A 124532-nucleotide genomic window follows, 5' to 3' on the forward strand; every position below is an offset into this window, starting at 1 on the left:
TTCCGAACCAAATTCCATAACCAGATCCTGGCCAGTAAGTCAGTTCGTTCGTTCCGTGTCGCGACCCGGTGCAAGCGGGATCCATCCCGGGTCGGGTCGGGTCGTGACACTCGGTGTCAGATAGGGAGGCATGATCGAGTATGGATCAGGGAGATCATAGCTTGCAGCAACTTGAGAAAGAAGACTAGGGCTGGGATTTCTACTTGCGGATGGTTCGACCTGTATGCGGCTTCAACTTCGAGCGTGGGAGGAGTTTGGAAGGAAAGAGAAAGTTTAGCCGAGGGTATGGAATCGGAAGATGCTTCTGGTTCGACTGTTGAGGTCGGAAGGTAGGTGTGGAGAGGCAGAGCGGCTAGGGCTTTCATGCTTGGAAAAGGGTTTTACTTATCTAAGCAGCGTCAACAAATAAACAATAGGAAAATTGGTAAAATGGGTGTGCCTCAATCTATTGGCAATATGGTTTCTACTATTGATGTGGTTGAGTTAAATTATTGTATTTTAAGTGAAGATGTAAACAAAAATGTTAATCTTGTTAACTTAGATTACATCAGGTTAAATTAAAGCATATAACTGTTGAGATGTCAATAAAAATGGAGTATTTTAATTACAAAAGATCAACTTTCATGTAAAAAATAATGCTAAATAAATAAATAGAGGATCACATGGACATTTATAAGGTCACAACACGTGTCATTACATAATTTGGGGATGGCTATTCACAAGTTATCATCACTCACTAATCTCACCCAAATTGAGGTTGTTGTTCTTTTTTCCTCCATAGAGAAAGTGTTCCTAAGCTTATTCTGATCATGAGGTCCTTTACTGGCCATGTAGAGAAACTTCCTCCGGTCTAGAATTAAGAAGAGGCCCAAGTTGATCACGATATTGAGGATAGAGATAGACATAAATGCTCCATGTTACTAGGTTCTCCGTGCTAAGGAGCTTAGTGTTGGCCTTGGTGATGCCCCCACATCCTTTGAGTTTATTTATTTTTTCTGATTTTTTCTATAAGATAAGCTGGTGCTACTCTTCATATTTTTCTTTCTCTTCATTCATACTAAGGAGTCATCAATTTAAATGATTTTAGAGCATTTTATTACTCATCTCTACTCCCTCCGTATACTTCACGGCTTGGGTTAATTTTTTGGCAGGCTATTGAAGGTTGACATTGCTACTTCTGTTGGTTCACAACCTTTCGTGGCTCATGTGCTGGTTGAGAATAACATCACTAAATATTATCCTAATAAAGTTTGGTTAGGTCCTGAGAAATTTGGATATAATCATGGGCAAGTTGTCAAGGAGGAATTTCCCCCTTTTCGTGCTTCATGTAAAAGTATAGGGCATGTGAAAGGTAATTGTCATCGTCACCTGTCTTTTGTCGGCCTACTGCTATTCCTGATGCTTCTAAATATGTTAATGTTAATGATAGATATTAAGGAAATAATGGTGGTGTCTTAGATAACTTGGATAATTATGCTACCCCCTTCATCCATAAAATCTGATCATCTTCAGGCCTCCACTCAGTTAATAGTGTTAATATATTGCTAGAATGCTGACTTAACGCACTGCTTCAGCACATTGAATCAGGGATATATGATGTCGGCACACTTCAGTACGGATACATATTGCCTTAAAAATATGCCACTGGACACCCGCCATCATAAGTCATTCGTCTGATGTCTGTCGGTGGTCATTTATTTTATACCAGTCATCATTGGTTTCTCGCTCAACTACTGATAGTAGCACACCCTCCAACTCTCTCCGTCAGCTCTACGGACTCATCATCACTATAAAAGGCCTTCCGTAGCTCGTTTTCAATCTCAGCTCAATCCAAATCTAAAGAAGGATTCTCAAAAGTCTAGCTAGTAGTTAGCTTATCAATCTTAACTTCAGCCTTGTGTTGTTATTTGATTGAAAAATATAGTTGAAAATCTTAATTTTCTTTAGACAAAATAAATTTCTAAAATTTTAGTTTTAAAATCAAATACGTTATTAAGAACAATATATCATCTCGGGAGGCAAGAATATGGTTCACTAATATGTTCAGATTATAAAACTTTAAGTTTATCCTAATTGTCGTAGTTGAACTTAGGAAAAAACTACATATGACATTGAAGGAACAAAATGAAGTTTACTCAAGTGTTTGACTAAAATAATCCAGATAAAAGATCATTAATTTCATAATCAAAATCATGATAATATAATGATATATTTTTCCAAAATAAGAAAATATCATATATTATCAATTATTTAAATATAACAATAATGATAATTGACTTTTAATTTCCAAAAGATAATTAATTAGATATTTCAAAAAACTTGATTTTGAAAATCTGATCTGGGTTTCTAAATTTTCCATGAGCGTAAGCCCTTATAGTTAATTACATCATAGAAAGCAGAAGTTTTCTACGAATACTCTCGATTAAAATAGTGGTATGAATTTTATTTAAGAATTCAAAGCTCGATGTCAAAGGAGGTAAGTGTTGGAATTTATAATTGATATTGAATCAAATTTGAACACTTATTTAAGAGTCAAAGAAAGAAGGCTAGGAAGCACTTGGGATTCTAAAATAATTTAGAAGTGCCATAATTTATCCTAAGTATTATGCTTGAATTTGATTGAAAGAGAAATTTAGTTTAAATAATCAATTTTATAAGAAAGTTGGGATTCAATTCTTAGAGTTTAAGATATTATAGCATGAGCTTGCCTCAGAACCTAAATTTAAATTAGGTACTGAAAATCAGTGATCCAAACCTAGCTAATGCAATGCAAATTTGGACTTATGCCGACCTAGATTAGGGGGCCAACTAAACCACCAAAATTCTTCAAAGCCATGAGTCTGGTTTTTTATGCAATAGTGGCAGGGATGCTAATTAGATTAAGTTTGAGAAGTTGGGGGCAACATCTAGAGTGGATCCTAATTGACCCCTTAACATATGTTGGGTATTTGATGCTTAAGTAAATATAATTAAATATTTAGATACTTTTAAATTTATTACTAATGTGATGCATGCTAGTTGACTCAATTAAATGTTTCAATCAAAATGAAGCATTTTTTTAAAAAGTCTTAAAAATAAATTTTATTCTAGATTGCACCGATTTCCCTTGACAGATGTGCACCAACATAAGCTAGGTGGTCTGCTAGAACTCGCTAGCAGGGAGGTGCCTAACAAAGATAGGAAAATACATCAATATGCTATACGAAGCCCAGCGATCCCGTGCTTACTTCTTAACGTTGGAGTTATTATATTATCTTAAAAATTTTTAATTTTATTTAAATAGAAATAGTTTTAATCGTGTCTTCATAAGCCTCCGATAGAGATAGAGATGCAAACGCCAAAGAAACTATGAAAAGCATGCAAGCCTAATCGTAAGCAAAACACATCAATCAATCAATCAATAAAATTAATTAAATAAATATAAAGTTCATGTGGCAAGTGTCACTTAATATTATAAACTATAATTTATAGGAAAAGTAAAGTGGGCAGGTATCACTAACAACAAGCCCTAATTTATAATTCTAATACTCACGTGACTTTGAGAATGAGTCTTCTCGTTATCCACTTTTTTTTCCTTCTATAGGGCTTCTTGGATCGTCGGGTCCAGATATCCAAATGAAAAGAAACCCCCCTCGAGAAGGGTGTTATCTTTTCTATTTGAATCTTTTGAAATTTTTTTTAACTTAATCTTCCAAATGGATGATGACTCTCCCCTAAAGGAATGTTCTCTCCTCTTTAGAATCTAAGTTGGATACATCTATCCCATCTTAAAGCACTTGAACCTTACAACTCAATTGAATTTAAATTACAACAAAATACATTTAAATAAAAAGTAAAATCTAGACTCAATAACCTATAAGGTTATCCTAAGCAGTTATAATTAATCTCATAAAGTTAATTAATTGAAAAATACTCAAATCCACAACCACACTTGATCATGCTCTTTTAATATAAAAGATCACTAAAGCAATTTCTAAAGTACCTACAAAAAATATTATTAATTTAAAGCTTAATTAATTTATTTTCCTCATTTAATCAATGCCCTGCATGAGCATGACCACTTGTATAAGATTAAATTAGCATAAATCGTCCTTAACCTAAGAGTAGATCTAATGCACAATCAATCATATCACATATTAGAAAAAATAAGTAAATAAATACATCAATCTAAACTAGCAACCATAAGTAATTGCATTATTCAATATTTCATTTTGTCTGAATTACTACACTTATGAGCTATTTATTCTTATTATAATTCAATCATATATAATCGAATTTAATTCTTTTTTTTATCTTAACGATGATAATATAATTAAAATATTTATAATATTAATTTTTATTTTTAAATTTTTAATCACGTGCATTTTTATCAATATCAAAAAGCTATTTTTTATTAACAAAAAAAAAATATTCCATAAAAAGGAAGATACAACCATCCAACGAAATAGAAGCAAATAACAACTAAAGAAAAAAAAATACAAAGTGGAGCAACCGGCTAGAAAAGAAAAGGGGAATCACCGAAGCAGGCTCAGGTAGTGGTGAAATATTGCGACCACAAAAAAAAGACAAGGTTCCTCCAAAGGGCAAGCAACAGGCCAGCAAAACCAAATCCTGCACAAAGTCGCTAGTAATGGATGCCAACAAGGTATACGATCAGATAGCACGACCTTATCATTGCCAATATTAAAAATCTCGGCCACACTAAACAATCTAACGAAAAATTGGTGCAAATCCAAATCCAAAGAGCCAGACAACTAATTAACCATAGCATCAAAATCAAGGAAACTCCAAAAAGCTTATTTGGATTTCTTGCAATGACAATTTACCCCAACCAAGGTAATATCATTTTCTATGAGAGGATCAACTTGCACCTTATATAATTCTTGAACACCCCTAAAAGAGTAAGCAAAAATAGCCCGATCCTCATCCATACTAACGAGAAAAACATTCAACCAGTCTGAGTAGTCCACATAACAATCTCTAGACTTCACTAAATGAACTTGTAAAGCAACATTGAAAATTAGAGACACTGGCACATCAATATATTGAGCAGATGTAAGAACCCAAACAGGTGTAACTGACTCAGTAAGAGGAGAAACAATTGTTGACCAACCCAAATCAGTGGAATCATCATCCACGACCAGATTAATACCACATAGGTCTTCAACACTATCTACCAAAATTTCTCCAGAACCACAGCCACTATGAGACTTCTCAACAATAATAGGGGAAAGAGCACCATTAAGCACACTAATACCCTCCATCACACAAGCATTAGTATTAATCTAGGAATAAATTGCAGGAAGAGAAATCTCCTCTGAAACCTCTAGAGGAGGAACCAAAGCGACCACAGCTGCTGGAGCATTCGTCACAATGTTAGGCTCCATGACACGAGACACATGGTTAAGGCCATCAATAAGTTCATGTGGACCTCCGAAAGAGAACGCGAATGGGTCAATTGGAAGGGACAGATTGGATCGTGCATACGACTAACCATTGAGGATAGAGGCTGTCACCAACACACCTCGATGGGTAGTAATATACACGACCTAATCACGAGTTTCCCCCACCCGATACAACAGTTCGAATGGGGTTTAATAGATGTGGGATCGAGTTTCCCACAGGCGCAAGCCCCCGTGGTTAATTACATCACAGGCTGGAGCCTGAGAAAACTCTCGATTAAGGATCATACATTATCCTCTCATAAAGTGGGATTGACACTGAGGTATAAACTAAGAAGTCATACTCAAAAGGGAAGAAAGGTCCGAAGAGCTAAATCAACATGTGTGGCTCATACTAGCATTCAGAGGCTCTAGGGTACTAAACAGAAACTGGAGAAAAAAATCGGAAAATCAATCACATGCGTGAGAGAAGGATGGAGGTGGCATCATCCTGTGACGCAGATGAGTAGGATTTAGAGTCCCTGAAAATAAGGAACCTACCTACTATTTAAGGCATACTACGAGACCAAATGTAGTAGCCTCGAATCCTAGATCTAGGTTGGGTTTAGTGTTCTACGAAACACTAAGACCCGTATCCTAGCTAATGCAGTGCAAAACTTGGACTTACCCCGGCCTGAATTGGGGAGCCAGCTAACCACCTAATCGCTTTAAAACCATGCTATCAAGTCATTTATGAAAGATGGATGGGTGGTACAGTTCTTTAGAAATAAGACCGACATCTAGAGAATTTCCTTAATGGTCCTGGACTTATGTGGGTCAGATGTTCCTAGCTAATGTAATTAAATTTTATTTAATTGATTACTAATGCAATGCATGCTAGTTGAAATGTCAGCTCATGAATGCTATAGAATTTTAAAAATAGGCTAATAAAAATGATTTTTTAGAAAAGACTGAGTATCCCTAGGTCCGGCACTTCATTCTCATAGGCCAGATTATCCGGACTCTACCCGCAGGCAGGGAGATGTCTTATAGCAAGAAAAAAAGAATGCAGTAATATGCATGCGACCCCGTATAATTCCGGCAGTTCTCTAGGTTTGTTAAGTTTCTATGTTATTTAGAACTTAAAATTTTAGGAGTTAGTTATGAGTAGAAAAATTTAATAGTCCTTAGAGAGCCTAACAAAAATCCAGGCAAAAGCAAAAAATGACATGCAAGAAAGAAACTCAGAAAAATTAGGTAATTTTACTGCACAATCAGGTAAACACATCAATATAAATTCAAAAATAATCAACTAAATGGACATAGGCAAATTACCCTTATTACAATCTAGATATGCAGAAAGTAAAGTGGCTGAGCACCACTGCCAACAACTCGGATTTCTAAGCCTATGACAGACGCAAATGACTTTGAGTGGGATATTGGTCTTCAGACTTCTGGGTGTCTTCTTCTCCTTGAACTCCTTGGACTCCTTGGATCCGTCGTGGCTTAAATATCCAAACGAAGAGATAATTCTCCCTTTTTGGGGATGATTGTCTTTTCTCTTTGGATATCTAAAGCCATCCAACTCGATCTCCCAAATGGAAGAAGACTCTCCCCTATGAGGATGCCTTCTTCTTTTGAGATTCAAGTGGAATAAGAATATCCATACTCAAAATTGCATTTTCATAACTCTTAATAAATTATTACAAATATTACATTCAAGTGAAAAGCGGAAAAGAAATCTAAGGAACCTACAGAGTTATCCTAATAAAACTCCCAAGCAGTTATATATGAAAATGAAAATAACTCAAATTATTGACCTTGTGCTAAGCCATGCTCTTAATTATGAGGGCTAAGTATCTCCACATGTAGTAGTTATAATTATTTTTATCCCTCATTTATTTAGGAGGGCTGAGCAAGCACCTGCATAAGACAGTATTAGAAAATATAATGGTGCCCCCCTTTTATTAGCTTGAGCATGGCCACCTGCACGGAAGATATATATATATATATATAGCATTCCTAATCTAAGGGTAGATCTAGTGCTCGTCACATCATTAAGCAAACACATCAGCAATTTCAAACAGCATGCAATGAAAACCACGGAAAGCTCCGGCACACAGCAAAAAAATAAAATCTAGCGGCCTAACCTAGATCTAGAAGTGGTGGCCTAGCAAATAATTCTATGTGTGTGTAAGGCTGGTGTGGTTTGGATAGATCCTAAGTATGGTAGTTAGTTAAAGTTATCTAGAGTTCAGGTTTGTTGGGGGTCTAAAAAGGATATTTTAGTTGAAATTCAAATATTAGGGGATTAGGTCCATTTTAATTATTTCAGTTTGTTGATTAGTTTTAAATGCTTAGGGTAATGATATTTGAACTTAAAATTATATTAGCAAAATTTGGAAAGTCCCGGATCCTCCTAGGAATTAAGCTAAGGGTCTAAAACGTCACTATAGAAAATAGACAAGGTTTAGGTCTTCTAACACCTTAAAAAAATACTAGACCTTAATACGAGTAGTTAGACAAGAAGTAGGTTGAAATTAGAGTTTTCTAGGCAAAGTTATGAATTTTTTAAGTTTCGGACCCTAAATGAACTACGGTTGACCAAAACATTATCTTTCTAATCTAGGCCATTTTCCGAAACCCTAAGAATTTTAATAAATACTAGGCCCTAATGGGAGTCTAATGCAAGTGATTTTGCCTAATTTAGAATTTTCTACAATTAGTTATGAATTTTCTAAGTTCAGGATATTTAAAGGAATTTCTAAATTTCCTAAAAAATGGCTGTTTTTATTATTTTGATCCAAATCAACTCCAAACTGATTGGAATCACTCTCAAAGGTCAGGGATGACCTGAGAGGTTGTTCCCAAGTGTTTGGAAAAAATTTGGGATTTTTAATAATTTTTAATGAATTATTAGGGGTAAAATGGTAAATTCCACCTATGATCAAATTAGGGGTCAACCTGAAGTCAAACTAGGGAGCCCTATTTATCTAAGGTCAAAGATCAGATTTTAGTCAGTTTGAAATATTATGGGTAATTTTCTAACGTAAAGTGCATTTATTGTAATTTTCGGAAGGTCTCGAGGCCTTATTTAGCAGGTTAATTAGGGTTGGTTAACTAAGGGGTCTAACAAGCTCTAAAAATTCCTAAAAAAATTCTGAGATGTTTCAAATGTCACTAAGTTTAAGTGTTGAAGTTTTCATATCAATCCGGGGTCTATCCTAGCCCCTAGAAAATTTTTAAGTTTGCTAGACAAGTTCTTAGTTTTTGTTCTTAAGGTGTCACTACGTTAAATGGGTTTAAATCGAAGTTCACACTAACCCTCAAGGTAGTAATGCATGGAAAACATATAAAAGAAGTAAACACACATGTCCTTAAATCTATGAGAGCTTAAACTAAGTGCTCGTGGTGCGACCTACACATGCAATCTATGATAAACGTAAAGTAAATAAAACAACTGAAGGGATTAGTGAATGAGTAGAACTCAATCGTCCACTAATCCACTCCCCCATGATTTGCTCTTCATGCATAGAATCCATGTATCTAAAATTTCCTGTAGTGGATTTCCCAAAATTAGAATTTAATAAGATAGATAATTTCAAAATAATTCAAAAAAATACCTTAATATACATATATAAGCTTTTAGAAAATAATATGATTAAAAATAGCTCAATTGATATCTACATAAATATAGGGAAGAACCACTGGTCATTCAGGCAAGGTTTCAAAATAAGTTGAAAATAAATTTTTAATTCAAAATAATTATTACAGTAATTATTTAAATGATACCAAAAATACTCAAATAGTAGCATAAAACAGAAATCTGCCCAAACAGTCAGAATCAGCTCATGCAAATAATTTTAAATTAAAATTCATAATTTTTTGAAGAGAACGAGGGGTCGCACGCCGAAATCCGATTTAAAATGAGAAAGTTATGAATTTTACAAGTTTAAATGCAATAATAGGGTATTTTTAAAATAGAGTCCTTTTACTGTTTTCAAAATAACTGTATATATACCTAAATCTTTTAAATAGGAATGACCTCAAATCGTACATAATTCAAATACGAACAAAATAAAGTGCTGTGCATCAAAAACTGATTTAAAATGAGAAAGTTGTGTATTTTCGAAGTTTAAATACGATAATAGAATATTTTTCAAATAGTGCTCTTTTACTGTTTTCAAAATAACTACATGTATACCTAATATTTTGAAACAAATATGATCCTAAATCGTGCAGAATTCAAATACAATCAAAACAATGTAATGTGCGTCGACAACGGAATTAAAACGGGGAAGATATGAATTTTTAAAGTTTAAAGTAATAAAGGGATTTAAAAATAATTTAAAATAGCAAGAATTTAAAAAAAATTATTAAAATAGAATAAAATAATATTTTAAAGTTTCTTAAACTTAACAATTATTTAATGAAATAATTATAATTCACTATGAAAAATAATACCCTCACTTCTTTATTCAAAACCAAAGGCTTAGATTAAAGGCAGCTATTAAGAGGGATTTAAAAGCTTGATTTTGGTTAGATAAAGTTGAAATATTTAAACATCTAATAATGTTTTATGCAGGTGCTTGCTCAGCTCCCCCTAAAATGAAATGAGGGCTAAAATTATTAAATTATTATAACTGCTACAGATGGAGCTGCTTAGCCCTCAAAATTAAGAGCATGGCTTGGCACAGGGTCACTGGTGTTAGCATTTTCATTTTTATATAAACTGCTTGGGATTTTTATTAGGATAACCTTGCAGGGATTCTTAGATTTACTGCTTTCAATTAATGTAAAAATTTGTAATAATTGTTAAGAGTTGTGAAAACAACTTTTGAGTTGGGATATTCTTATCCAGCTCGGATTCTAAAAGAAGAAGGCATCCCTAAGGGGAGAGTCTTCTTCCATTTGGAAGATCGAGCTGGATGGCTTTAGATATCCAAAGAGAAAAGGCAATACCCCCATACTGGGGGAATTGTCTCTTCGTTTGGATATTCAAGCCACGACGGATCCAAGGAGTCTAAGGAGGAGAGATCCAAGGAGTCCAAGGAGGAGAGATCCAAGAAGTCCAAGGAGAAGATATCCAGAAGACTAAAGATTTGAAGACCCAATATCCCACTCAAAGTTGTTGGCGTCTGTCATAGGCTTAGAAATCCGGGTTGTTGGCAGTGGTGCCCGGCCACTTTACTTTTCTGCATACCCTGGGTTGTAATTAAAGGGCAGTTGGCCTATGGACATTTACTTGATTAGTTTGATTTATATTGATGTGTTTACCTGATTGCGCAGTAGAAATTGCCTGCTTTTCTTAGGTTTCTTTCTTGCATGCCGTTTTTTTTTGTTTTCGCCTGGATTTTCGTTAGGCTCTTTAAGGACTACAAAATTTTTCTACTCATAACTAATTCTTAAAATTTTAAGTTCTAAATAATATAGAAACTTAACGAACCTAGGGAATTGCCGGAACCGTCCGGGGTCGCATGCATATTACTGCATCTTTCTTTCCTTGTTATAAGACATCTCCCTGCCTGCGGGTTGAGTCCGGATAATCTGGCCTATGAGGATGAAGTGCCGGACCTAGGGAGACCCAGTCTTTTCAAAAAATTATTTTTATAAGCCTGTTTTTAAAATTCTATAGCATTCATGAGCTGACATTTCAACTAGCATGCATTGCATTAGAAATCAATTTAATTAAAATTTAATTGCATTAGCTAGGAGCATCTAACCCCCATAAGTCCAGGGCCACTTAGGAAATTCTCTAGATGTCGGTCCTATTTCCAAAGAACTATACCATCCACCCATCTTTCATAATTGACTTGACAGCATGGTTTTGAATCGATTAGGTGGTTAGCTGGCTCCCCCAATCCAGGCCGGGATAAGTCCAGGTTTTGCATCGCATTAGCTAGGACACTGGTCTTAGTGTGTGTCGAACACTAAGTCCAAACTAGATTTAGGATTCGAGGCAACTACATTCGGTCTCGTAGTATGCCTTAAATGGTAGGTAGGTCCCTTCTTTTCAGGGACCCTAAATCCTACTTATCCGCGTCACAGGATGACGCCACATCCATCTCTTCTCTCACGCATGTGATCGAGTGCTTGATTTATTTTCTCCAGTTTTTATTTAGTACCCTAGAGCCTCCAGATGCTGGTATGAGCCATGCATGTTGATTGAGCCTCTTTGAGACCTTTCTTTCCTTTGAGTAGGATTTCCTAGTCTATACCCTTGTGCTAATCCCAATTTGGAAAAGATAATGTATGATCCTTAATCGAGAGTCTTCTCGGGCTCCGTCCCGAGATGTAATTAACCACGGGGGCTTGCGCCCGTGGGAAACTTGGCCCCGCAATCTATTTTACCCCACTCGATCTCTTGGATCGGGTGGGGGAAACCCGTGACTAGGTCGTGTATATTGCTACCCATCGGGGTGTGCTGGCGACAGCATCTATCCCCAATGGTCAGTCGTATGCGCGATCCAATCTGCCCTCCCATCGACCCGTTCGTGTCGAGCGCAGAGGCCTACGATCGTTTTGTCCTACGGGATAGTGCGGCCGTACCCTCTGCATTCGAACCCCCGCGAGCGGTGCTCCTTCGGAGGCCCACAAATGGGACTTGATTAAATCAATTAAAGAACCTCAATGACACTAGAACAAAAATCAAGGTCAACAGTTCAACCGAGGTATTAATATTATTCAAAACAGAATCAATGACCTTAGTCAACACAGTATGAGTTAATGCTAACTAGGGATGAAGAATTTTACATTCAGGTTTGGAATGCCCCAAAGGCTTACAATGGGAGCAATAACAGTGGAAATCCTCCATGGCAATCAGTTGTATGTACCCTAAAGTTTTCGGATTTACCCACACCTTATCATGATAGGATTTAGTAACATTCAGGTCAACCAGGACACGAGCTACTAAAGTCCTAGAGCCAGTCGACGTAGCATGATCAATCTTAAAAGGCAGACCAAACATAGATCCTAAACCATGCAAAATCCTCAGGGAAAAGAGATGGGGGCGCATGTTTGGAAAAGAAATCTAAATGGGAATAATGAGTGATTCGATTTCAACATCAAAGGATGGTGTACACTTAAAAATCTTCATGTAATAGTTATTAACAAAGTAAGAGCGGTGAGCAAAAATACGACAGTAGTCTAGGTCATTGACGAGTTTGATTAAAACATGCCTCAGATTCTATACAATAATAAAAAATTCACCATTGTGCTTGAGGTTAAAGAAAAATTTGTGAATAACCTCAAGCGACGGTCTACGCAAAGGGAATTTATTGACTAAAAAAAACTCAAACGGAGTCGCTAACGTTAAATTTCCATCTTCGAAATCCACAGCGACGACAAACCACGAAAGGAAATAATTTTGAGAACTGGAAAGAGGGAGGAGGCAAAAACACTAGAAAGAGCATCACGAAAAGACTTCGAAGAAGCTCTTCCAGCTAAAAAATTGGGATCAACTAATCGCTTACCCATCATTGTCACGGCGGTCCCTGACACCGTCGAGCTCCTTCTAGGGCAGATCTACTTTGTGTTGTAGTGAACGATGCTGCGACAACCAATACAAGCGACGGACATCATAGCACTTGTTGTGAAGTCTAGCTTGGTGATCATAAGAGCAGCACCGGGTGAAGAGATGCAGTAGGTGTTCTCGGAGATGCAGTCCAAGCCAGCCAAGATCAAGAGGAAGTAAGGGCTTCGACTAAGGCTAATGTTCACGCGAGCAAGGGGAGCAACGTGGCCTATGGCTTTTTTGTGAATTGAGAGTAGACGAGAGAGAGGGAGACGAGGCTCCTGGGCTTCGATTTTGCGAGAGATGGGAGGAGGTTTTGTGTACTCTCCTTGTCGTCGTTGTTGCTTTCTGGATGCTCGCGATGTCGCCTTAGCTTTGATGGATGCAGCACTCTGTCGACCTCGAGGCTCCCACAGTGAACCCAAATCAAATCTATTTAATTTCTCTAAATTAGTTATTAATTTTGTCTTAAATTTCTACCAGCATGTATGGTTGATATAAATACAAATTATTTCAATTTGTACGAATTTGTGTTGAGTTCATTGAATTCCATTTCTTATACTTTTTCCTAAGTAAGAAAATGCTCAAAAAAAGCATTTAAATTAATGACTCCTTAGCATGAATGAAGAGAAAGAAAAAATACGACGAGTAGCACCAGCTTATCTTATAGACAAAATGAGAGAAAAATTTAATAATCTAACTTAACAAACTAGGGCTCTAGAGTGTACATGACATATTTTGTGAGCTTGTGAACTTTAAAAAAAAAAAAAACATTTATTCTAGTAATAAAAGATTACAACATCCACTGACCCAAAGCCAGTGCAACAACATAGCAAAAAATCCAAAATGTACAGTAAGATATGAGACAATACAATAAGAGCAAAATAAAAAATAACCGGACTCAAGAATGGAAGCCCACTGCACCAGCCCCGCGACCAGCCACGGACCATCCAAAGGTGTATAAATATCCATGTAGTCCTCTATTTATTTATTTTAGCATATTTCTTTTTAAATGAAAGTTGATCTTTTGTAATTAAAATACTCCTTTTTTTTGACATCTCAACATTTATATGCTTTAATTTAACGTGATGTGATCTAAGTCAACAAGATTAATATTTTTATTTACATCTTCACTTAAAATTCAATAATATAACTCAACAAGATCAATAGTAGAAATCGTAGTGCCAACATATTGAGGCACACCCATTTTCCTATTGTTTATTTGTTGATGTCGTCTAGATAAGTAAAACATTATTCGTATAATTATAAAAATAGGGAGATTATAACGATTGATTCATTTAAGAAATTTCATTTAAATTTTTTTTTTTGATGTAGAGCATTTTAAGCTTGAAGTATTTCTTAGGATATCATATGTAGTTTGTTATGAGTTTTTCTAGAATCTTCTATAGCTAATTTATGTAGGTATGTTTTGTAATAGGATGACTCATTGAATGAAAATTATCTCATTTTTAAAGCTTTGAAGCTTTGGGTTCCTCTTATTCCCTAGATTGAGATTAAATCCTTCTTGCAGGTCGATTCTTCATACGATCCACTACAACAGTTGGTATCAGAGCCTGGAGCTTGCGAAGATCGATGGACTGCAGAAGAGGGTCGGCTGTCGACGACGATCGAAGCCCTGACGATCAAAGCCGAAGAATAAGAACGGTGGTCGATCACGATCGACACCAACAAAGGAGAGCTATCAACGATGAATGAAGCAGTATTGCGTTCTATGAGGATCGAATAGACAAAAACCTTCGGGTAATAAGGAGAATGCGAATGTCATCGGCAACCATACTGAGGTATTCATCTTCTCCTTCCCTCTTATACTCCTCTTCCCACAAAGGGTTCCGAAATCAACCGACTGTGGTTGACGATAACCCTCCGCTCGAACTCCCTCTCTAATGGCGCGATCCTCCGCCGGAGTATCCGTCGCTCGAGCTTCCTCTCCGATGGCACAACCCCCTCTGGTTTAATGCCATACTCGCAATCCTGATCCCCTCCAGCAAGATTTCACAGCTGCAACTCCGTTCGCTCTCCCACAGTCGATTCTAATTTTTCTTCTACTTCATCTCGCAACCCGACCACCGCTCACGAAATACCTGCGTCCCACACTCCAAATTCCTTCTTCGACTCTCTAAGTGACTTCAGCTCGCCCAATCCCGCCATCAGCACTCCACACGTTTATAGTCCAGTTCCAATCCTCATGAATTCACATTCTGATTTACAGAATGGAGTATTGGTATCCGAGGCCTCTGATTTTGATGTCAGTTTGGTGGCTGTGGAATATGCTATAACTTCTCAATTGGGTGAAGATCTCAGCTCTACTTCGGCAGAATTGAAATTGTTGCAGTCCAACAAGGTTGAAAGGGAGGTTACCATGGTCTCTTTGAGTCCTGATAAAATTCCACAGGATGCTTACAAGTAGAGAGAGCCAGGTGCTGGAAGGGAGCTGGGTGCGGGCTCCAATATTGCACTTCCCCTTGCTTCAGGACTTGCATCACAAGAAGAGGTTGAAATTATTTGTACATAAAAATTGCCAATGGATGATTACCTTAGAACTACCAAATGTTTTCTAGTAGGTAACAGTGCTTTGAAGAGACATTTTTCATATGAATGGATTTCAAGTTCGAGTTCACAGGTTAGTTCCAACAACGAAGAAAAAGAGGTTTTAAAGCATATGTCCAAGCAAAATGCTTCCATAATTGGAATGGTTTCTTTACGTCTTGCTGAAGATGTTTTTACTGTAGGTGTGAAAATGGCTGATTTGAATTCTAATGACAAGACTGATCCAATGCAACGCTCCTAATCTATTCGACGAAATGTCGCTAAAAGATCTGAACCCAACTTGAAGAGGCTGGAGGAGGTTGTGCAGAAACTTGATAAAGTTCCAACCGAGGTTAGTCTTTTTATTCATCTTTTAGAAAGCACAAAGCAGCAACAGCATGAGTAATACAAAGCACGTGAAGCAGGATCCTTTCCTAGAAATGATTTCATCGGTAGAGGCAAAGACAAGGAGGTTGTTATGCAGTGGTTAAGGAAGCCATCAAATGAGCGTCCTGGAACTAATTTGTACAGGAACATTTCTCTTCTAGTTATAGTGGGGCATGGTGGTAAAGGAAAAACAAATCTCTTGCAACATGTGTACGAAGATGAAATGACAGAGGAATTTGATCCTAAATTGTGGATTTGTGTATCCAAAAACTTTGATGTTAAAAGCCATTCGAGCCAGCATGTCCCTGAAGGTGGTTCTCTTGAAGCAGAGTGGAATGCAAAATTTGCTGAATATGAGAAGAAGTACGCAGCAGAGCTGAAAGCCATCATATCTGGAGAACTTCCTGCATGATTGGAGAAAGCTCTGCCGACTTACACTTCAGAGATCAACACATATGTTACTCTGAACCTCTTTCAGCAATGCCTTAATGCCCTTGCGTCTGTCATCCCATATTTCCTTGGAGGAAGTGCTGATCTTGCTTCTTTCAACATGACATTATTGAAATTTTTTGTGGACTTCCAAAAGACCACTCCAGAGGAGAGAAATATAAAGTACAAAATTTTTAATCTAGGAATCTAGTTTTTTGCAACTACCTCCCTTCCAATAACGCGTCTCAACGGAGTCAAGCTCTTTTGATGCAAGGGGAGAATGATGCGGAGTATTTTAAGCTTGAAGTATTCTTTACGATATCTTATCTAGTTTGTTATGAGTTTTTCTAGAATCTTCAATAGCTAGTTTATATAGGTATATTTTGTAGTGGATGGCTCCTTGAATGAATATTATCTCCTTTTTAAAGATTTGAATATTTTGGTTCCTCTTGTTCCATGGATTGGGATTAAATCCTTCTTGCAGGTCGATTCTTTCGACGAGCCACAACATCAATTTTTTTACCATTTGTTTACGGTATCTTTTTAATTCAAAAATTTCTTGAAAGCAACAAAAAAATAAAACGGATTTTTATAATTTAATTTTTGAATACGCACTTCTATCTTGATTTCTTTTTTAAATTTCAATGCACAGACATTCTTAAAGCTTATTTTCATATAAAAAGTGCTCCTTTTTATTATTTTCCCTACGGATCCTGCCCAAAACCAGCCGTACTTATGCCTAATAATTTTCTAAAATGTAAACCAAAGATCATCCTACCCTCACTTCTTTATTCAAAACCAAAGGCTTAGATTAAAGGCTACTATTAAGAGGGATTTAAAAACTTGATTTTGGTTAGATAAAGCTGAAATATTTAAACAAATTTATTATGTTTGAATTGGGGGGGGGGGGAGGGGGGACCGTTTTTAAATATTAAAATGAATTTATGACTAATTCATTAAAATTTGAAAACTAAAAATGACCAGTTTTAAAATCCATGTCTAATAAATTATTCGTTTTCTCTCCTGTTTGTCATTACTTCAGTAATATTTGTGTACGTTAGAGTAGATGATGTACATTAAGATAGTTTAGACAACGTAAAGAATTAAAGAAAAAAATATATAATAATCTAAATATTTAAAATAATAGATAATAAATGAATAAATTATATTAAACTAATATATATAAGTATATTTTTTGATATTCAAAATTAAAGTAGTAATACTAAAACTTCAATAATATAATATAATAATACTAATTTAAATCAAATCACTAATTATTAAGAAAACCAAATACATCTACAAATTCCAAATATATTTAGAATTTTTGATCCTCACCACACAATTCATTTTGAATTTTGCGAGAATCTTTCTTAATTCTATCCAAATCTCAAGCGTGTTATTAAATAAATCTGAATAGGACATATGAATACAAGATAAATTATGGAGTTTCCATAATTAAGGAATTAATCACAAGAGAAAAGTGTATTTGACAATAACCAATCGAGATTGATTCAATCATACACTTTCCAATTTATACTAATTTAAATTAAGAATAATAACTAAATGATTTTATTTTGAAATTCTAAATTTTCATGAAGGAATTAAGGGATTTCAAATTCCAAAAATTCATGAGAATTAAGGAGCGTTAATGGCCTTCCCTTTATATTTTGAGTTGAGATTCTATGAATGAAATTAAATATTACCCCTAAAAATTAAATTCACAATGAGACAGACAATCTTAAAAAAAACTTTCCATAAATAATTTTAATTTACATTTTATGAAAGAAATTTGAATTCAAATTGAGAAAAATTTAATTTCAAACATAACTAAATTAATTATCAATCCCAAAATTAGGATTAACTAAAATAATAATAATAGTAAACAATATAAATAGTAATTTTTAAAACAAATAATGTATATTAATAAAAAAAGATTTTTTTTAATTTTTTTAATTTTAAAATAATATTTCATTTAAATATTAATTTTAAAACTTAACTATGTTTAGAGTAAAAAATAATTTAAAATATATATGATATTTAAGAATAATTTTAATTTTAAAATAAAGAGGGTAAAATCATGAAGAAAATAATATTTTATATGTATTTTTTTATAAATTTAAAAATAATTTTAAAATATTTTTAAATCTTTTTTGTTAAATAAAGAAAAGAAAAGAAAAGAAAAATTCATTCTCTCAATCGAGACATCTAAATTTAATAAATTTTTTAACATAAATTAGTATCATGAAGGGAAAACATCGGGTGATATTTGAAAGATCTAAAAAGCACTTATAAAAAAAATTATATAGATCTAAGTGTAGTGACCTAGATCTAAAGTTTTAAGGAATCTCACCGTTGGATCTTCAAGTTCTTTATACGGTTGAGCTTGTAGATTGTCCTCGTATATTTCTCTAATTGAAATCACGATCAAACAAGCTCTGGATCAACCGGATTGAGGCCTTGGGTGGATCTAGCCTTGATCTCATCGGAGGATCGCCGTCGACAGAGTTTGCCCGATGGATTTGAGTGGAAGAAGGTGAGAGAAGTTGGAAGAGCTCTCACACCAAGAAGTGAAGGTTGAGAGTGGCTAGGGAGAGAATAGAAGCCAACCCCTCTGATGAAGCCCTAAAAAGTATTTAAATGATCAAGATCTTATATCTATGGCTAGATTCATCATTAGGCTAATTAGAAGGGAATCGAGATGATTTAGCTGTCGATTTAATTGCTTGATTTAACAATAAATTTAAGCTCATAAAAATATATATATATTAAATTAAAATCAAGCTCAAAATTAGATTTGATTTGGATCAATTTAGAATTCAACTTGATTTGCTCAAATTAACCCAATTAAATTTAAATAAAATGACGACTCAAATCATAACAAACTCGACGTAGCCAAGGCAAACTAATCGAGTTTAATCAAACCCGATCGAGCCTAATTCGACTCAACTCGAGCTGATTTGTGCTCGAATTGAACCCAATGGGGCTTGATTAAATCAATCAAAGACCCTCAATGACACTCGAACAAAAATCGAGGTCAATAGTTCAATCAAGGTCAACAGTTCAATCGAGGTATTAATATTATTCAAAACAGAATCAACGACCTTAGTCAACACAGTATGAATTAAAGCTAATTGGGGATGAAGAATTTTACATTCAGGTTTGGAATGCCCCAAAGACTTACAGTGGGAGCAATAACAGTGGAAATCCTCCATGGCAATAAGCTGTATATACCCTAAAATTTTCGGACTTACCAACACCTTATCATGATAGGATTTAGTAACATACAGCTCAACAAGGACATGAGCTACTGAAGGCCTAGAGCCAGCCGACATAGCATGATCAATCTTAAAAGGCTGACCAAACATAAATCCTAAACCATGCAAAATCCTCAGGGAAAAGAGATGGGGGCGCATGTTTGGAAAAGAAATCTAAATGGGAATAATGAGTGATTCGATTTAAACATCAAAGGATGGTGACCACTTAAAAATCTTCATGTAATAGTTATTAACAAAGTAAGAGCGGTGAGCAAAAATACGACAGTAGTCTAGGTCATTGACGAGTTTGATTAAAACATGCCTCGGATTCTGAACAATAACAAAAAATTCACCATTGTGCTTGAGGTTAAAGAAAAATTTGTGAATAACCTCAAGCGACGGTCTACGCAAAGGGAATTTATTGACTAAAGAAAACTCAAACGGAGTCGCTAACGCTAAATTTCCATCTCCGAAATCCACAGCGACGGCAAACCACTGAAGGAAATAATTTTGAGAATCGGAAAGAGGGAGGAGGCAGAACCACTAGAAAGAGCATCACGAAAAGACTTCGAAGAAGCTTTACCAGCTAAAAATTTGGGATCAACTAATCGCTTACCCGTCATTGTCACGGCGGTCCCCGACACCGTCGAGCTCCGTCTAGGGCAGATCTACTTTGTGTTGCAGCGAACGATGCTGCGACAGCCAATACAAGCGATGGACATCATAACACTTGTTGTGAAGTCCAGCTTGGCGATCATAAGAGTAGCACCGGGTGAAGAGATGTAGTAGGTGTTCTCGGAGATGCAGTCCAAGCCAGCCAAGATCAAGATGAAGTAAGGGCTTCGACTAAGGCTAATGTCCACGCGAGCAAGGGGAGCAACGTGGCCTATGGCTTTTTTGCGAACTGAGAGCAGGCGAGAGAGAGGGAGACGAGGCTCCTGGGCTTCGATTTTGCGAGAGATGGGAGGAGGTTTTGTGTACTCTCCTTGTCGTTGTTGTTGCTTTCTGGATGCTCGCGGTGTCGCCTTAGCTTTGATGGATGCAGCACTCTATCGACCTCGAGGCTCCCATAGTGAACCCAAATCAAATGTATTTAATTTCTCTATATTAGTTATTAATTTTGTCTTAAATTTCTGCCAGCATGTATGGTTGATATAAATACAAATGATTTCAATTTGTATGAATTTGTGTTGAATTAATTTAATTCCATTTCTTATACTTTTTCCTAAGTAAGAAAATGCTCAAAAAAAACATTTAAATTAATGACTCCTTAGCATGAATGAAGAGAAAGAAAAAATATGACTAGTAGCACCAGCTTATCTTATAGATAAAATTAGAAAAAAATTCAATAATCTAACTTAACAAACTAGGGCTCTAGAGTGTACATGACATATTTTGTGAGCTTGTGATCTTTTTTTTTTTTCAAAAAAAAAAAAACATTTATTCTAGTAATAAAAGATTACAACATCCATTGACCCAAAGCCAGTGCAACAACATAGCAAAAAATTCAAAATGTACAGTAAGATACGAGACAATACAATAAGAGCAAAATAAAAAATAACCGGACTCAAAAATGGAAGCCCACTGCACCAGCCCCGCGACCAGCCACGGACCATCAAAAGGTGTATAAATATCCATGTAGTCCTCTATTTATTTATTTTAGCATATTTCTTTTTAAATGAAAGTTGATCTTTTGTAATTAAAATACTCCTTTTTTTTTGACATGTCAACATTTATATACTTTAATTTAACGTGATGTGATCTAAGTCAACAAGATTAACATTTTTATTTACATCTTCACTTAAAATTCAATAATCTAACTCAACAAGATCAATAGTAGAAATCGTAGTGCCAACATATTGAGGCACACCCATTTTTCTATTGTTTATTTGTTGATGTCGTCTAGATAAGTAAAACATTAATTGTATAATTATAAAAATAGGGAGATTATGACGATTGCTTCATTTAAGAAATTTCATTTAATTTTTTTTTTGATGCGGAGCATTTTAAGCTTGAAGTATTTCTTAGGATATCTTATGTAGTTTGTTATGAGTTTTTCTAGAATCTTCTATAGCTAGTTTATGTAGGTATGTTTTGAAATAGGATGACTCATTGAATGAAAATTATCTCCTTTTTAAAGCTTTGAAGCTTTGGGTTCCTCTTATTCCCTGGATTGAGATTAAATCCTTATTGCAGGTCGATTCTTCCGACGATCCACTACAACAGTTGGTATCAGAGCCTGGAGCTTGCGAAGATCGATGGACTGCAGAAGAAGGTTGGCTGTCAACGCCGATCAAAGCCCCGGCGATCGAAGCCGAAGAATAAGAACGGTGGTCGATGACGATCGACACCAACAAAGGAGAGCTATCGACGATGAACGAAGTAGTATAATGTTCTATGAGGATCGAATAGACGAAAACCTTCGGGCAATAAGGAGAATGCGAATGTCATCAGCAACTATACCGAGGTATTCGTCTTTGCCTTCCCTCTTCTACTCCGCTTCCCGCAAAGGGTTCTGAAATCAACCGACTGTGGTTGACGATAACCCTCCGCTCGAACTCCCTCTCTAATGGCGCGATTCTCCGCCGGAGTATCCGTCGCTCGAGCTTCCTCTCCGATGGCACAACCCCCTCTAGTTCAATGCCATACTCGTAATCCCGATCCCCTCCATCAAGATTTCACAGTTGCAACTCCGTTCGCTCTCCCACAGCTCGATTCTAATTTTACTTCTGCTTCATCTCGCAACCCGACCACTGCTCACGAAATACCTGCGTCCCACACTCCAAATTCCTTCTCCGACTCTCTAAGTGACTTCAGCCCGCCCAATCCCGCCATCGGCACTCCACACGTTTATAATCCAGTTCCAATCCTCATGAATTCAAATTCTGATTTACCGAATGGAGTATTGGTATCCGAGGCCTCTGATTTTGAAGTCAGTTTGGTGGCTGTGGAATATGCTATAACTTCTCAATTGGGTGAAGATCTCATCTCTACTTCGACAGAATTGAAATTGTTGCAGTCCAACAAGGTTGAAAGGGAGGTTACCATGGTCTCTTTGAGTCCTGATGAAATTCTACAGGATGCTTACAAGGAGAGAAAGCCAGGTGCTGGAAGGGAGCTGGGTGCGGGCTCCAATATTGCACTTCCCCTTGCTTCAGGACTTGCATCACAAGAAGAGGTTGAAATTATTTGTACAGAAAAATTGTCAATGGATGATTACCTTAGAACTACCAAACATTTTCTAGTAGGTAGCAGTGCTTTGAAGAGACATTTTTCATATGAATGCATTTCAAGTTCGAGTTCCCAGGTTAGTTCCGACAACGAAGAAAAAGAGGTTTTAAAGCATATGTCCAAGAAGAAGGCTTCCATAATTGGAATGGTTTCTTTACGTCTTGCTGAAGATGTTTCTACTATAGGTGTGAAAATGGCTGATTTGAATTCTAGTGACAAGACTGATCCAATGCAATGCTCCCAATCTGTTCGACGAAATGTCGCTAAAAGATCTGAACCCAACTTGAAGAGGCTAGAGGAGGTTGTGCAGAAACTTGATAAAGTTCCAGTTGAGGTTAGTCTTTTCATTCATCTTTTAGAAAGCACAAAGCAGCAGCAACATGAGTTATACAAAGCACGTGAAGCAGGATCCTTTCCTAGAAATGATTTTATCGGTAGAGGCAAGGACAAGGAGTTGATTATGCAGTGGTTAAGGAAGCCATCAAATGAGCATCCTGGAACTGATTTGTATAGGAACATTTCTCTTCTAGCTATAGTGGGGAATGGTGGTAAAGGAAAAACAAATCTCTTGCAACATGTGTACGAAGATGAAATGACAGAGGAATTTAATCCTAAATTGTGGATTTGTGTATCCAAAAACTTTGATGTGAAAAGCCATTCGAGCCAGCATGTCCCTAAAGGTGCTTCTCTTGAAGCAGAGTGGAATGCAAAATTTGCTGAATATGAGAAGAAGTACGCAGCAGAGCTGAAATCCATCATATCTGAAGAACTTCCTGCAGGACTGGAGAAACCTCTGCCGACTTACACTTCGGAGAGCAACACAGATGTTACTCGGAACCTCTTTCAGCAATGCCTTAATGCCCTTGCGTCTGTCATCCCATATTTCCTTGGATGAAGTGCTGATCTTGCTTCTTCCAACATGAAATTATTGAAATTTTTTGTGGACTTCCAAAAGACCACTCCAGAGGAGAGAAATATAGAGAACAAAATTTTCAATCCAGGAATCTAATTTTCTGCAACTACCTCCCTTCCAATAACGCGACTTAATGGAGTCGAGCTCTTTTGATGCAAGGGGAGAATGATGCGGAGCATTTTAAGCTTGAAGTATTTCTTACGATATCTTATCTAGTTTGTTATGAGTTTTTCTAGAATCTTCTATAGCTAGTTTATATAGGTATATTTTGTAGTGGATGGCTCATTGAATGAATATTATCTCCTTTTTAAAGATTTGAATCTTTGGGTTCCTCTTGTTCCATGGATTGGGATTAAATCCTTCTTGCAGGTCGATTCTTCCGATGAGCCACTACATCAATTTTTTTACCATTTGTTTACAGTATCTTTTTAATTCAAAAATTTCTTAAAAGCAACAAAAAAAATATAATTGATTTTTATAATCTAGTTTTTGAATACGCACTTCTATCTTGATTTTTTTTTTAAATTTCAATGCACAGACATTCTTAAAGCTTATTTTCATATAAAAAGTGCTCCTTTTTATTATTTGCCCTACGAATCCTGACCAAAACCAGCCGTACTTATGCCTAATAATTTTCTAAAATGTAAACCAAAGATCATCCTACCCTCACTTCTTTATTCAAAACCAAAGGCTTAGATTAAAGGCTGCTATTAAGACGGATTTAAAAGCTTGATTTTGGTTAGATAAAGCTGAAATATTTAAACAAATTTTATATGTTTGAATTGGGGGGGGGGGGGGGAGTGGGGGACTGTTTTAAATTCATTAAATTTATTTAATGAATTTATGACTAATTCATTAAATAGAACTAAAATGACCATTTAAATCATGTCTAATAAATTTTCTTTCTTCATGTTGCATACTAGAATATTTGTGACGGCAGAGAGATATATACTTAGTGTCCAAAATTTGTATGAAGATCCACCATACATACAAATAAGAAAGATGAGTGCGAGAGTCATAAAAGACACCAAGATTTTTTTCATGAAAAAACCATGAAAAGGGAAAAAAATCACGGGGCCTTGCCCTGTTAAAATGATCAGACCATAATGCTTATACGAAGCATGTTTAATACTTGTATATAGTGTATATAATGCTTGATGTTGATTGGAAGAATCCATTGATAAGGGATCTATAAGACACCAAGATTTTTTTCATGAAAGAACCATGAAAAGGGAAAAAAACCACGGGGCCTTGCCCTGTTAAAATGATTACACCATAATGCTTATACGAAGCATGTTTAATACTTGTATATAGTGTATATAATGCTTGATGTTGATTGGAAGAATCCATTGATAAGGGATCTATTCTCAAGAGAAAGTTGGCATGTTCATTTTGTTGGCAGGACGACGGAGGTTGGAGGGACCTTAGTTAGCGGACGACGGAGATTGGAGGGACCATAGTCTGCTAGCAACAGTGATAAGAAGGATCGTATTCAATGAGCGACAGAGGTTGGAGGGATTGTAGTCAGTAGGTAAGGGTGGTCAAAGGAACTGTAGTCGATAGGTGACGGTGGACGGAGAGACCATATTCGACAGACGACAGGGGTTAGAGGAACCGTAGTAGGAGGGCGACGATGGTCGGAGGAACTATAGTCGACGGACGAAGGTGGTCGAAAGAGCTATAGTCGACATGTGATGATGGTCTGAGGATTGTAGTTGGTAGGTGATCTTGGTAGGAGGGACCGTAGTCGATGGGCAAAAATAGTCTGAGGGACTATTGTTGGCAAGTGGCGAAGGTCGTAGGGCCCATAATTGGTGGGTGAAAGATGTAAGAGGGACGCTAGTCAGTGGGTGATAGGACCGTAGTCGGCGGTCGACGTGAGGTCAAATGGACTGTAGTCGACAAGCAACATTGGTCGAAGGGACCATAGTTGGCGGGTGACATTGGTCGGAGGTAGCGTACTCCCGTGAGCGATGGCTATCAGAGGGACCCTCGTTTGTCTTCCTAAACTTATGTTGTATTTCTTTATTATATTGACGAAGGACTTCTTTGAATGTTCTTTGGCCTTATGAGCTTTTGTTTAACAGCCACAAGTCATTGTCATGTCTCTTAATTTTGGCAGGAGACAGAGGTCGAAAGGACTGTATTCTGCGGGTGACGTTGGTTGGAGGGCCCGTAGTTGGCAGGCAAAAGAGGTTGGACGAATCATAGTCAGTGGGTGATGTTAGTTAGAAAGACTATAGTCGTTGGACGACAGTGGTCAGAGGGACCTTAGTCTGCGGGTGACGGTGGTAGAAGGGACCATAGTCGGCGGGCAACGATGATCTGACGACGATCGAGCAGAAGTACGACGGCTATCAAAGGTCGGGTGGTAGTTCAAATTCGAGAAAAGTCATTAGCAACAATCTTTATTTTGTTTCCAAATAAGAGAGATTAAAAATAATATCTCATTCTCATCACTAACAATTATTATCAATCAAAGAAACTTTTCCAAATCATACATTGCAATTGCTATAACTAATAGATCTCATCAAAAAGATCTGATGTTCAACATTGAACCTATCTCCTTGAAATTTATGTTTCTTCCCTTAGTGATTGCTTATATTTTTTTCTCGTTTGTCTTCCTAAACTTATGTTGTATTTCTTTATTATATTGACGAAGGACTTCTTTGAATGTTCTTTGGCCTTATGAGCTTTTGTTTAATAGCCACAAGTCATTGTCATGTCTCCTAATTTTGAACTTTAGGTGACTTAATTTAATGTATTTGTCATATTTGATTATGTAGTTCAAATTCGAGTCTATATAATAAAACTAACCCCTTTGCATCTCATTTAATCTATTCCATTTATTGATGTATTTTTTTAACATTATTTAGAGTTCCAACTTTATACTAGAGCTATTATTTACTTTCAATAAATTTCGAGGTTGATTTTCTTGATCCCTCAGGAGTTGAGACGTGTAAGTAAGCGTCCAATTGAGCTAGGCTTGTTTAATTCTTTTTGAGTTCGAACCTGAGCCCTAACTCGATCTTGTCTCATTAAAATATTTTACGCTCGAGCTAATTTAGAAAGCCTTACCTTGACTCGATTTTGCAGTTTTAAAATAAAATCTAAGTTTTTTTTAAAAGATAATTTAATAATTAAATATATTATAAAATATTAATTTAAATTATATTTTAAATTAATTAAGTGGCTCAATAAACCTAAATTTGGATATAGACTCGACCTGAAGTGATAGCTGATGAGCGGCCAAAGTCCCAATTAAATCAGGAGAGTTCATTGGGCTCTCTCTCATCGCTGCTGTAGAATTTAAATGGGCCTGTGCGGCGGCCCAGATTGTTTCCACCGCCCATATATACCACAGCTCTTGTGAAGCGCATATTCGAAAGCTCACTGCACTTTTTTGTTTTTACTTGTGAAGAGCTAAAACCCCTCATCCCTTCTAAGCAGCGGCCGGCGGCAAACCTCCGAACATGTCGGCCTTCATCTCGCTTGGATGCTCTAGTTCTTTTATCTGTGGAGAGACTGTTGGCTCCCGTGCGGCTCGGTTGCCGAGGTTGAAACCGGCGACGCTGTCTTATCGCGCGTCGGCATCAGCAAAGACCACTGTTATCTCTGAGGAGACGGGGCCGAAGAAGCCGGCGAGGGGCATCACGAAGCCCAAGCCAGTGTCGCCGGCAATGCAAGCCTTCCTCGGAGTAAAGGAGATCCCGCGGACGCAAGCCCTAAAGCAGATTTGGGCCTACATTAAGCAGAATAATCTCCAGGTTTTCCATCTGGCTATGGTTTTGATAAGAAGCGTCTGTAGTTTTTTAGGGTTTTGATGATGTGGTTTAGGGGCTATTTATAGGTCGGAAGAACTTAACTTCCGTTAGGGTTTTGATGGTATTTCTGCTTTATATTGGAATATCTAAAGGCAAAAGAAATGATGAAAAATTTAATCGTGATGATTCTGAAGGACATTGCTTGCTTTTGTTGGAAACGTAGTATTTGGATTTTTGTAACCTTATCCTTAGGTCATCTCCAACCGATAACTCTATTTTTCACGCCAAAATACCGCAAAATTCTCCTTTCCCGCATTTTTCCGGTTGACAGAGAAAAATGGCGTGGTTGGCCTTGCACTGTTGACCCGCAAGCAAATGGAGGATTTTTTGGCGTTCGGCTGGAGCGAAGGAATGACGCCAAACGCTCGTTTGGCGTTCGGTTGGAGATGCAATACTGTTGGTGGTTCCTTCAACGCTTATTAAAACCCCAAAGGGAGGGGGTGGTAGAGCCATACACGTAAGTACAAAGAAGAGTTTGCTAGGGTGACTTTATAAAAAGGGCGAGAGATCGACTTTAATGAAAACTTTGGGGTGCGGGGTTGAATGCTCTTGGAATCCACTCAAAATATCCTTCGGAGTAGATTTTGGATTGTTAAATCTACTCAACCACTTTTAGTTCTTCATTTTCTTCTTCTTGAGTCTCATGTACACTACAAGTAATACTGACGAGTGGCGTAAGGTTTCCCTACTTTATTGAAACGGATGTAGGTGTTACTCAACAAACCATTTAGGGTTTAGGGTTTAGGGTGCGTTCATTATGTGTTGTAGTCCTCTTATCTCTCCAGTGTTTATGTATACATTGCCATGATTAGTTTAATTGTAAGTCGACCCCCACACAGATGTACATAGAAGAATTTGTTGCGGCAACTCGATAACGAGAGGGAGAGATTAACTTTAACAATAACTTTAGTACGTTGAGTTTGATCCTTTTGAAATCCACTGGAAGAATCCTTCGAATTGGATTTTGGAGTTATAAATCTACTCAACAACTTTTTTTTCTTTATTTTTTCATTGTTGGATCTCATGTACTCTACATGTTATGAGTAGTGTAAGGTTTACCCCCTTCATTACAATGGATGTAGATGTTGCTCACCAAGTCACTATAAATTTTGCCTTCTTTATATGTCGTATTTCTCTAATTTCTCTGGTATTGATTTATACATTGCTCATGGTTAGGTTTTTAGTAAGTCGAGCCATACACAAAATTACAAAGAAGGATTTGTTGGGACAACTTGATAACAAGAGGGAGAGATTGATTTCAACGAAAGCTTTGGCACATTGAGTTGAATCCTCTTGGAATCCACTCAAGGCACCCTTTGGAGTAGATTTTGGAGTAAAAAATTTGCTCAACCATTTTTACAACTTCATTTTCTCCATATTGAGTCTCATGTATTCTACATGTAAAACTTTGTGACATTGACTTGAATCCTCTTGGAGTAGGTTTTGGAGTATAAATTTGCTCAACAACTCTTAGACCTTCATTTTCTCTATGTTGAGTCTCATGTACTTTACATGTAATAGTTGATGAGTAGCTTAAGGTTTCCCTCCTTTGTTACAACTAATATAGGTGTAACTCACCAAACCACTATAAAATTTGCCTTCTTTGTATGTCATAGTCCTCCAATATATTTGGTGTTGATGTATATATTGTTTAATATTAGGTTTGTTGTAAGTTGAGCCGCACATAGAAGTACAAAAAAGGATTTTTTAGCAAGTTGATAACAAGCTTTATTTTTCACATCATATAACTTTTTCAATTGTATGACATGCATGCGCGAGGTTTATGAATTAGTATGAAAAGAATAGGAAATTGAATGAGTCAAAAGCTTATTTGGGGTTTGCAGTTAGCATATTCTTTTTATGCACAAATATTATAAGAGAGGAGATTAGTATGATTTACATATGTGCAAGCTGGGTGAGAAAAATTAAGAAAAATTCTCTTCTATTCTTTTGCCCCAGTCTTCCTCTAATCTATACCAAAGCCTAGTTTGCCTATTTTTTTTCTTCCTGTCGTTAAATTGGAATCTTGGTAGTTAATGAGTGTAGTTTACAAAAGCTTCACTCCTGACCGTGCTATGGTGTAAGAGAGCAAAGTTTCTTAATATTTTTGTATCTTGGGAACAAAGATGACTATAAATCTTGTGTGAAGGGAATATTCTATACTATAAAGACAAACAAACCATGCCCATGGATCAAGCTTGATTTTCTTTAACTCAGATAAATTTTTTTGGTTCATGATATTTTGCACTACAAGTTCTTCATTTTTCTAACTTTTTTATAAATTTTGCTCAACTAGAAATATTTCATTATTCAATAGCTAGCATGTTTAACTTTCCTAAATGGTTCTAGGATATAATACTTGGGCTTTTCTGTTAATACCTGTTTTGTGGAAGTTTCCTTTTTTTTTTTCTGCACATCTTCAACATGGAACTTTTCTTATAAAAAAGTATCTTAAAACTACATTCTCTAATTATACATTTTTGTATACAAGATTAGTATCTATAGTTTTGTGTTGGGGCAAGCTTCTTTGAGATGAAATATATTTTGAAAATCAACTTGAAACTATTGAATGCCTAAGATCCATTATTGAATTCTAGACGTGATTAAAATGACCTAGAGCTTTTAATGCAAAACTAAAATGAGTTGCAAAAAATCGGATAATAACAACATAAAATCCGTTGGTTAAAAACTCATAATCTTGGATAACTATCTGCTAACTTTGATGAAAATCTAGAACTAACAAATTTAGAAGAAAATCAAATGATTGAAAGTTCAGGATCAAGTAAATCACACTGATTCTTTAAAAATTCAGTCTAGTTAAAAATTAGATTGTATCCTATTTGATTAAAGTTAATCTCTCAAATCGGTTCCAGAATATTGAACAAAAAATTGTAGAAGAGAAATAATTCATTAGAAGCAAGCATTTTTCTTGGACAAGGAAATAATTTGCGCAGAACTCTTAAAGCATAAGTGGAAATAAGTGAAAATAATAATATATCCAACTAGATTTTTATTTTGTGCATGCATTGGACCATATTTATAATCAGGAAGCTTTTTAGAATTCCCCTTTCCATTGGTAAAAGGAGTCATATATGGCTGTTGCCACAAGAAGAAAACAACTCCCGCATTTGACTTCAATAGCAGTCGGTTTCTTTTGTTCTCTATTCTGATTTGTATAGCAATCCTTGTTGGACTTATTTTAATTATAAAAATATATTTCCCTTGCTTCGTCCGGAAAAAAACATTTTGATTTCAATCTAAGATGTTCATCTCGCTGTAAAACTTCTAAACATAATTGTTTTATAGAACTACCAAATGGAAAGCTATTGACTTTTCGCGTTTTTGGTTTGCTTTTAAATCATAGGATCCAGAGAACAAGAAAATCATAGTATGTGATGAGAAGCTGAAAAGCATATTTGGAGGCAGAGATCGTGTTGGGTTTCTTGAAATCTCAGGGCTGCTCAATCCTCACTTTGTTAAGTAACAGTATCTTCCATAACTGTAGGATTTTGTACAAGAATGCTCTAGGTTTTTTCAGTATACTTTGTTAAGTACTAATATTGCTATATACCTAGAGTTTGGCATCACATGTGTCTGCAAATGAATTCTTTACGTTTTCTGCCTTTAAATCGTAGCAAATGATCAAATCTTGTGGTTTTTGTTACTCTTTTATGAATACTGCAGCTCTCTATTATCTGTTCATTTGCTGACCCTATATCTGTTTGCAACCTATGCTGCTCACAATGATGTGTCAACCACCCATTTGTGTGCTTGCGGCATGAATTGGAGCTCATCATATCGAGGTATGAATAGCATTTACCTCTTATCATTGGTAGCTTCCTATGGTAGCTCGTAAAACTGCTTGATTAGTTAATCTTCTAATAACTGATTTGTTAGTGTAGCTAGAGTTCTTGTGTTTGCTTTTGTAACAATAGGACTAGCCAAGTTTTTATAGCTTTTGATGTAAGAGCATTCATTCTGTCAGCATTAAATTATTGAGGTTGCTAATTTTTCCAATGTTTGAATCACTTGAATGAAATAAATGAGCCAAAACCTTTTAAACAGATCACTTTTAAGGTTCCTGATCATGCAATCTGGAGTTTTTCCGAAATTATTATATCATGGTGGTCTTGAACTTTGAAAGAACTGCTTCCATGACAGCACTAAGTAAGAAGTTCAGGTAATACAATGAAAATTTTTAGGTGAATTTGATTATTGTTTACTAGCCAATATTCAAGATCTAGTACTTAGACTTTGTTTGGGATGGCTTTCCAACTGCTTTCTGAAGCAGCTTTTTAATACAAAAATTAAAACCATTATACTAAAAAAATGCTTTAAAAAGTAGTAAGAAAGCCGTCCCAAATGAAGCCTTAAGATACGCTATTTCAGAAAAAAAAAAAATTTCATACATTTGCTAAGAATTAGCTTTTATCACAATAATTTCATTCGGGACAGATCTAGCCCCATCCCATCCGGTGGAAAACAAGTGAATTTGATATTGTAGCTGCTGCTGAAAAGTTAGACCCCACAGTAAATGATGAAAAACCCAAAACTGGACCACAAAGGTTAAATGTCTAATTATTGCAATTAGATAAACAATACTGATGCGCTGCATCAATTTGTTGTTACTGGGCACCATTGGAGTGAAACAAAGCAAATCTGGCTGTTGAAACAAGAATTGGAATACTTAAAGATCATTAAAGCTAAAGGATCCAAAATTAAGCTGGTGGTGGGCCTGGCTTTAATATTGCTTCCTTTCAGCTTTAATAATACTAAAGAGTAAAGCAAAGTTGATGCAAGGTATGAAGGTTGATAGATCTAGATGTTCATTTAAAGAGGACTGCTTTTTGTTTGGGGTGGCTTTCTTACCACTTTTTAAAGCAGTTTTTTATATCTATATTATTGGTCTAATTGCTCCGATTGCAAGCTCTGTTTACTTTCATTTTCCCCGTTCAATCTTACAATTGCAATCAAAACACTCATTCCCAATTTGTTTACGTCCAACAACCTTCAAATTATTTTGATGTTATATTTACAAAATTTTTCTTATTAATTTTGTCGTAATAAATAATAAGTAAGATGACTAATAAGGTCGGATGGTAAGTGGGTTTGAAATGTTCTATTATTCTTCTATATATGTCAATTGGATTGGATCCTCTTCCATTAGAGCATTTTCAACCGAATGCCAAACGAGCATATGACATTGTTCGTTCGCTCCAGCTGAACGTCAAATATTAGCGTTGCACTGTTCACCTATGCTATTTTGCTCTCTCAACCGGAAAAACGCACGAAAGGGAGAAGGATCGTTATCTTTTCATAAGCACATAAAATGACATACGATTGGAGTAGGATCATGACATTTTGGAGTTTTGCTGTATTTTGTAGTGAAAAATGGAGTTCTCGGTTGGAGATGCCCTTACCATGATATTTTAATGTCTTTTTAAGTTACTCTCATGTTAGCCGTACAACAGCGACATGTCAAAATAAAAAATGCCAATCTGCCCATTAAAAGCGAGAGGCAATATCAAATAATGAAATAAAAATAAGCAGATGCCTAATAATTTTAATTATTCTTATGACTATTAGATAGATGCCCATGCCTAGATTCGTCAATTTTTTATCTTTTACATACCCATTCGTATTTCTATAGAATATTTAGTGTAAATAAATAAACAATAGCATGCTTTTTAAATATGCGACTTTCCTTCACTCTAATCATAATTAACATTACGGGATTTTAGATATAATTTATTTAATAGCTTAAATTCTCATCTTTTTTTTATCTAAGGACTTCACATTTTTATCACATTGCTGTACTTTCTAAAAAATAATTTATCAATTTTTAATAAAATTTTAACAATTACATTAAAAAAGTCCTGATATTTAAATGATCATCTTTACTTAAACAATAATACTTTCAATGATTTCACAATCTCTCACTTATTAATTAGCATCCTCATAATATATTTTATCCAAAATCATCCACCAAGCAAAATAAAATTTTAAAATAGCTCCCATAAGATCAAAAAGTGCGCCAAAATTTAAGAGATTAGATATAACTCCTATAGCATAATACTTTGTTCTATATGATACTTAATTTTCAATTTCCAATTTGCAATATTATTTATAACAGTCTAAACACTTAATTATTAATTATTGATATATCACATGGATTGACTTAATAGTCTCGAAGTTATCCCATTTGCGAGCACGCTTAATTTTAAAACATTAAACCGAAAAATCGTCAATATTTAAGGATTTATTTTCATTTTATTTACTGGACTTCACAATTTATAAATAAAATGCTTGGAAAGTATTTCATCGCCTATGAAAAATGAAACTTGTGTCATGACATGAAATAAAAAAAAAATTCTTTATTATATGATTCTTTAGATAATTTATATTCCAATATCTTTTTTTAGTCTTTATTTCAAGAGTTTTTAGGCAATTGCCCCCGCTAACAGGTCCGCTAACAGGTCAAATTCGGCCAAAGAGCGCTGCCCCATTGAACCCCCGAATATCAAATTTTCTTATTATTTAGAAGTCTTAGTTACTTTTGGTAACTAAAAGATATCTTTAGCGACTATTTTCTTTGTCTCTATTTTTTTGGTCGTTAATGACCCATTTTTTTGCAGTAAGGGTCAAGCCAAATTCAAGGCAACACCATCATTTACTTATAAATTTGCCCCCGCTAAAAATTAAGACTGATTCCGCCCCTAGATATGAACTCAATATGATGTATGTCAAGAATATTCTTTAGTGCAGAGAATAATAAGTAAATAAAATACATTGTGATGAATGAGTGCAGAGTTGGGTTATAATAATAGCAATGGCATAAAATTATGATGAAATATACGGCAAAGATCATCCCGTCGGTCAAATCAGGTCATTCATTTGATCATGAGAACATGGGCTCGCTGGATTAATTTAGCATAAACTATAACAGAGATGACAACCAATGATTTAACTCAAGAAACAGAATTAAAAGGTTGCAAAAATTTGCTCCAAATAATCAATCAATTAGAGCCAGTTGTACTTTTATTCTTTCCTCTTTTCTTAATATTTTCGTTAATAATTATACCTTGTCAGTTATAAGAATATTATGATTATACCTGACAAGCAGCTTTAAGTTACAAAGGCTGCATCTCTTGCTCAGAAACAATAGCATCCACAGGCCTGTATGCAGCCTGCGAAGCAGCAAATTTATGTCTCCACAAATACCAGACTAAGAAGGTTGTGAAACTGACCATCACAACAACTGAAATACCCAAGCCCACTGCCCATAAATGTCGCTGCCACCATGACCTATGCATATGACAAAGATGAATAGATAATCAAGAAGATTCCGGCTTCATTTGTGGGCAAATTATTAGGTCCGGTCACCAGACTTAAATTTGTGTCAGGATTTGTGCGCTTTTCTTCGCTTTTGATGTATTTTTACAAAAAAGGAAGCTCTTTTGATGCCCTTTTGCTGCCCTTTTATTGCCCTTTTACTGAATATTTGAAAAATGCAGCAAAAACGTAGCAAAAGGGCAGCAAATACTTAATGAGTAAGATATTTGTTGCGCTTTTGCTACGCTTTTGCTTTATTTTTGTAAATACTCAACAAAAAAGTAGCTAATACGCAATTAAAATTGCGTATTAGCTGCCTTTTTGCAAAAATATATCAAAATTGCATGAAAAGTGCACAAATCTGGACACAAATTTAGATCTGGTGACCGGACCTAATAATTTGCCTAATTTGGGATGGCTTTCTCACTGTTTTTTTAAAACAGTTTTTTAGTACAAAATTAAAAAAATTTATACTAAAAAGCTGCTTTAAGAAGCAGAAAGAAATCCATCCCAAACGAAACCTCAGTAACAGGCGCACAAGTAAAACCATTCAGATTGATCAAATTAAGGAGAGCAGACAAACAAAAACTGTTTTCTGAGAAGGATGGAGCAGGCAAAATCTAAGATTAGAGTTTCATGGTTCTTTTAGAAACCATTTTTATCAAAACCACAGATGGCTTGAACATGTTTGATATGAATGTATTAAAAAGGTAAATACCTTCTTAATGGAGGCTCAAAATTCCAATGAACCACTTCATAGCTTCCAAAAGTTTCAGGAAGACTAAACCGGTGTTCAGTTATTCGAGTAATTATGCCCTGGATATCATAAGGTGCTTATAAATACTAGCAAAAACTGAAAGGTAGATATGTACAAATCCAAAATGCGCTAAGAGTTGCTATAGGATGAATTTACCATTGCTGTTGTATTAGAAATAAAGTCTGAAGTGCCAGATGGAAATATGGCCAATTTTATGAGAGTACCGTTACCTTGGCTGGTAAGTTTCATTAAATGAACCTGAAAAAACAAACATAGTGGCCGTATAAGAATATACAATAAGAAACGTGCAAGCATTTGCATGTGTAAGATGTTCAGATGGAAATAATGGGGCAAGCCAAGCACTCTAGGTTGAAGGCGCATCATTTCCATGGTGAAGGAATATCTTTCCACCGTAGTAGGAACTTAACTAGCTTAAAATAATAAATCAGTAGAGATTTAACTTTTACCTGATATGACTTAACATCCAGATCATGAGCAATGAGCTCTTCAAGTTCCTTTGAATGAGGGAGTAGGGCCGAGTATGTCAGATTTAAAAACATATCGAAGGTAATGATTCCAATTTGGATTTGACCTGAGAGGGAACAACTAAGAATAGACACATAATACATATAAGCAGAAAATAAGAAATGCCCTTCACTTGAACTATATATATATATATATATATATATATATTTAAAAGATTTATAGAGTAATTATTTTGTCTCCTGGAATCAAATTCTTTCATAATAAAACCAGTAACAGAAAATCAATCAAAATGTTTATTGGGTCCATAAGACTAACCACTCCATTACTCAAATTCCCCTTCAGCTTCCAACTTCTTGTTTAATTCCAAAGATGGAGACAATACGTTGGATGTGCAAGTTTATATTCCTCGTTTAATAAAATCTGGGAAACCTTTCATATTCCTTAGTATCTGAAGGAAATTTTTTACAAAACCGTAACAGACTCTATTCTATAAGATGGCGGTGAGAGATGCAATGCTTCATTACTTAGTAGAGCCACTCATCTACCTGAGGCTGAGCATCCTCATCTCTGCAAAATAGATGGGGATATTATTAGTAGAATTCAAGTTGGATGGTTGAGTGGAGGAATGCATTGGGCTTGTTGTGTGATAGAAAAATCCCCCACAAACATAAGGGAAAATTCTATAAGATGGTGGTGAGACCCACAATGCTTTATGGTGCAGAATGTTGGCCATTAAAGGAGAAGCATAATATCAAGTTAAGTGTTTCAGAGATGAGGATGTTCAGGTGGATGAGAGGCTTTACTCTTAGAGAACCGATACTAAATGAGCATATATGTGAAAAGGTTGGAGTAGCTCTAGTGGAAGATAAAATTAGTGTGAGTCACCTTATAGATGGTTTGGTCACATAAAACAATGGCCTTCTGATGACCCAATTAGGAAAGTAGATGTATTAGATTTGGCTTATGTTAAGAAAGGTAGAGGTAGATCTAAAAAGATTTGGTTAGAAAATATTAGAAATGATAATTTTTTATTAGATTTAAATAAGAATTTGACACATAACAGGACACAATAAAAAAAAAGGATTCATGTAAACGACCCCACATAATGGGATACTGGGGCGGATCCACCTTCCCTAAAAAAATTTTATTATATAATTATCTAGGTAATTTGTCCCACTACATCTAATTTTTAGTCTTTATTACATGGATTTGTAGGCAATTGCCCCCCCCCCCCTAAAATTTTTTAAAATACTATGGTTTTTAGGCAATTGCCCAACATAATCAAACGATGAACCAAATACAAAGAGAAATAGTAAAGAAAATTTAAAAATATCCCTACAACCAAATACAAAGAGAAATAGTAAAGAATTTTTAAAAAGGTCAAATCCCGCTAGACCCTATACATATATGCAAAACGTACAAAAGATTAGGGATATGAATAAATAGGGATCGAGCCGACTTCAAAGCAAAAAAAAAAAAAAAAAATCTCTACACTTTTGTTCAGGTGGATGAGAGGCTTTACTCTTAGAAAAACGATACTAAATGAGCATATACATGAAAAAGGTTGGAGTAGCTCCAGTGAAAGATAAGATTAGTGAGAGTCACCTTAAATGGTTTGGTCACATAAAACAACGGCCTTCTGATAACCAAGTTAGGAAAGTATATGCATTATATTTGGCTTATGTTAAGAAAGGTAGATGTAGATCTAAAAAGACTTGGTTATAAAATATTAGAAATGATCCTTTTTTATTAGATTTAAATGAGAATATGACTCATAACAGGACACAATGAAGAAAAATGATCATGTAGACGACCCCACATAATGGGATACTGGGGCAGATCCACCTTATGCTGATTGTTACAATGTGCTCCAATGCAGATCGTGTGTTGCAGCCTTCCCATGCGCATTGAGATGGTTGAGCACATAGTAGAAGCATTCATACAAAGAGTTTGAGGGTTCTTTATGGATCATCTTTAGGCTGGCATCTCACAACTTTTGGGTTTGGATAACAGATCGGCTAGAATGATTAGCCTATTGCAATAGAACGAGAACCACTGTCACGACCCAACCTGACCGGAACGAATTCTATCGCATCGAGTCGCGACGAATGAATCCAGGATCTAGCTTTGGAATTTGCTTTCAGACTTTCTTCCAATAAACAGACATATAGAAAACACAGAACTACTATAAACATCAAAATATACAGAAAAGTTCATCCATTATTTTTTTCTTTCTTTCTTCAAAATAATCATGTACATTACAGTGCACGACTACCAACAGAAAGAACATAATAGAAGAGCCATGACTGTACAAAAAAAATACATTATCTTAGATCAGACACTGAACGGCTAGTCCAAGACCTCCTTCCCTTTCCCAGAACCTGAAAACCACTCAAATAACAAGAATGAGCTAACAGCTCAGCAAGACTACACTTGCCAATCAAAATCTCCAAGAACTCACATCCAAAATTACATCAGAATATTAGCCGTACAGAATTCAGATAATCGTACAGAAAATCGTATAATCAGACATAATACATATACTCGTATAAAACAACTAATCAAACAGAAATCAAACAACCGATAAAGAATAACTGAATTCATTTCATATAACAGAATAATTCAAATCAGAATTCAAATCAGAATCATACAAATCATAAAGCACATTGTCAAAGCAGATAAGATCACATATCACATAAAAGATATCAGATTCTCGGACCCTGATAGAATCTCAACGGATTCTGACCCCTTATGCCTCCCTTCCCAGACACAGACAAAATCTCAAAGTAATCTGACCCCTTATGCCTCCCTTGTGCTTACAGCACACGAAGATACCAGATATACATAATTATCAGATCATAACTTATTTTCAGATTCCTGGGCCCTGACAGAATCCCAAAGGATTTTGGCCCCTTATAACTCCCTTCTGATCATTCAAACACATCAATTCATTCAAATTCAGAAAAATTGGATTACTTTAGGAAAATCGTTAGCGGCATAACGGCAGTCTACAGAAATTTTCACAGATCAAATCACAGTTTTAGAAAATTACCAAATTACCTCAGATAGTGTAAAACACCGTTTTAAGACTTTCATTGTACTGAAGCAAATATTTTCAACATTCAGATAATTCGTTATTCGATTAAAACTTCGCAGAATTCAAAATACCCCGTCAAAATCTTCTAGAAAATACTCAAAACATGCAAAAACATCATCTCAGAAACATACCAAAAGTTACGCGGTAAAATATTTATCAGTACGAAATAATACCAAATTTTCGCTAACGGAAACGGAATTTGAAACAGAAAAGTCGTCAAAATCAACATTTCTGAAAATTGAGAAAGGCATAATATGTCTTATCTCGAGTCGATCAACTTTTACAACTACGGCGACGGACGAAAACGGACCGAAGTTGCCCAAAATCCACTTTTCTTCCCTTTTCCATCATTTTTCTCTCTCCTCCTTTTCTCTCTTTCTTCAAAAATATCTATTTGGATATTTATAAAGTCGGATCGTACAGGATGATTTTCCCGATCGTCCTGGGACGATCTCCTCTGGACAAAATTCGTTCATATGAAAATTAATTCCAAATATTTCGTCCCTGGACGAGTTGCTCTCGGGAAAAATTTCGTACGAACGAACTACCTTCGTCCTGGGATGAAGATCTCTGTCACCAGCTTTTGAACTGATCGTCCCAGACGATTTCCACATCGTCCGAACGAACCTGGAAGGAAAACAGAGAAAACTGACTTTCACAACCACAACATATGACTTTAGGTTAGAGAAGTGAGCAACTGGAGAATAAATTCAACCTTCTTATCTATGTCTCTTAGAGGGGTGTAAGTGAGCCGATTGGCTCGTGAGCCCGCTCGAGCTTGAATCATTAACAAGCTCAAGTTCGAGCTCAGCTTGGCTCGACTTGAAAGGTTATTGAGCGCTTGATTAATTTAAAATATATTTAAAAATTAATTTAAATTAGCACTATATAATATATTTTAACATTTTAAAATCTACTCTATATTAAAAATAAAATTTTAAAAAACTAAAATTTTTACTTTAAAATTAAGAAATTGAGCTCAACAATCGAGTCAAGCTCGAGCTTTCCAAACAAGCTTGAGCTCAATAAGAACTAAACGAACTTAGCTCAATTAGGCAAATACTTGACTCGACTCTACTCTTTTATGCCCCTAACGTCTCTAGCTTCTCTTCCACATGAACATTGCATTAACAACATTTGACCTTCTAATCTTTTTATTCCTTATTATTAGATAATAGGTTAGATAAAGGATGTTATCATGTTGGATTAAAATGCTTTCTTTTATCAAGCATTTATTGATAGGAATTAAGAATTAAGAAATATATAACGAAGTCCATTTTATAAAGAAGCCAAAGGCAATTGTAATCACACGTGTGTTGCATGGTAGTTTTATGTGTACGACTCAGACTCAAAACAAAATCCTTGTTCAAATTTGATGATCGATTCAACATGTCACAATAACTACACAAGAATGTTCATTTATCCTCACTATTTCTCATAGTCATTGAGTCGTTGCTCACTGGTTCTTTATTCTCTATAGTTGGAATTCGTTGCTTCTTGGATATTCTTTTCAGGCCCTCTCATTTGTTAGTTTTCTTATATGCTTCTTGTTGCTTCTTAAGATTAGCACGAATAGCTTCTTGCTCACAAACATTTTCTCAAGAATGCTTCTTAATGCATCATCCTCACATATGTAACAACCCAAAATTTCTAGTAATTAAATAAGTTTAATTAAAGTAACTTAGCCTTCATTAATAATTATATATCCTGTTAAACTAAATATTAAATAAAAATTTTGTTTTGAATAGATGCTTCCCTTGGGCTATTATGAGAGCAGTTAGAGTAGTGGGGTCCACTCTTTGGATCCTTATCAATATTCGGAATGCATCCAAAACGCCTCTTGTAGAAGCATACGGTGCAGAAATTCTTCACAGGGAGAGTTCGGAACATCACTTTCCCGGGACTGTAGCAATTACCGCTGATTTGTGAAGGAAAATCGCAGAATCCACTGTAGCATGCGTCGGCAGTGGTATTTGGCATAGAGCTTTTGCAATTGGCAGCCAGGGTTCACAGTAAGTATTTTCATGAAATATTAGGTTGGTTTCCTGAAGTAAAATGCAATGAAATGGCTATGGAAGTTTCGGTTTAGTGCAGAATTTTTATTCCTTTGTTTGGCACAGTGAAGGAGAGCACTATAGCAGTTTGGAAATCAGCAGAAAATAGATCATATTATTGAGGAAATTTTGTGAGAAGAATTTGCTTCCATGGCAATAGAGAGTGTGCAATACAGGTATTATTTTATTAACGAAATAGATTATTAGTGAAACACTTGTACAGCTATATAAGTGATAAAAGAGATGACTTATGAATATGAGAGTTATTGAATATTGATTTAATAAAGATTGGCTATGTTATATTATGATATCTATATGGTCAGGTGGGAAAAAGGGACCAATATGAAACCTGAATTGTAGATGGGGCAAAAGAGACCCCAAGAAAATGGATACCTGCATATCAGGTGGGGCAAAAGGGACCCCTAAAGAGGCAAAAGGGACCTCTATGAAATTCAATGGTGATAATGCCAGATTTATCTGGGCTCCATTGAATATGTTAAAGTATAGCCAAATCTTTTAAAAGATCAAATATTCAATATATATCTCAAATGACATAAAGGATGATGTTCAATATGAAGTTTTGATGCTTTTCAAATAATGATATGTTGGTGAAATGATTAGCTCAGTATTGTATTTCATTTTATCAATTCATTTTTTATTGTTATTTAAGTTTGCATAGCTTATGTGAGCCTCATAGCTCACCAGAACTTTCTTCTGGTTGTTCTTACAGGTAAAGAAAAAGATAAAGTTGTTGCTGATTAGATTTCAAGTACCTCAATGTTATGTGTTATTTCTATATCTGTTTGTAAGGATTAGCTAAGGGTATGTAAACACTCAATTGAAATATTTTGTTTGGATGTTCTTTAGTGCCTCTGTAACTAGGTTGTGGATGTTTAAAAATGTTAAGTACTTTAGTTAATGTATCCATGAAGGTTTATGAGATACTTCGTATAATTATGCAAGTGGTTATCTGTTTCCAAAAACTTTATAGAAAGAAAATGATATGTTTTAACTGTTACACTCTACAGTACTAGTCAAGTGTATTGTGGGGTGTTACAACATATCTCTCTCATTTCACACTACCTCCACCTCTTGGCATATATATAATCACTCAATCTCATGAGTATTCTTGATTTTTAAGTATTCCTTCATCATTTCATTATTTGCATTTTTTCTTCTTGTTTTGGCTTTCAAATAGGTAAAAATTATAATTGCTGAATTTATCATTATAATGTCTACAAATTATTTACCTTAAATAAATTATTCCATCACTTCACTATACTGTTTATAGTATTCTTTTGAAATAAATTCTTCCTTAACTAATTTAGTAATTTCTCAAAGTAACAATTGCACATTTTCTTAATATTTTCATCTTTAATCAAGATCTTATCATCTTCACATCCAAGTATATAACTTCATAAAAAATGCTAGATCTTTTATCTCCTTCCTTATTACTAATCTTATAAAATAAATTTTCAAAAAGTGTAGCTTTTGGTTTGCCTACTACCCTCTCAGCAAGACTTTTTAACTTTCTTATTATTAACCTTAGTAGATGGTTATTTTCTCTTTAATAACCCTTTGTATTTCTTTACTCTACCACCAAGCCTCCTTATTAGCGTATGATCTATTTGTATACTCTCCTAAAACTTCTACAATAATCATCTTAATGAAACTAGTCATCTTATTCCACATCAATTTGGATCAACTAAATAATTTTAATTTGACTCACTTTGCAATCTATCTTGAAATATTAATAATTTCTCACCTTTCTAACTCCACCACATTATCATAAGCCATAATTTCTTCTATTGTTTTCTTTATAATCTTAGCTATATATATATATATATATATATATCCCCATATTTATTATCATATGTTGTGCTATCAAGCTTTCTCTTGAGATCATTTTACAATTTTTATAAGATTTTTCTTTCCTATTTAGCGAGAAGAAAACTATCTTTGATTTGGTGATCTCCACATTTATAAGAAATTAATTGTAGTTCTCATTCCTTAAAGTAGATGTTCCCTATTACAAGATGATAGGCTACTATGATCTAGTATAGCTTCTCTCATCAAATTTATATCGCCTATTACATAACTACCATGAATTCTCTCATTCTCATCATATTAATTAGGCCTGTTATGGCAATTTAAATCACATCCAACACCTTTCTTTAGCAAATAAATGCTTTAGCAATTCATCTGCCTCTTCACAAAATTGATCTTCTAAACTATATTTTAATCTAACTCATGGAGCATAAGCATTGACCATACTCATAATTTTTCACTAAATATTATCTTACTAGCAATCACCCCATCATTAACCCTATTAACATCAATAATTTTATCTTTTAACTTTCTATCTGCAATAAACCTAACCCCATTCCTATTGATAACGTTTCCAACATACATTAATTCATAATCTTCCCAATATTCTTGAATTTTTCCTTTCCATATAGTTTCTTATAAACAAGCAATATGTATTGTTCTTCTCATCATAGAGCACAATAACTCATCTTTCCATTCAAAATTTTCAAATTCCAGGTGTCAAATCTAATCTTAGATTTATATTGAGTCAACCCTTGCTTTTCAATACAACCAAGTAACGTGTGACTTATAGCTTAAAGGTGACGACCCAACCTACCTTTGTTTACTTTTTACTCACCCTCGCCTACTCCTCACAACAATTTAGTTGGTTGTGCCGCATCACTTCCGGAAAATGTCACAGCGCTAACAAAATTCAACTCCTTTAGAGTGATCCCAGTAAAAGTTTGATAAACAAAAACAAGGAACATACAAATAACCATACAAATGCACGTAAGAAAAATGGAAACAATGACTCTTCTTGATAAGTTACTAAAAAGAATCATTGGATTATTAAAGCTTATTAAGACCAAGTATATAAGAGTAAAAAATCAGAAACTTCCAAGATATTTTCTCTTTCAGCTATTTAGCATATTAAGGAAAACATTTACCTGGCAGAAAATTGTATTTTGATCCACTAGGAGATAAAGCAGGTGCAAGTTCTGTTGTTAAGTTTGTCGATGTAGGTGATGGTGGTGGTTTTTCTGATTTATTTTTGTCAATATGCAATATATTCCACAATTCAGAGCAGTTGGTCTTCCAAAATCCAATCCTTTCGTTCTGGCGATCATATGTTACAAGAGTATTGCGGACAATAATTCCTGCAAGTCAAAACATGACAGATTAAAATATGCAATATTATTTGGACAGGTTGGAGAACACTGGAGCCACACGTTTAATGACATCGACAACATGTGAATTATTCGCTTTTTACCCTTTCAAAACTTCTCAGAAGGAACAAAACACAGAAATGTTACAACTCGGGCTTCCGAGTTTATGATTTTGATGATACAACAACAACAACAACTAATATTTTCTAACCAAGTCTTTTTAGGTCTACCCCTACCTTTCTTAACACAAGTCAAATCTAATACCTCTACTCTCTTAACTGGGTCGTCGGAAGACCGCCTTTTTATGTGACCAAACCATCTAAGGCGACTCTCTCTAATCTTATCTTCTACTGGAGCTACTCCAACCTTTTCACGTATATGCTCATTTCGTATCCTATCTCTAAGGGTAAAGAAAGAAAGATTTATATCCTCTAATATATAGTGGATTTTTCATCTGAGCCGGGCCCCATGGTTTTTTCCTTTTTGAATTATTCATGAATTTCTAATCCTACTATTTTTATCTATGAGTGCTAATTTTTTGTACAACATTAAGATGTTAAACACACACTTTACTGACTCAATTTTTTTGGCACATAATTGTTAAGACACCTGTCATTCACTTATTGGTTTACATCATGTACCGTTATGTACTATCTTGATTATCTTGCTTAAACTCATCTATATAATACATTGTAATTGATGATACAGACATCAATACATTATTTCATTTCCCTGTTTCTTTCCCTGTCTCAGCTCGTCTTCTCTCTGTTTCCCGTTTTTGCCTCAGCTCCAGACATTCTCATGGTATCAGAGCACAACTGCTCCACAGCATTCAACTCTTCACATGGCTGAACAAGGATCCACAACCTCTCACCGCACAGCGTCTTCCACCTCCGATACTATCACCGAGTTTGTCATTCATCCCTCTCTCAAATTCCTCATATCTAATATCAAGAATCTTGTCCCCACACAACTTGTCTCCGAAAACTACGCAATTTGGCGATTACAACTCTACCAACACTTCTCCGCGAACGGCTTCCATGACCATCTCACCGGCCTCGATAGCTGTCCGCCAGCGTCCATAGCTACAGAATACAAACTATGGACTCTCATCAACCGCAATCTCGTCTTTGCGCTTCTGTCAACAATTTCATCCTCAATTCTACCATATGTCATTTCGCTCAACACAGCTCACGAAGTGTGGATTACGCTAGAACGCCGACTCCAACCTACCAATCGATCCCGCATCATACAGCTCAAGAACGAGCATTTGACACCCAAGGGCTCAACCCAGTACTCTCCATCAAATCCAAATGAAAGATCGCACGATGCAGCAATATCTTGATCAAACCAAGATCCTCGTCGACAACATTGCGGCCGCCGACTCCACCATCGACACGGAAGACCTAGTTCTCTACATCCTAAATGGACTACCCTCAACCTATAACGCCTTCAAAACTTCCATAAGAACCTCCCTTCAACCCATTTGTCTCGATGATCTTTATTCTTTGCTATGCAGCAAAGAAATCAATCTCCAGCACCAGCATCTCAAAGAAACATCGCAATCTGAGGTGCTAGCACTTCTTTCCAACAGAACTTACAACAACCGCGGGCAGCTCAACAAGCCTCGCGGGAGAAATTTCACTCCTCGCCCCCAATCCTCCCCGGATCTCCAAAATCCAATCAAGAACAGCTCCAACAGACCAAACTGCAAGATCTGCGGCAAAACAGGACGCTCGGCGCTAAATTACTGGCACTGCTGCAACCTCAACTACGCTCCTCCATCAAATCCCAAAGCTCTCGCTGTCCAATAGCAGTTCTCCTCTACTACGGACTGGATCTTGGACTCCGGAGCTTCGTCCCATCTCACCGCTGATGCCTCCAACCTCTAGTAGATCACGCCGTATAATGGACTTGATTCAGTATCCATTGCTAATTTACGCAATATTTTACATGTTCCGTCACTTTCTCATAATTTGCTTTCTGTCTCTAGATTAGCATCTGACAACAATATTTCCATATGCTTTAACGCTAACGAATTTTTTATAAAGGATCGTCAGTGCAATCAACTGCTTCTCCGCGGTCACAAACATAATGGTCTATACCGTCTCAAGGCTCCTTCCACACCTAAATCAGCTACCTTAACAGCTTCCTGCACGTCTACTTCACTATGGCACTCCAGGCTCGGCCACCTACATTTTCGCATTCTCGAAACTTTAGCAAACTCCATTCCAGATCTTACAAAATGTAATACTCCATTAGAAACTTGCATTTCCTGTAATGTCTCCAAAAGTCACAAAATGTTCTTTCCCAAAAGCACCTCAACCTATACAAAGAAATTTCAAATTTTCACTCGGACGTTTGGGGTCTGGCACCAAATTCTTCAATGAATGGCTCTCGTTATTACGTCATTTTCATAGATGATTTCTCGAGATTTTCTTGGCTCTGTTTACTTCACTACAAAGAAGAAACTTTTGCCAAATTTCATCAATTTCATAATTTAATAAAGAACAATTTTAACACCAACATCCAGACCTTCCGGACTGATGGCGATGGAGAATTTACAAGTCATGTGATTCGGGACTATCTCACACAAAACGGCATCATTGACCAAATTACATGTCTTCACACGCCAGAACAAAATGGCATTGCCGAACGGAAACACACACATCTCCTGGAGCTGACTCGCACCCTTCTTCATGCCGCTAACCTACCACCAATCTTCTGGGCAGAAGCCATTTCAACTGCAAATTACCTCATAAATCGCCTTCCATGCTCAGCAATCCGCAATCAAACTCCCTATTCCTGTAATTGTATGTTTTTGTTTCGTTATTATGTTGTTATTTTATATTTTATTTTATCTCTTCTTTTTGATAATGTCAAAGGGGGAGAAAGTATTGTTGTTTATTGCATTTTATTTTAATTTTTGCTGTTATTTTTTTTAAATAAAAAAAAAATAAAAAAAAGTGAAAAAGAAAAGCTTTTCCCCTAATTTTAATGTAATTCTTTTAGTGAGGGGGAGTTTAGGAGAAATTTTTTTAAATTGCAAAGTCAACCAATATTATTTGACATCATCAAAAAGGGGGAGATTGTTACAACTCGGGCTTCCGAGTTTATGATTTTGATGATAACAAATAATATTTATTAATCTCTTATTTCTCCTAGTATTTGCAGTGCATATGTCTTTCTATGTTGACTAATATTTCAGGTACATCATGCACCGTTCTTTGAAGATTCAAGGCTCAAGATTGCATAGAATTGGTCGTATTAAATGAGTCTGTAATTTTCATTTATTGAGTCAAGTCTTGTAATGATGTATGTTAGTTTGTTGATCATGCACACAAATAGAGGGAGCAAAAAATGATTATAAATATTTTAACTTTTCTGTTCATCGTACTGTACGAATTTATTTCGTACTGTACGATCTGGTGTAACAGAAATAAATTAAAATATTTTATTTTTCCTGGAAAAATTATTTTTGAATATAACTAATCGTACTGTACGATCACCACATCGTACTGTACGATCTGTTATAATTAGAAAGCCCGCCGTCCATTAAATTAGGCAAAAATTTGAATTTGAAAGGTTGTATAATCGTACTGTACGATCATAATCGTACTGTACGATGTTTAAAATATTGCCTAAGTTAATCCTGAGATTATTCAATCAAAACGGCTGAAATTTGTCATTTGGATCGTACTGGACGAACTGGATCGTACTGTACGAACTGGATCGTACAGCACATCGTACAGGACATCGTACAGTACTAACAGGTCAATTTCTGCACTTCGTACGGGACGATCTTGATATCGTACGGTACGATATTTGACGCCCGAATTGAGTATTTTTAGGGTTTTTTGAGCCCTCTATTTAAGCACTCTCATAAGACTTTGTAAGAGTCTTTGGTAGCCATTGTGTCTTTGTTCTTTTGGAGAAAACTTGAAGAGAGGACTTGAAAGGGAGAGAGGAAAGGGTGAAGTTTGAGAGAGGGAGAAGATCCTTGGAGGGGGTTTCAAGGGAGTGTGAAGGAGATCACACGGTTGCTCCGGCAAGCTTGCACCTCAGTACCATCGGATTCAAGGTTCGTCTTGAAGGAAGTTTTGGGAAGAAGAAGATCTCATTGGTGTCAAAGGACCCGGCTCCTCCGCCGCACCGGGGAAGGTGGAAGTGATTGTGTAAGGGCTTCTCCGCCTAGCTGTGGGGTCTAAAGGAGAATCACTAAAGGTTTAGTGTAATACTCGGAGGGTGCCCCCGGGGAGTGGACGTAGGTCATGGTTTGACCGAACCACTATAAATTGGTGTGTTCTTTCCTTTATTTTTTCTGCACTTTATTTCCGCATATATTTTTATTGCGATTTATTGCGTGAATGAAATTGACTATCTATCTTTTTATTGTGAATGAAATTCGCTTCCGCATAAAGTCATAAAAAGATATTTCTTTTCATTAAATAAGTTTTTAATCATCCAATTCACCCCCCTCTTGGCACATCTAGTAATTTCAATTGGTATCAGAGTAATTTCAAGAAACAGTAGTGATATGAAAGCAGCAAACATCACAGGGCTGCCTTCACATTTAAAATCGACAGGAGACAAGGCCCAAGTCCCAACAAAGTAAACAGAACAGAACAATGGAAAGGGTAAAGTGATAAAAGCACAGAGAGTGCTGTTGAGAACAAATCCAAAAAAAAAAGTTAACATACCCCCTAATAGTGTTGTTGGATCGTTTCCATTCTGAAAAACTCCCAAGCAATAAGCCCCATCAATCTTGGAATGCTTTGCAGCACAAAAAAAAAATGAGAAAATACATCAGAACAAGGAAAATAGCTGATCTAGAATCAACAGAAGCAAAAGGTGTGACAAAAATACAACTCCAGGTAGTATATATTACGCATCACCAAAAATTCTCATTACCCGGAAAAGGTAATTTTCAGGAGCGAGTTTCAGTGTTTTCCCATTTTCAAATACCATATCAACCTCTGGGAAAGACTTCGATGGATCACTGAAACATAGTAAAGCGGATAAAAATTAGTATTCCTTATGTGTAAAGATAGGCAGGAATAAAGGTTTCATTGTTTGGATTATAGCAACACCTCCCAGCACCAGCAAAACAGATATCTTTGTAGTTTGGATCTGGACCGTTTACTTTTTGTAGTTTACCAAGCTTGCTCGTCAGCTGGAACATTGAAATCAAAATATCAGAAAATAACCAAGTCCACTGAAAAAACCTGAAATTGCTAATTGCAAAGAGAAAGATAATTATTTTTAATATTGTGTAAATAACTTTCTCTACACTTCATATCTTTGTATAAGACGTATAATTTTCCAGTTTTCCTGAAACCATGATAGAACAAAAGCCACCTACAATTACACCTCCATTGTCTACCATGGCTAACAATGAAAATCTTACAGAAAGCTTAAAATTCTAAAATAAATTGGCGAATGAGACAAAATGATAACACTTACAATTATGTAAGGTAAATATTTTGTATGGAAATTCACTGAACAGGCTTAAAATGCATAATATATCGCAGAGAAAAGTCTGAAAACGAATAGAATATTAAATTTGATCAAAGAGCAAGCAAACTCCAAGGCCCAAGCAGACATTGAAAGATATTTAGGTTCTTGATTTAGTCACAATAAATTGCAGCCCTAAAATATATGAGAGATAAAATGAATGCTAGAGGAAACCAATAGCTCCAATACACCTGAATTTTCCCCTATGCAGAAAGCATAAGCACACCATAGCAAATAGTTTAAAACATTGAATCTGGCTCGTCAAATCTGAGCACAACAGAAGCAGCAAAGATTCCATGATGCCAAATTCTACATTCTTAATTCATGTGACTTTTTATGTGTTTTATGCAAGGAACCCTACAGCTAGTTGCAAGGAACCCGAGATTATAGCCACTTGAGAACACGCCTCCCTCCCAACCTTGTGAGCTTAGTGCTGCAAACGAACTAAGCGTTGGACAAGCTACTCGAGGTTCAGCTCGACAAAAACTCGTTTGTGATCGTTTAATTAAGTAATTAAACAAGTTTGAACATTTTTTTAAATACTCGATGTTTTAATAAACAAGTTTGAACAACTATGTATTTGACTCATTTCTATTCATGAACAACATCGGCCGAAGCTCATGAACACGCTCGATAAAAAGCTCGTTACGATCTTAATAAAAAGCTCGATTCTTGCTCATAGAGTTACAGATTTCTTGCCTAATATTAGATACCAAACATTTTATGTTAAAGAATTGAATTATTTTTATCGACTGTTATATGATCTTGCTTATATATTTCTTACCATTTTTCTTTTGCCAATGATAAATGAGCTGACAAAAAACCTATTGTGTTTGACTTGGCTTAATTATATTCATGGAATTAATTTTTAAGAGGTTATAAATTTTAAATTTATTTCATTTAATATTTTTGTTTGATCATATTTGTAGAATAACTTCTTGAGGATATGTTGGCCATTTTTTACATCATCTTTTCTTTTCCCTCAAGGATGATTGTTTATTATCATCAATTTTATTTGTTCAAAATGTTCCTGAACAAGCTTGCTTATAAAAAGAATTATAATTCATTTATTTGTGAATGAGCTCGTTTGGTAGTTTGAAAACTCGCTAGATGTTTTCGTGAACAGACTTATTTGATAGTCCAAAAACTCTTGCTAGATTTGTTCACGAACAATCTTTTCTGGTGGCACAAAATCACTCACATTATATGTTCATGAACAGGCTCATTTTGTAGTTCAAAATAATAGCTAGAAATGTTCGTGAACATGTTTGTTAGTAAGCTCTACAAAGCTTGATAAGACTTGTTTGTTTAACGCTCGATAAGAACGAAATGAACCGAACATGAACAAAACACAAAACAAACATAAGCATCCATCAATTTAAACGAACCAAGTTTGAACACGAACAAGAAAGCTCGAATGAACATGAACAAACTAATAATAAACCTATGATGCACAGACACTTATCCTTAAAGAGGCGTGCAATGTCTTACACATATTCAACATGATACACATCCAACATACCTCTGACACGTGTCTGATTAAAAAATATTAAATACAAATTGGACAAACATGTCCAACATGCGTCTTACATATTTTATGAAATATTTTTAATATAATTTCTTGTATTTAAAATTTTTATTTATTTAAAATATAAAAACTAATTTTTTTAATTTTTCTCTCTACAACACGAAATCAATCGCTCGCACTCAATATTATATTCATCAGATATTCACATTTTCATTTCTCTTTGGAGGTTTGCAATTTTGGTTTAACAACAATGTCCGATGTCATGTCAACATCGACGTCTGACTTCGTTACAATATCTACCTTTCAAAACCATCTCAACATCAAAGTCTGACACTATCTGGACATTAATGCTCGACGCAAGCAATTTCTACACCCACAACTTGACAACTCATCTTTGTTCGATGTCATCTAAACATTGATGACCAACGCTGATGCGGACATCGGCCAGAAGATCTGGCGCATCTATCACAGGAGTCGTCGTAAATCGACGGCTCTAATTTAAGTTGTCATTTATGAATTATTTTATGCATTTTAGTTTCTATTTTATGTTATTTCCTGTTTTACTCCAAGGTTAATTTATTTGAGTGTTGTAGCCCAAGGGACAATTTTATAAATTTTTATTTTCTCATGTTGTGGCTTATATATATGGCCTTTAGCTATTGTAATAGGATGGTTAATTTGATATGAAAAATTTTGTGTTCCACATTTGTTCTTCTTGTGAGAGAGCGTTAGTGGGATTCCTATGGGAAGGAATCGAAGTTGTCACCAGCCGCAGGATGGGTCCGGGCTCGTGATTTGAGATCCCTTGGAGAGGGAGAATCGGATCACCCACCAACCTTGGAGACGGCCGGGTTCGTGGTTTTTCTTTTGTGAATTTCTTTCTTCTTCTTCCTTCCACCCCCTTTATTCATCTTCTCGCATACCAATCCTCCACTAAAACTCCACCTAACATCTCCTTCAATCCAAGCCCTACAATTTTCCCCCATTAGCTCCTCCACCGCCGGCCACTCTTGTTTGTCTCCATGAATGAGGAGTTAATGTCACCTTAATGCTTACCTAAAGAGTTCAAATAATTTAGGAAATTATTTTCATTCTTTGAAATTCGAATTTTTGAATTTCACATAGTTTCCTAAAATAGAAATCTATTTTAGGAAAGTATTGAATCTCATTCATGATGTAATTCAAACTTAATTTGGGTGATTTAATTTTGGGCGGTTTTCAAAATTTCAAATTCCACTAATTTGAAATTTGAATTCTTTCCTAATTCATCATTCTATTTTTGGAAAGATAATAAATAAATTCAATTTGAATTTCAAATTCAAATAGGGTTTAATTATTTCTTTCCTGAACTCCACACCCCAATTAAGTAATTCCAATTAAATCATTCAAACCCCTATTCCTCCCTTGCATGCCGCCAGCTCACCTCCACCTTGGCAGGAACCAGCAATTTCCAATAAATTATTTCCTATTCTATCAAATTGTTTGGAAATTAATTTCAAATTCCCGTAACAGTTTTTCCTCACATCCAAAATCCTGACATCTCCTCTTAATTGCTTCCATCAGTTTGCTTGGTTTCCAAAATCTGAGAATAAGATTTAGGAAATATTTCCCTAATTCCCTCCCAGCCTATCGCCTCCCATTACTGAAAATTCTCAAAATCTGTCCACGGGACAGTGCTCATTTTTGGGAAAATTTGAAGAGCAAATCTGTTGCTGTTGGCTGAAACCTTCAAGGCCCCACTGCCATTAATGCTTTCCCAAATCTGGTTTCCCTCACCCCCTCATTCTAGCCGACCCCCTCTCTCCCATGAGATTTTAATTTGAATTAATTCCCAAATCTTCCATCAAAGATTTAGGAAATAATTCAAACCCAGCCAATTGTTTTCCTAAATCTAAGAAATTTAATTTGGGATTTTAATTTCCCCTCTCAGCTAACCGCCACTTCCTCTCTCCCTTTTAATTACTTCAGTTAATTTATTGCCTTAGTTTTTCCCTCCAATCCCCACCCTCTTTGAAGTTCCCTCTGCTTCCCGTGAAGCTCTTGCTGGTTGCCCACAGTGCAACAAACTGCTGCCAGAAAATTCCTGCAGTGGTTTAGTTCTCTCAGATTTTTGGGTTTGGAGTTTGTCCAACCTCCATAGCAAAGCGCGTCTCCCGTTCTACATCAAACGCCCTCTCAACATCGTCGATAGATGCTCTTCGACATCGACATATGATACTTGATGCATAACATCAATGTTTGACTCTCAACAACATTGTCATCTCCTCTCTCAATACTTGATACACTGCATTGACGCCCAACTTTTGACATCCTAATATTAATCATTTTAAGCACAAATTCTAATTAAACGACTTATTATTTCTAAATTATTTTTAATACTTAATCAGTTTTATACACTATTTTTAAAATATAAAAATTATAATATCGTATTCAACCCGTGTTTGTGTCATATTTTCAATAATTGATGTGTGGCGTGTCCATGTCATATCGTATCCGTGTATGCACATCATAGTAATAAGCAAACACAAATATGAACAAGCATATGTTTGACTCGGCTCAATTCATTTACACCCCTATGTGTACCCGCCATCAGACATCACCTGCCACCACATCCATTACCTCAACCCCATCGACTACAACCCACCACCACCTATTGCCATCACCACCACCCTAGCAACCGCTCATCATCATCCATCTTATTTCATTGCATTTGAAATGCATCAAAACAAATATATATATATATATATATTTCTCCCTCCTTAGTATTTAATCTATTATATAAACGCTAAAAGCAATGTCTTTGCAATTCGCATATTGCTTCTTTGAATCCTTACGAGCCACTTTATATAAATTCCCAATTATCAGATTTTAAATTAAACAATTTTGTTAACAAATCTCTTATTGTTTAATCTTTTTTGCCACAATTGGATTTCCACCACCAACTATTGTTACTATTAGGGAGCTTTTCCCTTAGATATCCAAGCACATCTTTTGCAATATTTCTTAATATCACTAGCCACTTTTCCCACATAACATTAGCATCCTCATGCACAGAAAAATCTTAGAATCTAAAATCTTACCACAAAAAATATTTTTGGTTAATATTCTTTAATGCCCCATTAATCCTCGAAAACGTTTTACTTTATTGGTTTATTTTATGCCCCTTTATCTTAAAGTCCAAAACTAATAATCGATGTTGGGATACATAAACTTTCACTCGGATAACTTACAATCTTTGCCAATCTAAACGGTTTAATTTTCTAATAAGAAAATAGTCAATCTTGGGTTTGTACTACATCCATTTTATTAAGTGATGAGATGCTCATTCCTTTTCTTAAATAAGGGTATTAGCAATTGAAAAATCATTAAGCTAAACAAAAATCTAATATGTCTTGCCACCTTCATTCGTCGTTCCAAATCCATGGCCACCATGAATGCTTTTTAAAATTCAACTACCCTTTACCAACATGTCCATTTAAATTCCCTCCATAAAAAAACTCTTCTTCAAGAGGGTATTATTTTGTATAATTCTCTAAGTCATTTACCAAAAAAATTTAATGTTAGAACTTATATCCAAACGTACCTTGAGGAGCAAAGCACTTAAATATTAACAATCTTATCCTCAACAACAATCTTTAAAGGCTTATAATTCTATCACCAATCCTATTAATTTTTATAACATTATCCTTTAAACTCTTATCTATTGACACCTACACCATTCTAGTTACGTACTCCTACACGAAGACCAAAGTTTTAAATCCTAAATAATCGATATATCCTTGGCCTTTCTCCAACCACTTAGTTTCCTGAATGCCATAAAAAATTTAATTTCCTATGAATCATTAATATCTTTAACTCCATTAATTTACCTGTAAGGGAACCTATTATTCCAAGTTCCTATCCTATTTTAGTATCATGGACTAGCATCTTTTGCCCACATCCGTCTTGATGCGGGAACCTTGCCTATTTAACACTGCACCCGGGCGCCGGTTGCCAAAGGCGGGGCCCCCTTTGCAACATTGTCCTCTGTATCAGGCCATACAGCGCGTCGCTTCCAGGGAACGCCCTAGCTTGAAACACAATTTTCTTAAGGATTCATGTCATTTTGTTCGACAAGGTTTACGCTTGGCGTCGACTACCTAACGCAAACCCTCCACCTTTTCTCATCCAGGACTGACCTGGCAACGGCAGTGTTATGATTTTGATTGATAACAAATAATATTTATTTATCTTTTATTTCTCCTAGTATTTGCAGTGCATATGTCTTTCTATGCTTGACCTAATTATTTCAGGTACATCATGCACCGTTCTTGAAGATTCAAGGCTCGAAGATGCATAGAATTGGTCGTATTAAATGAGTCTGGTTAATTTTCATTTATTGAGTCAGTACTATGTAATGATGTTATGTTAGTTTGTTGATCATGACACAACAGAGGAAACAAAAAACGATTATAATATATTTTAACTTTTCTGTTCATCGTACTGTACGAAGTTATTTTGCGTACTGTACGACTGAATAACAAGAAATAAATTAAATATTGTATTTTCCTGAAATTATTTTGAATAAACTAATTTCGTTACTGTACGATCACCACATCGTAGCTTGTATGACTGTTATAATTAGAAACCTCGCCGTCCATTAAATTAGGCAAAGATTTGAATTTGAAAGTTGTTCTTATTATACTGGACGATCATGATCGTACTGTACGATGTTTAAATATTGCCTAATTTGACCGCTGAATGTTCAATCAATGGCTTATTTTGATATTTGTTCGTAGCTGTACGGAACTGGATCGTACTATACGAATCAACAGAAACAATTCTAGCCGTCCCATGCTTCGTCCTGGACGAACGTGCACTTTAGTGAACGTGTTCGTACGCAACATCGTACAACAAACTTTCAACTGAACTGTTTCGTCAGACTAACTGACATCGTACAGTACTAACAGGTCAATTTTCTGCACACGTACGGGACGATCTTGATATCGTACGGTCGATATTTTGAGCGCCCGAATTGATATTTTTAGGTTTTTTGAGCCCTCTATTTAAGCACTCTTCATAAGACTTTGTAAGAGTCTTTTGCAGCATTGTGTCTTTTGTTCTTTTGGAGAAAAACATTGAAGAGAGGACTTGAAAGGGAGAGAGGAAAAAGGTTGAAATTTGAGAAAAGGAGAAGATCCTTGGATGGGGGTTCAAGGGAGTGTGAGGAGATTCACACGGTTGCGCCGGTGAGCTTGCACCTCAGTACCATCGGATTCAAGGTTCTTCTGAAGGAAGTTTTGGGAAGAAGAAGATCTCATTAGTGTCAAAGGGACCGGGCTCCGTCGCCGCACCGGGAAGGTGGAAGTGTTGTGTACAGGGCTTCTCCGCCTAGCTGTGGGGTCTAAAGGAGAATCACTAAAGGTTTAAGTGTAATTATCGGAGGTGCCCCCGGGGAGTGGACGCAGGTCATGGTTTTGACCGAAACCACTATAAATTTGGTGTGTTCTTTCCTTTATTTTTTCTGACTTTATTTTTCGCGATATATTGTTATTTGCGATTTATTTGCGTGAATGAAATTGACTATCTATTCTTTATTATTGTGAATTTTTAAATTCGCTTTCTGCATAAAGTCATAAAAAGATATTTCTTTTCATTAAATAAGTTTTTAATTCATTCCAATTCACCCCCCTCTTGGCACATCTAGTAATTTCAATTGGTATCAGAGTAATTTCAAGAAAAACAGTAGTGGATATGAAAGCCAGCAAAATCACAGGGCTGCCTTCACATTTAAAATCGACAGGAGACAGGCCCAAGTCCCACAAAGTAAACAGAACAGACAAGGAAAGGGTAAAGTGATTAAAGCACAGAGGTGCTGTGAAAACAAATCCAAAAAAAAAGTTAACATACCCCCTAATAGTGGTGTGTGGATCGTTCCATTCTGAAAAACTCCCAAGCAATAAGCCCCAATCAATTTTGGAATGCTTGCAGCACAAAAAAAAAAAGAGAAAATACATCAGAACAAGGAAAATAGCTGATCTAGAATCAACAGAAGCAAAAGGTGTGACAAAAATACATCCAGTAGTATATATTACGCATCACCAAAAATCTCATTACCGGAAAAGGTAATTTTCAGGAGCGAGTTTCAGTGTTTTCCCATTTTCAAATACCATATCAACCTCTGGGAAAGACTTCGATGGATCACTGAAACATAGTAAGCGGATAAAAATTAGTATTCCTTATGTGTAAAAGATAGGCAGGAATAAAGGTTTCATTGGTTTGGATTATAGCAACACCTTCCAGCACCAGCAAAACAGAATCTTTTGTAGTTTGGATCTGGACCGTTTACTTTTTGTAGATTACCAAGCTGCTCGTCAAGCTTGGAAATTGAAATCAAAATATCAGAAAATAACCAAGTCCACTGAAAAAACCTGAAATGGCTAATTGCAAAGAGAAAGATATTATTTTTAATATTGTGAATAACTTTCTCACACTTCATACTTTGTTAAGACGTTAATTTTCCAGTTTTCCTGCATAACATGGATAGAACAAAAGCCAGCCTACAATTACACCTCCATTGTTCTACCATGGCTAACAATGTAAAATCTTACAGAAAGCTTAAAATTCTAAAATAAATTTGGCGGAATGAGACAAAATTGCTAACACTTACATTAGTAAGGTAAATATTTTGTATGGAAATTTCACTGAAACAGGCTTAAAATGCATTATATATTCGCAGAGAAAAGTCTGAAAACGAATAGAAATTAAATTTGATCAAAGAGCAAGCAAAACTCCAAGGGCCCAAGCAGACAATTGAAAGATATTTGGTTCTTGATTTAGTCACAATAAATTGCAGCCCTTAAATTATGAGAGATAAAATGAATGGCTAGAGGAAACCAATAGCTCCATACACCTGAATTTTCCCCTATGCAGAAGCATAAGCACACCATAGCAATAGTTTAAAACATTGAACTAAATGGTCGTCAAATCTGAGCACAACAGAGCAGCAAAGATTTCCATGATGCCAAATTCTTACATTCTAATTCATGCTGACTTTTTATTGTTTTATGGCAAGGAACCTACAGCTAGTTGAAGGAACCCGAGATTATAGCCACTTGGAGACTGCCTCCCTCCCAAACTTGTGAGCTTAGTGCTGCAAAACGAACTAAGCGTTTGACAAGCTACTCCGAGGTTAGCTCGACAAAAACTCGTTTGTTGATCGGTTTATTAAGTTAATTCAAACAAGTTTGAACATTTTTTGAATAACTCGATGTTTTAATAAAACAAGTTTGAACAAACATGTATTTTGACTTCATTCTATTCGATGAACAACATCGGCCGAGAAGCTCGATGAACACGCTCGATAAAGGCTCGTTACGATTTAATAAAAAGCTCGATCTTGCTCTTAGAGTTACAGATTTCTTGCCTAATATTAGATACAAACAGTTTTATGTTAAGAATTGAATTATTTTTTTCGACTGTTATATGATCTTGCTTTATATTTCTTACCATTTTTCTTTTGCCAATTGATAAATTGAGCTGACAAAAAACCTATTGTGTTTGACTTGGCTTTAATTATATTCATGAAATTAATTTTTAAGGAGGTATAAATTTTTAAATTTATTTCATTTAATATTTTTGTTTGACATATGTTGTAGGAATTAACTTCTGAGGATATTGTTGGCCATTTTTTACATCATCTTTTTCTTTTCCCTCAGGATGATTGTTTATTATCATCAATTTTATTTTGTTCAAAATGTTCGCTTGAACAAGCTTGTTAAAAAAGAAATTTTATATTCATTTATTTGTGAATGAGCTCGTTTTGGTAGTTATTGAAACTCGCTAGATGTTTTGTGAACAGACTTATTTGATGTCAAAACTCTTGCTAATTTGTTGCACGAACATCTTTTCTGGTGGCACCCCAAATCATCACATTATATGTTCATGAATAGGCTCAGTTTTGTAGTTCAAAAATAAATAGCTAGAAATGTTCGTGAACATGTTTGTTAGTAAGCTCTACAAAAGCTTGATAGACTTGTTTGTTTAACGCTCATAAGAACGAAATGAACCGAACATGAACAAAACACAAAACAAACATAAGCATCCATCAATTTAAACGAAACCAAGTGTTGAACCGGAACAAGAAAGCTCGAATGAACATGAAAAACTAATATAAACCTATGATGCACAGACACCTTATCCTTATAAGAGGCGTGCAATGTCTTACATATTCAACATGATACACATCCAATGCATACTCTGACACGTGCTGATTAAAAAATATTAATACAATTGACAAACATGGTCCAACATGCGTCTTACATATTTTATGAAATATTTTTTAATATTAATTTCTTGTATTTAAAAATTTATTTATTTAAAATATTAAAAACTTAATTTTTTTAATTTTTTCTCTCTACAACCGAAATCAATCGCTCGCACTCAATATTTATTCATCAGATATTCAACATTTTCATTTCTCATTTGGAGGTTTGCCAATTTTGGTTATAACAACAATGTCCGATGTCATGTCAACATTCGACGGTCTGACTTTCGTTACCAATATCTTACCTTCAAACCATTCTTCAACATCAAAGTCTGACCTATCTGGACATTAATGCTCGACGCAAGCAATTTTTCTACACCCACAACTTGACAACTCATCTTTGCGATGTCATCTAAACATTTGATGCCAACGCTGATGGAACATCGGCCAGAAGATCTCACCCTTCATTTTTTTTAAAGCCTCTCTAACTTCGATTTTACTAATACGCCGATAAAAACATAAATCTTTATTTGCATCTAGGGTGCTAAGGTCACTATAGTCAATCTTATTTTCACAATTTTCATTAAAAAGTTTAGCAAAATATCTCATCCACATTTGTTGAATATTATCTTCTAAGAAAAGTATTTTTTGATCTTCATCCTTAATACACTTCACTTGAACTAAACCCTTACTACTCCTATCTCTTTGTTTGGCTAACTTAAAAAGTTAAATGCATATATCTGAGCTTTTTTTTTAGCTGATTGGAGATTAAAATATAAAGTTACGTTTATCTTGCTACCCATAGCGCATCTCATTATGTGACATGGTTTAAAATTGCGCAATATGAGGCTCGCCTTGAGGCCCGCCTTTGCGCAATTCCAGTAAAAAACACCTCGATGCTTACGCCTCGAGTTTTTTTTATGAGGCCCGCCTTGAGGACCGCCTCGCCTCACTGGCATGAGGCTTACGCCTCACGCTATATATATTAAAACTTACATAAATCTTAAAGTAAATGCCTGACATTGGACTCTATAGAGAGGAGGAAGAAGAGAGCAGTTTCACTAATGATGATTCAAATTGAAGGAACCCCCTTAGTTGATCGACAGTGCCTAATGACTTATGGGATTCTTATGTGATATGTCATGCTATTTATTTTTGGAAATCAGAATTATATGTTAATTGAAAGAATATTGGGTTTTCGGAAAGATATATTTTGAGTTGAACTATATTTTATGTTGTCTTATTATTGAGATATTTTGATTTCACTTCATATCTTATATTTTTTTATGTTTTATATTATTCACTCATTAATATATAAAAAATTTATCATTTTATATTTACGCAATCTTTTGATTTTGAGGCTTACGCCTGAAAACGCCTTGAGGCTTACGCCTCGCCTCACGAATGAAAAACGCCTCAATACCCGAATAAGCAATTTTAAACATTGTTATGTGACTCTAAAAAGAAGAAAGAAAAGAAAATACAACAACGGAAAGCAAGTGCTGTACTATAATGGAGCAAAACGGAATGTTCTACTCCACATTTCTGCTCTTCTTCTTCTACTTTCTATATTTTTCTTGTCAAGTTAGGTATCATTCAGGAAGTTGCAACAGCTGTTATTGCTGTTATGTGACTCTAAAAAGAAAGAAAAAAAAAATACAACAGAAAGCAAAGGCTGAACTATAATGGTAAAAAAAAAAAAGGCTGAACTATAATGGTGTAAAACGGAATTTTTTTACTCGACATTTTTGCTCTTCCTCTTCTACTTTTCATATATTTCTTATCTTATCAGGTATCATTCTTGAAATTTGCATTTGGCATTCATTAAAAAAGTAAAGAAATTACAAGCAAGTACAGGAAAAAACTAACTCTTCCTAAGACAAAAAAAAAGCAAAAGAGGAAGAGTTTAAATCATACATGTTACATGTAAAGGGACAAACAAAAAGGAGCAAAAAAAGGACCCCCTCAAGTGACAAATTGGGCTCCTTTATGGATTTGTAATGCATATAAGCAAGAAAGTATAGATACCACTCGGGGGGGGGGGGGGGAGCACCAGAAAATAGTTAGAAACAGCCACAAGGGCTGGATGATGTCCCATTGCTCCAGCAGAGGTCCAACGATCTTGTCATACCCATTACAACGCGATAAGAAGAGGCCACTCATGGAGCACTTGAGGGAAGCAAGTCCCCACCTGGAAACTCTACATAAGAGGGTATCATTCAGGGAGTGCAACAGCTGGTATTGCTGATGCAATGCCAGTGTTCCCCCTCTGCATCCTCCATTACTCGCTTAAACAACACCAGCATGAAGTATAGCAACCGATGCAAGCACCACTAGAAAAACATTTTCACAAAGGAAAAATTTGCGTCAAAAAGTTGCTTATTCCGAGAGAAAATACTCAATAATCAGGCACAATCTGGGAACAAGTTTTCTAGCTTAGCACAATTGTATCGAAACGAAAGAAAATATGGATAAGGAATTCTAAATAACCTGCGACCAAAATTCTACTTAAATTCACGTAAGTGTTTAGTTAATAGTTAAAGTTTAAAGTCAAGAAAAATATGCACAGATATGGCTATGTAAGACTAAGACACATAACTTACCGCATCCTTAAATGCTATAAAGGCTTCTTGTGGTAGGTATGCATATGTTGTCCCGCTGTCCAAGACAGTTCCATGCTTGCCATCAAAGATCCTCGGATTCAAGTGCAAGGACTTCCCAGCCACATGTATTTCCTTCAGCTCAATATTGTAATAGGGGCTGTTGCCATCCCGAGACTAGAGTAAATGTGGGAGACGTATCAATTGTATCTGTAAAGAGTCTGTATTCTGTTTTCTCCTTAAAATAGCTAATTAAACGTACCTACGAGTAGGATCCGAATGGGAAAATACCATGCCGGGAGGAAGAGGTATTCCACCAAGAACCATTGCACCACCCCCAATATCCATACCACCATAACATAACGAAAATGAGTCACTAATTGCACCCTTTTTAACAAGTTGATCAACTATACTTAACTGACCACGACCTAGCCCAATAATACCATCAGCATGTTGATTGAACAAATCACCAGATTCAGAATTTTCACATCCAAAAATGGCTCGTTGTGGCATAAGTTCACTTTCTTTACCAAATGATATGACTTCTTGAGCAAGCAGCCCACTGCTGGAGCTCATTTCAGCATACTGCCTCTCATAAGTACACTGCATTTTCTTCTTATCGCAATTGCAATTAATATTGCATTTAACTGGCTCATATGTGCTTGAATGCTCTGGCCTAAATCTTGGATCCTGCATTGTTGAGAGCGCAAAAATGTGAAAATGACCCAAACCAACGTAAACAAAACAAATCATTAAGACAGGTTACAGGTAAAGAACAGAAAGTTATCATCAATAATTCCATCATAGTAGACCAACAAATAATCAATTTGATGATACAAATGTGAAATACTATTCATACTACATTACCCTGTTGCACGCCAGAAAAATAGTAGATTTACACTTCTAAGAAAAATAAAATCAAATGACCCCAAGAAAAAAAAAATTCCAGATAATGCCTTGAGAATTATACAGGAAATATTTTAAGGTTTAGACAAATCATTATCTTATCACATGATTGGATTCTATATAACTCCAATTCATATATTCCAAACAATTATAACATCCTGCTAACAATAAGCTTCCCATGAATTCTTTCACGTATTATATTTATAATTAATGGATTATGCCGTATGATATGGTGTCAAATTACTTGAATGCGTTTTTTTGAAATGAGGACAGGGAGAGAAGAAATAAAATTTTATCTCATTGCAATTCATTTTTTCACAGAACAAAGGCTTGACGGATTTTAAAAAAAAAAATCAGGTAACACAAATAGAAAGTGTGCTGCTGTAATTGATATGTAAAGATCGATGAAGTAATTATATTATCGTGGTAAGATAGAATATAAGCTGTAGTAAAACAAAACAAAAAATACACTTCACTTGGACAGCGGTCCAAAGTTTTGCAAATGGAGCAACATAGGAAAATTTCCGGAAATCTTCTCATTAATGCAGGAGAGATATAAGAGCATTCCACCGTGAGACATTGTGATTTGTATTTCCGAAATGCACAAAGAAGATTGCATACATCAAACCCTCCTAATATCCCAGAGTGTCAAAAGTTGCATGTATAAAATATGTCTTTATGTTTCTTGTTTGTATATGGAAAAGATTAGCTTAAGACACTTTATGAATTTAACTCAATTTTCCTAACAAAATTTTAAATAATGAATAAATTAGTAAGAAAAAAACAATAAAATAAACCATTTAAAAGAAAAAAAACAAAGAAAACCAATTAAAAAAATGTTGCAGACATATAGGTGACTTACGAGTAATAGAAAAAAAAAAAAGAAATGAAGGGTTGAAGGCTAAAAGAAATTTTAAAAGAAGTCGGTCAAAAAAGGAAGAAAGATATAAAAGGCGTGAAGACACTAAGGCAAAATAGAAAACATGTAAAGGAAATAGGAAAAAAAAAGAAAAAAAGAAAAAAAGAAAAAGGAAAGAGAGAAAAGAAAGCAGAGTGAAAAACTTTCCTCAATAATATGAGTCACCATCTCCTATTGTCGATGCCATACTTGATGCCTAATGACTTCACTGAAGTGAGAAAATAGGAAGAAGAGAAGAATGTAAAAAGAAAGAAGAAGACAATATGGATGTTACCACTAGACAATTGCATGAGGTTGTACCCTGGTGTATGCTTTTTGCTGATGATATTCTTCTTATCGATAAGTATATAGAGGGAGTTGAAGGTAAACTTGGATTATGGAGGTCAACCTTAGAGTCTAAAGGCTTTCGTTTGAGTAGATCTAAAACTGAATATATCAAGTGCAATTTTAGTAATAATAGATCTAGTAGGGGGATTGTGACTTTGGGTTATCAAGTCATTAATGAGAGTACACATTTTAAATATCTTGGGTCTATTGTTCAGAATGATGATGAAATAAATGGGGATATTATTAGTATAAATCAAGTTGGATGGTTGCAGTAGAGGAATGCATAGGGCTTTTTGTGTGATAAAAAAGTCTCTCTCAAACTTAAGAGGAAATTCTATAAGATGGTAGTGAGACCTACAATGATTTATGGCGCAGAATGTTGGCCATTAAAAGAGAAGCATAATATTAAGTTAAGTGTTGCAAAGAAGAGGATGCTCAGGTGGAAGAGTGACTTTACTCTTAGAGATAGGATACAAAATGAGCATATACGAAAAGGTTGGAGTATCTCCAGTGGAAGATACTATAAGAGAGAGTCCCCTTAGATGTTCTGGTCACATAAAATGGAGGCCTTTCGATGACCCGGTTAAGAAAGTAAATATATTAGATTTGACTTATGTTAAGAATGGTAAAGCTAGACCTAAAAAGACCTGGTTAAAAAATATTACAAATGACATTTCTTTATTAGATTTAGATGAGAAATTGACTCTTAACATGACATAATATAGAAGAAGGATTCAAGTAGCCAACCCCACATACTTGGATAAAGATTTGTTGTTGTTATTATTATTAAAAAAAAATTCAAAGTTGTTATCCAAGTCATAGATTCAAGCTATAAATGTTTACCAAAGGTAAGATTTCAAAGTTGTAATGCCTAATATTTTACTTCTGCTACCTAATCTTTGAGTCTTATAACACAAACCTAATGTCTCCTCAAGCATTATTTTTGGTAAGTTAAACGGGTCTAAAACAAGGCCAACATAAATAATAGCCAACATTTATGGAGAGCACCAAGCAACTCTCACAATGGAAAGAGCTCGACAAAAATAGCACAAGCCATTTCATAACTCTACACCTTGTCATGCTAGAAGAGGAAAGAGTGTGCAGCATCGCGCAATTTTCTATAGCACGTGTTATTTTGTACATTAACCATTACAAATTCCAATGGTATATACTAATGTTTTTTTTTCATTTAGGTGTGCATGTAGAATTAGGCTTTAGAATGAGTTATCCCCACATCCATACCTCTTATATTATTTCTCCATTCATCCATTGTTAAAGGATTTATATTTGAATCATACTTTTAGCAACTTCTCATATTAATCATGTTGGAAGAGGCACCACTAATTTTGGTCACTCTTTTACAGTTGTACTGTTAGTGAACCTGAACCAAAGCAAGTGACGTCGAAGCTGAGCTGATCAATCCTGTTTAACTTCAGGCTAGTTTTAATTCCAATTGGTAGATATATGTCTGTATAAGAGTAGTGCTGTCTTTTATGGCATATAGCCTTTTATGTTGCCTAATTGTCTATAAATACTTGTAGCTATTGCTTGTAAGGGCAGCTTTTGAGATATGAATAACATTTGAGTAGTTTTACTCTTGTGAATTTCTGTATCCTAAGATTAATCTTAGGTGGTGGTTCTTGCTCCAAGAAGGAGTTCTTGGAGTGATGTCCAGCAACCGCCACCGGATCGTCGACGTGGATTCGTCGAGCCCCCTCTGGTCCGGTGTCATTTGGTATCAGAGCCGGCAAGTTGCTGGCGTTCTTGTCCGTCGCCGTGTCGCTTCCGTCGCCGACGACATTTGGCGGCGACCTGTCTTCGGTGGCAAAATAGCTTCGGTGGAGAATCGGTCTCGGTGGAAGAAAGAAAGCTCAAAGGAAACAAGAAAAGACATCAAGAACAACATTTTCGACCACCACCTCTTTGTTCTTATGTGCGGACTTTAAGACAACAACGGGAAGATATTTTAATCACTGGATTTTTGCTGCTGTCCAATTTTCACTTCTGGCCAAAACATCCAATAGCTATCAAGAAGAGGCAAAGCTTCTTCCACTGCTTAGCTATACAAGGATGGATGTGTGAGTGAATTTCTGTATTATGCATTGATCTGTATTAAGAAAGAAAATATGTATCCCGACGTTCCGTCATATGGTATCTCTCATTCTGTTTTATTTCTCTCGCCGCCCAATGCTGAACGTCCATCCCATCTCCCTTAGAAACTATTGCTTGCTTTGAAGATCTTGCTGATCTTGCTGGCTGAGATCGGTTGTGCTTGTTCGGTGTCCCGTGTCAGGTGCTGTCCGATTCTTGCTGCACTCCGTGCCTTCCAGCCAGCCAGCTAGAACCACGGGATAGTGGATTGGAAGGAGGAAGAACTGTGGTCTACTCGCTCGCTGATTGCTTTATCCAGAAGGTTTCCACTCATACCGTTCAGTCTAAGTGGTGATTGTTTTCCTCGACAAAATGTCACCTCGCCGGAATTATCAACAACCACTTCAAGACGCAGAAATAGAAGATCTTCAACAAGAAATTATTCAACTCAAACGACGATTGTTAAGACTTGAACGAAGGACAGACGCAAGCACTCCCCAAGGCGTTAATGGCTTTCGACCATGGGACAAGTATGCTCCCATGACAGCTTCAAGATCCTTCGTTCCAACTGAATCCTTACGAACAGACGATGACGACGAGGGCATTTTAGATGGTCAGATCTCTTCCACTCCACCCTCGATCGAGTTCAGCTTCAAAGAATTTAAAGATCCGTTGCCGAAATCATCGTCTTTACCTCTCTATGATGAGCCTGTGTACGACGTGTATGATGATGACATGTTCGGTGGAGTTCTTGATCTGGAGAAACCCATAGATGATAAAGATGAAAAGAGCAAGCCAATTCAAGAGGTTATTGCTGAAAAGAATAATGGTGGAGTCGACCGAAGTGTCGAATGCAGTGGAAATGTTGATACCATGATTTCTGCATTTGAAAGTGTTCATGATGGATGGGGTGTTACTGAACTCAAGGAAGGAGACCATGTTCTTCCTATCTTCACAGCATAATGCAAGAAAAGTGTGCATTGTATTGTTCTGGGAGCCGTTGGTCTTGGGACGACAGAAGGCGCAATAATTGGAGCACCAAGCAAGGGTAATCAATCTGCTTATGCTACATTTAAGAAATCGAAGGTTGGTAGACAAATGGACATTGGGTGGACCTATCCTGATCAGTTTAGCCAACCAAATCCATCTCCTTATGGTGGCCAACCGAACATCTTCTTATGAGCATGAAGTTTCTCCTACCCCGGTAGTATGACGCCGGAGCTGAGCTGATCAATCCTGTTTAACTTCAGGCTAGTTTTAATTCCAATTGGTAGATATAAGTATGTATAGGAGTAGTGCTTTCTTTTATGGCATATAGCCTTTTATGTTGCCTAATTGTCTATAAATACTTGTAGTTATTGCTTGTAAGGGCAGCTTTTGAGATATGAATAACATTTGAGTAGTTTTACTCTTGTGAATTTCTGTATCCTAAGATTATTCTTAGGTGGTGATTCTTGCTCCAAGAAGGAGTTCTTGGAGTGGTGTCCGGCAACCGCCACCGGATCGTCGATGTGGATTCGTCGAGCCCCCTCCGGTCCGGTGTCAGCAAGGCAAGCGTCAATATTAAGTGTTGAGGCCATAACACCTTGCACATCTCTAAGGTGGGTGTCATCACCAAGATATTGCCTTCGTGAGCACCTTAAGATATCATACAATAAGGTGAGTTTGTGCCTTGATTGAAGAGATGAATGCCACTTATTTACAAGTGAAAGATGTTTTTTTTTTTTTGATAAAAATTTAACATTGGGCAATGCATAAAGAGCATCAATGTTTGTAATAACAATAAAATTTTGGTAGGAAATATATTAGATTAAATGTAATTGCAAAAGTTTCAGGATCTAGAGTCAATAAATCATGAAGACGAGGAGTTTAAGTATAAAGAGAGATATACAAAGAGTTATAAATGTAGAGAATCTTGAGATAGAATAGATAGCAATGAATATTAGATTACCTCTACGATAAACATGCAAAAAATTCAGGTAGTTTAAATGTTTAAGCAATTCAAATGTGTCCTTTTAGGTTATCACTAGACTAAGCATGCCCCCATGTCTCCCCTTCAACAAGTATTTCCATTTCAACCAAGCTTCTACAGTCTTCGCCTCCCTTCCTATTCATTGTGGCGTGCTTGTGTTGCCAGCCCTGCCACATTCTTCGAGTAATAGAAACTCTACAATAAAGATATAAAGATAGTTTTTTATGCATTTTTTTATCTCTAATGCTCGTTTTCCTTCGGCAAAAATAATAAAGATGAAGTGAACTTTTTTCTAGGTCTTACGTAGTTTGAACATTGAGTGTGTTAACTCTAATTAGTCATGCATCATCAATATGCTCGACGAGACATACTTTGTTTGATTATTTTGAAGAGGACATTGGTGTTACTATTTTTAATGATTTTTGACATTTTATACTGATATTGACAAAATACTTGATAACTAAAAATGACTAATGAATGATTGAATGCAATTATTGGGGCTTTGTTAACAAATGATAAATTGATAATTGTAACAAATTATAAGCTTTTGCTTTATCATTATTAGTATTTGCTTTTCTTATTTTATTATTAAACTTCTTATATGAAGTATATCTATATGATATTATTTGGCAGAAAATGCTAAAAATTACATATTTAATATAAATATTATAAAAATATATAAAACTGTGACCATAGTGTTCATATATCATTTTAAATAATTATGATGTATCTAGGTATCCATATTGTGTCATATTCGTGTCACTTGATAGGATTATAAAACTAAAGGAATGGAAAATCATAGTTGCATCATTTTTAATCTCAATGCATCATGCTCCTCAATGCCGAGACACTTGACACTTTACTAAACCAAAAAATACAGATTGAAACAAGAACCTCAATATTCAGTACAGCTTTAAAAAGGATATAATTAACTGCAATACAGAAACAGTAGAACACATCAGTTACACTATAATACAATTCAAGTTTCGAAGACTCCGAGATCAAAATGATGGGTTATTGGGCAATGATATAAAGAATCGGTTTGTTTAATAAAATTATACTGCTCTTTACCAGTCTTACCAAAATCATATTAAACTATCCATTATCCTGATCAAAAGAAGCCACAATAAGAGTGAATTAAAAAACAAAATAAACGCCTTGCCTGATGAATGCCGCACTGCACGCAGGAGGAGCACGGAACATAAGTAACCGTACTCCCTGAATCCACAATCAGCGCGAACTCCTGTGGTGGTGTCCCGATGTAGAGCCGAGTAGTATAATACCTGAAATCAAATCAGCAAATTATCAGAACAAACTACAAACGCATAAGCAAGAACCTCTTCGCCGGAAAAAAAAAAAACCAAGAAAATACACACCCGTTGGTCAGGAGATTATCGAAGAGCGGCATACGGGCATTGTGGATCGAATGGTCTCCGTCTCTTAGCCCCCGCCTCCGTAGGTAGCTCTCCTCGGCTGATCGAAGCGTGTGATTGGCGGAAGACAGGGAGAGCGGCAGCACAATCGGCGCCGAGGGGCTCCCTCCGCCGAAATCCCGCAAGTATATTTCAGAGCAGTTAACCATCTCGCTGGCGACAAGGGCAAGGGAGAGGATAAAGAGAGAGAGGCCATCCATGTTCACCGCCGAAGCAGAAAGAAAGCGAAGGGCACCGGTATTTTTCGTTCCGGCGTGCCGATTCCGCGGAGAACGCCCAGTGCCGCTTCGGTTCAGAGGTCCTCGATGTCGACGCTTTGGCAAGCAGCCGGCCAGTGGCCCAGCATGGCCACTTATAGAATTAGCTGCTACGAAAGGAAAGCAGCAGCTGATCCGATTGGAATGTGTCGCCTCGCTTTAGCTTGTGAATAGGTCGTCCTGATCCGAAATAATATGAAATGTAATTCGATTATTGAGTTTTTTTTTAATTGAATGCTAAAATATGAATTTAATTTAAGCGAAATTTAGAGAAATTATATGCAATTTTTTGTTTGAAGATCAATCAGAATATTAGTCTCTATTCAGTGTCCACACATAATAATTACTCTGAAATTTAATAATCTTTTTAAGCTCACTGGAACACTTTAAAAAATTGGTTACAAAATTATTATAAAAAAATAGCTCATCTATTTTTTATTAATGAAAAGCAACTATTCAATATAAATTTTTTTGATAAATAGTAAAAAATCAACAATAAAAAATAGTCAAATAAAATATAATTGATATCTCAAAATCAAATTGCTGAAAAAACTATCTCAAACAGATCTTTAATTTTAAAATTTTAAGCATGACTTTTTATTTTTTATAAATTAAATTAACTGATGCTTATAATTATTATAAATGCAAGCTAATTAACATATCAGATTAGTATACTTACCAGTTTGATATATCTATAATCTATGAATATTCTATTAATGGCGTTATATATTAGTTTATATATATATATATATATATATATATAATGTATATCATTTAAATATATTTTAACTATCCTATCTTTAATAAATATTATCCCAATACTTCTGAGTTCTGACATAACAATTCATCAATTTATCATTTTTAATTTTGTACTAATTATATATAATATCATCATTAATATTTTTGCTCCCCAACACTCAAAATTTATACTAATATATTTCATCTAATTACAATTTTATTAAATTAATTTCAATAATTCATGCCATAAACATACAAAAAATTAAGACAACCTTCTTCATCAAAAGATGCAGAGCAGTTGATTCTTCTTCTTCTTCATTAGCCTTATCCCAACATGGAGAGAAGTTCATTATTATTTGCAAAAAGAAGCATGTAATTTAAAAGAAAAAACCTGCACATTGCTGTAAGTTACTAAGCCTTTGTTTCGCACGGTTTTCTTACTGCTTCTTAAAGCAGCTTTCTAGCATTAAAATTTTAATTTTTGAACGAAAAAGTCGCTTTAAGAAGTAGTAAGAAAGTCATTCCAAACGAAGCCTAACTTTCTTCAAATAAGTGGCTCTTCTCTGGATTCCAATGGCCAGATAACGGACCTAGCAGCTGCTGCTTGGAGAATGGGTAGATAATCTGGTACTGAAAGCTTGAGAGAATATTAATATAATTCTGTTTTGGCTGCCAATAAACGTATCTGAAATCACAATCTCAAGGGATGAATGGAGCTGTCAAGTGGTAGGATTTGGTGATTTCTTGCGGAATACTGATAGAGAATCATCACGAACGATAAGGTATATGACAAAAGCTAAATATAGCATCAAGAATACACAAATAATGGAGGTGAGAAGCAGTCCTTGCATTTCATTGGAGAAATAATCCACCAGAAGGTAGCCATTAATGGCTATCAAGAAAGCAGCAACAATCCAAGCCAGAGTCTACATAAGAAACCATAAATTGCATGTATGAGAACAAATTATGCAAGATATAGCTTTTGCTAAAATTGCGTTTATTGGCGTGCAGGTGCTAATTGAAAGAAAAAGTATAAAATTTTCTGCCTAGATCTTCCTCTATGTTTTTTATTCTTTTTTGCTCTAGATGTTTGAATTAAATTAAAATTTTCTGCCTAGATCTTCCTCTATGTTTTTAATTCTTTTTTGCTCTAGATGTTTGAATTAAATTTCACCTATTTTCCAACACAGGGTAACTAATGTTCCATGGACAAAATGCAGTGGAAAATCTAAAGGACAGCTTAGCATAATCAGAATGTGGGTTTGAGAAGGCATATATTGGTTTCATGGTCATATTATTACAAGGTGATAACAACATCAATCAAGCCAAGAAAACAAAGAAATCCGTACAGATAAAATCAATAGCACGTTCTCCATCATTATCAAACCATCTCACAACAGTACAAGCTTCAAGGAACTCCTAATCACATATATAATATGTTAGTTCTATGTGGAATATGATTACTGCTACCTAAGACCTCAATTCCATTAGTCAAGCTCGCCAGGGGGTTGCAGGGGTTCCTCCCCCTGATTGGGTTCAAGTGGACCCAAGCGCTACGACGCTGTGTTGTCTGGTTGGAGGTAGACATAGAGTGGAGCATCGTGGAGCTCTAGATCCTACTGTGGCACTGTCAGACAGAATGGAGACTGAGAGTTGAGCGTTGCGATGCTCCAAACCTGACGCTGCAAGATGGTTAAGCAATTTTATTTCTCCTTTTTCATGAAAGGTTACGTCCCTTTGTAGTTTATTACATATCTCTTTATTAGTTCTCGTGAGAGAATGCTATAAGAGAGAAAAGAAAGAATGAGAGAGTAAGAGAGAAGAGAGATCTGTATTATTTCTCTTAATATTTATAGTGGATATCTTAGTGTGGTGTGGCTCCATTGTTTTTTCTCAGTTTAGGGGTTTTCCATGTTAAATCCTGACATTCTTTCTTTTTGTTGTATTTTCTCTTTCTTGTTTGTGTTCATTGCGTGATTTACTTCCCAACAATTGGTATCAAATCCATATTTTTCAATTCGAGTGAGAGTAAAGATTGACGAAACAAGATACAAGATTGAGAAGTTCAACAGCTCAAACTTTACATTCTGGAAGATACAAGTTGAATATTTGTTATACTGGAAGAAGTTATATTTATCGCTGGATGGAATTATCAAGAAACCATATTCAATGACTAGTAACAGATTAAATAATTCTTTCACTTTCCTCATATATTATTTTCAACATTATAAATGAGAATACTCTATCTCATAACTACACTAACTAAGATGTATGAGAAACCGTCAGTTTCAAACAAAGTATTTTTGATGAAGAAATTATTCAATATGAAGATGTTAGACAACAATTCAATGGCATAATGCCTAAATAATCTGAATATTTTGATGAGTTAGTTGTGTTCAATTGTCATCATGTTAGATAATGAGGTGAAGGCATTGTTGTTGTTATTTTTATTGTTAGATGGTTGAGATGAGTTGGTCACTATTGTGAGTAATTCTTCAAGAATTTCAAAGTTGAATTTTAAGGAGATTGTGGGGTTAATGTATTTTTTTTTTTTTTTTTTGGGGGGGGGGGGGGGGGGATGGGGTGGGGGGGGAGGGGGGGTTAATGGATCTTCAAATTCTGCTCTGAATGTTAAAACTGGAGAAGTGGTTTGGACAAAAATTCAAATAAAGGAAGATCTAAATCCAAGAGAGAAAAGTTTATTTCAAATAGAGTAAAAGTTGTATATTGGAACTACAAAAAGAATAGCCACTTGAAAAAAGATTGTACTATTTCGAAGAAGGCTAGTGGTGGAGGTCAAGCCAAAAATCGCTCTACAAATAATATCTACATAAGAGTTTCAGACAGATTATCTGATTTTGTCACTGAATAATTTTGAATCTAGGTCAAACCTCATCAAGGGGCGCTTCCCCCTTAGACCTCCAACGTATCTGTGAAGCGTACAACGCCAAGGACATGAACAAATAAGAGTCGATCTAAATTCGAGGCAACTCCAACAATATTCCATATTATCAACACAAAATATTAAATCTAATTAATACCACATTGTCTAATGTATATTTGTTCTCCTATAAACTCTTTACACATGTAGCTACACCCTCAGGTGGTCTATATATAGGATACTGTATACATATGAGATAACGTGAAATAGGTTGGCTGGGTATCTGTCTCCTAATTTTTTGTATGCAGGTCAATATTAATTGAATCGCATGAATCGTGCTCTAGTCTTGTAGTTATTTTATTACTTAATCATATCTATGCATGGAGGGCAAGTTTCTTTTTCTCCTAGATTAATTGGATTTGTTTCTTTAACACTCTCAAAGAGAGGTTTTGAGCTCTTCTGTTGCAACACAATCGGATGAATGGAGGGATTCATAAAGATGACTTGCACAGAAAGGATGGGCTAAGGACAATGATGTTGATACAACGAATTCCAATATGTATCATAGCAAAAAATACTAGAAAACATAGAGATGGTATGGAGCATCTGAACATGATCAAGGAATTGAAACAAACAGAAAACAATAGCAGCCCAAAGTATGTTTGGACTTCGTTACTTACCAAAATGCAAGTAAAACTCCTGTGGTATGAACATTTTATCATGTCGTGACTTTCCCATTTAAACTTGCACAATGGCAGCCATTCTGATCCCCAAAACCCTCAATTAAAGCAGGCAAGCTAGCCCTTTCAAGACTAGTTACGGATAGTTTGATACTCACTTGGTAATTAAAAAAACATGTTTCTTTAATAGGTATTGCTCATTTTGAAGCATATTATTTTTCTGATTTGCTGCTGAGTGAACCACAAGGAAATAGACACTGGCAATAAAGCACAGAAAGAAATTTTCATAATTGGTAACAAATAGGCGGACAAAGATAAACAATCATGCTAGAGAGGACTTATATGCTTGTGATGCTGAAGATTTAAATTCACGACTTACTTTGAGAATGAAACCAATTCTAAAGAAACCCATAACTTGCTCCTTTGAAACTAGCTTGATAAGTGGAATAAGGGCAAAAGGAACCTGGATTGATTGAAGGCTATTAAGTGACTCATTCAAAGCATCCACTGTAGTATCAGAAGAGTCAAAACATAAAGCAACTATTATTGCTGGCACAACTGCACAGCTTCGAGTAATAAGCGCTCGAATCCACTTCTTCATATGAAGATTACGAAATCCTTCCATGATAAATTGTCCAGCATAGGTGCTTGTAATAGTGCTACTCTGTCCAGACGCTAATAACCCAAGCCCCCAGATATAGAGTATGGGAAACAAAGCAGCCCCATACTTCTCTTGTAGAACGTGCCCTGCGTTCTCAAGGCCAATACCACCAGCTATTTTAGTTCCATAAAATGACTTTGCAAAAACTGTGGTAGCAAAGAAATTGATAACGAAGGAAATAGTAAGAGCTGCAGCTGATTCTATGTAGTAATATCTAATTGCTTCTGTGACACAGCTTTTCCTTTTAGTATTGATCTTTCTAGACTGCACCAGAGCAGAATGCAAGAAAACATTGTGGGGAGTGATGACACACCCTACTAACCCCACAGCTTGGGTTATGGTACTAGGACTTACCTTTGGAACCAGCAAACCTGTGAAGAAAAAAAATCATGGCCAGTTAAAAACGCAAGCGGGTTAAAAGGTGCTTAGGAGAAGAGCATAGGAAAGTTAAATTTTTTTTTTACTCGGTAAAGGCAACTACCAATAAGGAGATCCTTCCTGCTGGGCTTAGTTTCACCAAACATTATAGCAAAGGAAATGGCCATGGTTGCAATCAAGACCGCAAAGAAAGCTTCCAGTTTCCTCACACCATAACTCTCAAGGAAGAGGAAAATGAAGCTGTCAACAAAATAGTAGGCAAAAATTCTAATTAGCTAGCATAAGCGAACAATTTACCAATGAAAAAGAAGATCAAATTAAACAGTTCACTTCTACAAGCTTATTAATAAATATATATAACACACAACTCAAGCATACAAAACGATATGATTCCACAGAAAGGATCAATAGCACAGAAAAAATAATCCATAGCTGCAAAAATCAGTGAAGGTTCATCAAATATAATCTAACACAAAATGAAAATTCATATTATAAATGCATCAACACGAAATGCAGAGCTGGTTTTAAGGAATATGTTCCAGTGACCAAGTCCTAAAAATAGAAACTAGAAGTGAACTGAGCTAACTATTCTAGCTACTTCAAATTATCACATATGTTGATGCAAAGCATCTTACTTATCAGCTGCTTAGGGCTCTATTATAACATTTTATTTTTATGCATCTTTGTTTCATACTTTGCTTTCCACTAACTGTTGCCTTTTATGTTAGTTATTCGTGCAGCTTCCGTTTGAGGTTGAAGGAGGAAGAAATTAGTATCCTTCTGAGTTTATAAGAATTTTGTTCTGTTCTCTGTTCTGCTTCGTCCGCGACTTTCACGTTGTATGTGCAGTGTTCATCTTCTTAGAAAGTTAAGATGCCTGATTATATCGGAAAAGATCGTTTTATTAACACTCATAAAGAGCAAGCACGGCAAATTCATAAGACTAAACTCTAAAACATAGCAAAGGAAACTGTATTAAAAGAACAAAATGAACAATTCCCTTGAAAGAGAACTTCCCACAACAAAGAAGAGCTAGGAACTGAAAAATTATTAGGTAAGAGAAAGTACCAATCGAGGGCAGTGATGAGGACGCCGACCCACAGGGGTATAACCCCGCCGCTGAGTATCCTAATCGCGATGGCACTTCCAACAACCTCTTGGATGTCTGAGGCGATAAGCGCAAGCTCCGCCATGACCCACAGCACGATTCCCGCCCACTGTGGATACTCCTCACGACAGAGCTCGGCGAGGTGCCGCCCAGTCGCCACGCCAAGCTTTGCAGACAGAAGTTGTATAAGAAGTCCCATCGCCGTCGCCCAGAGAAGAAGCCAGAGGAGGCTATATCCAGCGATGGCTCCGGCTTGGAGATCGCCCTCAAGACTTCCGGGGTCAAGGAAAGCAATGCACATAAGGAACCCTGGGCCGGTAAAGCGCCATAGCTTCCGCCATGAGAACGGGGGCGCGAGCCCATCGTTCGCTTCTACCTCCGACCACTCTTCGTCGGAGACGGAGATGATGACCTTTCCGTCGGAGTCGTCGGCAGGGAGAAGCGGCGCCTCTTGGGAAGCCATGGACATGGGAAGAGAGTGGCGAACTTATAAACAGTAGCAGATAACAGTGGCAGATATCAGTGGCGAGAAATTTTTCTAACAGTGGCAGATATCAGTCGAAGGAATTATTTTTAGGAGCATATAATACGTCAATCAGTTCTTCCATTTTTTAGATATTTAATAAATATAATTCCCCAAAAAAATATTTAATAAATATAGAAAATAATTTTCTGCATTTATTAGAATGCAGAATAGTATTTTACGTATTATAAACCTTAAATTAAAATTTATTTAACTTTTTATTTAACTAATTTATATTTTATATTTCTTAAACATAACTAATGCATTTTTATTATAAATTTCTTATACAGAACTAATAAATGTAATATGATAGTAATATTTACATAAAATTTAATTAAATTTATTTAATCTTATCTTATTTTATTTTTCAAATTTTTTTTAATAATTTCACTTTTTAGATTAATATAAAATTGAAATTAAAATTCAAATTAAATCTCGAATCATATATGAGTTATATAAATGAATAATTACTTTTTAAATATGATTAATAAATAGATAATAATAATAACATTTATTAAAATAAAATTATAGAAATTTATCCTATTTTTTATAGTAGATCCATCATGATTATCTTATAATATAAAAATTAGGATAAATATCTATAATTTTATAATAAAAATTGTTAGTTATGTTTTAGAAATATATAATATAAATTATTTAAATAAAAAGTTAAATAAGTTTTGATTTAAATTGTGTAATAGAATGCATGGAAGTGAAACACTTCCGCATTTTAATGAAAGCGGAATATTATTTTATATATATGGAAAATAATTATTTTTCACATTGAATGTGGAAAATTGTTTTCCATGTTATATTGAATTTGGAAAATGGTTCTCCATATTTTTCATTTTCTGATAAATCGGAGACTAGAATATATGCGGTACTGGCGAGTGGGGGAGTTTTATGCCTTATTATTTCACCGACCACATAAATAAATAAAACTAAAAAAAATATCTAGGTTCTTCCTATTTTTTAAATCAATTTTTTAGTGTAAAAATTTTTTAACTTTGAAATTTATGTACTAAAAAGCTGCTTTAAAAAAGCTATAAGAAAGCTATCCCAAATGAAAACCAAATGTCATGGTAAAATAAATTTTATATTTTTTTTCTTTTTACTTTAAATCTAGGAGTTTGAAGAATTTAGGGGATTTGTCTGAAGAAGCACACGAAGGGATATTTTTTTGAAAGAATTCTTGGATATCTTAAGAAAATTAAGGATATATGGCCCGAAAAAAGTATGGGATTTAGGCTTCGTTTGGGACGGCATTTTTCTTGCTTCTTAAAGCAATTTTTTAGTATAAAAATTAATTTTTTTACTAGAAAGCTACTTCAAGAAGCAGTAAAAAAGCCATCCCAAACGATGCCTTAAGCTTTGCTTGAGACAGTTTTTTATTATCATTTTTAAAACAGCTTTTTAGTTAAAAAAAATTAAAAAAATTTATACTAAAAAACTGCTTTAAAAGCACTAAAAAATAATCCCAAAATGAAACATAAGAGCCAAGAGGAAATAAGTATTAGGCCAATCTCTCAAGGGCAAATTATTAGGTCCGGTCATCGGACCTAAAATTTCGTACGGATTCCCTGCTCTTTTAATGCGCTTTTACTATGTTTTTAATATATTTTTGAAAAAAAAAGACATTTAATATACAATTTTAATTGCATTTTATCAATTTTTTTGTTGAGTATTTGCAAAAATAAAGTAAAAGCACAACAAATATATTACTCATTGAGTATTTGCTATCCTTTTGTTATGCTTTTATTGCGTTTTTTAAATACTCGGTAAAAGGACATCAAAAGAGTAGCTAATATACAATTAAAATTATGTATTAAATGTCATTTTTCAAAAATACATCAAAAGTATAATAAAAAATCATTAAAAGTGCAGAGAATCCAGGTGAAAATTTAGGTCCCATTACGGGACCAAATAATTTGCCCCTATCAAGTCATTTGGACCAACGATCTAAAATTTAGAGGGAAAAAAGTTGTCATTCTCATCCAAATCCTGCACTCCATAACTCCTGACTTGGCCTTATATGCACACAAATTTAATATATTAATTAAAAGAAGATAAAGCCAGACAATTTTTCAATCGAAATTTCTAATTGGCTCTCCCTCTGATAGCAATGATGTGGTTAACTTGGGGACATCCCCCAGCTTTTAAGGTCTGATGCTATTACTGAGATTATTAATCATTTTCATGGCCTTTATAATCCCTCCCCTATTGAGGGAATTTTTATTGGATCAGGTAACCTGATGTAGAGATACATCAGGTACCCAATAAAAAAATGACACATGCACTTACTTTTTGTTTAAAGCTGAGTGTTTTTTGTTTAAAGTGCATGTGGCATTTTTTTATTGGGTACCTGATGTACATCAGGTTACCTGACCCAATAAAAATTCCTATTGAGGACATGAATATGGAGCTTTTCCTCATTGGTAACATTTTGCAACCTTCTCTTGCTGTTTCTCTCATTATCTCTGTCTCGGATGATGAAATCAAGAAATTTGTTTTTGATGGTGCTGCCTCTTCGTCACCTGGTCCTGATGGTTTTAATTACCATTTCTACAAGCGAAGCTAGCATATTATTGGTCCTTTGGTTTGCAAGACTATTAAATACTTTTTTATTAAGGGCAAAATTCCTACTGGCATTAAGGCTACGACTTTAGCTCTTATTCCTAAGACTAAACATGCCTGTTCTTTTGCAGACTTTATACCTATAGCCTTATGCCATGTGATCTATAAAATTATATCCAAAATTCTTGCTTCAAGGTTAAGGCCCATCATGCCTCTTATTGTTAAAGATACTCAAGCTGAATTTATTAAATCCAGAATTTCCAAGGACAACATCATTCTTGCTCAAGAACTACTCTCCTTTGCTAATAAAGGGAAGAAAAATATGTTTTGTGCTAAATTTGATATACGTAAGGCATTTAATACTGTCTTCAGGGACTTTAATTTGGAAAGGCTTAAACAGAAAGGTATACCACACTTATTTATTACCTGGGTTAAGGCTTGCATTTCTGATCTAAATTTCTCTATTATTATTAATGGGGCGCTTGAGGGGTACCTCCCCTCTACGACTGGTTTAAGGCAGGTTTGTCCTTTAAGTTTGTATCTTTTTTGTATTGTGATGGATGCTTTTTCCTCTCTTATTGATAATAATCTTTTTGTGGGTGCTCATTTTGAAAATTTTAAGATTAGCCATATGCTATATGCTGATAACTTACTTGTTTTTTGGAGAAGCCTCTTCCTCCAACTATAGTCACCTATTGCAAATCATTAATTGCTTCACCAAGGCTTCCGGACTTCACATGAATATGGACAAGAGCTCCCTTATGCTTCCCAAGCACCTTATTAATGATAATACGATTTGTGGGGCTCTTTGCTTGTCTCCTAAAGAGATCATTACTTATCTTGGGGTTCCAATATCATTCAGGAGGCTTAAAATTGCGTATTTCTCCCCTCTTATGGAAGATGTTACAAGGAAACTGTCTGGTTAGAATGCTAATCTTTTGTCTTTTGTGGGAAGACTACAATTTATGAAGTTCACTTTGTTAAACTCCATAGCATACTGGATTATGGGATCTATTATACCTAAGTCTGTTATAAAATATGTTAGAAGGGCTGCTTCTAAATTTTTGTTTTTTGGTGATCTGTCTGCTGCTAAAAAGCTTCATCTTGTTGCTTGGGACACTGTTTGTAAACCTAAAGATATGGGGGGATTGGTCTTCCTAGTATCCCTGCTCTCCAGTATGGGTATAACTGCTCCTTAATCCTTAGGATTTATACTCGTAAATTCCCTCTTGCTGATTGGTTTTTAATGCGCTACACCTCCCCTTAGAAACCGGCTGACTCAAAGGCTACAAATTTTTGGAAATCTCTTTGCTTAACTGCTCAATCCTCTAAGGATAAATGGAACCTTATAGTAACCCCTCTCTCCCCTTTCTCTTTTGTTTGGGATTATTGGTGCAACAACAGTCGGATTGTGGACTTAAGCCCTCTAGGTGCCAATTTTGAAAATTTTTCAGTGAGCAATTTTATTGTAGATGGTTCCTGGCAGCCCCCACTTTGCTTACCCACTGTTACTGTGAATGCTATTAACAGAGTTAACATTATTGATAATCACACTGATTGCTTGGTTTGGGGCACTGGTAGAAATGCTAAGTTCAAAGATTTTATTCATGATTTCTATAAATTGTTACCTGCTTGTTCTTGGGATTGTTTTATTTGTCACAAGAAACATATTTTGAGATATTCGGTTTATACTTGGCTTACTATTGTGGGAGGTCTTAAATCGGCTTTGGAGCTTAACAGAAGAAACATGGGGTGGAGCTTTGCTGTTCTCTTTGCCACTGCTATCCTGAAAGCTCTGCTCATGTGTTTTTTTACTGCTCTTTTTCACACTCTATCATTACTGCACTTATTCCGGACTGTGCCTTGATTCTTCTTAGACCAAATTTGATGCAGCTATTTGATTGGGTTAATGATAATCCCAATCTTACCACTCAATCAAAGAGATTTCACTTCATTACTATTTGCTGCACTATTTATTATATCTGGAGAGAAAGGAATGAAAGGAGATTTGCCATGTCTGCCTCTAGCTCTACCACGGTATGCCTGAAGATTAAAAATGCTATTCTGACAAAGGTCTATAAATGGAGAGATGGTTATCTATTGCAAAATCTATTATAAGTTGGTATTCCTGGGTTTATATGTCTGGATATATCTTTTGTTCAATGCCTGCTCGAGTGAATGCATGTTTGGATGTATTTTTGGGATTCTGTCGAGACAGTTTTTCTCTGTTGGATCTGGGGGCAATGATGTTCAATTGCCTTGGCCGCTCCCTGGATGGCGGACGTTTGCAACCAATAGCTCTGGATGGCACTGCCTGCAACCAGGAGTTTGTATTTTTGGCTCCAGCAATTGATTTTGAACCTGAGCCCAACTACCACAGCTTCCAACTATTTTGGGTTTTTTCTTTTGACATGTGTAAAATTTTGAGGCTCTTTATTTAGTCTATCTAGGGTGTTTTTACTCCACCTCTTTTCTTTTTTCTCTACACATGTAACTAGTTTGCTTTATCAATGAAATGGGCTTTGCCCCTAAATTTCCAAAAATAAAAAAAAGATGTACAGCTTTTTTGTTTTTTTTTTTTATGAAAAATTTTTCAGTACAAAAATTTTTTAAAAATATAAAATTATTACAAACGTTACTATTTTTAAAGTAATTTTACATTATAGAAATTTCTAATTTAAAAAAAAATTATATTAAAAAATTATTGTAAAAGATAATATAAAAATTGCTCAAACGAAACTTTAATTAGCCTGACCTAATTGTCAAACCATAAAATAAAGAAACAAATAAATAAAAATGCAAATATATTTTCTCCTATGATGGCTCATTAATTTAATTAATTAAATGCAAATAATGGTTTGATAGGTACACAAATAAGGCACAGTCCATCAATCACTATGGCTTTATTTAGGATGAGCTTTATACTATTTTTTAATATAAAAAAATTTTCAATTAATATTTTTTTATTAAAAATCCGCTTCAAAAAGCAACAAAAAAGAGCCCCAAATAGAGCCTATAGTGTGTAGCTTACTTTTTTAAATTGAATCATAATTACTAAACAGTTCATCAACCAATTCATCAATCATCATAATGGGAACTGCATCATTTCTTTAATTAATTTGATCTAAATCTACCACTCAATAACTCCAGCAGTTGGTGGAATAGAAACCTATTAATACAATGAATTGATGACATTGCTGTAGCTCTAAACATGCCAATCAAGCACATGAACCTTAGCCCTACTGCCTTTGACAGAAGAAGAACTAAGAGAATATAATTGAAGAGCTTCTTTCAGAGTTCTATTTTATCAAGTGGAAGCTCCTTTAAGTATTTAGTTAGGTGCAAGTGGTGATTTGATGGATCTATACAGTATAAGTAATGGAAGGAAGGGTAGAAAATCAATCATATGAGATTTGATTTGTCGGCGGGCTTCATTTGGGAGGATTGTTTTCCAAAAACGTTTTTTATTTTGAAAGTATTAAAAAGGCTATCCCAAACAAAACATAAACAATCAAATTTATTTAATATCTAATGTAATTATTGTGTAGTAATCTCTGACTAATTAGCCAAATGATAAATGCATGCTTGTATACCAACAATCATATGAACATTAGTTTTACCTATTCGTGAAATAGTTATTAAATTAAAATGAGTGGTGATATTATTAAGTATAGATAAAACTAATAAGGACATTTAATCATCATATTATATGCAAGCATATATGTATAACAACCTAATTGATTGCATAAAACTTCTTGATCAGAATCATATCAACATCCATCTAACTAATCAATATATTGTATGCATTAGTATATATATGAGGTTTGAATCAGTTGCTCTCTTATTCACTACTAATAATTTCTCGAACAAGTGACCACTCATACGATAATTCCTCTTGGCATACACAAGGCCTCCAAGGGCTTAGCCTTTGGCATTGTCATCCCGGCACCTTCTTCCATATCCACCTCATCCTCCCCCAACCTCCTCCATTCCAAGCATTGAATCATAGCTCCAAGAGCAAATCCCATAAGCCTCATAGCCAATCCTTCTCCTGGGCAACTCCTCCTCCCCATCCCAAATGGCATTATCGTTATCTTATATCCTAAACCAGTAGTTGCACCCTCCATGAACCTTTCCGGCTTAAAGCTTTTAGGCTCTTCCCACATATTGGGATCTCTGTGAATATGATAGACGTTGACAAAGAGTATGGTGCCTCGTGGGACATGGAAGCCAGCAATAGTACAGTCTTGTGAGGACTCGTGAGGGAGTAACAAAGGGGCGACAGGATAGAGGCGGAGAGTCTCTTTGAGTATGCTATGGATGTATGGCAAGTTGCAGAGATCAGAGACTTGGATGAGGCGATGATCATGGCCGACAAGTAGTTCTATTTCAGATCTAATTTTCTGCAATGATTGAGGATGGTTTAGGAGAAGAGACATTGCCCATTCAAGTGTCTCAGCTGTTGTGTCTGTTCCTGCTGCTATCATAGTCTGTTCGAACACAATATATAAGATCTTAATATATATATATAACAAGTATAAATTGATATATAATAACAATTGAAAGGCATGATTATAAGCCTTAAAATTTTAAATTTATTATGAGATAAATCATGTATCATTAATTATTAAACCTGAGATTTATTAATACAAATTTAAATTTCCATAAAAAGCCAACAATAGAATACTCTAATATATATATAAAACAAATCCATATTATGTTTGCTTCTTCTGTGCCTCACCAATTAATGCATAACTAGCAATATCAAGTAGCAATCTATCAATGTAGCATCACATGCGTCTCAAGAAAAAACTTTGAAACAGATAATAGTACAGCTCAGCAAGTTATTAATGTTCTCCAACGTTGCTTTACAGCTTTATATATTAATTTTAAGTGATTAATATATATATATATATTATATATATATTATATATTATATATATATATATATATATTATATATATATATATATATATATATATAGTTGTATTAATATTATATTTTTAATAAATTTATATAAACTAATAGTATCATTTTTACATGTAATGTGAGTTGTTTTATAAATTAATTTGTATGCTCTTAAAATTATAGATCAGAAACTCATAAAAATTGCTATTTTAAGAAAATTATAGTTTAATAAATTAAAATTAAATTATTATTTCTTTCATAAATTTTTATAATTGTGGGAGCCATTCTGACATACTATAGTTTTTTAAGGATAATTATGTTCTATTTATTCAAAAAGTCAATATCCATAATGATATTAAGACAAAAAAAATTAAATACTAGTATACCCATTTATATTTTTATGTGGAAAAAAAAAAAAAACCTATACTGCTTTCTTTACCTAAAAAAAACTAATTTTCTCAAAAAGGATTTGGCCCTTAAAACAAAGTTCAAGTAATTTACTGTTCCAAAGAAAGTATATCTATGAAATTAAATACAATATTTTATGAAAAAAAATAAATTGTATATATATAATAAATTAAAATTTACATTACATTCATTTTAAATTAAATTTGATAAAATTAATTCATCTTGATAAAAATATAAATTAAGTTATCCTCATTTAAACCCATAAACTCAATAATTTACTATCCAAAATTCTAAAAATAAAAAACATATAAAAAAAACTCTACATATCAAAAAAGAATTAATTAAATGGAAGTACCAATATGACCCCTTTGATGATCTCATCAGTGTAATACTCTCTGTCCTCCTCCTGCAAGTCCAACAAGCGACCAACGATAGTCCTCTCTTCCCCCTCCTCCCCTCTCCTCCTCCTCCTCCTCATTTCCTCCACCGCCTTCTCAAAAAGCTCATCAGCCACCTTCTCCAACCTCACCATCCTCTTCTCCCTCCCCACATTCCCCACCTTCCTCAAAAACGGCAAGAAGTCCCCCACACTGCTCTCCTTCACCAACTCAAACCCTTCCTTCACCACCCACCGAAACCTCCTCCCCTCTTCCTCATCACACCTTCTACCCACCATCATCCTCATCACCACATTCAAAGCCAACTCATCGAGCTTCTCCCTGACCTCCACTTTCCGAAACCCGCTTCCACCGCTGAGCTGTTTTATCAGAAAAGCAACTTCTTCGGTGATGACATGAGAGAAGTAGTTGAGGCTGGAAGATGAGAAGAGTTCGGCCGTGGCGATGCGGCGGAGGTTGCGCCAGTGGGGGCCGTAAGGGGCGGCGACGAGAGTGGTGAAGTTGTAGGAAAGGCGCTGGCTGCTGGGGAGAGTGGGGCGGTTGGCGAAGGTGAGGTCGTGTTTGGTGAAGCATTGCTCGGCGGCGGAGGCGGAGGAGATGAGGAGTGCGAGACGGGAGCCGAGGCGGAGGAGTAGGAGGGGGGAGTTGTTGTGGAGGGAGGAGAGGCGGGAGAGGGAGTGGTGGAGAGGGAGGGAGAGGAGGTGGAGATGGCCGATGATGGGGAGAGAGGGAGGGGAGGGTGGGAGAGGGAGGAGGGAGGAGGAAGGCGAAGAAGAAGAAGAACGTTTATTGATTATTAGGAAGAGGATGAAGAGAAGGAGGAGAAGCGCGAGGATGTTGGGAAGGGGAGGGAGAGAAATGTTTGTGAGGAAGGAGCTTAGTTGAGGCTCCATTGCCCGTTTGATGATTTGTATATGAGCTGGTGATGGATAAGAAATATATATAGGAGTCTTTTGGCCTCTGGTGGTTGGCAATTAATTAGGTGTTTGACAATGGATTTAAAGAATTTCGAGTTTTAAAAATATTGGTGTTTGAGTGGCTGAAAAAATATATAGTGTAAAGTTCCACTATATTCATTTTTTTACTCTTTTGTTCATTTTTATGAATGGTAAACTTTGATTGAATTCTCTTTTCAGTGCAAAAAAGTTGTTCAACCGCAATCAACCACCACCATTGGCAACCCTTATTGTCATTAGGCACCGGCCATGACCCACTGCAATTTTTGGCCACCAGCGCCCCTTTGTCATAGGCCGCCACTACTAACCACCGTCCGCAATCACCACTAATCGTCGCCAATATTACCGGCTGCCACCACTTGCCGACTTTACAATTGATTTATTTTACTTCAAACAAATAAAATAATAATAATAACCAAATAAAATAATAATAATAACCATAATTTATTTTTCATTTTTTAAATAATTTCCATTGCATTTCAAGTACAGAAGCATTCTTTTTACCATGAATTTTTTTTAGCCAACCAAAGAGATAATCTTAGGGGTATTTAATCTGCTAAAAATAGAGTGCAAGAGAAATATAACTATTTCAAATATTTTAATTATTTGATGACTCTAAATAAATGATGATATTTTTTTTTTTATTTAATTTGAGTAAAATGAATCAATTGTGAGTGGCAATCAATGATGGCAATGATGGGCTTTGAGATTGAATTTTTGGAAGTTATTATAAAAACTTTGATTGTAAGGCTTTGTTTGAGACAGCTTTCGTACAGCTTCCTAAATCGACTTTTTAGTATAAATTTTTTTAATTCAAGAAATTTTAATATTAGAAAGCTATTTTAAAAAGCAACAAAAATACTGTCCCAAACAAAGCCTAAATTCGAGGTATATCAACTTTATATTTTTTTTTATATAAAAAATCAATTTTATATTTTGATACTCTTTTTTTTTTATGACGAGGAATCGTCTGCTGCCACGCCCGGGCTTGCCAAGTGAGCTTGGTGGTCGGTAAACCCCGACATACCTATCGAGCCACCCACGCCTATAATAGCCGCAGCTGGTGCTTAGAGGCCCCACTTAAGGGTGACAGTCGCCCGAGGGAATCGAACTCAAGATGGGGGGCTCCCAACCGAGCTAAGTAGCGGTGGATAATATTCATCATTTCTAAGAAAAAAAAAAAAACTCTTGGATGACGCTTTTGGTACCTTATTTAGGGCAGAATTTAGCTAAATTCTAGCTTAAATTCTATCAAATAAAATCTAATAGATTTTAAATCCTATTTTTTATATAAATTATATTTTATAGAATTAATTAAATAAAAATTCTATTAAATCCTATAATTGAATTAATGGATTTTCTCATAAATTTAATTTCTGAAACAAGATGTATTAGTTGTCATGACAAAGAAAAAAATTATAATTTGATCTCCTTTGAAACTTATCAATTAAAATTTTTATAATATATATAAATAATTATACAAAATTCCTTTCCATTTTTTTTAATGTTTTATAAAATAACTTTTTAGTTAAATTTTTTTTTTCAAAATAATTGTACTAAAAAAATATTTAGCATGGGATTTGTGACACTAAACAGTACCTCAAAAAACGCATTATTTGTGGCTTGCAAATATTAAGATCTGATTTTTGCTTGAAAAAAAAAATATGGAGGATGTCTATTTGGTAATAGATATTTTATAGTTTATTTGGTGAGCGTTATGTTGTTATTAGGCATTAATGAGTCTTTAGGTTCTCTTTTGAACATATAAATAAATCATCTTAGAAGTATTATGGCATGAAATTAAAGAAGTGAAACATCTTTTTTTGGAGTTTAGGCTTACCCCGAGTTCAATGAGAAATTCTTCTATGCAGAGTCTGGACGAAAAGGACTATTCGGATATATGAATGTACACATTCTGTACACAGTGTGTATACAACTTTGACATACATTAGCATATTGTATATATAATGTGTGTATACTCATAGTCCAGACAGTTCTTCCAATCTGGAGTCCGCACAGAATAATTTCTCCACTTCAATTAAGAGATGTATGCAAGTTCAAATTGCCTTGTATCCTTTTTCAATATGATATTTTACTGCTTTTTTATTGTTGGAATTTTGTTCCTATCTGATGTTACTCTCTTTGGGGAAATTATTTGGTGCGGAGTCCGTGAGTAGCTCTATGTCCATCCAAGGTTGAAAATTAAATTATTTATTGCTGCCACATGGATATTTCTACTAATGTGCAACCCGAAGACCCAACCAAACAACGTGGAGATTTTTGCTACCGCGTGACCTGATGTGTCGTTTTCAATTTCGAAATCACGCGGACAAAAAAATTAGGGTTTTCCTATCTAAAGGTGGTTTTGCATCTCCAACAAGGAATTGTGCCCTTGAAAATCGCTCTCTATATTCAAGAAGGTAAGCTCAATCCATCCACGTACTATTTAGGCAATCTTCCACTTCACAAAGTTTTTTTCAAGTTAATTTAGATTTTTACCTTACTTTAACTCTCACCCTTCTTTAAATCTCAAATATTTTAATATCAGCAGTTTCAATCATGAATGATGAACTTGCATGAAGTGTATAAATAAGTCCTCACAAATGCCATCTCCATGAAGGCCACCATCCATATCTATTCTTTAATTTCATCGATCTACCAAAATCTTCCATCCTCCCCCACCAAAGCTTTCATGCGATTAGAGTTGCCTCTAGATCAACATGATTTGCTTAACCTTGAAGACAAGGTCAATGTGAAGTTGTGAGGAAATTTAGAGAATAAAGATTATAATGAGTAACTAGTGGGATTTAGGTTGTTATGAGTAATGAGACTTCAGGTTATCATATTATCGTATAAATAAGCCCTCTTAGAGGTATTAAGGCATGAAAACAAAATGTGAAATCCCTTATAATTATTTAGTTACCGTTGTTCAATGCAATGTTTACTATTTTATGTGGTTGCTATATTTTGGAGTTTTGTTCCTAATTAATAAATGATATTCTCATTGAGCCTCTTGCCATTGAGTGCCACCTCCCTCATCCAAATATGCCATCTTGTGCCTCTTATGCATCACATATAGATTGATTTTTTTTCATAGTATTAAACCTTATCGATTGTCCAAGCAGCATGCAAAATACCTAAATTCAAAATTCAACCTCTAGATCTCACAATTGATGCCCTAGATCTAGCAGAGATATCGCACTCATTATGATTTTACCATTTGCAGCTCTCCTACAACCCTATTTTGGGTCTCACTATGCCCATCACCCCCAATTCCAATGCTCATTAAATCTCATGAAGATCACTATATCCCAGCTTCTCTCGACTCTTCCCCAACCATCGACATATCATTCACAAATTTCATCTTAGAATTTAGAGATTCAGCAATGTACAACATATCTGCAAGCTTCATCTTCACCAAACATTTCGTTTCCAAATCCACCATCATAGGGCTCATATATATCATATCCAACAAATGTTACCTCGATAAATCTCCTATCCATTCTTTTCAGATCCATGTATTTTTGACTCATTCACTTGCCTCCATCACATATGCCAAGTTCATGACAACCAACATCCACACACCATCTTTCGATTTAACAAATCCATCTAAATCTACTGTCCTCCCTCGCTTGAGCTTGAAGGTGACAAGTGCAACCTCCCTATTTCACAATGATTTGTTTGTTTTCATGATAAAATAAGCCAAGAAGCCATGAAGAATGTTAGAAAATAAATATTGTAATTAGAATTAAGAGAGTTTGAGTTTGTCATCGGACATTCATGAGTTCTTAAATTTCTCTTGTTATTCCATAAATAAGTCCTCTTAAAGTATTAGGTCATCAAATAAAAAATGTGGAGTTCCTCTTCTTGGATATTTGGATTTCTTCCCCTCCTCCCTCAGCCTAGTAGGAGTTGTGAGCATGATTGCGATTTAGCACTAACCTGTTACATAAATAAATATCAATATTGGCTGCTATCATGATTTTCCAGCTCGGATCGCGTCTCCGAGAACACTTGCCCCACCTGGCGTTGTTCTCATGATCGTCGAGCTGACCTTCACAGTGAGAACCGCGAGGTTCGCCGCTTGTAAAGGCTGTCGCAGCATTGTTCGCGGCAGCACAAAGTAGATATGCCCGAGACGAAGCTCCACGGTGTCAGGGACCGGCGTGACGATGGTAGGTAAGCGATTAGTTGATCCCGGTTTTTTGGCTGGTAAAGCTTCGTCCAAGTCTTTATGTGATGCTCTTTCTAGTGGTTCTTCTTCCTCCCTCTTTCTGGATCTCAAAATTGCTTTCTTCCGTGCTTTGTTGTCGTTGTGGATTTTGGAAGCAGAAATTTTAGCGTTAGCGGCTCCGTTTGAGTTTGCTTTAGTTGATAAATTCCCTTTGCGTAGACCGTCGCTTGAGTCTATTCGAATTTTTCTTTAACCTCAAGCTCAATGGTGAATTTTTTGTTATTGTTCTAAATCCCAAGCATGTTTTAATCAAACTCATTAATGACCTAGACTACTACTGTATTTTTGCTCGTCATTCTTACTTTGTTAATAACTGTTACTTGAAGATTTTTAAGTGGACACCATCATTTGATGTTGAAATCGAATTACCCATTATTCCCATTTGGATTTCTTTTCCAAACCCGCGTCCCCATCTCTTTTCCCCGAGGATTTTTCATGGTTTAGTTGGCCTCTTAAGATTGATCATGCTACGTTGGCTGGCTCTAGGCCTTCAATAGCTCGTGTCCTGGTTGAGTTGGATGTTGAGTTGGATGTTACTAAATCTTATCCTGATAAGGTGTGTGTAGGTCCAAAAATTTTAGGGTATATACAACAGGTAGTTATGGAGGATTTCCCTTGTTATTGCTCCCACTGTAAGTCTTTGAGGCATTCCAAACCTGATTGTAAAATTCTTCATCCCCAGTTAACTTTAACTCACACTGCGTTGACTAAGGCTGTTGATTCTATTTTGGATAATATTAATACTTCAATTGAACTTGTTGATGACCTTAACCATATCGCTCGTGTCGTGGAGCCTGAGATTGTGATGAACGCTCAAGCAGCTGTGGTCACTTTGGTTCCTCCTCTGGAGGTTTCGGAGGAGATTCCTCTGCCTGCGGTTTGCTCCCAGTTTAATACTAATGCTTATGAGATGGAGGGTGTTAGTGTGCTTGATGGTGCTCTTTCCCCTATTGTTGTTGAGAAGTCTGCTAGTGGTTGTGATTCTCGTGAAACTTTGGTAGATACTTTTGAAGGCCAATGTGGTATTAATCTGGCCGTGGATGATGGTTCCACTGATTTGGGTGGGTCAATAGATGTTTCTCATATTACTGAGTCAGTTACACTTGTTGGGGTTCTTACATCTTCTCAATGTATTGATGTGCCATTGTCTCTAATTTTTAATGTTGATTTACAAGTTCATTTAGGCAAGCCTAGAGATTGCTATGTGGACCACTCGGATTGGTTGAATGTTTTCCCTATTAGTCTGGACGGGAATCGGGCGGTCTTTGCTAACTCTTTTAGGAGCGTTCAAGAATCGTATAAGGTGCAAGTGGATTCTCTCGTGGAAAATGATTTTACCTTAGTTGGGGGAAATCTTTGTCGCAGGAAATCCAAATAAGCTTTTTGGTGTTTCCTCGGTTTGGATGTTATGGTTACTTGGTTTTCTTGCTCTTTGGATTTGGATTTGCACTGTTTTTCGTTAGATTGTTTGGTGTGATCGAGATTTTTAATATGAGCAATGATGAGGTTGTACTATCTGATCGTATGACTTGTTGGCATTCATTACTAGCAGCTTCTTGCTGGTCTTCGCGCAGGATTTGGTTTTGCTAGCCTGTTGCTTGCCCTTTGGAGGGCCATTGTCTATTGTTTGAGTGGTCGCAGTGTTTCGTCACTACCTGAGCCCGCTTCGATGATTCCTTTTTTTCTTTTCTGATCGGTTGCTCCACTATGTATTTTTTCTTTAGCAGTTGTTTGCTCCTGTTTCATTGGATGGCTATATCTTCATTTTTATGAAATAAAATTTTTTGTTTATATATATATATGTGTGTGTGTGTGTGTGTATTAGATATTTAAATTATGGGTTGTGCAAAACCACCTAAAATTATATAACAATAAAATTAATTATTATTATATATGCTTTCAAATTTGTGCAATATATAATTAATTTGTATTGCATAAATTTTAAAATATTTTCAATAATAAAAAAAATCATAATATAATTTGTACTGACACAACCTTCATTCTTATTTTTTTAATCCAATTTTCTAAAATTAAAATCCTGCATGTGAAAATTTTCTTTTGTCAATGGACATTAATTTTTTAGCAGGCACATTTAGGCCAATTAAGACACTTATATGAATAATATTTGAATTCAAAACCTCTTAATTAATAGCGGACATTAATTTAAAAGAGTTGTGGTGCGATCCAATCATCCAATCCAAATGTTCTTGTTTTTGTTTTTTTTTTTAAACAAAGTAAATTCTTATTCTACCCCGCAATAATCTCACACAAAATGAATGGCATTAGTTGTATTGTTTATATCGAGCATTTATAAGTCCAATTTCCGGCACTTGGTCCTTTCTCCTCTCAGCCTAATAGTCTTCGGCAAATTATTATTAGATCAGTACAGGTTAAAATTCGCCGTCGAGTTAATGGCTTCTTTTAATGGCCAGCTAACCTAATTGTATGTACATCAATCATGCAAAAAATTCATTAAAAAAACTATCTTTATATAAATATTCGATTAGAAGTATTCTAACAATTCCATGCACTTACAAGTATGGTTGTAACTGACTCGTGAGCCGGCTAGAACTCGACTTGGTAGCAATCTTGATGACTCAGGACAACGATGGAGGTCGGCACGACGGAGCTCGCGTGCTGCTTGCGGCGGCTAGCCTGCTCGGGACAACTGAGGGAGCGTGTGCAAAAGCTTCTGCCCAAGGCTCGCGAGCCGAACTCAAGCTCGTTTATAGCGGGACGAGCTCGAGTTCGTGCTCGCTTTCCGACTAGCAAACTGAGCTCAATAGTGTCAAAACTCGACTCGTTTACACCCCTACTTACAACATGGGAGATGGATGTTTGTCTTTGCATGGTCGTTTACAACAACTGATTGATTATCCTCATGGTGATCTAAGTCATTGGTAGTCAATCTAATTTTGACGTCAACCCTTATAGTTAGGTGCTATGTACACAACGTGGTTCCTTGTTGTTAAGGAAATGACATTGGAGTGTTGCTACACTTGCTAGGTCCAAGGGCTTGCCGCTATAAGGTGGCTTATGGCACGTCTAAAATGGCAAGGGTCAAATGTGAAGACTTGACTAAGGAAGTGTTGTGAATCAACTTGGGCCAAGTTTCCCCTTCTTCGCACCAAATTGAAGCCGAGCCCCTTCGCCTCTTTTGCACACGTAGGGCATCTCCAACCAAAAACTCCATTTTCCACTGCAAAAAACAACAAAACTCCAAAATGCGGCAATTCTGCTCCAATCGAACTCCATTTCGCGGGCTTGGTCGTCTTGTAACCGTCTTTCTCCATTTCCCGGGCAAATCCCTTTGACACATAAAAATTTAGCGGGTGAATAATGTGACACCAATTGTTCACCCGCGATGAAATAACGTCAAAATTGTGCATGGAAGAATGACAAATAATTAGTTGCCGTTCCATTGGAGATGCCCCCGGGCGAGCGAACCACTCCCCTCTTCGCACGCAATCGAAGTTGAACCAACCGATTTGGCTTCCTTCGCGCACGAGCTGAACTTCAATGTCCCTCTCTCCAATTACGACAATCATGCGACGTTACCGCCTTATGAAATTATCCCGCCTTCGCCGACCTTCTTCTTGCCATCAAAGAAAAATGGAAGCTAGCGGATCACTTATTCTTCTTCTCTTGTCTTTCTCCTCCCTCTTTTCCTCTTTTCCCTCTTAGCTATCATATGAAAAATTCCAACCTTTCTCCTCCTTTGATCAAATGCTGACGTCAAAGAAAGGGGAAATTATTAGGTCCGGACACCAGACCTAAAAAGAGGTCCGGACATCCAATTAAAATTTGCCACGTGGACTGTGCTTTGACTGTGCTTTACATTTACTTTACTTGCGCTTTACCTACACTTGACTTAAATTCAGCGGACACGTGTACATTCCACATGTCAAATAATTTTCCCAAAGGGGAAAGGCCCTTCATTTTTTTTTTGAAAAATTTGGGCTTTGCTTGTATATTAGCAGCAAAAAGATTACAAAAATAAAAGGAAAGCACCAAAAACTGGCCAACCAAAATAGGCCATAGCTCAGACGAGCTCCAAAACAGCACAGAAAAGCTGCACACAAAAAAATGACAAAAATAACATCAAGTAAAAAACAAGCTTCAAAGCATAACAGCTTGGACTCAGGAAAATAACCAACAGATAGATCAGAATGGTCACGATTCCCTGGTTGCCCGAAGACCATCCAAGGGGCCTGCAATTGGAGCATCATCATTGTCCAGACTTGGCAAAATCTGCAGGCTAAACGAAGGCACATATATCACTTGGCAATATAGGACCCCGAAAGCAATTGCGTGCCAACTTATAGTTTTTCTAGCAGATTGAAAGAGTTATTCCACTGAAACCTTCTCAAACACCACTCTTTTAATACAAATCAATAATGAAGAATTGCTTTGAATATTGTTCCCAAATCTCCTATTATTTCTCTCTTTCCAAATGTGATATATAACACAGCACACCATCAACTTATATAAATTTTTAACCACATGAGAGCCTTTATGTTCACCATTCAACCACTCAAAAAGGCTCAAAATCAAAGGCCTAAGGAGAAAGACTTGCGTTCTAGGAATAAGAGCGGTCAGAATAGAGAAAGAGAAAGAACATTCAAAAAACAAATGAGGGACAAATTCATCATAGGAATAACATAAACTGCAAGTGATCGGAACATGAATATTTCTAACATGAAGAGCATCTATAGTCTTTTGGCCCCCGACTAAAGCAAGCCACACAAAAACAGAGTGTTTCAGAATATGCCTTTTATGCCATACCAACTTGTACCGATTACAACTCGGAATATCATTCTAATACTCAAGAATATAGTTATGAAATTTGGAGTTGTTCCGATTTTTCCAAAGCAAACAAGGACCAGCACAGTCAATGTCAGGTAAATCCCCAAAAAGACTTCTCAAGTGCATGGGGAAGTGCTCAGGAATAACCCATTGAGATCTAGAAATAAGCGAAGTCAGGAGATAATCAGGAAGAAACTCAAAGGAAGCTCCCCCAAATAATCACCTAAAGTGACGTTGTGACACCAGTGATCCCATTTCAAAGAAATAGGGGCATTTTTTGTGATTTTAAATTGAAAGCATGATTTAGCATCAACAACCGTTTAACAAATCGATTTCCAAATTTTAGATGTAGAAGGTAGGGGAGGACGCCATGGTGAGCTGTGTTTGCTGAAGAGCCAAGAGGATAAAGGGGAGGGACAATTGCACATTTTGATTATGATAGAGTAGTTAAAGGCAAATTGAAGAGCATTAATTGAAGGGATACCAGACCACCTTTTTGTTTATGCAAGCAAATTTTGTCCCAAGAAATCATATGCAACTTTTTAGAGGTAGATGTATCCCCAAAAAATAAAAACCTAGAGCTGATTTTTTTAAATAAATTTATTACACAGATTTAGGCAAAATGGATCCTCGTATCCAATTAGCAATGGTGTTCTGAATAGTGAATTTCAGATATTGTAATCTGCCAACAAAGGAAAACAAGTTAACCTTCCATCCATTTATCTTCTTATTGATACTATCCATAAGAGGCGAAAAATATTCTATTTTGAGCTTGTAGAAAGATAGAGGAATGTCAAGATAAGAAATCTTTGTGCTGATGTTATGAATAGAGAGAGTTTGACAGATGTCTTATTGATTTATCTGATGCTTAGGAAACATGATAGCTCTTTTTTCAAAGTTAATATGAAGCCACGTAGCATTAGCAAAATCCCTTAGGATGGTAGCAAGCTTGTGACAATTCTCTAAGGTGGCCTTCCCAAATACCAACACATCATCCGCATAAAGTAAATGAGTAAGACTATAATTATTTGATGAAATATCTTTAAAACCTCTCCCCTCCGAAAGATTAGAGAAGGCGTCCATGACAAGACAGAAAAGATAAAGGTTAAGAGGGCTCCCTTGTCTCATCCTAGCAGAAGTAGAGAAATAACCCTCAAGAGCACCGTTAAGCACAATGGAAAAATTAACATCCAAGATACAGGCTTTGATCCAACTTACAAAAAGGTTGGGGAAACCTTTCTAAATCATTCTAGCTAACAAGAATTCCCGAGAAATAGAGTCAAAAGCCTTCCTAATATCTAATTTAGCATATTACAAAACAAATTAGCACCACCTCTTTTACTAGCACAAGAAAGAATGTCACTTGCTAGCAAGATATTATTAGTAGAGACTCTTAATTTAACAAACCCCGCTTGATTATCCTTAACAATCACATGCATCAACTGTTTAAGCCTAAAAACAATCACCTTCGAGATAATTTTATACAATGCATTATAGAGAGCAATAGGTCTATAATTAGAAATAGAGGCAACATTTTTGTGCTTAGGAATAAAACCAAGAGCAGTAGATTTTACCCCATTTGGCAAATAACCTTTTTGGAAGATAGATCTTTAATAGCCCTTCAAAAAGAAGGACCAATAATATGCTACCTAGATTTGTAGAAATGGAAGATAAATTCATCCGGGTTAGGTGCAAAATTAGAAGATCCCATAAAAACAACAGTTTTAATTTCTTCATCCAGAACAAAGAAAGTAATATAGTTGGCATAGCTATCAGGTAAAACAATACCAATAGGAAAACTCTCCAATGCCATATTGGGAGGGGGTGTGGGGTTGTAAAGGTCTTGAAAATATTGAATAATGGAATAAACCACTTCAGACCTAGTAGAGATGGGATTGCAAGCAAGCAAGTTAACAACCGACTTGGAACTTCCCATTCTACTCCTAATTTTAGCATATATGTATTTTAGGTCGTCCTCCCCATGTTTTTAGCCAATTAACCTTGATCCTCTAAATTATCCAAGAGGCATTCATAGAGATGAAATCAGCTAAAGTAGCATTAATCTCCTTGAAAGATATGTTTAGAGCTGAATTGCTCGGATCTTCATGTAACTTTCCCATCAAAACCATTTGATTCTTATGCAAGGAGTCCAGATGCTTGCTAATACAATTAGAGGTAGCCCATACCTCCTTTTTAATGCCACCTTTTAATTGTCTCAAGGTATTGCAAAAGTGAGAGAGAGGATTCCCAGTAAAAAGGCTTAGAGAAAACCTTTATAAGATGAGCCCAATAATTATCTATTTTGGTCCAGTAGTTTTTAAAAAGAAACCTGTGATGCACCTTGGAAAATACTCCAGAATGCAAAATGATCGGGCAATGATTAGAACACGACGGGCTTTGATATGAATAGTAAGAATCAGTAAAAGCATTCATCCAACCCTCATTCATAAGAATTCTGTCTAATTTTATATGAATAGGATTATCCGAGTGTTGATTTAACCAAGTGTATTTGCAGCAAACATAATGTAAATCCACAAGACTATTGTTGAAAATCATATTGTTGAAGTCAAACAAAGCATATTATGTGAGAGTGGAACCCCCCAATTTTTTAGAGGCATATAGACAACAATTAAAGTCTCCAATAAGGGCCCAACGGAAGTCATTAGCGGGAGCAATCTTAGCAATAGATGTCCACACACAAGACTAATGTTAAAAGCATAAATAGCAAAAAGCTAAAAAGGGGATGAAACCGAAACAGTCCCAGATATGATTTGGGGAGTGATATGTATTGGATTAAAGTTCATTTTAGTAGCATTCCATTTTATCCAAATCCGGCCCGAGGAGGACAGAGCAAAATTGTGATAACCAGCCTCATTCAAAAAAAAAAAAAATGTAACGAGAAGAATCAAAATACGGATCATGTAAAGACTGAACATGAATCCTATTCTCCAAAATGCATACCATATCTAACTTAAAAGATTCAAAAAGATGCTTATATCACAGTACTTTGTATGGGCGGTTAAACCACTAATATTCCACGCTGCAATGGGGGGAAAAGATATTATGAGTTCGAATGAGGCTGGGGTTTTTTGGGCTGCTACCCGGCCCCTTGCAGATTTTTTAGAGCTAATAATGGTAGTTTGTTGTTTGGACTTGTCAGTTGGTTTTTGATTGATCCCCCTACCTTCAGAATCAGCTAAAAGATCATACTAGAGACTTTTCTCTTCCTCAACATTTAAAGCATCAAACATGTTTGACGAAATTATTCCCTTTCGCAAAGAAGAAAGTTGGGTGTGCAAAGAATAGGAGGAGGACGATACTACCTCATTAGGGGAGTTTAAATTGGGAATGCCTGAGACAATCACATCATTGATGGGTAATTCATTTGAAGGGGGATCATCAGCAGATAACACAAAATGTGGGAGAGGTTGAACATTATGAGGAGAGGGGGAATGTGGATGGTATTGAAGGGGTTGAACAATAATATTTGTGGAGGTTGGCATGTTTTGAGATGTAGTAGCCAAATTGTGTTTTGGATCATGTATAGGGGGATCTTTGAGCACATTATTAGACTGAGGTGGTCTAGAATAGTTCTGAGACCTAGAGGAGAAACAATTATGGGGCTTTCTATTGAAGCTCCTACCATATTTCTTAGTCGCCTCCTTATCTTGATCATTAGAAGCATAATCGGGTTTTGATGGACAAGTAGATGAATAATGCATTAAAGACTTACAGTGCTCACAAGGGAATGGACGCCATTCATATTGTACTTTCAAGCTTACCACATCACCATCCAGAGATACCTAAATCTCCTCCAGGTATGAAGATTTACAGACAACAAGAACACAAATTCTGGCGAAAGTAAGCCGCGTCTTTTGTTCAGTCAGGTTATCAGCAGCAAACGGAACCCCAATCTTGCTAGCAATCCTTGAGATGCCCTCTGAATTCCAACATGCAAGAGGCAGATCATGGATTTTCACCCAGATAGGAACCGAAGAGAAGTCCTCCCTCTTCGGTTTAAACTTCGGATGTCATTTTTGAAGCACAAATGACTTACCCAGAAAGAACCAAATCCCTCTCAATCAGACCATGTCGTAGTCTTCGCAACAAGAGAATCGAAGAAGAAAAAATTTGTCACTTAAGGATAAGAGCTTAACAGTACCTTTTAAACTCCATGTTTTTTTATTGCTCCCAACAGTGACTCATAGAAAGGCCTACGCCCTATCGAATACCCAACCAAACATAAGTTCCAGTCTTCACCACCCTTGGATAGCTTGTCGCTCGAGAAAGGTATAATATCATATTCCGAAGGGTAGTGAGAGAGATTCAGGGCTTTTGGGGTGTTGCTGTCTGAAGCAAATACCATATTCTAATTTCTCGGGGGAGTATTCACCATCCCACCAGATGACGGGACAAGCAGTGGTAAGTCAGAGGAAAGAAGGGCGGCGTCCATGAAAACTAGAAGAAAAAATCCTCCAGCTGCACCGAAGGAGGGAAGAGGAAGAGATAAGTCAGCAGGAAGCAAGGGAAGGAAAAAACCCTAGTAGTCCTCACTCCGAGAGCGCGAAAGGCCCTTCTTTATAAATCAAAATATTTCTTTCTCCCATGCTTCCTTTATAATCTTATTTAGATCATGAAAATAAAGAATTTAATTCCTTTCATCGAACCGGGGTCTGCCAAGACCCATGAATGTTTTTTTTTCTTGTCTCGGTATTTACCATGGATTATATTATGTTATATTTTAATTATACTTATGTTCTTAATTATTTTATTTATGGATGTTTATTAAATTCCACCTTATGATAGGCATATTTAATTCTTTATTAAGTTAATATCCTCATTTTTAGGACCATAGAGTCATTTCCCCCATAGGTTTGTAAGTTGAATATCTAGTATGCTTGAAGTTTTGTGTAGCTTGTATGGATAAGTAACTATTATTCATTAAGAGATAAACACACACTTCTTTGTTAGGGGCGCTATCCTTAATTCTTGTGCTAGTCTTTTGAATATTAGATTGTCAGTTCTATTTTTGATATTTGTTTATAAGTATTTGTGCATGTTAGGTATCTTATTTATTGCTCATATTAAATGTATCATGTAGTAGAATTGTAGAAATAATGTCACTTTGATTTATTGATGCAAGTGTTTTTAACATTTAAAATGATTCATGATGTAGAAAATTTAATTCATATATATATCATATCTGTTTAATACAATAAATGATACTCTTGTTGTAAATCATATTGGTTATACAATTATTGTCATCATGTTGATTTATATAATATATGTTGGTTATTTATTAAAGCACTTGCATTGCATGATTATGTGTTAGTAGAACCCTATTGAATTTTTGCTAGATGGACCGACGGAACCTTAGAGTGACGCCTCTATTGAAAAATATTGGATTTCTTTAGGTTTGTGTTTACCTTCCCGATGAGTATTTGATAAACTGACTATAACTATATACATATAGATGTATAAATATATAATTGGACATGAATTAAAAACAATGAATGACTGATAAGTCATTTGGAGTTATGATGATACTTAGTCTGATTGCATTTATAAACAATGAAATGATTTGGCTTTAATAGTGATTTGTCATATACACTCGTAGCACCAGCATATAGTATTGTAATAGTGACACATTGATTTCCAATCACTATTTTTACCTGTAGATTGGTTATATTGTATGCACAATTCCTTTATCATTTATGCTTTAATAGTAGGAGATGCTTATTGGGTTTGATCAAACTCACTCTCTTTACGTCATATCCTCCTTGTGTGATTAGCGAACCATCATCCTAGGAGCTTTTACCCCTTTATCAGTAGTAGACTATATATATTTGGTATTTTATATTTTGTAGCAAATTATTATGCATTTCATTTTAAGGGTTGAGTAGTTTCATTTATATTATTATTTCTTTTAGACTTATTTTGCTTGTAGTATTGGAGCAGTCATGTTGCTCTTGATTGAATTCATATTAATGAGATAAATATTTTGTTTCCTTTTATCTCTTCATCACATCCCGTGTAATTGGTCATGTTTTCTATTTATTGGGCCTAAGATATTTGGTGCTTTTCTCTGTGGGGGATAATGAATGTTCTTGGGCCTAGGGAAGGAGGAGAAATAATTATGTGCGGATTCCTCACGCCATTCGGACTCCAATAAGAAAGGGCCATTATTTTAATACATAATGTGTACAAAGTTGTACGGTATTGGCAACGTGCCCGTTTTTCATTGGATTTCAAACGCGAGCTACATCTGGACTCCGCGCGCAATAATTTCTCCTAGGGAAGAGCATTTTGTTGTGCCTCGTGAGAAATTATTCTGTGCGGACCGGACACAGAACGATGTCCGGAGACCAACTAGAATCCGACATGTCAACGGTACCTGATACAGAGCATCCTAAGGCTTCTCCTATTCAGCAGGACTAGCATACCTTATATGGCGTCTCCACTACTATGGTTGTTCTGTTATAACAACCTAATTCCTTTCCACTACTCTTTTACTCTTTTAGCTAACATAGTACTGCATGTTCATGATACCTATTAACAGCTTTTTATAGAAGAAAGTATTAGCAACATATATAAGCTTCCAGTTATCAAAGAATGGACAAATATACAAAATTTTGGTTTTGTTCTATCACAGAACTCTCCATTCCTTTGTTCTAGCTTGTTTCCCTGTGCAGGTTCTCTATTGACTACCACGTCAGTACCAAGCCGAGGTACCGAGCAAAAGGGTGATGTGGCACATTCTGGTTGGTCTCCGCACGGCGTTTGATGTCCTCACAGAATAATTAATCCTTACTTGTTGGGCTTTTTCTTTGCGGTGACAATGATGTTTTTGCATGTAAGGAAGGACATTTTCTTTTGCTCTATGTTTGTACATTTGTAGCATTTGTAGTTTTTGTTTGGATAAATGATTTAGCCTGGATTTCTGCTCGGAATATGTATTTGTCTGGCTTCTACTTCATTCTGAATTTATCCTGCTGCAGATTATGGTTTCCTCCATGCCCTCACTTCATTCTGATTAATCTCTACTTTCATTTTTATCCTATATGACTAATATTTCGGTATTCATTCAATAAATTCGTTCGTTGCCTTCATTTGCTGCAAATTCTTCCAGAAACTTGTAAGCTAAATGAAGTGAAAGACTAGTTTTTTTTTTTTTTGGTATGCTTGGATATGCCTTGTTAGAAAAGTGATATATCACAATCGAATCTGCAACTTCTTTCACGGGGAAAGGAATAATCACACCTCAATCATACAATCATTTTAAAGATCTACAAATGCTTCTTAGGCTCTCAACTCGTCAAGAAAAGTGGCCGATCAAAATTAAGCTAAAAATTTTTGGTTGATTACCTATTCTGATACAACAACTTTGGCTGACCACAATCTGCTCACGTAGTTCTGAAGAGCACCGCTAAGAATAGTCACATTAGCTTCCTAGTCGCTTACCACAGTTTTAGCTCCCACCTGCTGCTTCTCTTCATCTATTTGCTTGTCATCTCCATCTTTCTCTTTGTTATCTTGAGAATCTTCTGCACTTTCTTCGTTTCCTTGTACTTCCTCTTTTTTCCTGTTTAAGAGTTGGATAAGACAACCTAAACAGATATCTACATCATCACTTCTAAGCAGCTCCTCTGCTACTTCAGCAGGAGTCACTTGCACCTCCTTCAACAACTCTTCAATCTCCTCAAACAGAGGGTGCTCATCAATATCATGGTAGTTAGAAGCCAGCACCTTGAAACTGTTTGGGCCACAGTAACCCATCTGGATGTGCATGTCCATTCTACCAGGTCTCAGCAGTGCTGGATCAAGCCGATCCTTGTAGTTGGTAGTGAGTACGATGATTCTCTCCTCCCCGCTCGTCGACCATAATCCGTCAATGAAATTTAACAGCCCTGAGAGTGTTACATCATCCTTGCTAGGCTTCTTTTTATCCTCACCCTCTTCATCTCTGTTTTGCAGATCAATGGAGCAGTCGATGTCCTCAATCACTAATACTGATTTGTTTTTCATGGCTACTAACAGCCTTTTTAGTCTAGTGTTCGAGGTAACCTCCTTTAGATCCAAGTCGTAGATGTCAAACCTGAGGTAATTAGCAATGGCGGCGACCAAGCTCGATTTGCCAGTTCCTGGAGGACCAAAGAGCAGATATCCACGCTTCCAGGCCTTCCCAATTTTTTTATAGTACTGCTTTCGCTTGACAAATCTCGCCAAGTCCTCAATGATTGTCTGTTTCAGCTCTGGCTCCAATGCCAGCGTCTCCAATGTTGCAGGGTGGTTCAGATCAATGCAACTCCAACTGTCATACTGATTCATATAAAGCTTCAACCGTTTGTCAGCGGCCTTGATGTCCTTAGATCTCTCCAGAATGTGAGGAAAATAGGCGTTCAGTGTTATTTCCTTGTACTTATTGTGGAAGCTGAGCTCATACCATTTGACTTTGATTGCTCCACCGCGAGGGGACTCTTTCTCTTCGCTGACGAGCTTCCACTTGTACTCCGCGCCTTGGAAGATGTCTGCGAGCCCTTCGCCGTCGTCGAGGGAGACGATAATGTTGTTGTTGTCCTCGCTCTTGCTCGCCCTTAGCCGCTTCATACGCAGGGAGATCTTGGTGCGTAGATAGGTACTGGCTGCATCATAGAGTTCATTGGGAGTTAGCCCTTCCGTTTGTTGGATGATGATGGTATGCTCTGTAGAGAATCGGCTGAAGAGTTTTGCCTTGCTCGAGGAAACCAAGCTGCGCAATTCACTGGGGAGGAATTCATTGATGAGGGTTCGAGCAAGCATTGTTGAGGCTGTGATGGAGGCAATTGTGGTGAAATACTTCTTGGTGAATTCTATGGCTTGGCTTTGTGAATCCATGGAGGAATTGGATATTGGAGGAGAGTTCCACTTTCTTCTACTTCTTCTTTCAATGGTTCTCTCTAAGTTTGCAGGAAGCTGGTGTTAGCTTTGGCTCTTGAATGAATTAGATTTGTGGATTTTATAGAAAACAATTCAAGTAGGAGACAAGGTCAGCTACAAGTCTGAACCTGGCAGACAAACTTACCAAATATTTGCCAGCTTGGCTGTTGATTTTTGGCTCAAATCGTCAAATTTTCCAGACCTGGCTCAGTTTCATTCACCTTGCGACTCAATCTGAATTTAGCAGGTTCGGTTTTACCAATTTACAAGTCATTTTGTGTGCAAATAATAGTAATAATAATAATAATTTGTTCCTTCCTTACCAAGTTTCTGAGAAGATGTGCTCTCCAAGTTTCCATGCAAGACAAGAACTGTTGCAAATTTGCAACACTGCAACGAAGCTGCCTTTGCTTGATTTCATCAAGTGTAAGTGCTTATCACAGTCGTCCTTCTTGTTTTGGATGGTCATGATTATGCCATTCAAAATCAGAGCGGTTAATTTCATTATAATATTCCTCATTTGTTCCAGAATCGTTCAAATTAGACATAATCATATAGTATTTTATATCCGAGAAAAGGATAAGAATACTTCTAATTAATCTAAGCTTTCCATTTGTCTGATCAATTGCATTTTCAAATTCTTCCTCCACAAGTTTAATAAACCATTCCAGTCACGTTTGCATTATAAATAACAATAAAGAATTGGTATCCTTTCCTCCCCATTTTTCTGAGAAGATGTGCTCTCCAAGTTGCCGCTCAAGACAAGAACTGCTATCATGGCAAGCGTTTGCAAATTTGGCTGCATTTGCTTGACTTCATCAACGTTGAAGTGCTCATCAGAGCCTTTCTTTCAGTTTTGGATGTTCAGGATTAAGCCATCCCAAATTAGAGTGGTCAATTAGAGTCGCATTGTTTATTATCTTAATGAATAGAGTACTCATCTTTCCAGATGTTTCGACTGCATTTGTTGTTCTGCAAGTCGGCTGATAGACCTTTTTTAATTGTACAGTACAGCTTGCTTGGTTGATCCGACCTCGGCATCTAATTTGTACTGATTAGTCATCCAGCAAGCTTTACACGTCGTTTTATGCTATATGCATTCAAAAAGCATCTTATCTCTCAAGGAAATGAGTGCTTAGGCTATCTAGAAATCTATAGATAGCTTCAAGGGCGGAACCAGCCTACTTTTCAGTGTAGTCAGGGGCAAAACCAGCCTACTTTTTAGGGGGGGGGGCAAACTTATAAGTAACTGTTGGCAGATATGTCGGGGGTTGCGGGGTTCGACCTAAAGATCATAGTATTTTAAAACTTTTAGTGGGGGCAATTGCCCAAAAACCCTTATAATAAAGACTAAAAAATAAATTGAAGGAGACAAATTATCTAAATAATCATATAATAAAAAAAATTTTTTTTGCCCCCGGGATCAAAGGGGTTCCGCCCGTGGATAGCTTCTTATTCTATTTTTTTAGGGGGATTCCGAGAAAGAGTATAGAATTCTGAGACTATTGACCTATGATGCCCACTTTCATATTCATCAATGTTTCTCATATAAGGAGAAAGATCAAGCAAACTAATGACTGTTGCATTATGTCTAATGTTCTCAATTGTTTGTCATTTAACGCCTACCAATTTTTGATTTATATAACCACTGACATCTAATGCTCGCTTTATGGGTCATTGGTATCATCACTTATAAGCAGAATAACTGAACAAGCTATCGATCTTCGCATGACATCAGATATTCACCAATCAACCAACATTAACACTCATCTTCCTAATCATTAGTTTCTCGTCCTATAAAGAGAAAAACATGCATTCTATCTATTATCACTCTACACTCCCAATTGACTATCGTCCGACTTTATTATTGTCCAACATATATATGTCACTAAAATCCAATGTTCACCTTCATGGTCATCAACTCCCGCCCTATAAGGAATGACCTAACAAACCACTAACTATTGCTCAACTTCTACCAAGGCCTAGCACCTAATTACTGTCAGCCATTGACATCCAATAATTGTCTTCTTGATTATCCAATCTTTCCTCTTATAAAGAGAGTAATCGACGTGATGAACCACTGGTGCTTAATAACAACTCAAGAATTTCAAGATTTTTATTTCCATCATGGAATATTTCTATAGCTCACACTTACTATATTATGCTCATGTTTTTCTCAAGTATGAGGAATGGTATTCTTCATAATATTTGACTTGTATTAGTATAAACATTTTAGAAAGCATCAAAAAAATTGTCTCAAATAAAACCTAATAGGTGAAACTTTCTAACGTATCTATAAGAGAGATATTGTATCATTAAAGTTATGATCAACTTACAAAATGCAAGATTAGTTAATGTAGAAATAGTTCACTAATTCTTATTATGTGGTAAATTTTATAAAAATTCATAGGCAAAATAATAATCATTGTATTGAAATGTTTAAACATTCGCTTTCATGAAAATTGTATTTACATCCAAAAATGGCTCATTGGCCATTATCATAATACTTTTATATTGATATATTCATCATCGATCTACTAAGATACTCTAAAACTAAAAGATTTTCTATAATGATTCACAAAAGAGTAATAACTTTGAGGGCGAATCAACTCGAATAGCCAATCACCAAAATGATTCTAGTGACTATACATGCATCATGGGTACAATTATATATTGTATAAATAACATATTATGAGCAAAGAGCTATAATGGAGATTTTACAATCATCATAATCAAAATCGATCTACTAAGATTCTCTAAATACAAAATATTTTCACTCACCCATAAAAATTTAATAATTTTCCAAAGCGTCTGTCCTTTTGCGGACCAATCATCTAGACTATCCAATCACCAAAAGGGTTTTATCTAAAATACATTCATTAAAGATGCAAATGAATTGAGTTGAGCCGAGCCGAAGGCTATTCAAGCTCAAGCTTGGCTCGAGCTTGATTTGATCTTCAAGCTTTATTCGTTCACAAGCTCAACTCAGCTCGTTTTTATGGGACTAAGTTCGTTCTAGCATGATTGCAAGCTTTTCTGCCCTCTATCGTCTCTCTCTCACACACAGACACACACTCGGCATTTGTCCTCTCACTTGCCCTATCTCTTGGCCCTAAGGTCCAGATTTGGAAATTTACGAGGAACCTGAGGAAGTGAGAAGACAGTTGGGTTGGGCTGGTTCTGTTGGATTTGGCTCAGTTCATAAAGGGTTTTAAATTAAAAACACTCGAGAATTAAACCAAAAATTAACCTCTCAATTGTGTTCATGCTTGGTTATATGCCTTGTAACAAAACAGGGACAAATCACAATTGAATTTGTAACAAAACAGAAACACACAGAATTTTGGTTGATCAAGAATGTAAATCAAGCGTTATCATCCAAGAATTTTGTACAATTTTAGCCAACCGATAATCTTTACGAACCATGAATCATGGCAGACTTCACAAGCTGGCCTGAGCCATGAAGAGTACTAACTAAGATAAAACACGTTTGTTAAACATCTTGTGACCAGTCTTGATCTGCAATAATCTCCTCAATAGATTCATAGTCGCTTACCCCAGTTTCAGATTCCACATGCTGCTTCTCTTCTTCTATTTGTTTGCTGTCTCCATCTCTCTGTTTGTTTTCCTGAGAATCTTCTGCTCTGCGTTTCTCTTCTTGACTCTCATTTCTTTTCTTATGTATAAGCTGGATAAGACCACGTAAGGCGATATCAACATCAACACTTCTTAACAACTCCTCTGAAACTTCTGCTGGAGTTACTTCCACCTCCTTCAGCAACTCGTCAATCTCCTCGAATATGGGGTGATCATCAATACAATGGTAGTTGGAAGCCAGCACTCTCAAGCCATCTGGACCACAGTGACCCATATGGATGTGCATGTCCATTCGACCTGGTCGCAGCAAAGCCGGGTCGAGCCGATCCTTGTAGTTTGTCGTGAACACGATGATCCTCTCCTCCCCGCTCGTCGACCACAGCCCATCTACGCAATTTAGAATTCCTGAAAGTGTTACCTCATCATCTTTAGATTTTGTTTCTTTCTCTTCATCTCTATTTGTTAAATCAATGGAGCAATCAATGTCCTCAATCACAAGCATTGATTTGTTTGGCATTCCAACCAGCAATGTCTTCAGTTCAGAATTCGAGCAAATCTCCTTCAGATCGAGGTCGTAGATGTCAAACCTGAGGTAGTTAGCTATGGCGGCAATCAGGCTTGATTTGCCAGTTCCCGGAGGACCGAAGAGCAGATATCCACGCTTCCAGGCCTTCCCAATCCTTTTATAGTACTCCTTTCTCTTCACAAATCTTGCCAAGTCCTCCATGATCTTCCGTTTAAGCTCGGCGTCCATAGCCAACGTCTCGAATGTTGCAGGGTGGTTCAGCTCTATGGAATATTGCCATTCATCATATTTATTCATTGTGATCTTCAGCTGCCTGTCTGCCGCCTTGATTTCCTTTGATCGCTCTAGAATGTGAGGAAAATAGTTGTCCAGCATCACGTCCTTGTACTTGCTGTGGAATTTGAGCTCGAACCAGCGGACTTGGATGCTCGTTTCTCCGTAGCGGGAATTAGAGGTCTCTTCTTGACTGACGAGCTTCCACTTGTATTCTGCGCCTTGAAAGATGTCTATTATCTCCTCGCCGACATCAAAGGTGATGACGACCTTGTTCTTGTCCTCGCTCTTGCTCGCCCTTAGCCGCTTCATCGTTGGAGAGATCTTGGTGCGCAAGTAGATGCTGGCTGCATCGTAGAGCTCATTGGAATTGAGCCCTTCTGTTTGTCGGATGATTATGGTGTGCTCCGCAGAGAATCGACCGAAGAGTTTGTGGATTCCCGTGGAGGCCAAGCTGCGCAACTCGCTGGGGAGGAATTCGTTGATGACGGTGCGCGCGAGCATCGCCGAGGCGGCAACGGAGGCTGCTGTGGTGAGATAATTCTTTGCTGTTTCCATGGCTTTGCTCCTCGACTCCATTGAGAAATTTTGATTGGATTGAAGGTAAGAAATTTCCTTTCCCCTTCTCTTTTGCTAGTAATGTTACAGCTGAGCCCGTGCTTTACTTTTATAGAAGATAATTTGGCTTAAGCCAAAAGCCAATTGTTGCCATCAGTGTGATAGCCAAGAACAACAAGCACTTCCCGTTTGGGTTCCTGAGAACGCGTGCTCTCCAAGTTTCTGTAAATAATTGTGCAGGATTTGATCGGGTAAGAACTCATCACAGCCATTCATTTTGCATTGGATGATCAGGATTAAAGTGGAAGAATCGGTCAACTACAGATAGTTATCATATTTATGCTAGCTATAAAAATTAGGGATTTTTACATATATAACACTTCAAACTATTATATTTACTTATCTAACACCCAAAGTATAATATTTACATACCTATCACTCAAATACACTCCGTTTCATCTAAACTACAACTCCGTCAAAAATATTTGAATAGCCCACCCCGACTCGTGCGTGAAATATCTTCTTCGTCGTTGAGTGTCTACCTGAAACCTGCAACACCACTGGAGCAGGAAGTCGAGATAGGAGGTCGCTGGAGAAGGCAATCGGCGGCAATAGCGGCGTGTGAAGAAAAGACGAGTTGATGAGAAATAGGATTTTGTTGCCGGCGCTACTATTGGCGCGTGAAGAAGAAGACGGACGGATGGTTGCGTCCTCTTCCTTATGATAAAATGCCTTGGCTGCTTGTGATAAGACAAGCTTGATACAAAACATAGCTGAACAGTAGAGGATAACGAAGAAGTAATTAAGAGATTAAAAACAGAGACTGATGTATTCAAGGCATGATTACATACTACAATGGCTTGTAGTTTCATTTATATAAACGTAAGCAGAGAAAACAAATTATAGAAATGCCAGCAACAATTTGTTAAAAAGCAATGGTGAAGATTAAATCTGGTCGCCAGAGGAATCATGAGATTCATGATACTGCAGAAGTCGACTACATAGCAAAGAGGTGGAGGATGGATTGAAATTAATAAATGGTGAAAACGTCTTTAATGTCGTTTCCCTTCAAGGAATATCTCAAGAGATACGATTCAGGCGCAGATGAGATGAAGAAAGCCAATAAGAAGAAGAATAAGGAGAAGCTGAAGCCCCTATCTTCCGGCGGTGTAGTTCTCGTCGTTGACAATGAACCCATCTGGCAAAAGCCCGTGCAGCTAGATGATGCCGAGGAGGAAGACAAGCCTTACCATGGCATCAATAAAGATGGAAGCGGGTGGGTCTTGATTTCAAAGCCGTCTAGACACTCTAGGGACCAAGAAGAAGGGATTTCACCGCCCAAAAGACAGAGCCGGCACATAGTTTTAACAGAGTGGTAGTTTAGATGAAAGGGGAGTATTTGAGTGGTAGTAGGTATGTAAATATTATATTTTAGGTGTTTGATAAGTAAATATAATAATTTGAAGTGTTATGCATGTAAAAATCCCTAAAAATTATTATTCAATACATATATTTTATTTTAAGCACCAATTAGTGTAAATTAAAGCATGCTTAGTTGATCTAATCCTGGCATTAGTTTGGATTATTTAAGTCAGCTACACCTGTCGTTTTACAAAAAATTATTATTCAATATATATATTTTATTTTAAGCACCAATTAGTGTAAATTAAAGCATGCTTAGTTGATCTAATCCTGGCATTAGTTTGGATTATTTAAGTCAGCTACACCTGTCGTTTTATGTCGGGAGGAGAAAGGTTTTACACAATGTTTTGAAAACCGGACCGGCCAGTTCAACCGTGAACCGGTCTGGCGGCCGGTCCGATCAAGCTCCAAAATCGGCTCCGCATCAAACCGGATCAAACCGGACTGAACCGACGGTTCAAGAGTACTCTTAGTACTCTTAAGAAGACTCTTGATTAAAGAAGAGATTTCTTACCTTTTGATTACAAGATAAAAGACAAGGTTAGAAATTGAAAATTTTCAAGGAGAAGGTGCAATATTGAATAATTCTTAGCGAGTAAAGCGAGAAAATATGGGGCAATAGATTCTGAGAAGCTCAAAGGCAACCCCAGCCAATTTTATGTTGAGCTTTATAATTTAAAATGAAATTTATTGTTTAAGTTAATGTTTAATTAGAAAGGTGAGATTATATTCTCAATGGATGAGGACTTATGATTTAAGGTCTGCCTCATAACATAAATCTATGTTGGACACTACAGAGTAGTAACCCGAACCTAAGTAAGAAGTACAATATGGACTTATCATCTTGCCTAAAATAGAAAGCATATAAATCACCTAATTGCTTTAAAACTATACTATCTGGTTTTATAAAAAATGAGTAACCTATTATTATTTAAGTTTTTGAAATTTTAGGGCTGACATCTAGAGAAGATCTTAAGTAGTCTTGTACACTGAGTGATAATTGTGCTAAATCTAAATGCAATTAAATTTTATTTTTAATTTATTTATAATACAATGTGTGCTTGTTGAATATATATGAAATTATAATACTTTAAAACTTTTGAAAAATGCATAAAAAAATATTTTTCTTTAAGGAGCAGACTAACCCTAAAAAATAACAGTGCCCTCAATAGTTGGGTGATCTGAATTCAACTTGTAGGTGGGAAGGAGCGTAAACAAAAAAATATAAGAAGAATATGCATGCAACATCAGACGATTTCCAGTTTACTTTCTTGGAATGTTTATATTTCTATGTTATTTATTCTTAAAATTTTATTAAATTATGAGCTGAAGAATTTTTATTTCTAAGTATATGGTAAACTTTTTTGGCACATGCACGTGCAATAAAATAATATATAAAGAGCATGCAATATTTACTATGCAATCAATATTAATAATCAACCAACACTACAGGAAAACCCCGTAGTACGGTGGACAAAATTCGCCGGTAATACATAAAATACAACGGAAAGTCTCGGTTTTCAGCGCATTTCCGTTGGAATTTCATACGCCGATTTGGTACTCGTTAGAAAAAGTCTTCCGACGTAGATAATATGCCGGAAATTATTCTGGCACACTCTCCGACGCATTACCAGTGAAAAATGTGAAAATAAAACGGTGTTTATCACCAGATTATCCTGGCGTTATATATACCAGAATTTACGACGTACCTATCCGCCGGAAACTCTGGCGGATAAATCGCCGTAATTGACGCCGTAACTAAAGCTAAGGCTTGTTACCAGCGCAGTATCTGCCGGGAATTACCGGCGGATATAAAACGCCGGAAATAATACAGATATTCGGTAACTCTTATGTATATTATTCATATTGCATTCCAGTTGCATCATGAACTAATTCCTCAAGATTTGGTTGGGTATTTTCAGCCTTAGCTACATTAGTACTTGTAGAAGGACCGTATTGATAATCAAAATGTGGCTCGTACTCACCATGAGAAGTCCAATACCAATACCGTGGCATGAATCCTCTGCGATACAAATCAACAGTAACATCATCTGGTCTTAGGTGCACTAGATTTTTATGTTTAGAACATGGACATCGAAACATTACATCTGATATGAAGCTGGGTAGTTGTTTCGCTTGTTGAATGAAAATATTCACCCCATTAATGAATTCATCTGTTAACGTCTTTCGTCCTTGCGCCAATCGGTTATACATCTAATTTCTTTGATTTCTAATATCCATAACCTACATATAATAGCATATAAGTAATGGATTAGAATAATTTATGTGACATTCATATATTAACTATCTATTCTCTCTACCTCTTTCTCTCTACCCCTTCTTCTATCCCATTCCCTCTCTAACTTTCTTAACCTTATATTCTCGTCATATAGACCTAGTGAGAGGGACTTGAAGGTAAACTCGAATTATGGAGGCCAACTTTATAGTATAAAGGTTTTCACTTGAGTAGATCAAAATTGAATATATGGAGATATTAACAGTAGAATTCAAGTGATGCTGAAAATTATGGGGATATTAACAGTAGAATTCAAGTTGGATGGTTGAAGTGGAGGAATGCATCGGGCTTATTGTGCGGTAGAAAAGTCTCCCTCAAACTTAAGGGAAAATTCTATAAGATGGTGGTGAGACATGCAATGCTTTATGGTGTCGAATGTTGGCTATTAAAAGGGAAGCATAATACTAAGTTAAGTGTTGCAGAGATGAGGATGCTTATGTGGATGAGTGGCTTGATCCTTAGAGATAGTATATGAAATGAGCATATACGTACGTGAAAAGGTTGGAATAGCTCCAGTGTTAGATAAGATTAGAGAGAAAACCTTTAGACTCTAAGGTTGACCTCCATAATTCAAGTTTACCTTCAACTCCATCTCTAGTCTTATCAACAAGAAGAATATCATCAACAAAAAGCATACACCAACGTATATCCTTTTGTAAATGTCTAGTGAGAACATCTACGACTAAAGTAAAATGATATGGACTTAAGGCTTACCCTTGATGTAATCCAACCGAAATAGGAAATTACTTGGTCAAACCACCTTATGTTTTAACACAAGTAATAGCTCATGCATACATATTTTTAATGATTTGATTATAAGCGCTATTAACTCCTTTCTTTTCAAGAACTCTCAATAGCACTCCTCTTGGAACTTTATCATATGCTTTCGCTAAATCAATAAATATCATATGTAGATCATCATTATTCTCTCTATATTTCTCCATCAAATCTCTCAATAAATGTATGGCTTCCATAATAGACCTACCTGACATGAATCCAAATTGATTTTGAGAAACATTCGCTCTTTGTTTATCAACATAAAAAATATCTTAAGAAAAATAAAAAACCAAGGCACATCCTCTAGCAAATGTCTAATAACAATTTACAAGAAGAAAAATCTTACAATGGACAAAATCGGGAGGCGGCGAACTTCGGAAACTCACAGTCGATTTTCGCCAAATCTGTGTCCTTTCGCAGGCGATGGAGGCTGTGATCATCGACGACGTCGCGTGAACGTCCAAAAGCCTTGACGACGACGATCTAGGGTGGGGCGACGAGAGAAGCGGAGATGCAAAAGAAATGACGGAAGCAAATAAGTAGCCGTCCGCATGATGTTTCAATTGATAAGTCCATTTACAACCCAAGATTGAAGCGTTGGTAGGTCGTGGTACAAGGCTTCAGGTTCCTTGTCGTTGTAAGGCAAAGAACTCCGATGCTACGGCCTTGCGCCATTCTTGATGCTTGATTGCGTCTGTGTAGCAGGATGGGGGAAACTGACATTCGGATGACAGAATTTGGCTAGACAGATTTAAACTTTGAATGGGTTTTAGAGAGCCAATTTTTGTTCTGGTTACCATAGGAAGATGGCTGGGAATAGAATGAGTTGATTGATCAGTTGTGTGCTGCTGCAGAGAATGGGTAGGTGGAGATGAGTTGGAGACTTCAGCTGTATGAGATTCCATTTGCATAGAATCGGTAATGGGGTTGGTTATAATGGAATTGATAGGGATGGATATAGTGGCAGAGGTTGGCGGAAGTAGAGATGGAGGAATATTGGGATTAATAGAATTTTTGCTAGGTACTTTGTGATGAGAGAATGGGAAGGAGTTTTCAATGAAGGATATGTGACGAGCGATAGTAATTATGTTGGTTTCGGGATCAAGGCATTTATATCCCTTATAAGTGTCAGAGTAGCCTAAGAAGACAAAAGATTTGGCTTTAGGCTGCAGCTTGTGTCGATTTTGCGGAGGGATGAGAGGGAATCATTCGCATCTGAAGACACTGATATGATTGCAATTAAGGGAAGTATTGTGCATGAGTTTGAATGGAGAAAGATTTTGAGTGGTCGGTGAGGGAATGCGGTTTATTAAATATGCTGAAGTTAAAACATCTTCTGGCCAGTAGGTATAGGGAATGGAGGCAGTGGATAGCAGAGTCCTGGTGGTTTCGATGATGTGCCGGTGCTTGCGTTCCGCAACACCGTTTTGCTCGGGGGTATAGGGATAGGAAATCTGATGTGTAATTCCGTTTGTAAGAAGAAATTTGCGAAGATTTGCATTGACAAATTCTGTACCGCCGTTTGATCTTATCATTTTAATTTGGTTTGAGGTGTATTTTTCTATGCGAGTTTTACAATATATGAAAATGTTAGTTACTTCTGACTTATGTCACATAGGGAAAATCCAAATAAAATGAGAGAAATCATCTACAAAAAGAACATAATACCGATAGCCCTGGACGGAGATGGCCGGAGCAGGTCCCCAAACATCTGTATGAATCAGTTCTAGAGTCATATTACTGCAGTGTACATATTTTGAAAAAGCTATTTTATGACATTTAGATGCGTTACAAATGGCACAAGAGACAAGTAAGAATTTATGTGAAGATGCGGATTAGAAACAGAAATAGTTTGTATAATTCTTTTATTGGGGTGGCCGAGCCTATGATGTCAGAGAGAAGACGTGGTTGCGGCAGCAAAGAAGGCTTGGATCGGCTGGGATGAGCTGCTGGTCGGAATGTTGTATGACCCATTATTTCAGGCCCCGTAAAGAAGAGCTTGTTGGGTCGTCGAATCCTTGATAGTAAAACCAGATTTATCAAAAATTATAGTGATGAGATTATCTTGAATTAATTTCAAAATAGAAAGAAGGTTAAATTTAAAAGATGGAGAATGAAATTTTTTTTATAAAACCAACTTACGAGATGGGGTCAGTAACAGTCCCTCACTGGAGTCACTTATGTTAACCGAACGCCCATCGCCGACGTTAACAGTGTCGGTCCAGTTGTAAGGATTCGATATGGTCATATTGTCCATTGAATTTGTAAGGTTTGATGACGCGCCAGAGTCCAAGAACCAATTTGCAGCGGATTGGTCAGAGGTAGCAAGAAGCGCTTTCTTGGATTGCGTTGAGGTAGAAGGTATGTATTGAGGATTTAGATGATGCCAGCAGTTTAGTGCTGAGTGTCCTCGCTTGAGACAAATTTGGCAATGTATTTTTGAGGTTTCATTGGCCCGAGTTGTGCTGTCATGGGTAAACTGAGGACTTCGACCTCTAGATAGGCGCCCATGTCCTCCTTGTGAAGCGTACATAGCGATCTTGGAGTCATTGAGAGCCGTTTCTTTTGCTGCATCAGATGTAATATGAATTTCTTCACTAATAAGAAGTGAATAAAGATTGTCCAAACTTAGCGGATTGACCATAGTACGAATGGATGTCTTGAAGGATTGGTAGAAGTTTAGAAGGACTTGTAGGATGTATAAAATGACATCTTCGTTGTCTACGGTTGATCCCGCTGCAGTGATTTGATCGACTAGAGACTTGATCTCCGATAGGTAATGTGTCATGGACTGATTTTTGAGAGACATTGTGCAGTGCGTTCTTTAATTGAATAACCTTGGAGCGGTTTGTGGCTTGAAATCGTGTTTCAAGAACGCTCCAAATTGCTGTGGTAGTTTCAAGATTGAAGCACGGAGGGGGAATTGGTTTAGCATATCGTAGCAGCTAGGTTCTGATTAGTCAGAATCCATTGATGGCTGGTGGAGTTGCTTACAGTCGATCCATCGGGTTGATGGATAAATTGAGACGGTGGAGGGATTGTGGGATCAAGAAACTTGTAGAAGCCGTTCGTCTTGAAGATCTTGATGATTTGGGATTTCCAGAGAGGATAGTTGTCGGAGACGAGTTGCGTGGGGACGATGTTCTTGAGGTTGGAGACGACGAACTTGAGGGTGGAGGGTATGAACGGATCATCTGAGTTTGCCAAGTCAGATCGATCGCCTAACTGAGATGTAGACGAGCTGGCCATGTCGATCTTTCGAAAGAACTAGTTCTCCCGCTATGATACGATGAAGAAACCGAGAACAATAGAAATGCAATGCAGGAAGAAAGGGAAAACATAGAATAGCAAGAAATAAGAAGAAGATGTAATTATTTCCTTATCTTACGAGTACAACATAGGTCTCTATTATAAGAACCAAGAATATAAACCATTAATATTAGTTTACTGCTCTAGAAGATTCATAGGTTTACTTGTAATTAATCCTACTTATGTTTCCACTGTGCTCTATATAAAGAGCCGCAGGCTTACTGTAAACGATAATAATGAAATACAATTCTCTTATTTACTTTCTTCTCAGTATTACTCTTCTCCTCTACAGTTTCTACATGGTATCAGAGAAGGCTGCGATCTGAAGCCATGACTGATTCCGCTTCCTCTCGTCTTCAAGAACGAAGCAACACCACGGCTTCCGTCGAGGCCACAATCTCGACCACCCTCAAATTTGTTGTATCCAATCTCCGGAATCTGGTGACTTCGCCTCTCACCCCAGACAACTTTCTCATATGGAAATCACAGGTTCTAAAAACACTGCACGCAAATGGATTCTTGCAATTTCTTGATCCCAAGAACGCTCCTCCGATCCAGTTCTTGCAAAATCAAGACGGCACATCCCAACTCAATCCGTTGTATTCGCAATGGGTACTCACGGACTAGAACCTGACAGCTTCAATTTGTTCCACAATTTCATCGTCGATTCTTCCGTATGTCATATCTCTTGACTCTACGGCTCAAATATGGGCGGCTCTTGAAACTCGGTTTCAATCCACCAATCGCTCGAAGGTAATCCAACTAAGAAATGCATTACATAATGCATCGCTCAAAAATAACTCAATGACGGTATACCTGTCTGAGATCAAAGCTATCGTCAATCAAATCTCGGCGGCGGGGTCCACAGTCGACCCTGAAGATATAATTCATCATATACTAAATGGGTTACCGCCAATGTATCAATCGTTCAAAACAACGATCCGTGCCACAAGCTCACCGCTGACTCTCGATCAAATCTACCCTCTCTTACTGAGGGAAGAAATTAACCTCACGGCGGATGCTTCTCGGTTTGCCTCCAATCATGATAACACCATGGCTCTGTTTAATAACAGAGGAAAATGCCGTCGCCCAAGAGGCAAGAATTCCTACGTTCCCTCGTCATCCTCAAGAACTCAACAAAACGATCAAAACAATACCTCGTTCGCACCAAGAACCAGCCAGAACTCACAAATTCACTGCCAAATTTTCTACAAAAAGGGCCATTCCGCTCAAACATGCTGGCACCGTCTCAATGCTCAGTACGTTCCGCCCAACAAACCGGGCAATATGGCTCTAGCAATAAATTCGGATACACAAGACACCACATGGTTCTTGGACTCGGGTGCATCTTCGCATCTTACAAATTCTATGGACAATATGTCTATAGCAAACCCTTACCATGGAGCAGACAATGTCACTGTTGGAGACGGCAACTCCGTGCACATAGCTCATATAGGGTCTAGAATTCTACCGACCCCTAACTGTAAGCTGCGTTTGTCGCAAATATTTCATACTCCCTCTCTCAAGTTTAACTTACTCTCTCTCTCTCTCTCAATCAACAAGAGATAACAATATCTCCATTACTTTAAATCCCTCTGGTTTTATGTTGAAGGACCTAGCGACGCAACAAATTTTGCTTCAAGGACCATGTAAAAATGGTCTCTACAACGTTCCAATGAAGTCTCAGGTGCCTCAACATCTTGCATTTTCGGCGTCAACATCCTCGGTGCATACCCGACATCATCGCCTCGGACATCCGCATAAAAGGATCTATGACTTTATATTTAGATGTAATTTGTCTTTGAACATGAATAAGCAATTAAATCCCTGCACTTCTTGTCTCGCGTCCAAATCACATAAGCTTGTGTTTGACAGTTCATCCCATCGTCAAACACATCCACTTGCCCTCATCCATTCGGATGTTTGGGGTCCATCACCTACACTTTCAATTCAAGGTTTTAAATTTTACGTAATATTTGTAGATGATTTTTCCAGATATGCTTGGATTTTTCCTCTTAGATATAAATCCGATGTGTTTCAAACGTTTGTGAATTTCCAAACTCAAATAGAACGGTTTACCATGCAAAAAATTAAAATTCTGCGCATAGATGGAGGTTCCGAGTATGTCAACTCTATCTTCAAGAACTATCTGACTAAATAGGGAACGTTCACCAACTCTCGTGTCCTTATACACCTGAACAAAATGGTCTAGCAGAAAGAAAGCACCGTCATATAATTGAGACAACTCGTACGCTCCTCCTCACAGCGTCTCTACCTCACGTCTACTGGCCAGATGCGGTAAACACAGCTATTTTTCTCATTAACAGGTTACCATCGAATAGTACCTATCATAAATCGCCTCTTGAATTATTGTTTAACAAGAAACATGTCTACAACGGATTAAGAATTTTCGGGTGCGAATGTTATCCGTTACTTCCACCTCACAATAGCACAAAGTTTCACCCAAAATCTCATAAATATGTATTTCTTGGATATTCTAATGTATACAAAGGATACCGGTGTCTAAATCTTACTACAAACAAGATAACGGTATCCAGGAATGTTAAGTTTGTTGAGACCAGTTTTCCGTTCTCAACAATAACATCACCAAATCAAGAATATTCACAAAATATATGTCCTCTATTACTAACTCCTGCTTCTATTAGTCTATCGTCAACTGCAGTTGAATCTACAGCTTCAGTACACAAAGACAATCTAGACATTCAAATATCAATTACCAGAGAAGTTCCAAGCTCCAATCAATTTCCCACAGACACATCTCCCTCGGGCTCACTTAACAGAGATAATTTCGCTATTCCTAAGCATTCAATGACAACTAGAAGCAAGACTGGTGTGCTCAGACCTACAAATCGCCTGAATCTCCTCCACTGTCATAAGGCAATTGATCCACAACAGAACCCGACCACATTCGCTGAAGCCTTCAAAAGTCCACACTGGCGCCAAGCGATGGCATCAGAAGTTCTTGCACTGCAAAAACAGGGTACCTAGACCTTGGTGGAACAACCGATCAATGCCCCAATTCTTGGGAGCAAATGGACGTATAGAACCAAATTTCTAATATACGGCTCAGTAGCAAAATACAAAGCAAGATTAGTGGCTCAAGGGAACAATCAGGAGTATGGTATAGACTATACAGAAACTTTCAGTCCAGTTGTCAAGCTCCTGACCATACGCATTATGCTTGCAATTGTGTTATACAATCAATGGTCAGTACAACAATTGGACGTGGCAAACACATTTTTGCATGGAAATCTCTTTGAAACAGTCTACATAAGGCAACCGAAAGGCTTTGAGGACACCTCTCAGCCGAACCACGTGTGTAGACTCAACAAGGCCATATACGGACTAATACAAGCACCACGTCAGTGGTACAACACGTTCACGTCATTTCTTCTTAATCTCAGGTTCACTCATAGTAGTGCAGATCCATCTTTACTTATTTATCGCAAAGCTCACGTTCAATTTTTTTACTAATATATGTTGATGACATATTAATTACAGGAAATGACACGATTCAAATCTCTTCAATTCTAGCAAAACTCGGTTCTGCCTTCTCCATGAAACATCTAGGAGAAGTACATGATTTTCTAGGCATTAAAATCTCAAAATATAAAAATTCCTACTTTATGTCACAGGAAAAATATGCGGTGAAGATCCTGCAGCAAGCCAATCTCATCAGTTGCAACGCATTATCAAATCCCACCTGTACAAAACTCATGGCAGAATTCAGTTCTGACATGTTCTCCACCGATCCGGCACTATATCGAAGTATCACGGGAGCATTACAATATCTCACATTAACAAGACCCGACATAGCATTCAATGTCAACTTACTCTCTCAAAATATGCATGACCCGTCTCCAAAACATTTCTATCTACTCAAACGTCTACTACGCTACATAAAAGGTACATTACAATTTGGCTTACCGATTACCAAAACTAATCTTGTTTTAAATTCCTTTTTAGATGCTGATTGGGCGGAAGATCCGGCTACTCGAAAATCAACTTCAGGTTTCTGCTCTTTTCTAGGGGAATCTTTAATCTTATGGACAATAAAGAAACAAAGAACAGTGTCAAGATCATCAACCGAATCAGAATATAGGGCGCTCGCAGCTCTAACCTCATATATCATATGGATTCGTCGACTCTTGGCTGACTTCGGCATTCAACAAGACTGCCCCACAAATCTCTACTACAACATGTCCGCTATTGCACTGGCCAATAATCCAGTGTTTCACTCAAGAACCAAACACATAGAAATAGATCAAAAAATTTTACGTGATCACATTCAACAAAACAATATAAATTTGCATCCTATTAGTACAATAGACCAAGTGGCAGATATCTTCACAAAATCTTTATCCACTCCAAGGTTCCAACAACTTCGTCTCAAATTGACGATCATTCAAGATCCATCAATTTGACGGGGCATATAAGAACCAAGAATATAAACCATTAATATTAGTTTACTGCTCTAGAAGATTCATAGGTTTACTTGTAATTGTTGGCTCAAGAAAAATGGCACGAATGCACGAATCCCGCTTTGCAGACGTAGGATTCCACTTCCCTTAAGTCGGATTGAAATTAACCAGATTTCCCCTGAGGATAGTGTCAGGGTTTATAGATCTGGGGTTCTTACTTCCTATGAGCGCAAGCACTCATAGTTAATTACCCCTCTTAACACGTAAGAGAGAACTCTCGATTAAGGATGAATAAATTTTAGATAAATTTTTTCTCTTAATTGTGGGGAAGATGAAGGTAAAACCCGATCAAAATCCCATGGTTCCGTCGTCCCGAGTATACCATAGATTTCAGTCTACCAACACTAACAATCATTGACCGTAGTATCCAGGGAATCTGATTAGCAGCCATGGGTTGCCTCCTCTCAGGGATCCCGAGTAGACTGAAGTGGTTAGATGTGAGATTTAATTTTAATTTGATTTAATTTGGGTCGGGGCTTATGGCTTCCTTAGAAGTTTTCTCGCTAATTTATTTAGTTTGGAGCTTACGGCTCCACTTAGGAGTTGCCCGAAGAGTTTGTTTAGTTTGGGGCTTACGGCTCCAATTAGCAGTTGCTCGGATAATTTGTTTAGTTTGGGGCTTACGGCTCCAATTAAGAGTTGCCCGAAGAATTTCAATTGGATAGGTCTTATGGCTTCCTTAGAAGTTGCCTAACGGCGGGTCTTACGACCTAGCCCTGTAAGCTAAGCGGCCCAAATTGAGGGTCTTACAACCTAGTCATTTAGACTAGGATGCCAAAAGGTTTAAATTTGATTGTTTAGGGTTTATGATCATTACTATTTATTTAGCAAATTTTCTAAAATGTGGAGCTTACGACTTCAGTAAGAAGTTGCCCGAAAGCGGTCTTACAACCTAATCCTATAGATTAGGATGCCCAAATGAGGGGTCTATGTTTGTATTATCACCTAAACACTTTTCTCAAAGGTCGGACTTACGGCTTCTATTAGAAGTGGCCGGGTGTTTTAATTGGGGATCAAGAGTTAAGTCAATTTTAACCCAAAACTTCCCCCTAAGGTCGGGCTTACGACTTTCCTACGAAAGTTGCCGGGTAGTGGGTCTTACAACCAAGTTCTTATAAACAATGCTACCCAATGATGTGTTGAGTTTGATTATTTGTTTGTTGGGTTATTTTGAGTTTGTGATTTTGACACTTCGGAGTTTTGACACTATATTAGTGTTTTGGTTATTCTGTGCTTGTAGCATTTTTCCTACTACAGTAGTCCTGTACTCTTTTTGCTTTTAGCAATTATGCTTTACTAGTTTTTCGTACTTGGTTTTTTTCTTGTTTTCGAGTACTCTACACTACATGCATAGCTTAGATTTATCAGCATTCATTCAATTTATTTGTGATGTACTGACTGCTCATTTATTTGTTTGTTCGTAGGTGTTCGTAGTCGGTAGTTGCAGCAGTTAGGGCTCGTAGTTATAGAGGATAGAGCCCAAAGATAGTTGCAAGAACTCGTACAAGAGGGACTTTGGAGAGATTGTCATATGTTCAAAGTCAATGAGCATTGAGAGTTTTGGAGAGTTTATGTTCGAGAGCTTTTGTAGAGATTTTGGAGAGTTGACAATCAATGTTGTATATGTCATTTAGTGGAAACTTATCTTCCCCCCCTTCCTTTTATTTACAGAATTTTTATTTTATGATTTTCTCATTTGATTAATCAAATAATCAATCAATAAACCAATTCTAAATTTCATTGCTCTAAAAAAAAATAAAAAAATAACTCTCGGGTTTTAAAACTTTTAGAATTTAAAATTCTCTCAAATTTGAAATGCTCTTATATATTTAATAAGCTCATAAATTTTATATAATTAAATTAGTTTTGAAATGATTTATCACGATTTTTGCTACCTCAATAACTAGAGGGAGAGAGATGATGTTTTGAAGATTAGAGACCTCAAATATTTCAAGGAGAAATAGTATTTGAAATGCCAAAATAATTCAATATCTTTTATTCAGTTTTTCTTGTATTGGAAATTAAAAAAAAAAATTAATATATTATGATAGTTTCAGATTGTATAATAGTTACTTATTTAGTTTAAAAATACGATAGTTCCTATTGTTGAGATGATTGGCAGAGCATATACTGATAGTTTTTCTTACGGTTACAAGATCGTGAGGACTTCTACAGATTATTTGGTACCGTTTATGATTTGGTTAATCTGCTACCGGATGGCTATATAGTAACTTATCGAATGATGAGGAACTCTCATGCATGCGTATTGTTGTGTTATAAATTTTATGGATGGGACAGAGTAGTTTGATTAATTAAAGCTGACTAATCACGCTTTTCTTCATTCAGTTGGTTGCATTGCTAGTGTTTAGTGGTTTTCTCACTTTACTTGATTCTTTGTCCTATAACTCCTGTAGAGTCTGTTCTTAGTGATCCATTGTGGGAAGTACTTTTTGACTTAGTCCACTACGGCGTCTGCTCGATCATTCAGGTGCGGTAAGGAGCGATAGGAAATTTTTATTGGGCAGTGCTCGTACAATTTTCTCCCCTCATCGGTTGGGGCAAAAGAAGACGACGGGAAGGCGCTGCCGAAATTCCTAAAATCTGAGGAATTCAATTTAATTTTTGATTTCGAATTGTTAAAATTGCATTTAAATTAACTGATCAATTATTAATGATTAATTAGAATTAATTTATTAAGATCAATCAAATAATTGATTATTGAGATCTTTGAAATCTTTTATCTCATCCAAATGCGTGGGAGTGGAGAACTTACAAACACTTATACTCTCCCAAATGTCGCTCTACCATAAGTGAAAATTTGTTGGTTCGTTCTAACCCAAAGACTCTTCCTTGATGAGGCTGTCGATGTATCTAAATGATATGTTTGGCATGTCTCTAACCATGAGAATCTA

At 36.2% G+C, this 124532-nt stretch overlaps 6 protein-coding genes across 6 annotated transcripts; 1 reads left to right on the forward strand and 5 right to left on the reverse strand.

The window, feature by feature from the left end:
- Positions 1-27085: 27085 nt before the first annotated feature.
- Positions 27086-31181, forward strand: LOC110112278 (upstream activation factor subunit spp27). The gene is made up of 2 exons (XM_020844446.2): positions 27086-27422; positions 30844-31181. Exons 1-2 carry the CDS (start codon positions 27129-27131, stop codon positions 30961-30963), a joined length of 414 nt encoding a protein of 137 aa, XP_020700105.2. The 5' UTR covers positions 27086-27128; the 3' UTR covers positions 30964-31181.
- A 3170-nt stretch (positions 31182-34351) lies between these two features.
- LOC110112276 (aspartic proteinase nepenthesin-2) lies at positions 34352-70156 on the reverse strand. The gene is made up of 12 exons (XM_028698046.1): positions 69878-70156; positions 69664-69784; positions 62549-62976; positions 62290-62446; positions 49490-49572; positions 49311-49398; positions 49100-49172; positions 44181-44390; positions 36036-36160; positions 35725-35826; positions 35530-35627; positions 34352-34784 (listed from the first exon to the last, which is right to left on the reverse strand). The coding sequence occupies exons 1-12, from the start codon at positions 70132-70134 to the stop codon at positions 34610-34612; spliced, it is 1917 nt and encodes a 638-aa protein (XP_028553879.1). The 5' UTR covers positions 70135-70156; the 3' UTR covers positions 34352-34609.
- A 1026-nt stretch (positions 70157-71182) lies between these two features.
- On the reverse strand, positions 71183-77168 carry LOC110112277 (metal transporter Nramp2-like). Its single transcript, XM_020844444.2, has 4 exons — positions 76598-77168; positions 75633-75769; positions 74870-75522; positions 71183-71855 (listed from the first exon to the last, which is right to left on the reverse strand). The coding sequence occupies exons 1-4, from the start codon at positions 77104-77106 to the stop codon at positions 71649-71651; spliced, it is 1506 nt and encodes a 501-aa protein (XP_020700103.1). The 5' UTR covers positions 77107-77168; the 3' UTR covers positions 71183-71648.
- Positions 77169-83439: 6271 nt separating this feature from the next.
- On the reverse strand, positions 83440-86115 carry LOC110112271 (cytochrome P450 81D1). Its single transcript, XM_020844432.2, has 2 exons — positions 85406-86115; positions 83440-84224 (listed from the first exon to the last, which is right to left on the reverse strand). Exons 1-2 carry the CDS (start codon positions 85733-85735, stop codon positions 83613-83615), a joined length of 942 nt encoding a protein of 313 aa, XP_020700091.2. The 5' UTR covers positions 85736-86115; the 3' UTR covers positions 83440-83612.
- A 16539-nt stretch (positions 86116-102654) lies between these two features.
- On the reverse strand, positions 102655-104574 carry LOC110112270 (AAA-ATPase At3g50940-like). The gene is made up of 2 exons (XM_028698068.1): positions 104506-104574; positions 102655-104380 (listed from the first exon to the last, which is right to left on the reverse strand). The coding sequence occupies exon 2, from the start codon at positions 104316-104318 to the stop codon at positions 102894-102896; it is 1425 nt and encodes a 474-aa protein (XP_028553901.1). The 5' UTR covers positions 104319-104380; positions 104506-104574; the 3' UTR covers positions 102655-102893.
- A 3127-nt stretch (positions 104575-107701) lies between these two features.
- On the reverse strand, positions 107702-109496 carry LOC110112269 (AAA-ATPase At3g50940-like). The gene has a single exon (XM_020844430.2). The coding sequence runs from the start codon at positions 109333-109335 to the stop codon at positions 107854-107856; it is 1482 nt and encodes a 493-aa protein (XP_020700089.1). The 5' UTR covers positions 109336-109496; the 3' UTR covers positions 107702-107853.
- Positions 109497-124532: the final 15036 nt, after the last annotated feature.

This window comes from Dendrobium catenatum, unplaced genomic scaffold, assembly GCF_001605985.2.
Source record: "Dendrobium catenatum unplaced genomic scaffold, ASM160598v2 fragScaff_scaffold_1038, whole genome shotgun sequence".
NCBI lineage: Eukaryota > Viridiplantae > Streptophyta > Magnoliopsida > Asparagales > Orchidaceae > Dendrobium > Dendrobium catenatum.

Coding starts and splice junctions, on each gene's coding strand:
- LOC110112278 (XM_020844446.2), top strand. CDS start 27,129: ATGTCGGCCTTCATCTCGCTTGGATGCTCTAGTTCTTTTATCTGTGGA. Junction 27,423..30,843: donor TTAAGCAGAATAATCTCCAG/GTTTTCCATCTG, acceptor TTTAAATCATAG/GATCCAGAGAACAAGAAAAT.
- LOC110112276 (XM_028698046.1), bottom strand. CDS start 70,134: ATGGATGGCCTCTCTCTCTTTATCCTCTCCCTTGCCCTTGTCGCCAGC. Junction 36,161..44,180: donor AAAATACAATTTTCTGCCAG/GTAAATGTTTTC, acceptor GTTCCCTCTCAG/GTCAAATCCAAATTGGAATC. Junction 34,785..35,529: donor TTTGAGCCTCCATTAAGAAG/GTATTTACCTTT, acceptor TCATATGCATAG/GTCATGGTGGCAGCGACATT.
- LOC110112277 (XM_020844444.2), bottom strand. CDS start 77,106: ATGTCCATGGCTTCCCAAGAGGCGCCGCTTCTCCCTGCCGACGACTCC. Junction 75,770..76,597: donor CTCATCACTGCCCTCGATTG/GTACTTTCTCTT, acceptor TTTTGTTGACAG/CTTCATTTTCCTCTTCCTTG. Junction 71,856..74,869: donor GAATTGGTTTCATTCTCAAA/GTAAGTCGTGAA, acceptor TTTCTTATGTAG/ACTCTGGCTTGGATTGTTGC.
- LOC110112271 (XM_020844432.2), bottom strand. CDS start 85,735: ATGAGGATGATGGTGGGTAGAAGGTGTGATGAGGAAGAGGGGAGGAGG. Junction 84,225..85,405: donor TCATCAAAGGGGTCATATTG/GTACTTCCATTT, acceptor GTGTTCGAACAG/ACTATGATAGCAGCAGGAAC.
- LOC110112270 (XM_028698068.1), bottom strand. CDS start 104,318: ATGGATTCACAAAGCCAAGCCATAGAATTCACCAAGAAGTATTTCACC.
- LOC110112269 (XM_020844430.2), bottom strand. CDS start 109,335: ATGGAGTCGAGGAGCAAAGCCATGGAAACAGCAAAGAATTATCTCACC.